Source organism: Phoca vitulina, unplaced genomic scaffold (assembly GCF_004348235.1).
Source record: "Phoca vitulina isolate PV1807 unplaced genomic scaffold, GSC_HSeal_1.0 scaffold97, whole genome shotgun sequence".
In the NCBI taxonomy this organism is placed as follows: Eukaryota; Metazoa; Chordata; class Mammalia; order Carnivora; family Phocidae; genus Phoca; species Phoca vitulina.
The window spans coordinates 2,001,157-2,145,335 of NW_022589800.1; the positions used below are offsets into that span (position 1 = coordinate 2,001,157).

The 144,179-nt window shown below is 41.6% G+C and overlaps 6 protein-coding genes and 1 pseudogene across 6 annotated transcripts in view; 6 read left to right on the forward strand and 1 right to left on the reverse strand.

Annotated features, from left to right (window-relative positions):
- LOC116627452 (olfactory receptor 6K3) overlaps window positions 1-895 on the forward strand; it is a 2,862-nt gene extending 1,967 nt beyond the window's left edge. Inside the window, exon 2 of the mRNA XM_032397217.1 lies at window positions 861-895. Coding sequence (XP_032253108.1) covers window positions 861-895 — 35 coding nt within the window. The remainder of the gene's footprint in view (window positions 1-860) is intronic.
- A 14,640-nt stretch (window positions 896-15,535) lies between these two features.
- On the forward strand, window positions 15,536-16,521 carry LOC116627454 (annotated as a pseudogene).
- Window positions 16,522-26,489: 9,968 nt separating this feature from the next.
- Window positions 26,490-96,110, forward strand: SPTA1 (spectrin alpha, erythrocytic 1). Its single transcript, XM_032397201.1, has 52 exons — window positions 26,490-26,546; window positions 27,694-27,933; window positions 28,963-29,088; window positions 30,759-30,899; window positions 31,623-31,769; window positions 33,656-33,789; window positions 34,342-34,486; window positions 35,988-36,142; window positions 37,102-37,237; window positions 37,344-37,445; window positions 38,932-39,069; window positions 39,705-39,815; window positions 41,603-41,680; window positions 41,827-41,982; window positions 44,219-44,423; window positions 45,821-46,002; window positions 47,401-47,644; window positions 48,883-49,005; window positions 56,424-56,641; window positions 57,486-57,578; window positions 59,496-59,633; window positions 60,577-60,728; window positions 61,322-61,508; window positions 62,873-62,974; window positions 63,935-64,026; window positions 64,764-64,908; window positions 65,704-65,885; window positions 69,633-69,732; window positions 69,846-70,043; window positions 70,816-70,959; window positions 71,699-71,802; window positions 72,293-72,455; window positions 72,713-72,844; window positions 73,347-73,484; window positions 73,664-73,768; window positions 74,834-75,042; window positions 76,579-76,699; window positions 77,249-77,370; window positions 78,183-78,315; window positions 82,033-82,130; window positions 82,820-82,992; window positions 83,544-83,620; window positions 86,726-86,935; window positions 89,068-89,364; window positions 90,261-90,373; window positions 91,496-91,513; window positions 91,830-91,881; window positions 92,953-93,140; window positions 94,041-94,094; window positions 94,471-94,617; window positions 95,284-95,428; window positions 95,985-96,110. Exons 2-52 carry the CDS (start codon window positions 27,697-27,699, stop codon window positions 96,108-96,110), a joined length of 7,236 nt encoding a protein of 2,411 aa, XP_032253092.1. The 5' UTR covers window positions 26,490-26,546; window positions 27,694-27,696.
- Window positions 96,111-101,149: 5,039 nt separating this feature from the next.
- Window positions 101,150-102,089, reverse strand: LOC116627455 (olfactory receptor 10Z1-like). Its single transcript, XM_032397218.1, is given in 3 exon segments — window positions 101,150-101,754; window positions 101,757-101,909; window positions 101,912-102,089. Coding segments are annotated over 3 exon segments (936 nt in total).
- Window positions 102,090-115,323: 13,234 nt separating this feature from the next.
- LOC116627456 (olfactory receptor 10X1) lies at window positions 115,324-116,310 on the forward strand. The gene has a single exon (XM_032397219.1). It carries the CDS (start codon window positions 115,324-115,326, stop codon window positions 116,308-116,310), a length of 987 nt encoding a protein of 328 aa, XP_032253110.1.
- Window positions 116,311-130,676: 14,366 nt separating this feature from the next.
- Window positions 130,677-131,609, forward strand: LOC116627397 (olfactory receptor 6P1). Its single transcript, XM_032397153.1, has one exon. It carries the CDS (start codon window positions 130,677-130,679, stop codon window positions 131,607-131,609), a length of 933 nt encoding a protein of 310 aa, XP_032253044.1.
- A 9,408-nt stretch (window positions 131,610-141,017) lies between these two features.
- Window positions 141,018-142,094, forward strand: LOC116627457 (olfactory receptor 6Y1). Its single transcript, XM_032397220.1, has one exon. It carries the CDS (start codon window positions 141,018-141,020, stop codon window positions 142,092-142,094), a length of 1,077 nt encoding a protein of 358 aa, XP_032253111.1.
- Window positions 142,095-144,179: the final 2,085 nt, after the last annotated feature.

Consider the following 144,179-nt stretch of genomic DNA (forward strand, 5'->3'; position numbering starts at 1 on the left):
TAAAACTATGTGACTTGGTAATAAATATTTTAGAACTCAAATTATATGCTAAAATTTATTCATGTTTCTACAAAGTACTTATACCAATTCAGTTTAAATATGGCAAAATATTTCACTGATTGGATATACAAATTATTTCTCTCTTTTGAACCTCTATATTGTTTCCTATAACCATTCTTATAAATATGGCAATTATCATTTTTTGCATAAACTTCTTGCCATTTTCAAAAACTTGTTTCAAGATGAATTTCAAGAAACTGACTTATTAAAGTAAGATGTGCAAATATGTTTATAGCTATTGGTAAAGGTATTGTTTTTGCAAAGGTTGCACTAGTAATGCATTAATGTGGCACTTTCAATATAACTTTAATAGCAACTGATATGATTAAATAAAAAGCCTTGTTATTCTGTGGAGCTGTCAGTTCTATCACTGACAAGTTGAAACTGCAGTAGGACTATAAAAGAGTGATAAATTTCAGTGGTAAATTGAGTTATTAGTCCTGGTTCTTCACATCCCTATAACAGAATTATAACTCCACAAATTTACAATGAGTGGATTCATGGTGGGTAGAGTATACTTCCCTGCCCCACAACTTTGGATCAGCGTTTTTCATTATTTGACAATTGGGATGTCAATGGACGTTCCTGAGATCAAATCTGTGCCCTTGTAGTTGGGTTTCCTCCCAGTAGCTGCTTCCCTTGCAGCATTGGACCCATGAAGCCATGTGCCTGAGAGTCCCTGGTTCAGAGAATGAGAGACATGTGGAGCTGACCTGAACCCAACCTGCCTGAAACCTGGCATCTGGAGTCCAGAACCAGAGCCCTGAGTCAGCAGTCCAGCGTAACTCATCTTGTTGTAGCTGATGAACATACTTATGAGTATGAAGCTAAATGATTATTGTTTTAATATCTGCTGTGTATGGGCTTTGTCTGACATGGTACCAGCCTGGGATGGCAGAAATTTAATAACTGTGCTTATTATCTGAATCTTGTTTTTTTTTTAATTTTTTATTGTTATGCTAATCACCATACATTACATCATTAGTTTTTGATGTAGTGTTCCATGATTCATTGTTTGTGCATAACACCCAGTGCTCCATGCAGAACGTGCCCTCTTTAATACCCATCACCAGGCTAACCCATCCTCTCACCCCCCTCCCCTCCAGAACCCTCAGTTTGTTTTTCAGAGTCCATCGTCTCTCATGGTTCATCTCTCCCTCCGATTCCCCCCTTTCACTCTTCCCCTCCTGCTATCTTCTTCTTCTTCTTCTTCTTCTTCTTCTTCTTCTTCTTCTTCTTCTTCTTCTTCTTCTTTTCTTAACATACATTGCATTATTTGTTTCAGAGGTACAGATCTGTGATTCAACAGTCTTGCACAATTCACAGTGCTCACCAGAGCACATACCCTCCCCAATGTCTATCACCCAGCCACCCCATCCAGCCCACCCCACCCCCCACTCCAGCAACCCTCAGTTTGTTTCCTGAGATTAAGAATTCCTCATATCAGTGAGGTCATATGATACATGTCTTTCTCTGATTGACTTATTTCGCTCGGCATAACACCCTCCAGTTCCATCCACGTCATTGCAAATGGCAAGATTTCATTCCTTTTGATGGCTGCATAATATTCCATTGTATATATATACCACCTCTTCTTTATCCATTCATCTGTCGATGGACGTCTTGGCTCTTTCCACAGTTTGGCTATTGTGGACATTGCTGCTATAAACATTGGGGTGCATGTACCCCTTCAGATCCCTACATTTCTATCTTTGGGGTAAATGCCCAGTAGTGCAACTGCTGGATTGTATGGTAGCTCTATTTTCAACTTTTTGAGGAACCTCCGTACGGTTTTCCAGAGTGGTTGCACCAACTTGCATTCCCACCAACAGCGTAGGAGGGTTCCCCTTTCTCCACATCCCCGCCAACATCTGTCACTTCCTGACTTGTTAATTTTAGCCATTCTGACTGGTGTGAGGTGGTATCTCATTGAGGTTTTGATTTGGATTTCTCTGATGCCAAGTGATGTTGAGCACTTTTTCATGTGTCTGTTGGCCATTTGGATGTCTTCTTTGGAAAAATGTCTGTTCATGTCCTCTGCCCATTTCTTGATTGGATTCTTTGTTCTTTGGGTGTTGAGTTTGATAAGTTCTTTATAGATTTTGGATACTAGCCCTTTATCTGATATGTCATTTGCAAATAACTTCTCCCATTCTGTCGGTTGTCTTTTGGTTTTGTTGACTGTTTCTTTTGCTGTGCAAAAGCTTTTTATCTTGATGAAGTCCCAATAGTTCATTTTTGCCCTTGCTTCCCTTGCCTTTGGCGATGTTTCTAGGAAGAAGTTGCTACAGCTGAGGTTGAAGAGGTTGCTGCCTGCATTCTCCCTTTAGGATTTTGATGGACTCCTGTCTCACATTTAGGTCTTTCAACCATTTGGAGTCTGTTTTTGTGTGTGGTGTAAGGAAATGGTCCAGTTTCATTCTTCTGCATGTGGCTGTCCAATTTTCCCAACACCATTTGTTGAAGAGACTGTCTTTTTTCCACTGGACATTTTTTTCCTGCTTTGTCAAAGATTAGTTGACCATAGAGTTGAGGGTCCATTTCTGGGCTCTCTATTCTGTTCCATTGATCTATGTGTCTGTTTTTGTGCTTGATGATGATGTCTTGATGATGACAGCTTTGTAATAGAGCTGGAAGTCCGGAATTGTGATGCCGCCAGCTTTGCTTTTCTTTTTCAACATTCCTCTGGCTATTCAGGGTCTTTTCTGGTTCCATACAAATTTTAGGATTGTTTGTTCCAGCTTTGTGAAAAAGTTGATGGTATTTTGATGGGGATTGCATTGAATGTGTAGATTGCTCTAGGTAGCATTGACATCTTCCCAATATTTGTTCTTCCAACCCATGAGCATGGAACGTTTTTCCATTTCTTTGTGTCTTCCTCAATTTCTTTCATGAGTATTTTATAGTTTTCTGAGTACAGATCCTTTCCCTCTTTGGTTAGATTTATTCCTAGGTATCTTATGGTTTTGGGTGCAATTGTAAATGGGATCGACTCCTTAATTTCTGTTTCTTCTGTCTTGTTGTTGGTGTATAGGAATGCCACTGATTTCTGTGCATTGATTTTATATCCTGCCACTTGACTGAATTCCTGTATGAGTTCTAGCAGTTTTGGGGTGGAGTCTTTTGGGTTTTCCACATAAAGTATCATATCATCTGCAAAGAGTGAGAGTTTGACTTCTTCTTTGCCGATTTGGATGCCTTTGACTTCTTTTTGTTGTCTGATTGCTGTGGCTAGGACTTCTAGTACTATGTTGAATAGCAGTGGTGATAGTGGACATCCCTGCCGTGTTCCTGACCTTAAGGGGATAGCTTTCAGTTTTTCCCCATTGAGAATGATATTCACTGTAGGTTTTTCATAGATGGCTTTTATGATATTGAGGTATGTACCCTCTATCCCTATACTCTGAAGAGTTTTGATCAAGAAAGGATGCTGTACTTTGTCAAATGCTTTTTCTGCGTCTATTGAGAGGATCATATGATTCTTGTTCTTTCTTTTGTTAATGTATTGTATCACGTTGATTGATTTGTGGATGTTGAACCAACCTTGCAGCCCAGGGATAAATCCCACTTGGTCGTAGTGAATGATCCTTTTAATGTACTGTTGGATCCTATTGGCTAGTATTTTGGTGAGAATTTTTACATCCATGTTCATCAAAGATATTGGTCTGTAAGTCTCCTTTTTGATTGGGTCTTTGTCTGGTTTGGGGATCAAGGTAATGGTGGCCTCATAAAATGAGTTTGGAAGTTTTCCTTCCATTTCTATTTTTTGGAACAGTTTCTGAAGAATAGGTATTAATTCTTCTTTAAATGTTTGGTAGAATTCCCCTGGGAAGCCATCTGGCTCTGGGCTTTTGTTTGTTGGGAGATTTTTGATGACTGCTTCAATCTCCTTAGTGGTTATAGGTCTGTTCAAGTTTCCTATTTCTTCCTGGTTCAGTTTTGGTAGTTGATACATGTCTAGGAATGCATCCATTTCTTCCAGGTTATCTAATTTGCTGTCATAGAGTTGCTCATAATATGTTCTTATAATTGTTTGTATTTCTTTGGTGTTGATTGTGATCTCTCCTCTTTCAGTCATGATTTTGATTTGGGTCATTTCTCTTTTCTTTTTGATAAATTTGGCCAGGGGCTTATCAATCTTGTTAATTCTTTCAAAGAACCAGCTCTTAGTTTCATTGATCTGTTCTACTGTTCTTTTGGTTTCTATTTCATTGATTTCTGCTCTGATCTTTATTATTTCTCTTCTCCTGCTGGGTTTAGGCTTTATTTGCTGTTTTTTCTCTAGCTCCTTTAGGTGTAGGGTTAGGTTGTGTATTTGAGACCTTTCTTGTTTCTTGAGAAAGGCTTGTATTGCTATATATTTTCCTCTTAGGACTGCCTTTGCTGCATCCCAAAGATTTTGAACAGTTGTGTTTTCATTTTCATTAGTTTCCATGAATTTTTTTAATTCTTCTTTAATTTCCTGGTTGACCCATTCATTCTTTAGTAGGATGCTCTTTAGCCTCCATGTATTTGAGTTCTTTCCGACTTTCCTCTTGTGATTGAGTTCTAGTTTCAAAGCATTGTGGTCTGAAAATATGCAGGGAATGATCCCAATCTTTTGGTACCAGTTGAGACCTGATTTGTGACCTAGGATGTGATCTATTCTGGAGAATGTTCCATGTTCTCCATAGAGAAGAATGTGTATTCCATTGCTTTGGAATGGAATGTTCTGAATATGTCTGTGAAGTCTATTTGGTCCAGTGTGTCATTTAAAGTCTTTATTTCCTTGTTGATCTTTTGCTTAGATGATCTGTCCATTTCAGTGAGGGGGGTGTTAAAGTCCCCCACTATTATTGTATTGTTGTCAATGTGTTTCTTTGCTTTTGTTATTAATTGCCTTATATAATTGGCTGCTCCCATTTTAGAGGCATAGATATTTACAATTGTTAGATCTTGTTGGATAGACCCTTTAAGTAGGATATAGTGTCCTTCGTCATCTCTTATTACAGTCTTTGGTTTAAAATCTAATTTGTCTGATATAAGGATTGCCACCCCAGCTTTCTTTTGGTGTCCATTAGCATGGTAGATGGTTTTCCTCCCCCTCACTTTCAATCTGGAAGTGTCTTGGGTCTAAAATGAGTCTCTTGCAGACAGCATATCGATGGGTCTTGTTTTTTAATCCAATCTGATAGCCTGTGTCTTTTGATTGAGGCATTTAGCCCATTTACATTCAGGGTAACTATTGAAAGATAGGAATTTAGAGCCATTGTATTGCCTGTAAGGTGACTGTTACTGTATACTGTCTGTGTTCCTTTCTGGTCTATGTTGTTTTCAGGCTCTCTCTTTGCTTAGAGGACCCCTTTCAATATTTGTTGTAGGGCTGGTTTCGTGTTTGCAAATTCCTTTAGTTTTTGTTTGTCCTGGAAGATTTTTATCTCCCCTTCTATTTTCAATGACAGCCTAGATGGATATAGTATTCTTGGCTGCATATTTTTCTCGTTTAGTGCTCTGAATACATCATGCCAGTCCTTTTTGGCCTGCCAGGTCTCTGTGGATAGGTCTGTTGCCGATCTAATGTTTCTGCCATTTTAGGTTACATATCTCTTCTCCTGAGCTGCTTTAAGGATTTTCTCTTTGTCTCTGAGACTCGTACATTTTACTATTAGATGTTGGGGTGTCGACCTGTTTTTTTTTATTTTGAGAGGGGTTATCTGTGCCTCCTGGATTTTGATGCCTGTTTTCTTCCCCAATTTAGGGAAGTTCTCTGCTATAATTTGCTCCAATATACCTTCTGCCCCTCTCTCTCTTTCTTCTTCTTCTGGGATCCCAATTATTCTAATGTTTCGTCTTATGGTATCGCTTATCTCTCGAATTCTGCCCTCGTGATCCAGTAGTTGTTTATCTCTCCTCTTCTCAGCTTCTTTGTTTTTCATCATTTGGTCTTCTATATCACTGATTCTCTCTTCTGCCTCATTTATCCTAGCAGTTAGCGCCCCCATTTTTGATTGCACCTCATTACTAGCCTTTTTGATTTTGACTTGGTTAGATTTTAGTTATTTTATTTCTCCAGAAAGGGTTTCCCTAATAACTTCCATGCTTTTTTCAAGCCCAGCTAGTATCTTTAAAGTCATGATTCTGAACTCTAGATCCAACATCGTACTAATGTCCGTATTGAGTAAGTCCCTGGCAGTCGGTACTACCTCTTGTTCTTTTTGTTGAGGTGATTTTTTCCATCTTGTCATTTTGTCCAGAGGAGAATAGGTGAATGAGAGAACAAAATGGTAACAGGGTAACAACGTCCCCAGAAAATATACTCTAAACAAATCAGAAAAGACCTGAATCTGGGGGAAAAGAAAGGGAAAGAAAGAAAAAAGAAAAAGAAAAAAAAGAAAAAGAAAAAGATAAAAACAAACAAAAACAGAATAAAGCAAAAAAAAACCCCAGAATATGATCAAATATGATCAGGCTGGTGCATAGATAAGTGCCACACACTAGATTTTGGGTGTATTTTGGTCTGTTAGAAGAAAGTGCCTCCCAAAATTTTAAAGGAAGAAAAACTTATATATGTACAAAAATAAGGGTTGATATGATGAAGGGATGGAATATGACTGTAAAGATGAAAATTATAAAAAATGTTATAAAAGGAATTGATAAGAAGTTGTTTGAGAAAAGAAAGAAGAGAATTTAAAAAAAAAGAAAAAAAAAGGGAGAGAATGTGATCAGGCAGGAGACTAGAACAAAGCCATACACTAGAGATTTAGGGTATATTTTGATCTGTTAGAAGAAACTGTATCTCAAAATTTTAAAGAGAGAACAACTTATATATATATGTCAAAAATAAGAGTAACTACTATGAAGGGATAGAATATGACTCTAAAAATGAAAAACAAAAATGTTTTTTAAAAAAAGGATTGATAAGATGTTGGCTGAAAAAGGGAAAAGGAAAAATTAAAAAAAAACAGTTAAAAAAAAATTAACTTTGAAAGACTGAAGAATCATGGTAAAAAAGCCATGAATTCTATGTGCAGTATTCCCCCAGTGCTGGAGTTCTGCTGTTCTCATTGATCGGTAAACTTGGTCTTGGCTGGCTGTTCTCGCTGATCTTCTGGGGGAGGGGCCTGTTGCCGTGGTTCCCAAATGTCTTTGCTGGAGGCAGAATTGCCCCGCCCTTGCCGGTCCGGGCTAAGTAATCTGCTCGGGTTTGCTCTCGGGAGCTTTTGTTCCCTGCAAGCTTTCCGTACAGCTTTGGAGGCCGAGAGTGAAAATGGCGGCCTCCCAGTCTCCGCCCCGGAGGAGCCGAGAACTCGGGGTCCCGCTCCTCAGTGCGCCCCCAGAGAAAAGCCGTCAGTCACTCCCGTCTCCCCGGTCTCCGGCCGCACTCCGAGCTCACCTGGCCTGTGACCGCGCCTTTCTATCTGGCACCCGACCCCGGGTGGAGTCTCCAAACCCAGCAGATCCCCGCGGTGCGCTCCCGCACCGCTCCTCCCGGGGGAGGAAGGGGAGTCTCCCCGGATCTGCCGCTTGTTGGGTCCGTGCTGGAGGAGCAGTGGCCCGACTGTGCCGCGGATCACGGTTTATGGCAACCCCGAGCTGAGAGCCCGCGCCTGGGCTCCGTCTCTGCAGCCGGCTTCCCCGCTCCGATCCCTGGGAGCTCTGCCGCACTCAGGCACCCCCGGTCTTTCTGTGACCCCGAGGGTCCTGAGACCACACTGTCCCGCGAGGGTTCCACCCCCCGCTTAGCCACCGGAGCGACGTCCCTCAGTGGAGCAGACTCTAAAAGTTCCGATTTTGTGCTCCGTGGCTCTATCACTTGCCAGAAGCAGCCGATGGAGGCCCCTCCCCCGCCGTCTATCTTCCCGAATATCGCCTCGGATTCACTTCTCTGCACGTCCTACCTTCCAGAAAGTGGTCGCTTTTCTGTTCAGAGAGTTGTTGCTATTCTTTTCTTCGATCTCCTATTGAGTTTGTAGGTGTTCAGAATGGTTTGATCCCTATCCAGCTGAATTCCTGAGAGGAAACGAAATCTAGGTCTCCTACGCCTCTGCCATCTTGCTCCGCCCCCTTATTATCTGACTCTTAAGATCTTCTTTTGGTTTTAAGTATCTTAGAATTGTATTGTTAATTAGTTTTTTAAATAATTCTATCATTTTCAGAAAGATTTCTTGCATCGGATGTGTAGTTACTTAACCATGCTGCCTGGCTGTGTGTGTGTGCGAATGCGTGTGTGTGTGTGTGTGTGTGTGTGTGTGTGTATGAAAGAAATTTTACACATTAAAGGGATTTTTGATTGTTTAGAAACAGAGCAAGTGCTAAAGACCTGAACCTGTGAAGACAGGGTGTGGGGTAAAGAGATTTAGGAAAGTCATTCTTTGGAAGTTACATTCTCTTTTCTATACATTGTCTTCATCATTTTTCTGGATTATAGTCATCTTGCACTTGATCAGTGCTTGAAAATAAAGTCATAGCATTAAAAATCTTTTAAGATTTTTCAATACAATTTCAAAAAATTTCAATACAAATAAAATTTCAATACAAAAGCTCTTCAAACCATGTGAAAATAAGAAATAATGCACAACATATTGGAGCATTGTAAAGAATCTCCTTTTTTATTCTTATTGCTTGCTGTATGTCCATAAGCAAAATGCTTTGTGTTAGTCCAAACACAGCACAAAATTTGTAAGAATTCTCTATGATAGTCTCTAACTAGAAACCTCTCTGTTAGGTAAATTGGTGTGTCTTTGTCTGAAGCCATAATGCCATTCCTTATTGCATATTTATTTCATTTATTCTGGGTGAGAAAAATCATTATACTTAAAGAAAAAGAGTTCTCTAAAAAAACAAGAAAATAGAAAAAAAGCTTAGAAGAAAATCAGCAACTATTCTAGAGAAGTAATTTAAAAGATAAGGCTCATATTGTAAGGCTCCATAATTACATAAAGAGATGCTTAAACTCTTTATTAAGGCTCAGTGTTGGAGGGGGTGTAGAGACAAAGAAACATACATACCGAGCTGTGAATGTAAACTGGTGTAGCCATTCTTCAGAAAAAAATTGGTAGAACTTAAACTGAAGTGTATCCTCTCTAGTAATCCTGCTCCTAGGAATATGTCCCAAAGACATTCCACACATGTTAATAAATCCACATGTGTGAAGATGTTGTTTGGGTGTTGGGAAGTTGGAAGCAATCTGTGACCTATTATGGGAAAAAGAGATACTTAAAATATGATGAATGAATACTTTGGAGGGTCATATAGGTGTTAAATACTATAAACTTAATGAACACAGAGAAACATAAGTAACTAAAAAATAATGCTGACTGAAAAAAAACAGCAATGCAATGAAATCAATTCAATACAATTGGTGTAAACAGGAAGTACATGTAGATAAAATACAAATGCATGTTTTACAAGAAAACATACATACAGAAGATATCTTAGAATTAAAGTTAAATAAATCAAAATAGATGTATATGGAAAAAATAGGAGGAAGAATGAATATAAAGGAAAATAAATAAAAATAAATCTACATTTAGATGTATTTCTTTCTTTATTTTTTTTCAACAAAACAGATCACAGCCATTAGTGTTATATTTTCTGAGTTAACAATACATTTGTTTATGTCTCTCCAAGTCACAGCACAGAGATCTATGATTTCCACATAAAATAACTGCAGCATAATATTTTGTATTATGGTCATCCCTTCTGTTACTCATTTAATCCCTACTGCTGCAAATTTGAGTTTATTTCAATCACTTTTAATCATAGTCAAGGTCACAGTATAAAACCACATATAAGTTTGCACATTGCAATATTGTTGTAAGATTACTTCCTGGAAATATAGCTGCAATATTCAGTAGTATTCAGGATTTAAAAATGAAATAGATAATGCCAAATCACCATTCTAAATATTGTAAAAATTTATACAGCCAGCAACACTGAGGGCTTATATTTCAACACATTACCGCATGCAATGTATATTACTCATTGTATTCTTTGCCAGTCTAAGCAGACAAAACAAAGCAAAATAAATGCAGAAACATATTTATTTGAGAATCACTGGAATAATTTATTTAATAATTTATTAATATTTAATAACCAGAGCAGCTCTTTTCTGTTGCTCTCTTTAACTCTTAATTATTATGTGTTGACAGTTTTTCCATTGAGCCCTTTGTTTTATAAAATTTCATACACTTTCATATTACAATTTCATATAATTTATGAAATAGTGGTTTTTTCAATAAATCTAAAATGACTGGAACTATATACATTTCTTAGACAGGACGTCATATACTACTTGAAGGCAACCATTATCTGAGTTTGGAATTGATGATACAGAATTAAATGTCATTGTGGGTTTCCAAGTAAATGTGTTTCTATGTAATAATCAATATCTTTCACGGAGTCTCATAAGTACAATGCTTACAATTATGTAGGATTTCAAATTCCAGATTAATTTTCAGAGTAATATTTTAAAGTGAGAAGAGATATAGCCCATACTGTTGGCTCAGTTGTCTAATCCAAGACCCATTGCTAAACCTATTATTCTTTGCCCACCTCTGTTAAGGGGGTCTCACCATCGAGATATTGGCAACAATTTGCTAGGATTTCTGGGAGAGCTTTTGCTGATGGACTCTCAGTCACACAGTTTTCTGCCCTGAGTACGCAAATGATACCTGGTACTTAGAGATTTACTTTGCAACCATAAGGAAAAGTCCAAGAGAATAACTTGTCAATTTGGGATCAAATAAGCAAAGAACATTCCTAACTGATACAAGTATGCATTATCGTTTAATTATAAAGTAAGAATCAATAAGCAGTCATCTTTTGAAGTACAATGTTAGCATCAAGTTGAACTTTCTAATATGAACATGCAATTTTTAGGAAAATATGTTTTTAGCTGCCAATTCCCATGTAAAATATACTAAAAGGAAAAAAAAAAGTAATTTCCTAAAATTCAGATTTGGGTTTCTAATTGTTGTTTTCAGTAACAAAACTAGAACTTTTTAAAGAAGAGCTTATTCCACAACACGGGGAAGGAGAAATTCACAGAGAGAATGGAATATCTTATGGCTTAAAAGCAAGGTTACGTTTTCCTAAATTTGGCTTACTGGCCTGGAAATAAATAATCAGGATGTAAGTTCAGATCTCACTTTTCATTGTTCCACCAATTTCCCCCCTCTGCTGTATCAGCTTCCTTCAAATCTGAGTCTTGGATTTTCAGCATTTTGATTCAATTAAAAGCCAATCCAACCAGAAGTATCACAGAAAAAGGAAGCTTATAAAAATACATTTATTCCAATGCCTCAGGCTCCCAGCCTATCTCATTTATCTGGGATTGAAGTTGCCCAGAACTGGGGTTCTCCTAACTGCCAGGCTGAACTGTTTTTCCTAATTGAAGCCATTATGGGAATGATTGTTTTCTTATCTTAATTAGTCTATGTAAAATTCCCAAGAAAGTCTATCTTCCCATTCTAGTTACACTCAGAAAAAGCTACACGCATACATGCATATGGGAGGGAGGGAGAGAGCTCTAAGGGAGCTTCACATCTACAAATCACTGCCTGGTAAAGGAGATACAGTACAGATGGAGGACTCAGGGTAGGAACATAGCAGAAGAGTGAAGGAAGTTGATGGTTGGCCACATCAGGGCAGGGAAAGAGAGAGTCTTCATCTATGTTTGTCCAACTTTGGAAGCCAATAGCAGCAAGGTCAGTGAATTAACTAATTTTGGGGAATTGGAGATATCTAGAGAAAGAACAATCCACCTGCATAAGAACAGAAAACCCTAGGGTGCATGCAGATACTGTGAATAACTAACTGTTGAGAAGATTTTGAGCAAGGAGGAATTAGGAAAAAAAATTTATAGGGCAAGTTAGTACAAAGCATAAAAATTTTAAATATTAAAATTTCCCAGGAAATGGGCCCAAGGCTTAAGTGATTACTTTAAAACCACAAATGAACATTGTGATTGATTTCTTAAATGTTTCATAAATCAATGTTTCAGGAATTAAGTGAGATTTCCGGTTAGCTGTTTGGCATAAACATCATTAACATTTGCACTAGATCTAAGATTACTAGGTTTTGGATGAAGATAGAGGAGGGTTCAGTGGGGAAAGTCTAATGGTTTTTCTTTCAGGTTTAGATCTTCCTTATCTTTTTTTTGACTTGACCACATCTCTTCAGGAGATTAGGGAATTAGGTCCAGGTCTGCTCAGAAGCACCTTCTTGAACTAGTAGCTTGGTTCAATTTGTAGAACCCTGCCCTGAGGGCCATAGTTAGAAGATGTGGTGACTACCACTGGGGACATCAAGACTTATAGGAAAGATCAGATATGTAAAAGGAAAAAAATATTTTTAAAGGAATAGATAGATGATAGATAGATAGAGATGATAGATGATCGATAAGTATATATATATACAGAGAGAGAGATAATAGGTAAATAGACATAGATTGATATAGATGATTGATAGATGGTAGATGATAGGTAGATAGATGGATATAGATGATAGAGAGAGAGATAATAGATACAGATAGATCACAAGGAATAGGAAGAGCGATTCAAGACGTGGGATTAGCTTGCTGAAACTAGAAAAGACACATGTACAATTCAGCAAGGTTAAAAAAAAAGGCAGAGTTTTGAGGGAAGATGAGGATATTTCAGGTAAGAGAGATTTCCTTTAAGGATGTTTGGAGACCAGAAAATGAAACTGACATGTTTGGAATAATTACAGGTTTACTAAACTGGATTGGTGATTAAAAATTTGCCATAGCAACAGGAGATAAGGTGGGTTTTTTGTAGAAATAACAACAACAACAAAAATTTCTGTACAGTCTTAAAGGAAGATGATGTAGCAGATGGTGTAGGAATTTGATGGGGCTTAATTACATAATCAGTGAACACATACATCCATAGCTAATATAAGTAAGAAACTATAATAAAGTGCCCTTTCTAATAAATACACAAAGCAAGACACTAATGAATGACAAACAAAAGGAGTTTATGACTTTCTATTCCAGTGATTAGGAAAGTGTCATCCTAGAGGACTTGAATTTGTTACCTTTTTAAAGCAGAGACATCTCAGAAGAAGAGAATGGTGAGAATGTGAAACTCAAGTAGAGCATGGAAAGAGGTCACATACATAAACTGATGTTCTAGCAAGACAAACTTTGAGGGAATGGAAGCTTATATGGAGAAGTAAGACCTCTGGAAACCTGTTATAATAGTGTAAGTGTTATGAGTAGGCATCAAGTTCAGGTAAAGGCAATGGGAATAAAAGATATTGATGATAGAACAAGAAAAAAATAAGTTAAGCGGAACTTGATGTTTAATTGGATTTGAGAAATGAGGGCACAATGGATATAAAATGAGTAATGTTGGTATCTAGATGAACAAAATTAAGAAATTTAGCAAGGGACTCTGGTGGTGTGGCTGTGGGTGAGGATGGTATGATAGCCTGCTGGGGCTGCAGTGACCAAGTATCACAGACTGAGTGCCTTAAACAACAAGAATTTATTTTCTTACAATTCTGGAAGCTAGAAGTCTGAGTTCCACATTTGGGCCGAGTTGCTTTCTTCTGAGGCTTTTCTCTGTGGTTAGTATGACTGCCTTCTCCCTGAGTCTTCCTATGGTCCTCCCTCTGAAACTGTCTGTGTCCACATTTCCTCTCCTTAGATGTTCACTAGTCATATCAGATTAGGGTCCACCCTCGTGTCCTCATTTTGATTTAATTATCTCCTTAAAGACCCTTTCTCCAAATAAGAGTCACATTCTGAGGTACCAGGGGTTAGAACTTCAACATGTGAACTTTGGGAGGACAGAATTCAGCCTGTAACAGGTGGAGATGGCACGTTTGGGTCAAGGTGAGACCTCAAGTGGGAGGGTTCTGAAGAAAATGTGGGGCTCAGGAGAGAGATCCAAAATAAAGAATTCTGGAGTCACATTAGTTAATGAGAGTAGGAGGTCAATAGGAGTTGATGAATATTCAAGACTCAAAGAGTCTTGAATAAATACGATTCTGTGTAAAAAAATATGGAGTTAGAAACAAAGGACAAAGATAGAAATTTGGGAGGTGGAAGACAGAATAGCCAATGAGGGAAACCAGGAAGATGTGGTGTCAAAAAGACAAAAAAAAAAAAAAAAAGACTTTCAAGGATCAGGTGATTGACCTTTGGAGGTTAGTGGCAATGAGGACAGAGGGAGGCCATTGAATTTTTAATCAGAAAGCCACTGATATACTTTAAGAAAAGAGATATGGAGCATTGAGAGAAGATCATTGATTCAAAGGGATTGAGGAGGGAATGAAGACAATAAATATATATTCATGTATTAGGGGAAAATGATGTTGGTACAAAGGAGAGAAATCGTCTGTGTAGATTCAGTACTTTTCTCAAGACAAGATTTATGCACGTTTGATAGCAGAAAAAAAGAGAATCAATGAAGAAAATAAAACAAATGATTCTGAAAAGGGAATAAATTAACAGTACCATATCCTGCAGTGTGTTGTTTATATTGTGTTCCAAAGAGCCTGCAGCCTCTCTCTCCATCCCAGTGCCCCATACAATCCCACTGGAGCAGCTCTGCATTTATGGCTTCACATAGTCACTTTCCATTAATTATGGCGTTTGGCCAAAGCCTTCTGGCACAAAACACATCTGAGATCCATTTCCTAGAAGAGGGAGAAGGGCAGGAACTGGAGAAGGTAGAGTAGCCCATTTTTTTAAAGAAAAATAACATGTAAAAATTGCTATCATTTGTCTCCTCTGAATATTGTCTGAATAATTATTACATATACATATTATATATATTATACATATATATGGAGATAGAGAAAGAAGATGTGTTAGAGACAGAAAGGGAAGGAAGAGGGTGAAATTCACCAGTGATGGTTTGTCTTTGCCATTAAAATATTCAATTAAAACGTATGCCAAGAATCAGATGAGGAACTGGGAGCTTGAGGAAAGAATTTTGAAACCATTGTGGGGAGGTTGTTAGGGAATCAGTAAGACCTGAATATAGGAAAAAAATATCACCTTGCTGTTCCTTTACTGCCTTGTCTAGTTCTTTGTCTAAACACAATGGTTTTAAAATGGGGTCCCCCTAACCAGTAGGATTAGAATCGCCTAGAAATGTGTTAGGCATGCGAATTGTTTGGCCTTATCCCAGATCTACTGAATTAGAAACTCTCAGGATAGGGACTAGCAATCTGAGTTTTAACAGCCCTCCATATGGTTCTGAAGCATGCAAAAATTAGAGAATCATTGGTCTAAAATATTGACTGTGCTTTCTGACTGGAGATTTTCCCATACTATAACTTTAGTTGTAAACATCTATGGAGTATGGACTACTCCTTCTTCCTTTGTCTTCCTCCACATCCTCAGTACAAGGATCTACACAGAGTTGGCATTTGGTAATCACATTTACTCTCTGACCAATAGTAGGCATCTCCTACAAGGTTGAGTGCACTGGGAGTTGGAAGTCCTTTTTTCAACTAGAAAATGGAGAGCCCCAATCAAAGCACCACTCAGGAGCTCATCTTCTCTGCTTTCCCTTATTCCTGGGAATGTTCTGTCACCTGTTTGTTTCACTGCTCTTCATTTACACTTTCATTGTCTTTGGAAACCTGGTCATCATCACAGTGGTCCAGCTGAATGTTCACCTCCACACTCCCATGTACTTCTTCATCAGCACTCTTTCTTTCCTGGAGATCTGGTACACCACATCGACCATACCAAAGATGTTCACCAGCCTGCTGCGTGAAAAAAAGAGCATTTCCTTAAATGGTTGTCTCCTGCACATGTATTTCTTCCATTCCACTGGCATCAGTGAGGTTTGTCTCTTGACAGCTATGGCATTTGACCACTACCTGGCCATCTGTAGCCCTCTTCATTATCCCACTATCATGACCCCCAGACTGTGTGCCCAACTGACTTTCAGTTGCTGTGTTTGTGGTTTTATCACACCCCTCCCTGAGATTGCCTGGATCTCCACACTGCCATTTTGTGGCTCAAATCACCTTGAGCATATCTTCTGACTTCCTCCCTGTGCTACTCTTGGCCTGCACAGACCCACTAGCCATCGTCATGATTCAGGTAGTGGATGTGTCCATTCAGTGGAGATTATTACAGCCGTGATGCTCATTTTCATGTCCTATGTTAGTATTGTGGCTGTAATTCTACATATTTGGTCAGCTGAAGGCTGACGCAAGGCATTTTCCACGTGCATTTCCCACCTCACTGTCTTTCTGCTCTTCTTCGGCAGTGTGGCCCTCATGTACCTTTGCTTCTCTGCCACCTACTCCTTATTTTGGGATACAGTCATTGCTCTGGCCTTCGCAGTTTTTCCCCCCTTCTTCAACCCCATAATCTATAGTCTGAGGAATAAAGAAATAAAGGAAGCTATAAAAAAACATTGGGGTCAAGCTAAAATCTTTTTTCATAAGACCAAGGACCTCAACTCAAGACCAAGGACCTTACTCAAGTAAGATCTAATTATTGGAAGTCTACATAGTTGCTGGTGACTTTTCATTCATAACTCTCTGTGATCTGTCTTTTCCCATCAGCCTTTTACTGAAACTGGGCTTCCAGAGGTTACCAAGAAACAAAATTCACTAAAAACTAAATTTAATAGTTTCTTTCACTCTTTATCCAACCTGACATATGGTTGGATCTGACTTTTTTAAATAAGCTTTCTGCCACTCAGCTTAGTCAAGATAAATTTATACTGTGGAAATGATGTGGGTCAACGTTTAATTTTAATGTAGTCAAAGTATTTGTTTGTAAGATGGTAATTGAAAAATCGTCTTCATAAGACTAAGTTCTCTCCATGGTACCACCAATGGATATTGTTGAAAAATGAAAATCTTAATTCCTAAATTAAGTAATCATTATTTTTTATTTAAAGTCAATTAGTCAACATATAGTACATACTTAGTTTCAGAGGTAGTGTTCAATAATTTTTCAGTTGTGAATAACACCCAGTATTCATTATTGATAAATAGCTGTATAGACGTATTTCAGCAGGTTCTCTTATGACTCACCTGCTCCATTTGCACATGAGTCCTATGTCTGGGTCAATAATGAGCCCAAGGCCATCCTTGTGTGCTGGTGACCAACTGTAATGTGTGAAGTGAGTGTAGGCCATTGTGCTCAGGACCAAATCAACTTCATTATTATTGGTGACTATAAGAAACTAAGACCATGGGTAGACCTCTGTAAAATTGACAGAGGAGGAAACCTGACAAAGTCATTGGCTCCAGTTGTGTGGTAGTTAAAGACTATGGCAAAGAATCTTAGGCCAAGAAGATCATCGAATAATATTGTAAATGCAAAAACAAAATTTAAAACTTGGCCTTAAAAAAATAAAGCAATATAACCATCAGTGAATCAGTATTTTTTTTCATAATAAATAGAAAAACTTAATCTGTTTTCAATGTAATTAAGGATACTGTGTGAATTAAGCAACAACATCAATAAATCCCCATCAGATGAGTAAACCAATACGGCCACACTGAATTCTGAATGTTTCAGCTGGCTGGTCAACAGTATTGAACAACTCTTCTCTTTTCCCTTGGCTTTGAGGATACTGGACTTTTCTTGTCCTATTTTGTTTGAGGGCTCTTTCTCTTGCTGACTCTTCTTATATATGCTTCATAAAGGGTGATTTTCTCCAGGGCTCACACCCCAGTTAGGACATGATAAAGCTTACTACAATGTAAATGCTAGGAGATTTTCCCCGTCCCTAGCCCACCACACAAATCCTATGGTTGTCAGCCTCATTATCCCACGACTGTACCACAGCCATGCCCTCATCCTCATGCCTAAATGTTATGATACCAGATGGAAAGACAGGAGTTAGGGAAAAGGGCTGATAAGAAGAGGCTAATACTGTCTAATAAAGATCTTAGATAGAATATGACCTCACTGATATGAGGAATTCTTAATCTCAGGAAACAAACTGAGGGTTGCTGGAGTAGGGGGGGGTGGGAGGAATGGGGTGACTGGGTGATAGACACTGGGGAGGGTATGTGCTCTGGTAAGCGCTGTGAATTGTGCAAGACTGTTGAATCTCAGATCTGTACCTCTGAAACAAATAATGCAATATATGTTAAGAAAAAAAAGAAGAAGAAGAAGATAGCAGGAGAGGAAGAATGAAGGGGGGGAAATCGGAGGGGGAGACGAACCATGAGAGATGATGAACTCTGAAAAACAAACTGAGGGTTCTAGAGGGGAGGGGGGCAGGAGGATGGGTCAGCCTGGTGATGGGTATTAAAGAGGGCATGTTCTGCATGGAGCACTGGGTGTTATGCACAAACAATGAATCATGGAACACTCCATCAAAAACTAATGATGTAATGTATGGTGATTAACATAACAATAAAAAATTAAAAAAAAAAGATCTTAGATAGAGAAGGGAAGGTAAATGAGAGAAAACCCATAGGTTGTGGGTGGAAACATCCTGAGAAGGAAAGTCTTCAACATATACTTGATAGAAGAAAATGAGGGAAAATGAGGGAATAGAGGAAAAGGGAGACCAGTAGTGTTGCTGGGTTTAAGTAGTGCATCTATTTCTCATGTTCTTCCAGAGAAATGAGAAACAGAATTACTTCACTGATTGACTGACTAGTTATTTTAACTGTACCTTCCCAAGTGCAATATTGTTAGAGAACTGATACACATGAATCTCCAGCAGGGGAAAGGGTTACACACTTTTCTTAACTGTTCTCTCCACTTTTTGTATTATATAATCCTTTCCTAGATATTATCAATGTCCCTACAACTTCATATAGCTAAAACTATCTCTCTTACATCCATACTTTTCTACCTTCAAGCTGCTCTCCCAACTGAGGCTGAGTTATTTATTGAAACTTAGGTCTGATCACTTTATTACTCTGCTTAAAAACCTATGATTAAACCCACCCTACTTCAGATTGTGAATGGAATTTTACTAGGTAGCCTGTGTGTGTGTGTGTGTGTGTGTGTGTGTGTGTGTGTGTGTGTGTGTTGATCACAGACAATTCCAAGCTGAGAGAAAAAACAAAAGCAAAGGAAACAGAAAAAAAAGTTCACGGTGTGTCGACATTCATACCTTACTTTCTAACCATGCCCTTAGTAAATGCATAGGATTAAGGAAATGTGTGGCTTCTGACTTGGTGGGCACAGGAACAGCTAACTCACTCTTCTTAATTTTAGATATATTTCTTTTATCAACAACTATGATGCATTTATTAATCATAGTTTTGCTTCTAATAATAAAATAACATTTTTATATTCACAGCTGCAATTATATTTATTGATAATAACAATAATACAATTTTCTCCTTATTGGGCATGGACTGTATATAAGACATTGTAATAAATGTCTCCTGTATATATGTTACTCGATAACAATCTCAAGCAATAGGTATTATTATCATTCTTATTATATAGTGAGAAAACTGTGACTTACAAGAGTTAAGTGATTTGTCTAAGGACATACATTTAGGAAGAGGCTGGGCTGTGATTTGAACCCCATTCTATTTTACTTCGGAAGCCATGCTCTTAACCACCATGCTATATTCCTAATATCGTGCTGATATTCTTGAGAAAAGAGAGAGGTGAGGAGGACTTGCTTCTCAGCAGCTACAGCATAGGCCATCCCTGAGGTTCTTGTTAGTGCTATTGAAATAGTTCATCTATTTCTTCAAGAAACTTTTAAAATGTATCACTATATGCAGAGGAAAGTGTAAGTGTTGGAATGATGCTGGTATAAGGCCCATTCTCTGATGTGCAGAAGCTCACAATCTGAGACCAGAGTTGACATCAGTTGACCCATGAGCTGGATCCGGGTGGTGGGAGGTCCACACCCCTGCCCCTGTCTTTGGAATGTGGGTTCTGCTTGCCTTTCCCCCTTTGAGGGGCTTCTCCAAGGACACAGTCTTGACATAGTGATGTGGTGGTGCTCACAGCATCTGGGCAGTATACACGACTGAAACCCGTTAATGCCTCTATATAAACTTTTAAGGCTGGCAATTGGGTGTGAAGACCCGCCCATCCTGTGGTCACCCAAGACAAACCTTGTATACAAGTTTCCTTTGCTTATTAAACCTGCCGTCTACCAATCTGGAGTGGCCTGCCTCTTTTTGGGTCTCTCATTGCCCTCCAAATATGGGGACTAGTTTCAGATTACACCTAGGAAGCTCCAGAAGAGTTTGTAAACCAACACATGGATGCTGTAGATTTTATCCTGAAAATGTACTTTTTCCCCAATACTTGGAATCTCAGAAGAGTCCACACGGGGCACTAAGAGTCCACACCGGCCATCTCCCCCATCCTGGGCAACATCCATGAGTCCACAGTTCCAATCTGTGCCTGCTACTTCTGTGGATCTGTGGATTTATCATCCACAATTATGAACCAACCTACCACATTGTGGCCCGATAATTTTTACATATCAGGCAATGATAGGTTCTGGAAAAGAGTTCCCACAGGAGAACTGGAGAGAAGCCTATACAAGTACAAAAGAAAAAGTAATAACAAAATTCATAAAATCATGGCAGACGTAGTAACTATTTTTGGTGAGTCAAGAAGAATTTCAAAGAGAAATTATATTTTTTCTGAGACTTGAAGAAATTTTACTGTTTCTTTATGTTGGTTATTTACCCTTAGATCTTCACCCCCATTTAATTTAGGAAGAGTTCTTGATACAAACTAAGGACAGACTGTGGACCACTTTTTTTTTTTTTTAGTTTTTATTTATTTATTTGACAGAGAGAGACATAGCGAGAGAGGGAACACAAGTAGGGGGAGTGGGAGAGGGAGAAGCAGGCTTCCCGCCTAGGAGGGAGCCCAATATGGGGCTTGATCCCAGGACCCTGGGATCATGACCTGAGCCAAAGGCAGATGCTTAACAACTGAGCCACCCAGGTGCCCCAGTGGACTGCTTTTAAGGAATACCTTACTTTCTTTCATCCCCAATAATGGCAAGATAGAATTTTTGCTGGGAAGAACAAAAGCTTCTTCCTATGTAGTGGAAGTACTTACTCCAAGTAAAACCAGGAGCTGATACATCCAGAAAGTAATTTGGGATGAATGAGTTTTAAAAATTGTTTGCAATTAAACTTTTGACATTTATAGTAATTTTTGCTCATTCATTCACTCATTCTTTACTTTAGAAAAGATTTATCAAATGTCTATTATCTATTTTTTTAAGATTTAATTAATTTATTTGAGAGAGAGAGAGAGAGAAAAAGCATGAGTCGGGGGAGGGGCAGAGGGAGAGGGAGAAGCAAACTCCCTGCTAAGCAGGAAGCCCCATGTGGGACTTGATCCTAGGACCCTAAGATCATGACCTGAACCAAAGTCAGATGCTTAACAGACTGAGCCACCCAGGAGCCCAGTTGTCTACTAAATATTGGTTCTTGCACCTTGAAGGTAGACATTTATAGCAGGTCTTACCAGGGTGTTGTCCTCTTGATAGTAAGAGATAGTAAGATGATCAGCAAATCATTTCCTTTTGTTTTGAAGACTCTGGCTGTCCTCACATTTCTCCTAATGCCCCAGGTCACTTCCTCTTGCCTACACCCACATGACATTCGCAATGAGAAGGCTCCTCTCTGGGCCAGTTTTTGAAAGACCATAAAGCACTACTAATTTTCTCCAAAGTTACCTCAAAAATAGTTCTGGAATTCTCTTCACTAAAATTCCTCTGAATCCTACAACACTAATTGATCAAAGTGTGGTCTTATCTTTTAATTTGTTTCCAAAAAGGCGAAAAGATGATATAATGGAACTTCCGTTGTAGACTTGAAAATGTCTTATCTTTCAGTGATGGATTTACAAATGTTCTGGTTCAAGTGACTTACAACAAACTATTCTTCCACCTTTTTTGTTAGAAACCATTGTTTTCATGAGAAAATCAAATGTTACTGACATCAGTTTGCTTGTTGCATTTTGCATGCAGCCAACTGTAAACACAGGGACCATTAGCATATTCTTATTATATATGTAATGTGAAAAGTGGGCCCTCTGTTTTGTAACTCCTCGAGAATAGGCATCTTGCTTTGTTCACCTCCCTGTTCCCAGTGACTGTTGGAATTCTTTGTCCATAGAAATGCTCAATGACAGTTTGCTCAAAGAGTAAAGTTTTAGAATAGAGGTAGTCTATGTTTCTTGACAAATTACAATGATAAAAAAATTAAGTTATAAGAAAAAACTCAGACTATTCCCACATTCACCAGAGAAGCACAGGGGAGGGGAGATAATGGGCAAAGGCAAGATATCTGGTCTATCTGAAGTTGCATATACAGCCAATTTTAAGAGTGGAATGAAGCCAGGTTACAGATAATCCACTTAAATTTCTATGACTGGCATACATGTAGATGTTAAGTAGAACTTTCATTGATATCGTGGGACTCTAGTCCCTTAAATATAAGCATAGTTTAATCATGGCCAAGAAGGAGATAATATGTTCAGTCTTGGCACTTGGCTCCTCCTTTCCTTTATTTTAATGAGAATAATATTTTTTAGTTGAGCTCTTTTTTCCCTGAGGGGCCATGGCACCAAACCTGCTGTTTTTATAAGGTTTATGAGGACTTAGACTTATACAGTTTCCCTCAGCATTGCTGTACTCAAAGACAATTATTAGTGGATGGGAACATCAAGCAATTTTATGTGAGATTTTTAAATGATGCATTTCAAATCATTCTTTACAAGATACAGCCTTAGCTTTATGAGGAATTAGCCCATAGCAGATCCCTGCCCTTTACATTCTGATTTTCAAAATTAATGATTCAGAATAAAATGTATGACTTGTAACTGAAATATAAAGTGAGCCATATAACAATTCTCTGAAATAGGTGGATGGGTCACTACTATCCCCATTATATACTTAACAAAATTAAAGCAAATTTCTAATGCTCATCTGGTTGTTAAATGGAGGAATCAAGCCTTTAAATTAGATGGTTCAGTTTCAAATCCAGTGTACTTACCATTATCCCCACCTCTCCTTCCGCCTCAATCACATGGTTCATTGTATAAAGCAAATGTCATGAGTTTTGGTTTTTCTTATTCAATGCAGTGATACTAAATAAAAAAATAATAAAATAAGTAAGAGAGACTGAGAGAAGACTATAGTAGGGAGAAAAAGAGTTCTATTTTTTAATGACAGGATTGCAAACTTGAATAATATATATTCTTTTTTTTCTCTTAAAATTTTTTTTATTATTATGTTATGTTAATCACCATACATTACATCATTAGTTTTTGATGTAGTGTTCCATGATTCATTGTTTGTATATAACACCCAGTGCTCCATGCAGAACGTGCACTCTTTAATACCCATCAGCAGACTAACCCATCCTCCCACCCCCCTCCCCTCTAGAACCCTCAGTTTGTTTTTCAGAGTTCATCGTTTCTCATAGTTTGTCTCCCCCTCTGATTTTCCCCCTTCATTCTTCCCCTCCTGCTATCTTCTTTTTTTTTTTTTTTTGAATAATATATATTCTGAATAGAGTTAAGGCACAAATAACTTTAGAGGATCTGAAGTGATAAGAATTAACATCGATATGGTTAATTGTAAAAAGATCACTTTATGTTTTTGAATTATATTACCTAATATTCTAACCCATTTAAGAGACAAAAATTAGAGACCTTTTAAAACAAGAACTAATTCTGGAGAAACAAAAATTAAAAATTTTAAAATAATAAAATAATAATGACCTTTATCCCATGCGAAAGAAATTGTTTTATGTTAAATTTAACAGGTTTCCTTGTTGGTAAATGAGCTGAGAAGGTGGAACTCCAGAAAATCCACAGTAAACGTGATATGAATGTTAATGCTGCCAGTTGGGGATACTCCAGAATTTGGGGTATAGAGCATCTCTTGGAGTTTCTGGGCCCAGGAAAAGATCTGATAACCGAGGGGAGGCCCCAGGCAAGCTGGACAGAGCTGATTAAACGGGTATGTGAAGCACAGATCTGCCTAGTGCCGATAACCTTGACCCATACAAGAACCCTGCAAATTACTCCCGCCCTTGCAAAAGGGTAGGTAAGACTCCTCTCTGATGAAGTCGGGGGTGCACTCCAGCTTCATCTGCAGCTGCTCAGCACTCACTCACCTACAGAGCAGCATATAATTTTAAAGATAGCAGAGGGCTCTAAATCTCCACTGCATTCGAATCAGAGTCTCTATGTTGTCAGAGCCAATGAGCATTCTTGGAAAACTATAAAAGTAGCAAGAAGGTCAGGGTTCCAAGTGTTAAACCACTAGGATCTAAGATGTTCTCATCATGTCCCTCTGTCAGTCCCAAGGGCACCCTGATCCTCGCCCCAACGTGGTGGTGCTCAGGGGACTACAGTGACTTGATCAGCCTAGAAGGACACAGAAGATGGGGCGGGGCTGAGCCTCAAGGGCAGCTGCCGGACTAGCACCTAGAGTGCAGCCAGAGAAGCTTTTCCCATGAGTCTCCTCTGGCTGAAATGGCTGAAAACTCAAAGAACACTGGGTTATGATGCATAAAATCTCTTCCCTGACTCTTGCACACTTCCACGTTGCTCCCTGCTCTAAAGACTATTGTTCTTACCTACTTTTATTTTATTATTTCATGGTGACCAATCCTGCTGATGGGGACCTGTTATTTCTTTGGTCATAAGGTTATCACAGGGTTGGCACCATTGGTGAGAAGATTCTGGAACAGGACAACCAGAGATGTTGATGAATTAAGAGAAGCTTAGCTAGAACAGATAAAGAACAGGGTGGCATGATGGTGATACTCACAGGGACTTGACTCTTTGTTTGCATACGTACAAACCAAAAGCCATGGGATGGGATGCCTCTCAGACCCTACCTCTGTTCACAAATAAAAATAGGGATGGTAATACCTGCTTCACAGAATCTTCTAAAGATTAGAAATTAATGTGAATCAATCATGTCAACATAAAAATTATAGATAATTGATGGTGGTTCTTATCTCTTAGATAAAGATTCTTTTTAAAGATTTTACTTATTTATTTGAGAGAGAGAGAGAGAGCACGAGTGGGGGTGGGGGCAGGGGCAGAGGGAGAGGGAGAAGCAAGCTCCCCACTGAGCAGAGAGCTTGACCCCCTGGGCCCTGGGATCATGACCTGAGCCAAAGGCAGATGCTTAACCGACTGAGCCACCCAGGCACCCCTCTCTTAGATACTAAGATTTTAGAATGTCTTCTCCCCACCCCAATTCCATCAGAGGTTCCTTGGTGCATGTGATATAATTCATTCTCTAAGAGTTGTGTTCCTGCCTTTAATACTCCAGTATATTTGAATATAATGAAATAATATGGAAAAGTAAAGCAATACTAGACTTTCAAGAAAAGAATTTAAAGCTCTCTTAGTTGAAGGAGAGAGAAGAGGGGAACCAGAAATGTAGAACCCAGCTCTACTCTAGTAGAACATGAAGCTGGGGTATATAAGCTGGAATCACACTAGAATGAAGTGTGGGGAGCATATCTAGCTCGGGTAGTCCTCTGCTTTGTAGGAGGGCCCGAAGCCATCCTACTATTTTCTTTTTGTTTGTTTGTTTCATTTTGTAAAGTTGCCAAAAAGAACTATGCCTTTGGAGAAGAATTTCAGCTTCCCTTTCTCTCCATTAAAAGTAATTCATAAAACAGGATGACTTTTATCCAACATTTTAGAACTCTGTCCCATTTTCAAAAATTTTGCGATTTCATTAGTTTGTCAAACAAGGTATCCTAATTTTTGCTTCATGAAATACAAATAAACACGCATATATCTTACTTCCTTCATTCCTTCCATTTGAATGATTAAGGGTACAGCTAAATCAGATTTTTAAAAACCCAATCTATAAAGCCAGGAATAAAATTTTCTTCCTATTTTGGCAAAGGCTCTACAGAGAGATTTAGGATATCTTGTTAATTTAAAGGCTGTTAAAAATCTGCAGCTGGGTTTTCATGAAGTTGTTGAGTTGTATTTCCCAGAGATAGGTTGGACAAGAACCTATGTATACCCTGAATTCCTGTCATTCTGCAGAGTCCAAAGATTGGGTGATCCAGAGTTCCATCCTGATTTACCATTCTCAGACATGGACTCTAAGACTAATCAAAGAAACACAACAGAATTTTAACACAGCCAGTTTATCTTACATCTATAACTGTTTTTTCTTTCTAATTTTTCATTTAAAAACCTGACTTTTATGAAGTCTTATTGAGAAACTTTTGGAGCCACGGTCTCTCTGAACTGCTGAATCACCCAGCATCTGTGTAAGTTAGCAGCTCCTTCGGCTGGACCTGTCGTCTCCTGAAGATAACGTGTGGACCTGTCTCCTGAAGATAACGCGGACTGTAGCTGGCGGGATTCTAGCCCCAAGGCTCTTTTTTGACTCTTCTACATATGTAATGTTTCTTTCATCTTTATCTGAAGAAGACTAGACAATTTCATGAGAATTGTCTCTCTTTGTCTTCTTCCTCTCTTTTGGATACATTTTATCTTGCCAGGTTCTTGACCTTTCCGAAAAGTGAAGCACTTTCCAAAGGAAACTGTGAGTACAGAATTCTTTGTAGTACAATTTGTCACTGATATGATTAGGAAAGCTGTCTCTTTTGAACTTTCTGCACTGTATTTGATAGAATCTATAAGAATTGCTTCTTGGCTTTTAAGAACTAGAGAAGCTTAATTTTAACTCTTTTTGTAATATTTCACTTTAAAGAATGACCTTGAGCTTGTGCCTACACAGCATCAAAACCTAGCAATGACCTGTTTACATGGGTTCATGTAGAGAACAAATAGGTAACTTGGGGCAAAATAATACACAAGCAAGATCTGGGCTCCTTAGAATGATTTCATTCTGTAGCCAAACTAATAAAGGCCATCCACAAAGTGGCAATTATATTTTGGGAGGAAGAAGATGAAAATTTGAACTTGGTATTCAGTGTTCTGGCTGAGGTAAGCTGGGGGAAACTGCCCATATCCAGATGAATGAAGGTAAGCCCTATGGAGATTTCAGAGGATATTGCCCCAAATAGGTCAGATTCCACTTATGTCGTTTTACAGTATAACGTTTTACATTGAAAAAGCCAATTATTGGGATGCTAATAATTTGAAATTTATAACAATTGGATAAAGGATGTGCTGAACTTTTTGTTTGTAGTGTTTCTGAATAAAGCAAATAAAAAGGGTAAACAATATATGAGCTATATTTTATGTAAAAAAACAAACATTTCCAAATGTTTGTGTATGCCATTCATCAAGTTTATTACAAACCATGTTTAGTTATTCATTAGATTAAATTCAGAATGATCAGTGCATGTCAACACTTTTTTAACCTTTGAAAAGAAAATAAAATTACATCTCTTTTTTATTCCTCTGAAATGGGTGATTTTGCTAATTCAAACTTGTCTCCCATCATTCATCCAAATTAATTCTATTTATAGAACTTAGTAAATGTAGTCACACATTTATGTGAAAAGTTGGAAAAATGTTCTGAATGATATACAATTATTAGCCTAAAGGGTGGCTACATGTGATTGAAGTTATGTAAATATCCTAGAGCCCTTGTGACAACAGGCTTTTACAGGCTTCAAGACATACGAATGTAAGTTCAACACGAGTAAATGCCTTGGGACATAGAAAAGGGACATCACAGAGATTTGAGAACCAGCAAGAGATAGAAAATTTTTAACTTTCAGGCTATGGAGAGCGGTGGACCGAAGGTGCTGGAAACAGCGGAGGAGATCCAGGAAAGGCGTCAGGAGGTGTTGACTCGCTACAAGAGGTTCAAGGAGCTGGTTGCTGAGAGGGGTCAGAAGCTTGAAGATTCCTATCACTACCAGGTTTTCAGACGAGATGCAGATGACCTAGAGAAGTGGATCTTGGAGAAACTCAAGATCGCAGATGATAAGAGCTATGAAGACCCAACTAACATACAGGTACTCCGTTCCTGTGACTTCCCCAGAACAGACTCTAAGATCTCCAGGGAGGGAAACATTCTTGTAATGTAAGTGCGTATTTAGTTAAATGCCAGGACATAATGTCATAGAAAGGGCAGACTACCTGTTAGGGACCATAATTCTGCCTCTAAATGGCCCGTGTCTTTAACTTCTTAAGCCCATGTCTTATGTACAGAGGAAACTCACTCTGTGACTGTATTCTTAGTCTGAAGTTAAGCTATGGGCATAACAGTGACTGAGAGTTCCAAGAAGTTATGACACACCAGGCAGCTTTAATATTTTGAGGTGAAGAAATGTCAGTGCTTTCACTCTGCTCAGGATAGTAGTTCAGTGGAATTTTTCCTGGGTTTCTCCCAAGGGGCTATCGTGCCCTTGCTCAGTCCACATGACAGGTGTAAGGAGGAGGGCTTGGGTGGAGGCTCCTCTCCTCCTTCTATTACAGCATGTGACAGAGTCATGACCAGAAGAAAGGGTTACCTGCTTAAAAGGGGTAATTGACTTTGGAGAGGAAGCACCTGGATCAAGAACAAAGTGTTATCTATTAAAAGGATTGATACATATATGACAATAAGAGTATTATCTGATAAGCAGAAACCTCTCAATTAAAAAAAAAAGCCATTATTGTAATGATCATCTTTATTGTCTTCAACTTGCCATAGCACTTCCTCCTCTCTTCTGAAGAGGAACAAATGTGGGACATCTTTTCATTCCCACCAATGGCAACTGAGACTTAAAAATAACAAGGTATATACTGGAAACTCCCTAAAGTCAATGGGGACAGGACAAAACATTTCTCTGTGGCCCCTGACTTTGAGCCTGGGCTGAAGTGGCCATTTCTTTTAGGATGTGACTTCTCCATCTCTGGTCATGGGTTATCAATTTATCTAGGTTGTGAAACAAGTAGTTCTGCCCCAAAGTAAGAAAAGGAACCAAAAAACCCCTTTATGGTCCAAGGACACTAGGCTTCATTAGTGATAGGCTTCATAACTTCTGATTTCTAAACTTCAGGGCAAGTATCTGAAACATGAATCCTTCGAAGCAGAAGTACAAGCAAAATCAAGGGTCATTCCTGAACTGGAAGAAATCAGGGAAACCCGATTTGCTGAGGGGCATTTTGCCCATGAGGACACCAAGGTAAACGTATGGTAGGACTCTGTAAGAGATGTTTCCAATTGTTGATTATGTTAGCAGAGTTTTAATTGATTATGCCAGGTATAAAGCTAGATGGAGCTGGGGTTCCTGCTTCTTGTCTTCCACTGGGGTTGGGCAGGAAAGGTGGTGGGCATCCTCATGTCCCCTGGGGCAAGAAGAAGAGAGCTATGATACAAAACGTATCCTGGGATAGCATCACATTCCTCCCTGGCGACCGCAGGATAACTTGGCTTACGATCAAGCCCTCTTCAACCTAGTTCCATGTGTCCCAGATGAACTGGCTTTCCCAAATGTCATTGCTAATGATTTCTTCTGACCTCAAAGTCCTTGTTCTTTAGACTCTTCAAACAAGGGATGCTCTGCCATGTGAATCTTCTTTGAAATATCTCTCCCTTGTCTGTGGTACCTCCTTCTCTTCACAGCCCCCACGCTGTGACTAATATTAAAGTTCTCAAACTCCACTCTTCTTCCCATTTCGAAAAACTCCTAAAATACCTTGTCTTCAGAAGATCTTCCCTGAACACCGAGGACTGAAGACCACCACCACTTTGAAATCCATTACTAATGTATCAACTCTTTCCTGACTTAATTCACACAATTTTCCAACATGTTTGTGTTGATAGAGTCAATTCAGGATCTTTTCTGAATGAGTGGATTTGTTTGTTTGTTTTTACTGTTGAAGTATTTTTGAAATTGTCACACCAAATTTTGTGACATATTTAAAAATTGGTTCTGGTCTTTCTACATTTAGCATACAAATTCTAGTCCATTTTACTGTCAACAAGATATGGTCAGAGAACACAGACTTTAACCAGAAGAAAACCTTATTGAAAAGAAGAGTCTGTAACAAGAAAAATCTCAAAATTTATGTATTGATAAAAAATAGAAATTATTTTTGTATTGTTCACAGCTTTTTTTGCCACCAATCCCCTACATTAATTAAAATCGTTGAGAAATATTTGAGACATTGTCACAACTATCAGAGTCACTGTGCTCCATCAGACCACAGCACTGGAGGATTCAGAGAGAAATGTGGTTTATGGGCTACTGTAAACAATGGAGTAGTTGAAAAATACAAGATTCTTTTGGACATGACATAGAGAGTACCTTCAATTTGACAAGCTATGTAATTCATGATCTTCTAAGCTAACCTGGCATAAAAGCCTGCAATTACATAGTCTCAAAATTCTCTTATTGCTTTGGTGCCACTAATTTCCATTATAAATTAGCAACATCGTAGCTCTTACTCTTTCCAGCAGACAATTCATGCTAGATTTCTTCTATGACTTGCCAGTACTTAGAACACCCTCTGCCTGTCATCTACCTGTCAAAATCCTATCTGTTCCTCAAGCTTCAATTCAAACCAAGCACTGTTATAGGAGTCCTTTCCATCCTGTCTCATTGTTTATAATCATTTCATCCTCTAAAACCTCAAAGCATTTTTACATTTTTTTCTCTTATGGCAGATCACGTGTGGCTTGGTTTAACAGCTACTCCCATGCATATCGATTTCCTCCTTTAAATATCTGTTGAGCAATTACTGCACGGGAGAATGCAGTTTTTATCCAGGCCCCTCTCTGCACGCACCTCCATGTCTGTACCTGCTCCACAGCAGGTAGAGTACCTCAGCAGTTTTGCGTCTCCTCCCAAAGGCCCATCTGGAAGAGCTGCACAAACTATGGGACCTGCTGGTGGAACTGACCCAGGAGAGGGGCGCCCTGCTGCTGCGGGCCCTGAAGCTCCAGCAGTACCTGCAGGAGTGCACTGACATCTTGGAGTGGATCGGAGACAAGGTACGGGACCCCACAGGACACAAGCGGGACTTCCCATCCCTGTCCCAGGCACCCCCCAGCGATCTAACGCAGGCTGCTCAGAAAGCAGTCAGGATGTCTGTTCCTGGACTTTGTTCCTTGAAAGAAGCAATTTTGGCAAAGATTTAGGGGTATCCTGGAGATCACTGACATTGTGTGTGGGGAAAAGTGCCCTAGGCTTGTCCCCGTCTACCTTCCGTGACCCTTAGCTCCTCCTCCTAAATTTTTCCTCTTACTCTGGGTTCAGGCTGAGAGTGTTGCCCCGTCTTTTCCTAAAGGCTGCCTCTCAGTACCTGTAACTAAGGGGGTTTCTATTTTTTGAAACACTTGAAGAATAATCCTGTGGTTGACTGAAGATACACCCAAGTAAGTACTTAGCGTGGTGCTTTTGCAGATACTCAGTGTGTTGAATTGAGTAGAATCAGGATGAATGTATTTTTCATGTTCCAGAACACAAAAGCGTGCTTCCAGGAGCTTTGGCCAACAATGTTCCTGTTCTTTCTGAAGGATTACCCCAAAGAGCAATGGCCCCTGGACCAGGGAACCCCCTCAGGAAATACATTCCTGCTTCCGGCTCTTTTCTGAAGGGCTTCTCCTCTCCACCAGCCTCTCCTTCTGAGCTCTCCTGCGAGTGTGGGCAATGGTTCTGGGCATTTGAACTACAGAAACTTTGCTGGTGACTCAACAGACTTTCCTTGCTCGCAGGAGGCTATAGTGACGTCAGTGGAGCTGGGTGAGGACTGGGAGCGCACGGAGGTTCTGCATAAGAAGTTTGAGGAGTTCCAAACAGACCTGGAAGCTCGACGGGAGAAAGTGGACGGAATAAACCAGTATGCCAATGAGTGTGCTGAGGTGAGGTGGGGAGCAAAGGTTCAGTGCAAGGCAAAGGTTCTGGTATTCAAAACCTTCCAGCCATCAGTAGGTGGGACATGAAGGACATAGGACACTGTGAGAAAACAGGGATGCATGTCCCTGTGGTAACATGCCTGGGGCGGTTTCCTCTCCTGTCTGGGTCATCTCTTGCCAGGCTATGGAAATAGAGGTATGAGCAGGAGAGACAGTGTATGTGTGTGCACGTAGGTGTGCACGTGAATGTGTGCAGAGGAACTAGACCCACAACTTAGTAACTCCCGGACAGAACACCCATCACTCGTGTTTATGCTGCACCCTTTCCTCATGAAGAAGAACCAGAATAAAGTAGCAAAGAATATAAAATAATGGTGGGCTATCGTAATGTATATGATGTCATTATACATAATTTTTTTTGTGAGTGGGGGAAGGGAGGCAGTTTTACCGTCATTCACTTAAGACGATGTTTAAATAAATTTTCAATTTCACTAGGATATGTGGGAAAAATGGGGAGCCAGTCTGACTTTTTGTGCCGTAAGGGGATTAGAAATTCTGACCGTTGGCTGTTGTGCTTTTGGTTTCATCATCACTGCAGCTCTAGTACGGGACACCCCTTCTCTATTAACGGAACCGAGACTTCGGGATGAATGGGTACTTGATTAGGGGAAGTAAACTCTCTCTCCGCCACCTTTGTCTCATTGTGAAAGTTTCTCGGTTTTTCAGTACTATCTAATACACCATCCCCAAACTTCAAACAACAAACATGTCATTTTTACTGGATTCAGTGATTCAGCTGCTCAGCTAGGCAATTCTCCTGATCCCACCTTAAGTGGCTGCAGTTATTTGGTGGCTTAATTGGAGTGGAGGGTCTAAAATGGCCTTGGTCCCATGTCTGGGGTGTTGGCTCTCACTTTCCAGCACAGCATGCTTTTTTATGTGTCAGTGTTCCAAAGATAAGAAAGCTGAAGGGCATCTTGAGGCCGAGGGGCAGGAGCTCATATCATTTCTGCCGCATTCTATGGTAAGCCAGGCATAGGCCAACCCAGATCCAAAGCCTGAGGAAATGGACTTCCCTTCTTGCAAGGAGGGCTTCATGGCAAAATAACACGGCCATTTTATCTAATCTACCATAGGAAGGATTAATCCAATACAGAGTGTGTCCTCTGCTCTTGTGGAGTGGAACCCACGCAGCTACAAATACAAAAGGGCCATAAATTCGACAAAGAGAATGTAGAAAATTCTGTCTGGAGAGGCTTCAGAATGGGAATGGAAATTCCAAGAGACAGGGACAGAAGGAGTAGAAAGACTTGGATGCATAGGAACTGCTCGAAATTGCCAAGTGTCAAAATAGGCTGATGCCATTAACTTAATCTAGTGTTCATGAATCTCAGTGCTTCAGATGGGTTGCAATGATGTATGAAATTTTCTGCAAAATTAAATGTGTGTGCATGTGTGTATAATTCTGGGAAGAGGGAAACATCTCTTGTTAGATTCTCAAAGGTGTCAGGACCCCAAAGGAATTAAGAACCACAGTAGTAGAGTTTTAGAAAGTAAAGTCCTATTTCGCAGAGGGAATTTTTTCTTCCTGGGTTTTCAGGGGACTTGGCAGGCATCAACAAGGTGGAATTCTGAAAATAACATCATGGCTGGGCAATCTGTGTTAACAGTCTGCCCCAGTGCTGTGAGCAAAAGACAGATACGGTATCTGGTGGGTTGGCTTCTAGATTTTGGTAAAGCTAAGGCACAGGGCTACGGTGAAGATTGGTATCTGGCTAAATGGTCATTCTCCATGCCTGGCAAAGTACGAACCAGTGTGAAATGAGAAGTGTCCAATGATTTTTGGAATAGGCTCACCTTTGCCTAACTCAAGCCCCAGTTTCCTCTTCCAGGAGAACCATCCTGAGTTGCCCTTGATCAGGCTGAAGCAGGATGAGGTGAACACCGCCTGGAAGCGTCTCCTCAATCTGGCTCTGCAACGACAGGCAACACTGTCCAGTGCTGCAGACCTCCAGCGATTCAGAAGGTATGACTTTGGCCAACACATTATGGGAAACTCTGCAACAGCACCATGTTCGTACTTGTGCTAGCCTCTGGCTACTGTTAGCAGTTAGTGGCCAGTATCTCAAACCAAAGTAAATCATGTGCTGGCACTTCAGGAGGCAAGGGAGAGTGTAGTTAAGGCAGCTGTGACTCAGCCCATAGCCAAGTGTGTGATGACTAGAGCCCAAAGCAATAAAACTAGCACAGGTGAATTAGTGATGGAAGTGTTGTAGAGACAAGGAATGCATATTAGGAACTGGATGGGGGTGGAAGGTTGAGTGGGAAGAAAAAAGACAGCAAGAGCTGACCCAGATATGGGAAGGATATCTAGAGGCCCAATGACCAGATAATGCCCAGGCCTCTACATCTCAATGGAAACCATTAAAGGCGAGACCTCTTTACATTACTTTTTCTAGTGAGTAGGAATTCAAGGTAATTGTTAGCTGAGTGAACCAGGGTGGTCTTTGCTCTGTACGTTGTTTGCCCTGGAATGCCTGCCATTTTCTTTGTTGGGACTCATCTGGCTGTCTGGCAGGGATGTGACTGAAGCCATCCAGTGGATCAAAGAGAAGGAGCCTCAGGTCACCTCTGAGGACTATGGGAAAGACCTTGTTAGCTCTGAGGCCCTGTTTCATAGTCACAAGGGCCTTGAGAGGAGCCTTGCAGTCATGGAGGACAAGGTAAGCCACTGTTGGAAGCCTGGCTGGCCTCTTGGGCTGAAAGAGGCATTTGGTGGGTACCTTGCTCCAGAGGACACAGTAAATTCACTATTTTGATAAAGGATAAATTCCTTATCCCTGAATATACTTCATCATTCTAGTTCATAACTTATACATGGACATTGGATGTCCTTTATTTTTATTTAAACATACATACATGTTTTATATACTCTTGTGTTTTTTGTAATGTACTTCATGATTTAAAAACAAAAAGGATAACTCCAAGAATAGTTTCCTAATCTCATTCAGTACCTGCAGTCAGAGAATCTTTCCTTTGGTCAAACTACACTTCTGTCAGTTCCAGCTGAATCCTATTTCTTTTTGTTCTTCACTCAGTGGATAAGGGAAGAAATTTCTCCTTCTTCTTCTACTTCTCACCCTCCTCCTCCTCCTCCTCCTTCCTCTGCTTCTCCCTCTCCCTCTCCTCCTCCTCCTCCTTCTCCTTCTTCTTCTTCTTCCAAATAAACTCAGAAACACCTAGAGCATGTTAGTACATCCATTTTTGGGTTCTCTTCTGAAAGCTGGAAGACCCTAGTCCCTATCCCTAGAGGAGTAGACATAGGCATGTTTGAACTTGGAGCAAGCCCCTACTCCTGACTGGCTCCCATCCTTGCTTCTTCCCCTTACAACATCACCCATAACCTCAACAAACTCCTCCAGAGTGTGTACAGTGGAGTCAGCCCACTGAAGGTCCCCACGTGCTGCTCCCTGACCATAGCTTTGTCCCTGGAGCCAGTTTCTGAAAACTATTCCATTATTCTACTTCCTTCATTCTTGCTCCATTTTTGTATTTTGTATTTTTTTCACCTAATAATGAATAATAAAATCCCATAATTTGATGCATAATGATAATGAAATTTTAAATCCTAGACAACACCTGGTTATAGTTAAATATAATGAAAGCACTAATGGTAACATGTGCAAAGTCACCCATATCTACATTTTTTACCCCAGTGGCCTTGCTCCTTAGGAATTGTTCTCAGAATGGTCTGGCATTGCTGGAATTCTTGGCAGGAATTCTCCTGGGCAAAAGTATTTCTCTGATTCCCACAACAGTATTTATGGAAACAGTATAGAGGATGGTGAAGGACAGTCTGAGGTCTAAACCTTGCTTCTGACACTTAGTAGCTAAATGACTTTGAACAAATAAAATACTCTACCTCTCAGTTTTCACATAAAGGAGGAAATAAGAATAGTTTCTACCTCTGAGTATTATTTTAAAAAGATGATAAAACAAGTAAATGCATGTGAAGTGCTGAGCAGTAAGCACTCAATAAGAGACAAAAGTGGTCAGTAAATTATTATTGCTGATATAGTATGTTAGCATATTAATATAAAATTATCAAAAGTAAGTATGTTATCAGTATTAATATGGTCGTTTTGTCAGATCTCTCCCATAAAACTTTGTCAGGATGAATCAGAGTGCTTGGATTTCCCACTAGATTTCTTTTTCATCCCAAAGGTGAAGGAGTTATGTGCCAAAGCGGACAAGCTGAAGCTTTCCCATCCTCCAGAGGCATCTCAGATCCAACAGATGAAAGAGGATCTGGTCTCCAACTGGGAGCACATTCGAGCCTTGGCTACCAACAGATATGCGAAGCTGGAGGCTTCTTGTGGGTGGGAAATCCTTCCTCTCTGTTGCTCTATCTCTACAGGGTTTGGATATAACATCAAAAGCAGAAAGTAAGAGTGAAAAGAATCAAATAATGAGGGACTCAGCCCTCCTGCCTAGTCGGTGGTAGAGGCAAAAAAAGCTTTATTTGTTAAGGGAAGTTCTCTTCGGGCTGACATAACACCCAGCATGCTACCTCCCCCCCGCACCGCACCCCATCGGTCTTCCTCTACTTAGAAAGTTGTAGAATGCTATCAAGTGGCCCAAGGACCTGGAAAAGCAATTGAAGAAACATCAAAATCCCTGGCCCTAGCTTAGGAACTGAAATAAATTTCCAAGCTGAAGGGTGTAAAATTAAATCTAGAATTATTTCCTGAATGTGGGTTAGCTTGCCAAAAAGCTGGGTATCATTTCAGTAGTTAATGATTATAGTTAGTCATTAAAACACCAGAAAGCAGTGTTTATCTTACTTTTACAATTCCAAATTAACTGGTGAGCATTTAATTATTTGAATAGGTAACTGTTTTAGTGGTTTTGTTTTTAGCAATAGAGTTAGGGGTGACTTAGGCGCACGAGGGCTCCTAACCTTAACTCTGGTCCCCTTTCCTGCTAGGTGCTCCCTGTTATTTATATGCCATGTCTTATTTACTGGCCTCGTTGGGAGTACTTTACTCCACTTCAAGTCCCTTTGGGGTGGTGTGACCTTGTGATGTTGGAGAAGCACTGCCCAGGTGCCTCATCACACAATGACACATCCATCCCAAGAGTCAGCAGCCTGGAGTCAAGGACAATCTGCCCAACCTGACCCACTAAAGGAACCGGAAACCCATCAGGGGGATGGAAGGGGTAGGATTAGGGTGAGGAGAACATTGCACATCTTACCTCAACCCAACCCTAACTCTTGGCTCAAAGTCCACTTACACCTGGTTTCTCCTTCCTGTCCTTTACCTTACCTTCCCTGCAGGTACCAGAGGTTCTTATCTGACTATGAGGAGCTATCAGGCTGGATGAAGGAGAAGACCGCTCTGATCAGTGCTGATGAGCTGCCCACAGATGTGGCTAGTGGGGAGGCCTTGCTGGACCGGCATCGACAACACAAGGTAGACAGGAAGAGCCCCCCCACCCCCTGAGGGAGGAAGAGGGAGGGGCCAAGAGTGCCAGAAGTTTTCTTGCTGCATTTTAAGACATTTTGCCTTGTGGCCGTAGCACGAGATTGACTCTTATGATGAGCGATTCCAATCTGCTGATGAGACTGGTCAGGCTCTGCTGGATGCTAGTCACGAAGCCTCTGATGAAGTTCGGGAAAAGGTAATCCAGTTTAACAATGTGTGAAATTTTGATACATATTTAGCCCCACTTAATCTCGTAATAATATAATAATCTCTGAATAGGACAAGAAGTCCTATGGACATCTTAATATTAACCCAATTTTCACATATTGCAACCTTCCTTCACATATTGCTTTAGCTAAGTCGAGCCGTCTGCAATTCTCAGGATGTGATGTGTGCTTGCTCACCCCTGAGCCTCTATTTCCTGAACCTATCTGATTTCATCAACCTGCCTTCTACCTAATTCGAAACCTCCATACCATTGTGCCTCATCATACATGCTCTGTTCTATCGCTCTTCCATGCTCACCTCTAGATTGAGGACTGCACCTATTTGAGGACTGCACCTATTCCTCTTTGCATTCCTTGATGCCTGGCACGTGGCTGGCTTTGTTCTCTCCTATACAACTTCAAATCACACTGATTTTCCCATATCGGTGTTTCTCAAATCTACATTAAATAATAGGAAAGCTTTCAACGTCAGAATCCCACTGACTGAACAATCAGGTTTGCCCATCATCCTAATCTCCTGGATCAAAAGGACTCACCTCAACCCCATCACCCCTGAGAGGTTTTACTTCAGTCACAGAGTCACAGGAACTCCTTGGGATGATCATTAAAATAAGATTTGTAGGCTTTTTTGCATCTCATTAGATTCCAAGCATAGCTTCTAGAGATGGTGGATGGATGAGGCTGAGATGGCCATATTTTGAATTCATCCAGAACTCTATGGGAAAGATATAATAAGATTTTTATTTTTAACAATTTCCTGCCCAAGGAAACCTAAATCTTTGCCCACATACCTATATTTCTGGGATTCTGAGAATCTGTGCTGCCTTTTTGATGGCGTTAACACAGCAGTGGTGCTAATTAGCTGGAATTTCTGGGGCAGATGTGTGAGCAGGAACAAAGGCTCTTACGGGTTTGAGAATGTTACCCTTCCCTTTCCTTAGTGGTTCTTATTTGCTTTCAGAAGAGAATGCGAACTTCTCAGTCTGATCACTTAAGTGCTCTATAAACGTCAATTTCATCAAGCGTCCACCTTTTTTAGACACTGCACTTTTCTCTGGAGCACTTTGTATAATCTAACAAGTACTTGGAGTAATTGTGCGCTCATGGTATGTCCTCCTGGAATCCTGATCCCCCTCCCCACCCTTTAAATCTCTGTTTGGTATGATGCTTTCCACACTTCTACTCTCTGTGTCTTCCAATCAGAATTCATCTTCTCTTCTTCATTTATACATATTAAGTGTGTCGTTGTATCTCTGCGATGCATTTATCCCATTTTCTACTACAGTGTGTGAAATTTTGATACATATTTAGCCCCACTTTATCTCATAATAATATGATAGATGTTACTCACTCAGACCTTGAAGTCATCAGAGAAAGCCACTTCTTGTTCATTTGTGCATCCTTCCGAAGGCCTTGCATTTATTAGATGCTCACATTGTCTCTTCCTTTCCAAAGATGACAATACTTGCCAATGACTGGGCGGCCCTGCTGGGGCTGTGGGACCAGCAGCAGCTTCAGTACCTACAGTGCTTGTACTTGCACCTCTTCTATCGTGACAGTGAGCAAGTGGACAGCTGGATGAGCAGACAAGAGGTAACAGGAGGGGCTCAGCAAGTGTCCAGAAGCCATTTCTCCCACCCCTCATTTATCGCATGACTACCACTGGTACCCTTACAACTACTTCTGTGGGCTAGAGATTGTCTTAGGAAGTGGAGGGTGATCTACAAGGAGAAGATGAGATTGGCCTTTTCTGAGGCTCTTACAATTCCCTCATGAACAGATGCCTAGAAGAATATACACAAATATACAGCAGAGAAGAATTAACCTCCACTGAACATAAGGCCAGATGAATATCAATCACATTGCTAAGGGGGTCAGGAATAGAAAGTTGTGACAAGTCGGGCAAGGTTAACCAGAGATTTCCCAGAGGAGGTGAGTGGTCCTCTTGAGGCAGCATTGGGAGGTCAGAATGGAGCCTGGATTGGCCAGGATGATTCTATGTGGACAGAACCAGCGACAAAAGTGATAAAGTTGTGTGAGAGGATTGGGGAGGAGTCTGAAGTTTCTGCTCTTCGAGGTTGGTCCCTACGCACCATCCCACCATATGCTAATCCCTCCTTGCTCTCCCACTGTCTCCTCTCTATCCTTAGTCCTTGTCTCAGAGATGTTCCAAAAGCAGTATTTCTCACTGACAAGGAAGAGCTGAGGTGTGTCTCTGTCTTCCACAGGACTTCCTGGAGAACGAGGACTTGGGGAACTCCCTGCGCAGCGTGGAAGCCCTTCTTCAGAAGCATGATGACTTTGAGGAGGCCTTCACCGCCCAGGAAGAGAAGATCACAGTGAGCTGTGGGCTCTGGTGTGGGCACTGGCTCCGTGTGTGTGTGTCACCTCATACGACACCCGTCCTTAGAGAGAACCACTGGTCACTCTCAGACATAACATGAGGGTTCTTTTCAAAAGAGAAAACATCCAGAAAAGTAATCATACCCATTTTTATCATCACATTTCTTATTCCACAAAGCATACTTAGAAAGTTTTTAAAGATTTTTAGCCATTTACATTTTCCAATAAAGTGCATGATTGTCTTATTTTTTCTGCAGTGTAAATAAATATTATTGGATCCGTATCTGATACAGAATCATTACTTGGAAGTTTGAAATGTGTTATTTACTTTTTTGGTTTTTTTCCTCTCCAGTAATGTCTCCATTTAGTTTTCTCTAGTAAAATCTAGATGTCCAAACAACATCTGTTCTTTTCCTGTATATCTTCAGCTTTATGTTTTTCATCTAATGCAACCACAGTTTTCCTGTGAACCTTACACTACAATGTCCCAGAAACTGGTCAATGTATAAGCTGGGTTCAGACAAGTGTGGAAGGATTTTTTTTTTTTTTTAAGATTTTATTTATTTATTTGACAGAGAGAGACACAGCAAGAGAGGGAACACAAGCAGGGGGAGTGGGAGAGAGAGAAGCAGGCTTCCCGCAGAGCAGGGAGCCCGATGCGGGGCTCGATCCCAGGACCCTGGGATCATGACCTGAGCCGAAGGCAGACGCTTAACGACTGAGCCACCCAGGCGCCCCAAGTGTGGAAGGATTTTATTGGTCCAATGTACTGTATATCTCTGGCTGTCCCCTAGGCTGGTGCTGGGTTTTAACTCACACATACTACCACCGGCAGCAGCAACAACTGTAACAATAGAATTCCAAGTCCTTGGAATAGAATTCCAAGTTAATATGGAGATTAATATGGTCCCTTATCCATCCCTATGCTTGCTCTATTGATTTTCATTGGTAAAAGCTAACAGTATAAAATAAGTTATTGTTTATAAAATGCTATCATATATTTTAGATTATTTTCCCATTCTCCACCACTTAATCTATCCTGAGTTCTAAAAATCTGAGTTCATGAATGAAAATGAGTAAAAATTTCTGACCCTTCTTCTTATGAGGCTAGAGAGATAGATGTAGATATAAATATATATATCTATCTATATATAATAGGGCAAGAAAGGGAGGGAGGGAGAACGAGAGAGAGAAAGTGAGAGAGAGAGAGAGAAAGAGAGGCTGGCCACTGGACATAACTATATCCACAATGCTTCCTCTTGAAAATTTAAGAATAAGGTGCCTGGGTGCCTCAGTTGGTTAAGCTTTTGACTCTTGGTTTCAGCTCAGGTCATGATCTCCTGGTCAAGAGATCAAGCCCGGAGTAGGGCTCTGCACTCAGCATGGAGTTTGCTTGGGATTCTCTCCCTCTCCCTCCCCCTCTCCCCCTCCCCCCACATGAGCACATGCTTACTCTCACTCTCTCTAATAAATAAATAAATATAATCTTAAAAAAATTAAGAATAGATCAAATATCCACTTTCAAGTGACATCAAAATTCATTTACTATAACCTAGATATTAAAAATATTATGGCATAAAAGAGGGTAATTAACTTGTCAAATATACATTTTGAAACAGAATTTGTAATAGAAATCAGAACTAGGTCCCAGATCTCTGATCCTGAAAGTTGTTCTCTTCCCACATTGCTACGCTTCCTCTTTAAACAGCTAGCCAAACAGTGGCCACTTACTCAGGAGCCACTGAGAGAAACCCCTCCGGTTTTTATTGTTTTTGTTTTTCAGACCGTAGACAATAATGCAAAGAAGCTGATTGACAGTGATCATTATGACTCCGAGAACATTGCTGCTCTTCGGGATAGCGTATGTTGGAGGTCCCAGACGTGTATCTGCCTGCCCGTGCCCTGGGGTCTGGGGAGGTGTTGGGGCTCAGGGACCAAGCTGGACAGCGAATCTCATGTGTCCATATTTGGCTTTGCTGACCATGAGTTTCATCTTGGTTTTTGCAGCTCTTGGCCCGGCGGGATGCCCTACGGAAGAGGGCTGCCACTCGGCGCAAACTCCTGGAGGATTCATGGCTTCTGCAGAAACTGTATGAGGACTCAGATGACCTAAAGAATTGGATCAACAAGAAGAAAAAGTTGGCAGATGATGAAGATTACAAGGTAAGCAGGGTTTTCAGACCTTGGGCATACTCATCAGGACTTAATTTCATGGGACTAGAGTCTTAGAGCTGAAAAGACGCTAGTGTTCAGCAGGCAAGCCTCTACCCTCTGCACAGAAGGGTCATGAGTCCCTCAAGGCAAATGCTTTGTTAAAAGCCAAGAATCTGGTTTCTGGATTTCCTGTGTCCCACTGCCTCTCACTTCTTTTCTCCGGCACAACTTCTTTTCTTTTCTTTCTTTTTTTTTTTTTTTTTCTGAGATTTTACTTTTTATTTGAAAGAGAGAGAGAGAAAATGGGGGTGCAGCGGGAGAGGGAGAAGCAGACTCCCCACTGAGCAGGGAGGCCGACTAGGGGGCTCCATCCTAGGATCCGGGGATCATGACCTAAATGAAAGGCAGACTCTTCATTGACTGATCCACCCAGGCGCCCCTTCCAGCACAACTTCCATAATGGAATGGGGGAAGGGAGGGACTGCTACTTATTTAGCTGCTTCTTGTCCCTCCACCAACTCTGCTGCTCCCCTCTGCACCCTTATAATAGGAAAATATTGTGTCTGATCCCGGTGTACGTTCACATTTACTAAAAGCTACTAGGAACCTAAAGGTAACCTCAAGGTACGGCATAATGCAGAATTACACAGTTTTGTAGCCAGAAGGGAACAACCCCTTATTTTTTATTGATGAGGAAACCAAGCATTTGAATTATAAAGTGACTTGCCCAAAGTTATCCATTTATTTAGAAGGGAGTTTAACAGAAGCATTTGAGGCATGAATTCTGGAGAAGGTGAACCTGGGCTTGAAGTCTCGTAGTTCTGTCTTATTTATGTGACTTTGGGAAATTTTTTTTTAAATTTTATTTTATTATAAAATAATAATATGTTAGTCACCATACAATGCATCATTAGTTTTTGATGTAGTGATCCATGATTCATTGAAATTCTTGACTTCTCTCTAAACCATAGATTTCTCTACCTTGGGGTTGTGTAACACATGCATTTTTCACTCACAAGTGTTATGTGAGTTAGGGTATGTATTATACCCACCTATATATGCTCATACAATTTCACATTTACAGTCGAGGCTAGAATTAGTCTCTTAATTTCTAGGCCAATACTTATTCACAATATTTACTTTTTTAAACATCATTTAGTCTTAAATGTATACCTTGATCCTTTTGTTCCTATATATTTATAGAACTATGAGCATCTTATCTGTACCTTTCATTTTGTGAAACTTGGAAATATGTTTGTGTTCTTGGGAGGAGGTGTGGTTCCAGGGTACAGAAGGTGTACAGATCTTCTCCAGATGAGGAAATCATGCATCAGGAAGGAAATGGGAAAAATTTATCATCTTTCATGATAGCTCTCTGATTTTCTTTTCCTTTCTTTTTTTATTTCATTTTTATTTAAATTCTAGTTAGTTAACGTATATGGTAAAACTGGTTTCAGGAGTAGAATGCAGTGATTCATCACTTACATACAACACCCAGTGCTCATCACAACAAGTGCACTCTTTAATACCCATCACCCATCTAGCCCATCCCCCGTCCACCTCCCTCCATCATCCCTCAGTTTGTTCTCTATCATTAAGGGTCTCTTATGGTTTGCCTCCCTCTTTTTTTCCCCCCTTCTTTTATGTCCATCTGTTTTGTTTCTTAAATTCTACATATGAGTGAGATCATATGGTATTTGTCTTTCTCTGACTGACTTATTTCTCTTAGCATAATACATTCTGGATCAATCCATGTCATTGCAAATGGCACGATTTCATTCTTTTTGATGGCTGAGTAATATCCCATCATAAATATATATTTATATATGTTATATATAATATATTTATATATTTATATATTTATATATATATAATATATATGCCACATCTTTATCCATTCATCAGTCGATGGACATTTGGGCTCTCTCCATAGTTTGGCTATTGCTGATAATGTCTGATTGATTGTTAATTCTTGCATGGGGCACCATATTCAAAATGATCTTCAGGAGATATCTAGGCTCTTTAGAATTACATGCATGAATCAATTAGCCATGTGTGCGGTGTGGCTAGAAGGAGGGATTGGCCACATGAGTTTGCTCACATTCTATGCTTCAGTACTTAGACTAGGACAGTTCCCCTGTTTCCTCTCCTTAATGCAGTTGTATTTATAGTGAGAAGTAACCCCTCTCCTCAAAATTTCTGCTCCCCATTCTTCAGATAAGTTTCCTTTATTTTTTGGACCTAGGATATACAGAACTTGAAGAGCCGGGTTCAAAAGCAGGAAGAGTTTAAAAATGAATTGGAAGATTATCAACGCCTGCTCAATACACTAGAGAAAACTGGCCAGGAGATGATTGAGGCTGATCACTATGCCTCGGACAAGGTGGCTGATCGTGTGGGTGAGGTTGTCAGCCTCTGGAAGGAGTTGTTGGCGGCTACAGAGCAGAAAGGTGAGAAGCAGAGGTTTCGGTGAAAGGCTACCTCCTAAGTTCTGAAACCTACCATTTTAATCTCTACCACCTTGAATTTGCCTGGTGACTGCCATGAGAAGGGGTGCCACTCATTTCTTCCTGTATTGAACAGAGTTTTTATAACTCAACCTAAGTTTACCACATTATATACATACAACTTTATGTTTTCTTCGTGCATGTAGGTTTAAGTGAAATTACTTCTGTTTTCTTCACTTTGCTCCCACTTTTTTTTTCTTTCTCCTGAATAAATATTCCAGAGCCATGAATCCGGTATTGGCTATGTACCTGAAACTGGTGTCCTTAAATTAGGTTTTACCTACTTGGGTTCTATAGATGAGACAAGATATTATGACCCAGGTTATTAAAGTAGACATTAAAAGATTGTCAGCACCACACGTGCTGTTCCTACAATATTTTATTCTTATAAATGGGACTTGATGACTTGCCTTTTTTCACCTATCTGTAAGTGTTCAGGCCCTGCTGTAAGCCCTTAAAAAAAAATTCCCACATGTCTGCTTGAATAATTTCTACTTACATTTAACCTCACCTCTCTAGAAAATCAGTCAGTTGTGGTAATTAACACAAATAATGAGGTTTTCCTGTCAATATTCTCCTTGTGAGACACAGACTCCATCTATAGACACCTGCTCTGGTTATAAAAGAGATATACCATGCTGATTCTTTTAGATATCATCCCAATTTTGGGTTTAGGAAAAAAAAATCCGACTTTACAGTAACAGTAAGATGTTACTGCTATTCCCCACCATCAGGAGATATAACAATTGCTTTGCAGAAATAATGCAAATACTTGTTGTAAGGTCAGAGAATAAAGAATTTAGCTGAGAATGGTGTGGATAACCAAGGCATTTTCTGGAAGAGAGAATTGTAAGGCATGGCTCGTGATGAAGGAAAGATACCAGAAAGGGCTGGCAAAACTCTGAGAAAGACATTTATAAAAAGACAGTTCAAAATTTCAAAAGGAAACAAGTCCCAATTTTATACTTCTCTTGGGAAATGCAGAGTTTGGGTTTGAATCCCTTTGAAAAGGAGGTCTCAATAGAGAGTAGCACATGACATATGAAAATACCCAAGATGGTTAGGATCTAATACAACAGGACTGTACCTCCTCAGCAGGGAATAAACTGATTGTTTATCTTTGTTTTGAGAATGAAAGCTACTATATTTAAAAACAAATACCATCCAAATTCCACAAATTTAAGGTGATTTTTTTTTTGTATAATCACATGTGAGATGGATATTTCATTCTCATTAGGATATCAAAATATTATATTTCTCCTTAAATTTGATGGAAGGTATATTACCATGCAGTAAGAAAGAGTCATGGTATCTGCCGCATCCCTAATGCCTTATTCCAGGGAACCAGTTGTATGAAGCTAACCAGGAGCTGCAATTCAAGAACACTGCAGAAGACTTGGAGCGCTGGCTGGGGGATGTGGAGCAGCAGGTGGCCTCTGAGGACTACGGGAAAGGCCTGGCCGATGTACAGAACCTACTCAGGAAACACGGCTTCCTGGAGTCTGCTGTGGGCACTCATCAGGTCGGTTGCCAGTTCTCTGGCGATGGTAGACCAGAGCGCCCGTACATGCCCTGAGCACCCTCATAATAAGTAACTATTGAAAGAGAAAGAGAGCAAGAAACCAAAGGCAAAAATTCCAAAATTTTAGTTGGTCAGCTGATCCTTCCTAATACTCTGTCTGGTATAGCCATTGTCCTGGGTGCGGTTGTCAGAACCCCATGGATGGGGTGGCTTTGTGGGCTCCCCTACATTGGGCTTCGTATTCAGCTCATCACTCATGATGAGCTCATCACTCATCACTCATCACCCGCTGCGTATGGGACCTTTGGTGCATCTTTTCACCTTCTCATATCTCTCTATGCTCATCTGTACCACAAGGTCTGGACAACATTGCCTCCTCCTGTTCTGGCATTCTGTGAGTCAAAGCTTGAAAATATCTTTAATCCTACTGCTTTATTTTTTATTTAAGAATATTGAAGCCTATAGCTGTGAAGTGACTTCCACGAGGTCACAGAGAAAATTGGCAACAGGACGAGGACTAGGATGTGGATGTGTAGGCTCTGAGTGTCAGGGTTATTCCCCTGACATCCCACCAGATTGTCACTTGAATTTATCCAGTAAGTTAGAGTGTGGACATTGGGTGATTTTCTGGAGAACCCAGTAGAGAACCCACTTCTAACTGACTCACTTTTGCATCCACAGGGTCCTAGCTTATACTTAAAAATGACTCTGTTGTTCCCTAGAAAGTCCTACTGATCTGTCCTGTTAAAATACACTTTTATCATGTCTGCTCCTTGGATTAAATGGGAAAGACAGAATAATCTACGGGAAACAGAAAACAGGAAATGAACCCAGTCTCTTAGATAGCTCTGGGGATGGCTTGGTGGAGGTGGAAACAAGGTAACAAAACAGTGAGATTCCTTTTGGAAACACCTCATTTTATCTCCTGGGCATGGTTCCTGGGATGCCACAAACTTCAGCCTGGGAAGTTTCTGTGTTAGTTACACCTGCAGCTCATTTGCAAGGGAGGAGTGTGGGAGAGGAAGCAGACAGAAAGGCTCCCTCTGTTTTCCTCCGGGCCACGGTTTATTAACACTCTCTGACAATTAACTACAGTTTATTAACACTCCCGGCAGTTAAGACTCTGTATATGTGGTTTCCCTGATTTCCTTGGCACACTCTATATATATTCTGTCTTTCTGAAATGAGCCTTAGGAAGTACTTTCCTATAAATAGCTCTTGGGTGATGACGTGGTCCTCAATTCAGCATCCCCTGCCACTCTGTCTCACGGATGTGATTAGAAGTCGTAACACAGTACTGGGGGGAGCTGATTCTCCCTGAAGCCTCCCCATGCTGAACCCCCACTCCTTTCTACTAAATGATGGCATTTCCTGACATCTGTTCTATCTCTCCCTCAGGATCAGGTGGACACCCTCACAGACCTGGCAGCATATTTTGAAAAAATAGACCATCCTGATGCTGGGGACATAAAAGCAAGGCAGGAGTCCCTGGTGTCCCGGTTTGAAGCTCTGAAGGAACCACTGAGCACCCGGAAAAAGAAGCTCATTGACTTTCTCCACCTGCATCAGATCTGCAGGGATACAGAGGATGAGGAAGCCTGGATCCAAGAGACTGAGCCCTCAGTGGCTTCCACCTACCTTGGTTAGACCCTGAGCATGAGCGGGCTTCTCCATAGGAGAAGACCAGGGTGTACTGACTGTCAGAGAGATCTGGGACAACCTGGGACGTGGTCATGGGGGATACAGTTGGCTCTCAGCTCTTCCCCTTCACACTCAGGAACCATTTTCCCATCTTCCATAGAAGATTTTGTTAAAACTCATACTGAAGAGTTTACCTCTTAAAGCAAACAATGAATAGTGCCATGAATTGAAGGCCTCTGGGAAGAGGTGGAGGGCTCAGCCTTTTGTTATTTGCTCTAACTTAAGTTACCGCCAAGGCCCTTGGCTGAGCCATCATGGTTGGTGCTTGAGGTCCTAAATAATTTTGTCCATAGTGTCAGTGCCTCCCTTCTGTGAAGATCTGAGTTGCTACAAGGAGAAAAGGGGTGGGACAGCAGAGAAAGTACATACCTTCCTTTCCTTTGGGAGCTGTCCATTATTGCTAGTGTTAGGATACATGTGGAATGCAAACTTCATACCCACATACTGGGGACATCTATGAGGAGCTGATGATGGTGACAGTGGAGGGTCAAGTCTAGGAAAACTTCTAGAAGAGAAAAGACTTTTGAAGTGTGGACAGGCATGGAGAGCTTCTGGAAAGTCATAGGGAAGGGAATTTTGAAGGGAAGGGGGGAACACATGGATGGGAGATAGGGAGTTGACATCTAGAAATGGGGGGCTTCGAAGGTGAAGGAAATTAACAATGAATAGCATTTAGTTGGTGCTTGTTAATGTTAACAGCAAGGGAGGCATTTTTTATAAGTTATTTCTAATCTTTACAAAGAAAACTTTAAAACATATAACACACCATTTTCATGGTGAAAAAATACCAAGTTAGAGGATTTAATAACTTTCTGATATGCATAGGAAGCAGTAAGTGGAAGATTCTGCTTTTTACACTATAATATGCTGAAACAAAATTGGTTGCATGATATTGAAAGTTCTAGTTGAAGAGTTACTTGCCTTTCTACTTATACAGTGACATATTTATTATCTTTTGTAAAATAATGAATTGAATTTTTTCAATACAAAGAGAAAAAGGGAAGAACATCCCCAAGCAGAGTTAATTCAGACAAATGGTATAAATTTCAGGAAGCCCACTCAGGGATTACAGCCTCAAAGGGAAAAACTTGTAGGTCCAAGAGTTATAAAAAGTAGAGTAGCCTCTTCTTATTCCATACACTAGAACAATACCAGCCTTGAAATTATTTTTCTCTGTAGGCAAGGACCTGATTGTCTCCAAGAAGCTTCTGAACAGACACCAAGTCATCCAGGATAACATTGCCAGTCATGAGCCACACATCCAAGCGATAACGGAGAAGGGAAACAAAATGGTAGAGGAAGGTATGTATGGTTCAGGTTGAATTGGTCAGTCATCACTATGTTAAACTTAAGGGAAGAAGTTTGTTCAATTTTAGGGCTTCATGGGAATTTAAAGATATCCGATTCATGTTCCCTTTCAATGCAGAAATTCCCCTTGGTCATTTCTGACAGATACAATGATGATAAAATATTGCTTATATATTCCAATAACAGGAACCTCCCTACCTCATAAACCAGTCATTTGTATTCTTCAGTTAAGGCAAAATTATTAAATAAAATATTTTTATGCTAATAATCAATATGCTCTTCCGTACAAGTTTTAGAATTTAGAATTGAAGTTATAAAGCCCCAGAAAACAAATCAGGTCCTTTTCCCGCATGGGAATTTCCAGATCTGTGAAGACTTGCCTTAGATCATTTACATTTATTTATTTTGATCATTTACATTTAAAGCAATTATATTCTTGATAGTTAATAACACCATTTCTTTTTTTTAAATTTTATTATGTTATGTTAATCACCATACATTACATCTTTAGTTTTTGATGTAGTGTTCCATGATTCATTGTTTGCGTATAACACCCAGTGCTCCATGCAGTACGTGCCCTCTTTAATACCCATCACCAGGCTAACCAATCCCCCCACCCCCCTCCCCTCTAGAACCCTCAGTTTGTTTCTCAGTGTCCATAGTCTCTCAGGGTTCGTCTCCCCCTCCAATTTCCCCCCCTTCATTTTACCCTTCCTACTATCATCTTCTTTTTTTTAAGATTTTTTTTTAATTTGTTTCAGAGGTACAGGTCTGTGATTCAACAGTCTTACACAATTCACGGTGCTCACCATAGCACATACCCTCCCCAATGTCTATCATCCAGCCACACCAACCCTCCCACCCCCCACCATTCCAGCAATGCTCAGGTTGTTTCCTGAGATTAAGAATTCCTCGTATCAGTGAAATCATATGATTCATGTCTTTCTCTGATTGACTGATTTTGCTCAGCACAATACCCTCCAGTTCCATCCACGTCATTGCAAATGGCAAGATTTCATTCCTTTTGATGGCTGCATAATATTCCATTGTATATATACACCACCTCTTCTTTATCCATTCATCTGTCGATGGACGTCTTGGCTCTTTCCACAGTTTGGCTAATGTGGACATTGCTGCTATAAACATTGGGGTGCGCGTACCCCTTTGGATCCCTACATTTGTATCTTTGGGGTAAATACCCAGTAGTGCAATTGCTGGATCATATGGTAGCTCTATTTTCAATTTTTTGAGGAACCTCCGTACGGTTTTCCAGAGTGGCTGCACCAGCTTGCATTCCCACCAAAAGTGTAGGAGGGTTCCCCTTTCTCCGCATCCCCACCAACATCTGTCATTTCCTGACTTGTTAATTTTAGCCATTCTGACTGGTGTGAGGTGGTAGCTCATTGAGGTTTTGATTTGGATTTCCCTGATGCCGAGTGACGTTGAGCACTTTTTCATGTGTCTGTTGGCCATTTGGATGTCTTCTTTGGAAAAATGTCTGTTCATGTCTTCTGCCCATTTCTTGATTGGATCATTTGTTCTTTGGGTGTTGAGTTTGATAAGTTCTTTATAGATTTTGGATACTAGCCCTTTATCTGATATGTCATTTGCAAATATCTTCTCCCATTCTGTCAGTTGTCTTTTGGTTTTGTTGACTGTTTCTTTTGCTGTGCAGAAGCTTTTTATCTTGATGAAGTCCCAATAGTTCATTTTTGCCCTTGCTTCCCTTGCCTTTGGCAATGTTTCTAGGAAGAAGTTGCTGCGGCTGAGGTCGAAGAGGTTGCTGCCTGTGTTGATGAGTTCTTTATAGATTTTGGATACTAGCCCTTTATCTGATATGTCATTTGCAAATATCTTCTCCCATTCTGTCAGTTGTCTTTTGGTTTTGTTGACTGTTTCTTTTGCTGTGCAGAAGCTTTTTATCTTGATGAAGTCCCAATAGTTCATTTTTGCCCTTGCTTCCCTTGCCTTTGGCAATGTTTCTAGGAAGAAGTTGCTGTGGCTGAGGTCGAAGAGGTTGCTGCCTGTGTTCTCCTTTAGGATTTTGATGAACTCCTGTCTCACATTGAGGTTTTTCAACAGTTTTGAGTCTATTTTTGCGTGTGGTGTAAGGAAATGGTCCAGTTTCATTCTTCTACATGTGGCTGTCCAATTTTCCCAACACCATTTGTTGAAGAGACTGTTTTTTTTCCATTGGATATTTTTTCCTGCTTTGTCAAAGATTAGTTGACCATAGAGTTGAGGGTCCATTTCTGGGCTCTCTATTCTGTTCCATTGATCTATGTGTCTGTTTTTGTGCCAGTACCATACTGTCTTGATGATGACAGCTTTGTAATAGAGCTTGAAGTCAGGAATTGTGATGCCACCAGCTTTGCTTTTCTTTTTCAACATTCCTCTGGCTATATGGGGTCTTTTCTGGTTCCATACAAATTTTAGGATTATTTGTTCCATTTCTTTGAAAAAAGTGGATGGTATTTTGATGGGGATTGCGTTGAATGTGTAGATTGCTCTAGGTAGCATTGACATCTTCCCAATATTTGTTCTTCCAATCCATGAGCATGGAACGTTTTTCCATTTCTTTATGTCTTCCTCAATTTCTTTCATGAGTATTCTATAGTTTTCTGAGTACAGATCCTTTGCCTCTTTGGTTAGATTTATTCCGAGGTATCTAATGGTTTTGGGTGCAATTGTAAATGGGATCGACTCGTTAATTTCTCTTCTGTCTTGTTGTTGGTGTATAGAAATGCCACTGATTTCTGTGCATTGATTTTATATCCTGCCACTTGACTGAATTCCTGTATGAGTTCTAGCAGTTTTGGAGTGGAATCTTTTGGGTTTTCCACATAAAGTATCATATCATCTGCCGAGAGTGAGAGTTTGACATCTTCTTTGCCAATTCAGATGCCTTTGATTTCTTTTTGTTGTCTGATTGCTGTGGCTAGGACTTCTAGTACTATGTTGAATAGCAGTGGTGATAATGGACATCCCTGCTGTGTTCCTGACCTTAGGGGGAAAGCTCTCAGTTTTTCCCCATTGAGAAAGATATTTGCTGTAGGTTTTTCATAGATGGCTTTTATGATATTTAGGTATGTACCATGTATCCCTATACTCTGAAGGGTTTTGATCAAGAAAGGATGCTGTACTTTGTCAAATGTTTTTACTGCATCTATTGAGAAGTTTATATGGTTCTTGTTCTTTCTTTTATTAATGTATTGTATCACATTGATTGATTTGTGGATGTTGAACCAACCTTGCAGCCCAGGAATAAATCCCACTTGGTCATGTGAATAATCCTTTTAATGTACTGTTGGATCCCATTGGCTAGTATTTTGGTGAGAATTTTTGCGTCCATGTTCATCAAGGATATTGGTCTGTAATTCTCCTTTTTGATGGGGTCTTTGTCTGGTTTGGGGATAATGGTGGCATCATAAAATGAGTTTGGAAGTTTTCTTTCCATTTCTATTTTTTGGAACAGTTTCAGAAGAATAGGTATTAATTCTTCTTGAAATGTTTGGTAGAATTCCCCTGGGAAGCCACCTGGCCCTGGGCTTTTGTTTGTTGGGAGATTTTGATGACTGCTTCAATTTCCTTAGTGGTTATAGGTCTGTTCAGGTTTTCTGTTTCTTCCTGGTTCAGTTTTGGTAGTTGATACATCTCTAGGAATGCATCCATTTCTTCCAGATTATCTAATTTGCTGGCATATAGTTGCTAATAATGTGTTCTTATAATTGTTTGTATTTCTTTGGTGTTGGTTGTGATCTCTCCTCTTTCATTCATGATTTTATTTATTTGGGTCATTTCTCTTTTCTTTTGATAAGTCTGGCCAAGGGGTTATCAATCTTATTAATTCTTTCAAAGAACCAGCTCCTAGTTTTGTTGATCTGTTCTACTGTTCTTTTGGTTTCTATTTCATTGATTTCTGCTCTGATCTTTATTATTTCCCTTCTTCTGCTGGGTTTAGGCTTTATTTGCTGTTCTCTCTCCAGCTCCTTTAGGTGTAGGTTTAGGTTGTGTATTTGAGACCTTTTTTGTTTCTTGAGAAAGGCTTGTATTGCTATATATTTTCCTCTTAGGACTGCCTTTGCTGTATCCCAAAGATTTTGAACAGTTGTGTTTTCATTTTTATTTGTTTCCATGAATTTTTTTTAATTCTTCTTTAATTTCCTGGTTGACCCATTCATTCTTTAGTAGGATGCTCTTTCGCCTCCATGTATTTGAGTTCTTTCTGACTTTCCTCTTGTGATTGAGCTCTAGTTTCAAAGCATTGTGGTCTGAAAATATGCAGGGAATGATCCCAATCTTTTGGTACCAGTTGAGAACTGATTTGTGACCTAGGATGTGATCTATTCTGGAGAATGTTCCATGGGCACTAGAGAAGAATGTGTATTCTGTAATAGCACCATTTCTTTAAATTCCTTATTTATGTAGTCTCAGTATCTCTCCTCTTGGCTTCTCATCTTCAGAAACCCCTACTGCTTAAATATGATGTTCGAAACCAAACATCAAATTCCGGGTATGCTATAAGCAACATAGATTACACCGGATCATCCCTCCCTTGATTCAAGAATAATATGTTGCCAAAAAAAAAAAAAAGAAGAAGAAGAAGAAGAAATTGTTGCCCACCAGCTTCCAGCTATCAAAAGTATAGTTTAAAATTCACATTGCTGAGCAAAAATTCAGTTCTCATCTGAGGGATTCAAACCTAAAAATGTTTATTTTACTCTAACTAGTTGCTATTTTACTATAGTGATTCATCTTATTTTTTTCTTGAAATCTTTAATTGTAATTGTGGATTTCATCTATTTCTTTCAATTCTATCAGTTTTTGTTTCATGTATTTTGAAACTATGTTATTGTGTGTGTATATATTTAGGCTTGTTGTGTCTTCTTAATGAATTAAAATCTTTAACATTATGATATATATTCCTCTTTATCCCTGGTCATACCCTGAAGGCTACTTGGTGCAACTTTAATACAGCCACAACAGCTGTCTTTGATTCACGTTTCCACAATATATGTTTCTCCATCTTTTTGCTTGTACTCTGTTTCTTTATGTTTAAAGCAGATTTCTTATAGAAAGCATATAGTTAGGCTTTGCTTTTATGTTATGCAATTGGGTAATCTCTCCCTTTTAATGGGATTGTTTAGACCATTTACATTTAAAGCAATTATCAATATGGTTAAGCTTAAATCTAGCATCTTGCTATTCATTTTTCTTTGTCCATCAGTTTCCACTTTCTTTGGATTATGTATTTATTATGATTCCATTTTATCTCCATATTTGTTAGCTATAGTTCTGTGGGGTACGTGTGTGTGGGAGATGTGTGCGTATGTGTTTATTCTAGAGTAGTAATTCTCTGATTATGGTTTTGTGGGTTTCATATTGATGCTAAGACATTATTTACCTTTTTTATATTCATTCTTTTGTAAGTGCACAGTGAAATTTTCTGTGTGATGTTTGATAATGCCTTTGCTCTAGTGGTTAATAGAATATATACTTAGATATTCTTTTGTTTTAAAATTTTGTTTTGATTTCTGATATGGTGATTATTAATAGATATCACCATATGAGCACAAGCTCTTAAGGGTCCCCAATAATTTTTAAAATTATAAGGGGATTCTTAACTATAGAGAACAAACTAAGGGTTGATGGAGAGAAGTGGGTGGGGGATGGGCTAGATGGGTGATGTGTATATTAAGGAGGGCACTTGTGATGAGCACTAAGTGTTATATGTAAGTGATGAACCACTAAATTCTACACGTGAAACCAATTTTACCATGTATGTTAACTAACTGGAATTTAAATAAAAACTTGAAATGAATAAAAAAATTATAAGGGGATTCTGGGAGCAAAAATTTAAGAGCCACTGTTCTAGGATTTAAGTATACATCTTTAATGCATCACATTCTGACTTTATAAAATCATACTATTTCATGTGTAGAATAAGATCCTTAAGCAGTATGTTTCCATTTCTCCTATTTTCTCCTTTGTGTATTGATGTCACACATTTTAATTTTACATATGTTATAAACCCCACTGTGCATTGCTACTAATTTTGCCTTACCAGTCAATTAGCTTTGAGATTAAGAATGGAGAAAAAAACCCTTTTATATTTATTCACATATATTCACATATTTCTCTTCTTTGTTCCTTTGACTACATTGATATTTTTACCTCATAATTTTTCTTCTACATGGAGAGTTTTCCCTAATAGCTCTTGTAGTGCAGGTCTGCTAACCATAAATCCTCTAAGTTTTGTTGGTCTAAAGACTTCATTTTTGAAACACATTTTTAGTAGACGTAAATTTTTGATGGATAGTTTCTCTCTTTCTGGACATTAAAGATGCTGCTACATTGTCTCTTGACTTGTGGGGTTTCTGAGTGAAGTCTGCTCTCACTCCTATCTCTGCTCCTCCATGTGTAATGTATCTCTTTCCTCTGTTACTCTTTTAAGCTTTTTATCACTGGTTTTCAGAAATTTTATTACAATATAACTTGGTGCAGTTTTCTTTGTGTGTTGAGCTTGGCGATCACTGAACCTCTTGGAACCTCCAGGGAACACTCTTAAGCTGGAACTGATTTAGCGATGGGTCCAATACTGAGGTGTAATTCTTCTGGTCCACTTTGGTGGGAGCTGATTGATGTTAACTACCCACAGCCCTATGTGAGTCTTGGGGATTTGGGCCTCCACCTTTTCCATCCCCTTGTCCTCACCTCGAGGAGTCTCCTGACATGTGCATGCAAGTCTCAAACATGTGAGGGCACCCCCCCACACATCTCTGAGGCTCTGTGTGTGGTGCGCTTCCTTGTCCCCCTGCTCCTCGAGCTCGGGTGTTCCTACCTGCCCTGGCTCACTCTGCCTGCTCAGCTCAGTGTGACAGCCGGTTCTGTGTGACGTCACCCCCAGCCCTATAGCCCAGAGACTGCCCTGCACATGGGGGCACATCTCATTTCTTTCCCTTCTCTGAGGAGTCACAATCCTCTGCCTGTGGTCTGAACATTGTCATATGTTGCAGTCTGTCCTGTTTTCTATGACCTGGGAGAACAGGTCCTGTGGTGATAAATCCCTTCTGGGCGGAATTGGCAATCAGCTGGATTTTCTGTTTACTCTAGAGAATACATGTTTTTGGAATCCTGGGCAGGACCCACACCTAGGTAATCTGTTTTCAAGTCAGTTTACCACAGACTATACCAGCCCCTTCACCACCACACATACACACCCATCCTCCGTGAGCACCTCCCGATGTTCCATCTCATGACATTCTAACTCCCAGGAATTTAGGTAAATTGCTACACTGGCAACATAAAGCAGCAGCCTCATTCCTCCCTTTCTCTCTCCCAGGTCACCAGAGGATTAAAAGATAGTGATGTTACTGAGGGTAATACTCACCCTTTCTATAACTCCTCCACAGGGCACTTTGCTGCAGAAGATGTGGCCTCTAGAGTCAAGAGTTTGAATGACAATATGGAGTCTCTCCAGGCTCGGGCTGCCAGACGGCAGAATGATCTTGAAGCCAATGTCCAGTTCCAGCAGTATCTGGCTGACCTGCATGAAGCAGAAGCATGGATTCAAGAGAAGGAACCTATTGTAGACAACACTAACTATGGGGCTGATGAAGAAGCAGCTGGGGTAAGGTGGGCTTGGGGGTACACATTGTCTAGTACTCACCAAATGGTATCAAATTAGACTGTGGGACAGCTATAAGTTCTGTGAGATTATTTGGGTGTTTCCAGAGTGATAACCTTTGGCCTTTCCTTGGTTGGGATAACCTCGGAGTTGACACAAATCCTAAAAGGCACACTACATTTTCCTGATCCCACAGAGATTCATAGATTCCTTAAAGATTATCTAAACCCAAAAAGGCATGACCAGAGATCCATGCCTGTCTTGGTCCCATCCTAAATTTCCCAGAATAACCTTGGGATTTCACAGACCAACCATGGTTCTAAGATGTATACAGTTTAATTACTTTATTGACATAAAATTAGGCAGACATGTTGGAACAAGAACCTCAAAGGTCATAGTTACCCTCTATGTCCACTTCTTGTTTTGTTCATTGTCTCGTGATAAGCTGGCATAGTATTTAACAAACCTTCAGCACTAAAAATAATTGCAGTGGGCATCTAAAGTTATGCTAGTGTTTAATACCACAAAATACATCATTAACAACATCCTCTTCTAGCTGTGATGTGTGTTGATAAAACACTTGTGCAATTGTGACTTCATTTTAATTAAAGCAAATGTATTGAATATATTGAAATTGTTGATCATTTAAATCCTATTTTCCTGATACTTGCAAATTTAGAGTTAAACAACAACAACAACAACAAACCCTCTTTATTATAGATGGAAATTGTCTCTTACCCGGAATAAGGACAATTGATATAGCCCAAAATAATAGCTGAATGACCCCCAGGAATGCTTAGTGCTCTTCCTGTATTCAATTCTAATGATCCTTCAACAACAAATCCAGGCTCTTCTGAAGAAGCATGAGGCCTTCCTGGTGGACCTGAGTGCGTTTGGGAACAGCATGCAAGCCCTGCGGGACCAGGCAGCGGCTTGCCAGGTGAGAAGGCGTAGAGATGCCAGGAGCCACACTCCTCGCCAGATGAAATGGGATTCTCTTTACTACTGGCTTTTACTTCTAATAACCCAGGAAACAATTACAAAGGAAATACTAAGTTCTATGGGCCTTATAAGCAGGAATGGTAGCTTCTTTTTAGCATTTACCGAGATTTAGTTCACAGGGCGTTCTTGGTGAGTGCGATCACGTGCTCATTGATATGCTCTCGCTTTCCATCTTCCTTCCTTTTATATTTCCATTCCTATTTCTTTTTTTTTTAAAAGATTTTATTTATTTGACAGAGACACAGTGAGAGAAGGAACACAAGCAGGGGGAGTGGGAGAGCGAGAAGCAGGCTTCCCAAGGAGCCGGGAGCCCGACGTGGGGCTCTATCCCAGGACCCTGTGATAATGACCTGAGCCGAAGGCAGATGCTTAACGACTGAGCCACCCAGGCGCCCCCATTCCTATTTCTTTCTAGACCCCTCTATATACACCTCTCCTTCTTATAGTCCTTCCTGATTCCTTGTCTTCCTTCTTGGTCTTTTTTTATATACTTATTAAATGTCGACCTTACGCAACCTTGAATAAAAAATAATCCTGACTGCAGGAAACTCCAGTCTACTAGAGATCAGAAAGTTCAGCAAATAGGTGCATATGATAGATATATGGACAGGAGAAAGGGTCTCAGGGGAAGGAGTGTTCCCCTCACCTGAAATAAGAATGTTGGAAAGTAGGAAGATTCTCACAGCTAAGGTGAACCACTTTATCTGAGTTATTTTTTTTTAAGGTGGTTTACTGTGTAGACAAGGAGAAGGGCTTTTCTAGTCAATAACCTATGAGAGCAAAGGCACCAAAGCACAGAATAATCAGGTGTATTTGGGAAATGGGTAATGCAAATGCTGGAGAAGGTGAGGATGGCCGGGAGCCTGAGCCCACGCTGAGAGCTTGTCCTGAATTGGGGCAAAGCTGGGACCCCCTAAATGACGTGGGCGCCCCCTTGCGGTAGCAGAGGGAAAAAGAGAGACACCTGGTGCAGCCTTTCTAAGGAGAAGCTCTGAGTTCACAGCTGGGAGTAGACAGCAGACGTGGGCGGGACATGGCAGGTCACCATGTGTGTGTGGAGCCTGTGCGCCGTGCCTTCCTCAGCCTGCACGGTGGAGACTAAACAAGAACAGATGGTGTTTGCGTTGTGCGTGTTGAGGAAACACCATACTCAAAGGATATACCATCAGAAGGGTCTGTAACGGGAGGCACACACCTTCCACTCTGATCCGAAACAGGGGTGGGCCACCACTTACAAAGTCGTGTTGTATTCTGTTCATTCTCTCAGAGGTATGATATTTGCAGAAAGCATAAATCAGAGAAGGCTACACCTTGGAGAGCAGGTTGCTTGTTAAAGAGAGAGTCAAGATCTCTGATCTCAGTTTACAGTGTCAGTTTTTACAATTCTGTGGCCTTTCCTGTGCTCTAGGTCACCCATCTCTAAAAAAAAAAAAAAGCCCACCTTTCGTTGACGTAATAATTTAAGGGTGAAGGGGGTGGGAGGGTTGTCAGTGGAGGCCTGGGAAATACAGAAGGTGATGAGAGATAGTGGGTCTTTCACTTTCTTGAACAGTCTTCTGAAATGTTGGTGCGTATAATCCTCTGTTACCTGCTTTACAAACTGGTGGCTTAGAGCACTCACTATGTTTCTGACCAACTACACCCTCCCTTGCTCATTCTGTGCTCGTGTTCCCCGGCCTGCGTGTGCCCTCGAGGGTCAGGGTGGAGCGGTGTGTCTGAGAATGGCATGCTGCAATCTCCCCCTTGCCGGCTGCCGTGTGGGAGGGTCCAGCCCGAGGCTCTCCCCACCCTGGGGTTGAATAGAGACGTGTTTCCAGGGGGTGACTGACATGATCTGCTTCCTGCTCTTGTTCAGCAACAACAGGCTGCGCCAGTGGAGGGAGCTGCTCGAGAACAGAGGGTTGTGGCTTTATATGACTTCCAGGCCCGCAGCAATCGAGAAGTCACCATGAAGAAAGATGATGTCTTAACTCTGCTCAGTTCCATCAACAAGGTGACTTTCCCTTCTAACCTTCTTCCCATCAGTAAGACAACTCCTCCACGGTCAACTCTCTCAGCCCTGCCAGATATCCACATTTTGGCCAAACGACATTTTTCTATCACCGTCTCTCTTAAATAACCATAATTTATTGAGTAGTATCTTTCCTCCAGGTATTGTGTAAGATCCTATATATATCTTTGGGGTTATAATACCAATGACAGTTAACAAAATGAAGACTCAAAGAGGCTAAGTAAGTTGCCCAAAGACATAGAAACTATGAATGACAGTTTCGTGATACTAAATTATCCCTTTCTCTTCATCTCTGTCCCTGTTCTGTGCCAATGGTCCCAGTGCTGGAACAGCAATGGCTGGGGAGAGGAGGAACCTGAAAAAAGAGAAGTCTTTTGTCAAGTTGGTTTCCTTTAATGTGTGAGAAACAGGTCTGTGAAAGAGCCTGTGAGAATAGGGACAAGATATTGGCTCTTTTCATAAGAGCTCAAATGATGTTTTTACATTCTAATGATTTCCAAAAATTATTGGGAAGAAAAGAAGAGAGTTTGGGATATTGTTGCCCTGAGGCAAGTGAATTTTAGAGAGGCAGGATGGATGGTCCGTGATCAAATAGGCTATGGGCCAGTCCCACTTTGCTCAGGCTTCTCCCTGTCATCACGTCGTGCTCCGAGGATATTGACTCCAAAGTGTTAGTTCAGTAACACACCCTAATTGCTCTGTGGGGCCCAGGGTGATACTTAAACACAAAGCATCCACATAAGTGAGTTTCAGGGCCATGCACAATTTTTAGGTACTCTGGGAAAGGGATGGGGAGGACATGCCCGCGCCCCTGTAGCCTGAGCCTGCGCCTACAGACTTAGTTAGTTCTGAGAGTTGAAGCCTCTCTTATTTGTGTTTTTTCAAGAACTAAGGAAGGATTGGGGATCTCTCTCTCTCTTTTCAGGACTGGTGGAAGGTGGAATCTGGTGACCACCAAGGTTTTGTGCCTGCTGTCTATGTCAGGAAACTGGCTCAGGATGAGCTTCCTACTCCCGCGCAGCGGCAGCGAAGAGAACCAAGCAGCATTGCCCAGCGCCAGGAACAGATTGAGAACCAGTACGTTTTAGAGGCAGGAGAACTGGACAGTACTTGGCTAAACATTTCTTACTGGCAAAGACACTTCTCATGACTCTGCAGCTGTTAAATTAGAGATGCCATTGTAAATTCTCAGATTTTAAGAGCTAAAAGTAAACTTTGAGTCCTTGAAACACTTCAGTTTTTCTATGAAAATGATTAAGTCAATTGCCTGAGATCAGGCACTTCATAGAGCCACTCCTTCCGGTTCCCTGACCAGTGTTCTGAGGGTTATCGAACGTCTGACTTCCACATGAACTTTGTTTTCTCTACCAGGCTGTTTCTCACCCAGCTGTCGGCAGGCATGTGAACATCTCATGTCTATAGAATAGGGGAGGGGTGATGCCAGTCACTATTGGAATATTGATATTTGTATTATTTTTAATGGAATCCTGTGTGTTTGTCTCTCTGCTCTCAGTGCTGTTTTCCTCCCAGTTTTATTTCTTCCCCTCCTCTGTTCTTCTTTTGATTTTCCCTCTCTCTCCTTCTGGCCCCTTTCACTCTCCCTGCTTCCACTCTTCAGTGTTTCCTCCATGTTTCACGACACCGTTCCCATTCTCTGTTTCTGCACACAGGTACCACTCCCTCCTTGATAGGGCAGAAGAGCGCAGGCGTCGTCTACTGCAACGCTACAATGAGTTTTTGCTGGCCTATGAGGCTGGCGACATGCTAGAGTGGATCCAAGAGAAGAAGGCAGAGAATACCGGGGTGGAACTAGATGATGTCTGGGAGCTGCAGAAAAAGTTTGATGAGTTCCAAACGGTGAGAATGAGCAAGGTTCTCCTCCAGATGGCTTTCAGATGGTGACCCTGTTTCTGTTTATCTCAGACCTCTTCCTAAGTGGTTCCTCAACTTCACATTTGCTAAATATCCTTCCCAGAGCTGCTGAGAGTCCCACGTTTCAGATCTCCCTCTGGGTATGAGAGATGGGAGGAAAATACAGAGGAATTAGTGGCCTTGGTTCTTCAGCCTGTGGTCCCTGCCACTCCCAGACCCTCCTGGGAGTGCTGTCTCCCTGAGTTCTTCAGCCCTAGCTCCACACTGTGCTGCATTCTGGGATCCCGGGTTGAGGTGGGAGGCTGTGAGACTCTTCAGAAGCTCTACCTATGGGGCAGAAGCTGGGGTGGAAGGTGGGAAGAAAAACTTGACTTTACAGCTAGTTTCTAAGATTCTACCCACCTAAAACCATCCATCCTCAGTTCTCACAGATTCATTCCATATGTTAGCTAGAAGGGAATATAAACCTCTTCCTTCCTTTCTTTTTCTTATGATACCTTCCACATAGAATTCAAGGCAACACATAGATAGATGATACATGGGATAGATGATGATAGATAGATGATAGATAGATAGATAGATAGATAGATAGATAGATAGATAGATGATAGATAAATGGATAGGGAGATGATAGATGATTGTTAGATGGATAGATAGATGGATAGATGGATGGATGGATAGATAGATGATAGATACATAGATAGATGATGGATGGATAGGTAGATAATGGATAGATGATGGATGGATAGATAATGGATAGATAGATGATAGATAAATAGATAAATAGGGATTGTATATACACATATGGAATATATAAGGAAAGAGGAGAGTGAAAGGAAGGGAAGCAAGGACAAAATTATAAAAGAACACCAAGAATGACACTCCCACGAGGAAGCTCATTTAGAGGCCTTTGTACAATGTAATGGATGATATCATCCCCATAGGCATTGCGATGAGCTCCTCAGAGCTATTTCTTACAATACACCTTAACACAAGCAGATTGCAACTTAGTCCGTGAAATTCTATAGAAGGCAGAGGAGTTTGTATTGGTAGGTAAGCACAGGATGTGGCTCAGGTAATCTGGGAGAGATTTTTAAGAAATCTCGGAAATTGGATGTGCTCCACACTCCAGAAAAATGGCAGCTCTCTTGCCAAGTTCTCAATAGCCATTGGGGTCAGGGAGTTTAAAGCTACTCTTCTTAGTGGCAGATTGGAGGGCAACTTCTTGTGCATTGCAAGTAAGGTTAGCGATATTAATATTTAGTCAAAGTGGAGAAGAGATGAGCAGGCAGGTGTGAAGATTCCTGAGAAGGGAATTTATACTGCTTTGGACAAATTTTCCCACCCAGGATTTGAAGGCCAATGAGCCTCGGCTGAGGGATATCAACAAGGTGGCAGATGATCTTCTATTTGAAAAGCTTCTAACACCAGAAGGAGCTCAAATACGGCAGGTAAGTAAACTCCTTCCATGTTTCCTCACTGCCAGACCGAGCTCTGGGGGTCTTACCTTTCCCTTAAATACACTCAACGTCATATTCCACAGATCAGCTAGGACAGGCAGAAGGTATAAAGCTGGCTTCAGGAAAGGTCAAAGATGATAGTTCAAGCAGTCCAGCCACGTATATATTTAAACTGATCTGAAATCTATAAATTGCAACACATGCCTCCCTCCTACCCCCAACTTCACTTACAGACACAGAAAATTCATGCTCAGATACATGAATATGAAGAAAATGTAGGTAAAAAGCTATGACAGTGGAAAGGGGCTAGTCTGGAAAGCTGACTGGAAGAGACAGGCTCTGACAAAATCTGAGAAAAGAAGGAGAAAATCATAGGTCAGTACAGACAGGAAGTTGGGCATTCTAGACCTGATTTAGATTGGGACCCATGGTTCCATAAAAGATCGAATGAACATGAGTTCAGCTCTCTGGGTTGTCCTAAACCAGGGAAGATGAGTTCTCTGCCTCTTTTCTGGTGGTTAACGTGGGGTAGGAGGGAGAAGGGATGTGCATAGGAATAATTCACTTACTCTCTGCAGAAAGTAGAGCTCTAAGCGGCAGTTTGGTTTGGTCAATTCAGGATGCAGAAATATAATAGCTGTTAACTACCAAGGCAACATGTCCCACTCGTCTTCTGGAGATTGGGATGTAGTCTCTGAAGCAGCCAACATCAGTTGCCCCTCTAGGGCTGGGGGTTCCATCCTGGAACATCATTTGGGGAAGGAAATTTATCCCTTTCTCAACTGCATGAATGAAGGCCAAGCACAAGTTCTCCAGAGAGGGAAGAAACCTATGTAGTTTCCAAAAGAGATCCCTTGACAACCATGATTCAAACCTCATCGGGTGTTTGGACAACACTGAACTACCTGAGTTAGTTTTCTAGCTAACACCTATTGTGTCTGCCTCTTTTAGGAGTTGAATGCTCGCTGGGACTCCTTGCAGAATCTTGCGGAGGAGCAGCGCCAGCTCCTGGGCAGCGCCCATGCTGTCCAGGTGTTTCAAAGGTGAGAAGGTAACCCTGAGAGGCAGTGCTGCTCTAGCACCCACTCAAAACCCCAGTCTGATTGCTGCGGGAGAGGCCCAGCTATAGTAGGACACGCCTGAGACGGAGATTAGAGGGGGTCAAGTGATTCTGTAGCAGATTCCTTACTCAGCACACGGGGTCCTCCCAGACAACCAGCTCAGATTTTCTAGTGCCTGGGCTTGGATCCTGGCACATAATTAGCAGTTTTCATGACAGGTAATGCAGTCGGAGTAGAGACAAGAGGTTTACATAATTACATTTCTGAACTAGCCGTAGACAGCATCGAGCCACAGATACCACATTGTCTCTAACTGTTGATTCAACCATTTATTACATCTGATTCCAAATCTGTGTCTATGCACACAGCTAAGTAAGCAAGCAAACAAGCCAAATGGTAACCAAACACCTGCGCCGGGTATAAATGCATTTTTGAGTATTCGGAGAAGGGAAACGGACATGCAGAGGGCGGCTCGGCAGTCAGGCCCCCTGGTGGTCTAACCTTGAGAAAATAGCCTCCTTCAGGCTCTGTTCTGGCCTATGGAAAGTGGGAATGGTAACAGTAGCTATGCTTCAAGTAGTTGTTGGGAGGATGAAGCCAGCCTACGTTCTAGCACATCAGGAATGGGGGCGGGGGTGAGTAGAAAGGACTTCCCTGGAGCCGGCTGGGCTGCCTGTGGAATACACTGTCGATCTAAGTCCTTTACTGTCGTGAGCCAGAGAAGCAGATGAGATGAAGGAGCAGATTGAGAAGAAGCACCAGGCCCTCTGTGCTGCCGATCCCGGCTCAGACCTGTTCAGCGTTCAGGCCCTTCAGCGGCAGCATGAGATCTTTGAGAGAGACCTCATGCCTCTGGGAGAAAAGGTGAGACATTCGCTCCCACGCTGTTCCAACACGTCCCTCTTCACATTGACGTGTTTCCATGGCCTCTTCTTTGCTTCTATTCCCCAGTCCCTTACTCTCACATTTCTCCTTCTCTTACTCCATACTTGCTCTTGCACCTGTCCCTAAGACAAGGGCACCAAAAGGACATGGCCAGGACCTGTAATATGGAGGGAAAACATCCTGAAATGACCTCTTTTGTCCAAGTCCTCTTCAGTGGCTTCCAAGTGCCTAGACCATACAGAAGCCCTGCAGTCTCAGACCAGGAGGGACTGGCCACCCCCAGGATGGCCCAGGCCAGGCGTGTTGCAGTTTCCTTCATAAGGAACTGACAATGCTTAATCCTCCTCGGCCTACAAGTAAGCACTGGAACTTTCCAGATGCACTCTGGGATAAATCAGAGGCATCATGCAGCTTGGCCTTATCATGCAGAGTGAAAAGAGCACAGAAAATGTCTATATTGAAAAGATCTTCACATTAAAACTCAGGACCCTTGGGCTCATAATTGATGCTGCCACTAATCAGCAGAGTCACTTAACCATCTGCCTGACACCCTCTTATCTTTTAAAGAAGTATGGTAATGTCAAGTTTGACTACTTCAAGGTGTTATCATGGGTACCAAAAGGGTTGGCATTATTTTACAAAGTAGCAAGATGTTCTCATACCTCCCTGACGTCTATTTGAGGAGTGAGAATTGCAGGGCTCAGAAGTGGTATTTTGCTAAGATTCAGGTATGGCTCTCCTTGGCTGATTCTCAGAGCTCTTGCACCTCCCCAGGTGACCATGCTGGGGGAGACAGCAGAGCGGCTCAGTGAGTCCCACCCAGATGCCGCTGATGACCTGAGGAGGCAGGGGACGGAGCTGAAGGAGGCATGGGACAACCTGCTGAAGTCTTCGGAGGGTCGGAAGGAGAACTTAAATGAGGCCCAGAAATTCTACATGTTCCTTATGCAAGCCAGGTAAAGCTCCAAAGGTAGGCTCCGCCAGGTGGGGTGGGCAATTTCCACGTCTGGCTCCTGCATAGACCTTCTAGGAGCAGCCTGAGTATAGGTGCCCTTCACTGCTGGTTTGGAGGGTACGTCCACATCCAGATCGTACCTCTAGCGAGGCACAAAAAGCTCAGGCTCGGTGGTTCAAGCCATAGAATACCCAAGTTTGAACGAATGTGACACTGTTTAGGCCAACCAAGTCAGCCTAGAGCATGCACCATACACGGGGTGCTATGTCAGGAGTTGTAGAATATGGACTTTTCTTTGTACTGGAAAGAGAAGAGCACAGATAACCATGGTCGAACACAGTACAGCCCCAATATGCCTCCTAACAAATGCATGGAACGAGCACACACAGGTCCAAGGGTAAGAAAGGTGTGGTGTGTTCAGGAAGTGGGGGCAGCAAGAGCACGGGTTTGCATGTCAGAGGGCTCAGGACAAGGATCGGGGCGCAAGCTTAGACATGTAGAGATAAAATCCTGGAGAACTTCCGCTGCCTTGCCGGAAGGTCTACACATGATCACAGTGGAGCAAGCAGACACTTTGTCTGTGAAACAATTGCCGCGTTCTGCCCCATCACCTCCATCTGCTGGGAGGAGCATTTGGAATTGAGGATCCAGGAAGTAGTGCCTCACAATGTAATACTTTTGAAAAAAAAAAAAAGAAAAGGACTTTCGGTACATAATTGCAGTTGCTCTTGGCAGCCCCCTCCCCACTTCGGCATCTCTGGAAAGCTATAGTTTTTCATACAATATAAATAAATAGCATCCACAGCCATCCCCCAAATCATAGCTGCTCATAGCTCTCTGTACGTACAGATTCTGCTCTGACTTCAGACTCCAAGTCAAATGCTGCCTCCTTCCCTTTATGAAATACTTTATGAATAAGTAATACTCCCCCCTTCCGAGCAACTCTGACACAGGCTTTTACTGCTTTATGACCCTTTTATGACCCTCTTTAATACCCATCACAAGGCTAACCCATCCCCCCCACAAAACCCTCAGTTTGTTTCTCAGAGTCCATAGTCTCTCATGGTTCATCTCCCCCTCCGATTTCCGCCCTCTTTATTTTTCCCTTCCTGTTATCTTCTTCTTCTTTTTCTTTTTTTTTTTTTTTTTTTTTTTACATATAATGTATTATTGTTTCAGAGGTACAGGTCTGTGATTCAACAGTCTTGCACAATTCACAGCACTCACCATAGCACATACCCTCCCCAATGTCTATCACCCAGTCACCCCATCCCTCCCACCCCACCCCCCACTCCAGCAACCCTCAGTTTGTTTCCTGAGATTAAGAATTCCTCATATCAGTGAGGTCATATGATACTTGTCTTTCTCTGATTGACTTATTTCGCTCAGCATAATACCCTCCAGTTCCATCCACGTCGTTGCAACTGGCAAGATCTCATTCCTTTTGATGGCTGCGTAATATTCCATTGTATATATATACCACCTCTTCTTTATCCATTCATCTGTCGATGGACATCTTGGCTCTTCCCATAGTTTGGCTACTGTGGACATTGCTGCTATAAACATCGGGGTGCATGTACCCCTTCGGATCCCTACATTTGTATCTTTGGGGTAAATACCCAGTAGTGCAATTGCTGGGTCGTATGGTAGCTCTATTTTCAACTTTTTGAGGAACCTCTGTACTGTTTTCCAGAGTGGCTGCACCAGCTTGCATTCCCACCAACAGTGTAGGAGGGTTCCCCTTTCTCCGCATCCCCGCCAACATCTGTCATTTCCTGTCTTGTTAATTTTAGCCATTCTGACTGGTGTGAGGTGGTATCTCATTGAGGTTTTGATTTGGATTTCCCTGATGCCGAGCAATGTTGAGCACTTTTTCATGTGTCTGTTGGTTCAGGCTGTTTTTGAAACAATAGGTATTAGCCTCTTGTGTTCTGTTTGCTTTTTTTTTTCTTCTAATCTAAAGTATGAACTCCTCTTTTGCTATGTTACATACTTAGTAAGCAACCAATGAAACTTAGGTGTTTGAATAAGTGAATACATGAGTTTTCAAAAGAAAAGACCCTTCTGCCCTAGATCGGATGTCTGTTGTTTCTCCAACAAGAGAAAGGACTCTCTGTGATGCTTCATTTGGGCATCACACAGAATTGCAAATGAGTACATTGTTACTTGACATTTACCCTCTGGGACACGGACCTTAGCTTTCCTTGTCATACCCCTTGACTGCTAACAGTCAGAAGTGGGCCCTGGTCTCATCAACAGTATGGAGAGTGTGTGTGTGTGTGTGTGTGTGTGTGTGTGTGTACATGCGTAAATGTATGTGTGTGTGCATGCGTGAATGTGTGTACATGCATGAATGTGTGTGCATGCGTGAATGTGTGTATGCATGAATGTGTGTGTGTTTGAGTGAATGTGTGTGTATATGCGTGAATGTGTGTGCATGTGTGAATATGTGTGTGTGTGTGTGTGTGCGCATGCATGCATGCTGGGAATAAAAGAATAAAGACATACCTTCCCTGAAATTCCATATAAAATAAATCCTTAAACCCAAAGTCTACTCTTTATGTACAAGAATCATTAAAAGTAATGGAATATGGATTGGTCCAGGATCTGAGTGTCCAGGTTCTTTCCAGATGTCTGTTTTTACTTATATTACATGGGCAAGCCACTTACATTCTCTAGGCTGACCTCCTCATCTCCAAACCGAAAACAAAAGAGTTCCCAGAATTCTATACAGGATTATTACAAGAACTGAAAGAGATAATATATGTGAAGACATTTTCAAACATAAGAGATGTCATTATTAAGTCAAACAGTGTAAACAACAGAATTCAGTGACTCATCACTTAGATATAACACCCAGTGTTCATCACAAGTGCCCTCCTTATTGCCCATCCTCCATCTAGTTCATCCCCCACCCACCTCCCTCCATCAACCCTCAGTTTTTTCTTTATAGTTATGAGTCTTTTATGGTTTGCTTCCCTCTCTCTTTTTTTCTTTATCTGCCCCCTCTCCCAATGTTCATTTGTTTTGTTTCTTAAATTCCACATATGAGTGAAATCATATGGTATTTGTTTTTCTCTGACTTATTTCACTTAGCATAATACACTCTAGCTCCAGCCACATTATTGAGAATGGCAAGATTTCATTCTTTCTGATGGCTGAGTAATATTCCCTTGTATATACATCCCATCTTCTTTATCCATTCATCAGTCAATGGACATTTGGGCTCTCTCCATAGTTTGGCTATTGTTGATAATGCTGCTCTAAACATTGGGGAGCAGGTACCCCTTCTAATGTTAACTAACTAGAATTTAAATAAAAAATTGAAAAAAATAAAAGCTTAGCAAAATAAAAAAAGGAAACATTTCCAATTGGTTTCTAGTAAATCATCTTTATCACACTTGTCTTTTTCCTGTATCTTCCTTTTACTTGGAATTTTTCTTAAGCACTGTTACCAAATTCTAGAAAGTGTCTGTCTGTCTTCATGTCTATAATTTTATATTTTTGATCTATTTCCTTTTTAAAGATTATTTTCATTCTTTATACACAAGCAGATTCATGTGTAATGAATTTACAATAATAAATTTCCTTTTTAAAACAAACAAACAAAAACCAGTGTGAACAACAAACCCAAGATCTGTGAAGCATATAAAGTCAGATGGAAGGTGTTAGAAATAGCCAAGGACAGATAGCCCCTGTTGCAAGCTGCAAGGTTTTCTTGTCAATCCCAGTATGTCTATTTCTCTAGGGACCTAGAGAACTGGATCAGTAGCATGGGTGGCATGGTATCATCAGAGGAACTGGCTGAGGATTTAATTGGCACGGAGATCCTGCTGGAGCGACACCAGGTATGGCTACAAAATCCACAGCCACTGATCACATGACCTCCCAACCTTCCCTCATTTTATGACATTGTTGAGAAGCCATTGGTGCCACCAGTCTCTTCCTATTTCCAACACAGGAGCATCGTGCTGACATGGAGGCTGAAGCTCCCACCTTCCAGGCCTTGGAAGACTTTGGTGCAGAACTTATAAGCAGTGGGCACCGTTCCAGTCCTGAAATTGAAGAAAAGCTTGAAGCGGTCAGGCTAAAGAAAGATGACTTGGAGAAAGCATGGAAACAACGCAAGAGGATGCTGGATCAGTGTCTGGAGTTGCAGGTAAAGCACCCTTGACCCCGTTAAAAAGGATTAGGCTCAGTCTGTTCCTTCTGTGCAAGTTTGCACAGTTCCTGCAGGTGCTCATTTCACTGGGCTTGCCATCCCGTAGGCACAAGGGCATTTCTTGGCTCTCTGCCATTGCGCTCTCATCATTGTGGTGTTCTCTGCTCGTATTCCTGTTAGAAGAGCCAAACAAAGTGGGGATCAGCTCTTGGCACAAGATGAGGGTGATTATAATGTATTTATTGATTGAGAGTTTGGTTGATTGATTCCTGTTGAGAACATGCTGGTTGTGGAGCCCTGGAAACACAAAGATTAGTAAGATAACATCTCTTTTCTGAAGTAGTGAAATTAGACATGTAGACAGACCATTCTAGCACAGCAGGTGATTATTAATAAAACAAAATGTATGAAAGTTTTGAGGCTAAAGAAGAGGGAGTGATTAGTGCCAGTGAGGGAAGGGATGAGCGGATCACTGGTGACCCTGAGGGTCGTGGTTATGAGGGTCCTAAAGAAATAACCAGCCAGCATCTGCCAGGTGCAGCATATGGGAAACACACCCTGGGAATGGAGTACAGCTTAAACAAAAATGTAAAATGTGTTTTCAGGGAAGAGTAAAAGCTCCAGAATAGCTAAGATTCATGGTATGAATGTTTCTTGGAAGAACATAAGCAACTCTTATGGGATCCCTTCTATCAGTGTTGTAGGAAAGGGATGGGTCATTTCCTCTGTCCCCTGGATTGTATATAACCTCTGCCTTCATTCCCCATAGTTGTTCCACGGGAATTGTGATCAGGCTGAGAGCTGGATGCTGGCGCGTGAGAATTTCCTGAGGTCAGAGAGCCACAGTTCCTTAGACACTCTGGTGGCCTTGATGAAGAAACGGGATGATTTGGACAAAGCAATCACTGCCCAGGTAATAACTAATATAAGAGTTCCAATAATAAATATTAGTAATAATAACAGAGATTCTATACATGTATATAGTTCTGTCATTTACAAGTATTTTAATTCCCATTTGCTTCTTACAGAAAACTGAGTTAGACAGGGCAGTTGACACGGTGGCTTAGTCTTACTCAAGTCACTCGCGGCATTGGACCGACTTACTGCAAGCCCAGCCTTTTACAACCTACCTTTTAGAATTGGAAGTGACTTTATATACTGCTTATGCCAACAACCCACCCAATGCAGGAGTCACCCTCTGCCATGGCCATGGGAGGAGTCTGTTCTTTAGGGAGATCAGTACCACAGGAGTCCGTACCACAGGAGCTCAGTACCACAGGAGTCCATACCACGGAGCTCAGTACCACAGGAGTCAGTACCATAGGAGCTCAGTACCACAGGAGTCAGTACCATAGGAGCTCAGTACCACAGGAGCTCAGTACCACAGGAGCTCAGTACCATAGGAGCTCAGTACCACAGGAGTCCATACCACAGGAGCTCAGTACCACAGGAGCCCATCTTAGTGTCATTATTAAAGTTTCTCCTCCTGTTGAATTAAAAGCCACTTTCGTAGCATTTACCCTCTGGCCCTGGTTTTGTTCCCCTTTGTGAAGCCATAAAGGGTGTCTCTGTTCTTTTCTAGGAGAGAGTCTGGGATTGCACTGAAGGCCTAATCTCCAGGCATCTGGGCTTTTTTCTTTTCCTCTATCTAGGAAAATAAGATCACTGAGTTAGACCATGTTGCGGAGCGGCTCATAGCTGATGACCACTATGCCAAGGAGGAGATTGCTGCTCGGTTCCAACGGGTGCTAGACAGGTCAGGCCTGAGCAGGTGTTTTGTGAGCTAAGGAAGATGCAGCAAAGTGACCTCTTTGCTAGCATGGAGGATGGGGGTCACACTCTGAGTTCTTTTCATTTCTAAATGCCTAAAACTATGTTGACACTTGCAAACATTTCTGATCTAGACTCACAGAATGAAAGGCATGGAACACAACTTAATTATTACTGACTTAACCACTGTATTTTATATTTGAAAATAACAAGACTATGCAACAACTAAATCTATTAATATAATATGTAATATTAGATATAATATACATGTAATATAATATGTATATGAGCATTATTTGTAATATTATAATATATAATATATAGCTAAATAATATATAGCTATGTTACATATAACATATAAATCCATAAATAACGAGAGGAGAAGGGACAAGTTGGCAAATGAGAAGACTGCAGATATGGCATCAGACCTTGGTGGAAGGGTCGAGGGCAGAGAGTGATATAGCTTCCTCCTCCAGATGGAATGCTCTAAAAGAACTGCTGATTGCTGAGCGGACAAAACTTGGTGACTATGCTGACCTCAAAAAATTCCACCATGACCTTGAGGACCTGGAGGAATGGATCAGTGAGATGCTGCCCATAGCCTGCGATGAATCGTACAAAGATCCCACCAACATTCAGGCAAGTTCAAAACAGGAATCTTGGAAAACTCTGGCATACCCAGATTGTTGGATGAAGGGTTGTCTCCCTACACAGAATGCTTCCTCACTGTTGAGACCATTGTCTGCCCTCAGGGGCTTCTGAGTCTAATGTGAAGGTGTGGGTCCTTCAGAAGTCACCATTGGTTATGACAGAACATTAACTTTTTCTTTGAAACAGAATTTATCCATCTTGCTTCCTTAGATTACAGGGTAATTTAGTCTCTGCTTTCCCTTCAGAGAAAATACCTGAAGCATCAGGCTTTTGAAAATGAGGTCCAGGGCCGAGCTGAGGAGGTGGAGGGAGTCCTCAACCTAGGGAACTCTCTGATTGAGCGGGAGGCATGTGACGGCAATGAAGAGACCATGAAGGTAGGGGTTGTGCTCAGGATGGTTTGGGCTAAAGGCGCATGAGGAGAAGGCTCTTCTTCCTTCAGAGTTTCCATGGGTGGGGATATGGAGTGTGTTCTGTGGTTAGCGATCTTCCCTCTGACTGTCACACAAAGAAAGCAGGCAACCGTGTTGCTCAGACCTTATCACTTCTCTCAAACTCAGTACCTAGGACTCTGAGAAAGCTTTAGACCTAATTCTTAAGCGTTGTCATGCTTGTTTGACATTTTCTATCCCTACTGCCAAGAGCTTTGGCTCTTAGGCACCAGTCTCTGTAAGCAGCCCAGGACCCTTCCCTCAAACTTTGTTCCAACACCTCCTGTTGTTTCCCGGATTAAGCATAACTGCTTAAAAATGTATGGCATTCAAGGGTTGGCAGATTTTGGCTAGTCCCTAACTCCTCGGCCCCTACAGTATCTCTTCAAGTTGTCACAGGACTCAGGATCCTAAAGATCATAGTGATCCCCAAATTTCTTTGGGTTAGGGTCAACTGGAAGAGCTGGACAAACACTGGAACTACCTGCTTGAGAAAACAATTGACAAAGGACAGAAGCTCAACGAGGCGAGTCGCCAACAGAGGTTCAACACAGGCATCCAGGACTTTAAGTTCTGGCTCTCAGAGGTAATTGCACCTGGAATCATGGGGGCATGGGATCTTAATAACTAATTGCTAGGTAAATGGATTTATGCATGAACAATTTCCTTGACTTTCTTGGGAAAAGTTGGGGGATATGGTTGCTAATGTTCTCCTTAAAGACAGTTTTCATCTGGCAGCTTCATTGCATATTTCTTTATTCGCAGGCAGAGACACTGCTGGCCATGAAAGATCAGGCCAGGGACTTGGCTTCAGCAGGAAACTTGCTCAAGAAACATCAGCTGTTGGAAACAGAGATGTTGGCCCGAGAGGTAAGCAGTGTTGGAGTCTCACTCCTCTGGGCAGAATGGAAATGCCTCTGACTTTCCTCTCTCATCTTAGGAGGCCATTTGAGAACACTTTCTTGCAAAACTGACCTTAGCGTTCTCAGCCAGCAGTCATTATACCAGGTCAAATCCATGAGCTGCAGAGCTGTGGCAATGGTCACTGCTAACCAATTATCATGAAACTACAGATTCTAAGGAAGAGGATCCAGGAAGAGGATCCTAAAGCTATCTTGTCTACCTTTTGATGAGGCATACATCTAAACTCACTATCTTCCAAAGCTCATATTTGATCTGGCCTTTGAAAGAAAGTTTATTTTACATAATTATAGAGAGCAAAAAATATCAGAGGGGGATATCATGTGCAACGAAGTTGAACTATATATACACTCTGGAAATTCTATGGAGAATTCCAGTTGCATTCCAATATCAAGCAGAAATGTGTTTTGGGAGCAGTGATAAACATGTTGGCAGGTATTGATTTCATCCTGGAGAATTTTATATTATCAGTTTTATTTGGTGGCAGAAATAGGCACAGAAAGGACAAGAAGTCAAAGGTTTTCTAAGTTCCAGAGCTTTAGGACCTGATGACATTCCCCACGACAATACTAGAAGGACAGAGTTAGAGTGAAAACAGACAGAAGAGTCTGGGTGTGTTCTGGACATGGTCAGCCTAGGAATGTTATGGTAGAGTAGCTCTTCTTGAATACTTCTATCTATCAATCTGTGTCAGACTCAGGACTGTGAGGAAGACAGTCATGTTTGGAGACACACACTTACTCACACTCATTTTCCAGTTGGGAAGAGGAGGAAAAAACAAGGGAGAATACCAGAAGGCGAATGGACAGTTTGAGTATTATAGTCATGTTACTCACAGTGCTCTCTGATCTTGCCCTCATCTGAGCTGAGTTAAAAGAGCTTATCATCAATTTGACTATCTTCAAAAACAGTCTATTTGACCCAGACTTTGAACCTGCACCAGTGGTGGTTAAAGTCCAGGGTCTACTTAATGCTTGTATCGTTCTGTTCACTGAGAACACCTCGGCTTTCTAGGATGCACTCAAGGACCTGAATGAGTTAGCTGCTGATCTGCTCGCCAGCGGGACTTTCAATGTTGACCAGATTGTGGAGGAAAGGGATAATGTCAACGAGCGCTTCCTGAATGTCCAAGACTTGGCAGCCACACACCACGAGAAACTCAAAGAGGCTTATGCCTTGTTCCAGTTCTTCCAGGACCTAGATGATGAGGAATCATGGATAGAGTATGTACGGCCAGCTCACACTGCACCAATAACCAAAGAGAATAGATGATCCACCAAACATGTTCCCATTTGGTGCTGAGATGAAATATGTAATTGTTTCTTACAGTTGGTATTACTTCTTAACCATGCTTGCCTTAGCCTAAAGTTAACATTGGTTTTATTTTTCTCAAATTACCTCACTGTATGCAGGCAGAAGGGGACGGGCTTGGAGAAGTGGGGAGCAATTCACATACATTCTGGGAATAAAACTAAGAAAGCACATATGCTTGCTTGTTCTAGATAGTTCATAGAATGTGTAATGTCTGGATGAGACAGCTGAGCCTTTACAACTTACTCAACTGCTGAGATCCTTGTCATTTTTTAAAAAAAATATTGAAATTCTAGTTGGTTAACATACAAAAAAGAAACATACAGTGCAACATTAGTTTCAGAAGTTGAATTCAGTGATTCATCACTTACATATAATACCCAGTGCTCATCACAACAGGTGCCTTCCTTAATCCCCATCACCCACCTAGCCCATCCCCCACCCACCTCCCTCCATCAACCCTCAGTGTGTTCTCTATCTTTAAGAGTCTCTTACGGTTTGCTTCCTTCTTTTTCTTTTTTTCCCCTTCTGCTATGTTGATCTGTTTTGTTTCTTAAATTCCACATCTGAGTGAAATCATATGGTGTTTGCCCTTCTTTGTCTGACTTATTTTGCTCAGCACAATACACTCTAGCTCCATCCTGGGAAATCTAAGGTGCCACCGAACTGGACACAGGCCAGCATTACCCAGTACCTGCCAGGCTTTCAGTACTAATTCTGTTTTTGTTGTAAAAAGTATGATTGGGAAAATCTTGGTAAATCAAATTATTTTCCCTACTTCCCATTTAACCTGCCTCACCGTGTTCCTCTTCTATAAGCCTGCTGATTCTCGCTGGTAATCAATGAATTAGAGGGAAGCCTTGTGCACCAGGCAGCAAGGAGGACATCTAGGAACTTCAGAAACAATGAGATAATATAATCTTGTCTGTGTAGCCTTTTACTATGCTTTGTGGTGGCGGTCAAACATTTTACACTTGGAACTGATCCAACAGCCATGACTCCTGCAGTATCAGCTTTTTTTTACCCATTCGACCTAAATTCATTATTGATATTAATAGACAAAAATCATGAAGGCCATGAAGGCCATATATGTACATAGGGTCATTTATATGTGTGTGCATATAATTTTCACATTTTTTGAAAGAGAAACATTAGTGCATGTTTTTGAGCAAAGAAGAAAAGATACACAGGTAGGCAGACAAGGGAATGAATGGAAAGGCTGTCACAGCTGTGGGCATAGTGGGGACCAGTATGTAATTTTCATTTGTATTGTCAGGAGTTTTGCAGAAAGCCTCTGGCACTAATTGTCTTTGTGGTTACTGACCCCCGAGTGTTCCAGAATTTACCACCTCCCCACCCCCAGCCACACACCCATTCTTAGAAAACCCTTGCTCTAGGGTGACCTGGAATATCTAAACTACGTTTTCCGTTTCCTTCCTTGGTCCCAGGGAGAAGTTGTTACGCGTGAGCTCCCAGGACTATGGGAGGGACCTTCAGGGGGTGCAGAACTTGCTCAAGAAGCACAAGCGCTTAGAGGGGGAGCTGGTGGCCCACGAACCCACCATCCAGGTAGGAAGAGTTGAGATCTGTGGATCAGTAGGGTGATGCTACCTACCTACCACAATGAGGAGGTGGCATGCAGAGCCACAGGGAGCTAGGCACAGAGCCTACGGGCATTCTTCCCTCCTCTGCACGTTGTCTTCTATGAATAGAAGGATTCTGCTCAGGGACTATGCTTTTCCCCGGAAGGGACACTTTCAATACCACAGACACAATTGTTGGTGATTAGGGTGCAGTCTGGGACATCTGGAAAAGCTGTACTTGAGCTGAGTGACAGGGGAAGAAGACAGCTCTGCATTACGCTATGACCATGAATAATCCAGAAAGCAGATCATGGAGCATAGCCTGGTATAAGCACCGAAGTTGCACAAGGGGACATTTAGTGTGGTGGACCTGACTGCAGGTGTCTTCATTCTCCCAAGATTTTCAAGACCACCCCAAGTACCATGGGGTTTATAAATGATGTGGAGGGTGGGAAGGGCTGGATACCTTGCCAGGGAACTCTGACTAAATGGGGAGAGTCTGTGGGGTAATGTGACATGGGTGTGTGTTCTTCAGAGTGTGCTGGATGCGGCAGACAGGCTGAGAGATAAGGCTGCTGTGGGGCAAGAGGAGATCCAGGAACGGCTGACTCATTTTTTTCAACACTGGGAGGAGCTCAAAGAGTTGGCGGCAGCTCGGTGAGTCGGGGATAGGAAGCCCAGCTATCTTCCTGGGTTGTTGGTATTGGGCTTAGCGTTGGCTGCTCTCCCCAACTCCCCATCTCTATTTATCATCGAAGTCCCTGCTCAGATGCCAGTCTGCCATGCAGCTTGCCCCCACTGGCCCCAGGGAGAGGTGAGGAGGCTGCCACCTCTGTGGTCTGAACACACCTCTGCTCCCATGCTTTCTTGCAACCGTCCTTTATCATTGTTGGCCTCATGCGCCAATGCTTCACACCAGGTCGTGCCCCTGGGTCTGTTTTACTTTGTACGACCCCCCCAGGCTTAGTGCTGTGAGCAGCCCCTAGGAATGAAAGAACGAGGGCATATATTTTCTCCCTGATAGCCATAGAGCCAATGAGAACCCTGCAGCCAGATAGCCAAACAGAATAATTTCTGCCTGTGATTCCATACCTGTTGGTGGTAGGGAGACATGTCTTTCTGGGGAATACAAGGAAACTTCTAGCACTGCGGCTGCCTTCACTGTATAAGAGGAACCATGGTGCTCTGAGTAGAAGGAGACATACTTCACTCCTGCTGTCCTCCAACTCTGACGTCTGGGCCCTCGTGTTCGGACAAGGCTCCCTTCCCCCAGCAAAGATTCCCAGAGAGCAGATGATGCCACAAAACGGAACTTCTGGGGCCAGGGCCTCCCCGGTTCACAGGAGCTCAGGTCGGATTGTTCCGTGGCCCAGTCCCACTGCGGCTGCCTCGTGCAGCCGAGCTATGTGCGGTGCTCCCCTGGGTCCTGCTGTCTTCTCAACCTCACTGGGGCTCACCGCCTGTTGCAGAGGGCGTCACCTGGAGGAATCCCTGGAGTACTTGGAATTCATGCAGAATGCGGAGGAGGAAGAAGCTTGGATCAGTGAAAAGGAAGCTATGGTTGCCCGAGGGGGCTCTGGAGACACACTGGCCATGACTCAGGTGAGCCACAGGCTGAATGACTGAGATCTCCCCTTTGATTTGAATCTTTTCTTATGTAGTCAACACTTTCACCTATGAAAAGAATCTTTCTCCTCGTGGGAGAAAAAGATGATGGAAATATGGATACTCCTGCCAGTTTTAAATATGAAAAATCAAGGTCCAATGATATAACTTGCCCAAGATCATGGGATCAATCAGGTGTGAAGGTGGGACTCAAAGCTCAATCCCATGATTTGTAGTCTGTCTGTGACTTCAAGTCATCATGGTTACAGGCCTTCCCTCATAGGGTTAGGTTTTCTAAAGATTCCCTCAAATCAGTTACACTGAATTGGAAAGATTGTTATGCTCGGGCATTGGTTGTGGTTTCTAGAAAATATAATTTTAGCAGGGCTACCTGGCAGGTGGACCAGTTCCACAATTTACAGACGTACTTGTAAATACAGTATAGAGTTTACCAATAAAGAAATGAACAAGTGGTCCATGAAATCTCTAGTTAATATGGACTTTTAGAGCTTTTGAGAGAGTGATCATAAGAAAATAATGTTCTTGGGACCTTGAGATGTGTGCCTACTAGCCTTAAAACTTAGGGATTTACCAAGAATTCTCTGTGGAGATTAATTCACTCTTATGTGATGAAATAAGGAAAGGCTCACATGGGCAAGAGAAAGCTTAAGACCTGCATAGCGTACAATTCACGCTACCAACCCCTTTCCTTTGAAAAGCCTTTTGGGACATGTGCACACATGGGACACATTTAAGTGGTTTAAGGTTTCATCTCAAACACTCCCAAAAGCTTCCCTTTTTTAAATGAAACCTTTGGTTTTGAGAATTGTGGATACACATGTGGTTGTAAGAATGTAGGGAGGTCCCATGTTCCACCTACCCAGGTTCCTCTAGTGGTGGCACCTGCCAGGACACTGACCCCAATGCAGTCAGGATGCAGTACATCACCGTCAACCTGTTTACAGAACACCATCTTCCCTTCGGCCCCCACCCCCTCCTTAGTCCCAGGCAACCACCAATCTGTTCCACGCCTCTATAATTTTTGACATTTCGAGAATGATGTATAAATGAGCTCATACAGTATGTCCCTTTTGGGGGTTGGCTTCTCACTCAGCATATAGTTGTCTGGTGATTCATTCAGGTTGTGTGCATGTCATTGTTACTGCTGGGTAGTATTTCATGGCATGGATGTGTCAGTGTAATCACTCACCTGTTGAAGAGTATCTGGGTTGTTTCCACGTTTGAGCCGTTATGAGTAAAGCTGCATTTAATATTCATGCAGAGGCTTTCACGTAAACATGAGTCTTCATTCCTCTGGAATAAATGTCCAGGAGTCCAATAGCCGGGCCATAGGATAACGGCATATTTGGTTTTGTAAAATCAGTTAAATAGATAAAAATGTAAAAGTGCCAAACTGTTCCCAGAGTGGCTGTACCATGTTACACACTTGCCAGCCAGGTGTGAGTGATCCCGACTTTCTCCCCATCCTTGCCAGGATTTGGTGCCATCACCATCTTTATTTTAGGCAGTCTGATAGGAGTGCAGGATATCTCATAGTGGTTTTAATGTGTATTTCCCTTATGGCTGATTTTTTATGTGCTTATTTGCCGTCTGTATATTTTCTTCAGTGAAATGTCTCTTCACCTCTTTTGCCCATTTTTCTGATAAGAATGTTTGATTGTTTGCTTTAACTGTTTTAACTGTAAAAATACATTTTTATGTATTTAACTTTCTGTGCTTTGTGTCAAATCTAAAAACATTTTGCCTAGCCCTGAATCCTGAAGATCTTCTCCTATGTCTTCTTCCAAAAGTTTAGAGCTTTACATTTTAATTTTAAGTCCACAATCCATGTAGAGCTCACTGTTGTCTAGAGCTACAGTGTGGTTCCTCTTTTTGCGCGTGAAGGTCCAGTGGCTCCAACGCTTTGTTCCGCAGCGCCCCCTACGGTCAGCGCGCCGCTTTCACACCTGCCCACGCGGCTATAACTGATGGGTGGTTTTTGTAGACAACATGGAGTTGGGTCAGATTTTTAAGCCCATTCTGCCAATCCTAATCTTTCAATAGGAATTTGTAGACCATCACATTCAAAGGCTCATTTTAGTGAGAAGTTCTTGCACTAACATATAAATTCCAGGAAAAGATGTTATGAGCTTTATTGCTAATAATCCTCACTATTACCTTAAGATATCTATCTACCTAGCCCTTCTATGTCATCTTTCATGAAGAAAAAATTGACTTTCTGAGTTTTTGGTTTCCTGACCCCATATAGATTGGCTAATATAAGAAAAGAGAGTTGTTTACCTGTTGTTGAATTTCAGTTTTCTTCCTGTGATCTCCTCTTTTCCCTTTGTTTAATATGTAAGAAGAGATGATTCTGATCAACTTCTTGCAATTATGAGATACATTACATATATTTAAAATATGTTTTAAGCTTTTGGCCTTACCAACTTTTAATACAACATTAAGGAGGCTAGTTAGGAATATATTTGAAAAGGGGATACCTAGATTTTATTTAAAGGAAACTTGTGTTTGATGAGCTTCTGAGGTATCCAAGGGGAAGCACAGAAAAGAGATTGGAAACAGAAGGTGACAATGTTGAAGAGACTTTATTTCATGTGTTATGTGTGTGTGAAAACACGGCTAAATCAGTCTATTTTATATGGTGGATCGTGTCCAATCTCCATGTAAGGTTTCTGCATCAAGATGAAATATAATACAGTCATACAAGATCATGGAGCCCATCTTGTATTTAAAGAAATAATCATCTTATTTTAATGCCTAAGAACACGATGTATCAGTAATTCTTATATTTTCAAAATGTGGTGGTTAAAAGTATGATAGTCGCACAAAATCTGTTTCTTCCTTGGCCCGGGTTAGTAAGCAATGTAAAAGGAAAAGTGGATGGGGTGCCTTTGTGACAAGAGGAGGCAAGGACAGCAGAGGCAGCCCAGGCCCTTGAGGATGGGGGTGGCGGTGGGCAGAGCTGCCTGGTCTCCAGAACACTCAGGAGAATATAGAGAAGGAGGAGACACACTGCTCCCGGGCTTCATCCTCACTCCATTCTCCATCCTTCCAGCAGCAGGTAGGCACAGAGAAGTTTAAGACTGAGATTCAAAACAGCTCAGTGTTCTCTTTAGCTGCCTTTAGGTCAGTTCTTTAAAAAAAAAAAAAAAGATTTTATTTATTTATTTGAGAGAGAGAGCATGAGTAGGGGGAGGGGCAGAGGGAGAAGCAGACCCCCTGCTGAGCAGGGAGAGGACCCTGGGATCATGACCTGAGCCAAAGGCAGACGCTTAACCGACTGAGCCACCCAGGTGTCCCTAGGTCAGTTCTTAGTATAAGATGATACTATCTTTCTGTTAGATACAATGTTTCATGGAATTATATAAATTTCAAAATGGAGGAATTCTTATATTTTACCTTGACCAACACTCTCATTCTAAAGTCCAGAAAAGCTTAAGTTCACATAGTAAGTTAGGAAGAATATCACTGTATTCCTTTGTCTCTTTCTTTTCTGGTAAGATTTCCCTTTTTGGCAAGTGAAGAGCTTCAGGAGAGGCATTTAGTGGCTCTGTGCAGGAAGAAGTGGACGCTCCCCTACTCTGCCAGTGTAGCTGAATCATCCTCGTGGGTAGCATCAATAGGAGTCAGAATGGGGGTGGGATAGATTGTCCAGGCTTGGATGTGTTGATTCTCACTGACTCATTTATGTAGAGCTTGCTAAAGAAGCATGAAACATTGGAAAATGACTTTGCTGTCCATGAGACCCGAGTGCAAGATATATGTGCTCAAGGAGAAGACATCTTGAATAAGGTGAGCAACTCAGAGATTCCAGGCCAAGCTCATTTTCCAAAAGGGATTGGTTCAAATATAGAATCATGAGCAGTGCTAAAATTCACACATTGAATTTTCATACTCTCTGACTAGCTACGTTGTTTTTGTTCTGAGTAAATAATTATTTGTTCAGTTGCTGCTTTTTATAAACTCTTTTTTCAGGTTCTTAGAGATATACCCTGCAGATTTCCTTAAATCCTTTGCTGACCCTCCTACTCATTGTGTGCAGAACATGGCATTTATAAAGATGTTATGGCATGCTTTGGTTATAGAGTATTGTAAAAATGTAAATAAATTTCTTTGTATGCCTCTAGGGAGGAGGATCAGACTGAAACCTGTTTGTGACTTGAAAATCATTCTTTTATTTAAATGCTTGTTTTTACAAATCCTCACTGATTAAGTGCTATACAAAGAGCCTTGAACAGAGGGGACTTCAACTATGAAGGCCTTACTTACGGGGACAAACACGAGAAGATCTTCCAAATGGTAGAGTGGAAATAACCATCCCAGGCATGGATGAAAAATAAGATAAATGCACTAGACCCAGAGGAGAGTAGTTACTTATTTGGAATGAGAGAGATGACTCCTTTTTATCATACTAAAGAATTTCAACTTCTAGTTCTGGACATCCACCCATGTATCTGTCTCTTCTTCTCCCCTCTACCTTGGTGTTGCAGGAGAAAATTCAGCACAAGGAGAAGATTTCTGCGAAGATAGAGTCTCTGAAAGAAAAGATCCCTTCTCTTTCCAGCACGATAAATGCTTGGAAGTCACAACTGGAAGAGGATTATGCCTTTCAGCAGTTTAACTGGAAGGCTGATGTGGTGGAGGCCTGGATAGGTATGACGTGTGAAGGCCAGGGGAAATACTGATAAATTCCATTGATAGAAAGGTTCTGGGATTTTCTCACTTCCCATGGAAGAGAGATACTCCCTCCTCATCCACTCTTACCCTTTCTGGACACAATTACACACACATGCCCCAGAAAACATGCTGATGGGTGACTGAGAACCAGAATTCCAGAAAACACATTTTAGGAGAATTGGTGGTTTCATCGGTGATATTTAAAAGGGCAGAGCCATGGCAAAACATTCTAAAAAATAAACAGTGTGTTCGATTACTTCTAAATTATGTCTAATCTGCAATTTTACTCTGTTTTCCGAAACACTCACAAGTTCCCTTGGCCCTAGCTCTGTCCCAGTCAGTTCTATGCTGCATAAGTCCAGAGAAACCATCCATCAGCCCCTACTGCTCCCATATTCCAATAAATGATCCACTCCCAGAGTCAGGAGGCTCTCTTGTGCCATAGAGTAAATATTTCTTTTTTCCTTATCAAGGCTGATTCAAGAGCAACTACTTTTCCCCTCTAATCAATCCTCTTTGCTCTCTAGCTGAAAAAGAAGAAAGTCTGAAGACCAATGGCAATGGCACAGACCTCGCTGCCTCCCTCACTCTCCTGGCAAAGCAGGTGAGAATAGGACTGCCCCTGGGCAGGTGCCAGGCACGTCCATGGCCCACATACACAGAAGCTGAACACTAGGATTATCCCATTCCCCAATTCTGTGGTTTTCTTGTCTGTAGGATCTGCTTTTTTCCCTTCCCATTTGGTAACTTGCTAGTTTTTTCTCCCTCTCCCTCCCACCAGTCTTGCTGCTGCTAAGTGAGCATCATTTTTATTAGAGAACCAAATTTGGGTTTTTATTTTTCTTTGTATTTCTTATAATCTTTGTATTATATTCCATTAATATCTTTTTATATCTTTATCATTTTATTTTATTTTATTTGGGATTAACTTATTTTTTTAAAACATTTCATAGGGTAAATATTTAGATCATCAAATATTTAGACATTCTCCTTTTTTTAGCATTTTGATGTAAGGATATAAATTTCCCTCTAAGCAGAGCTTTAGCTGCACCTCACAATTTCATATGTTACTTCTGTTAGTATCACTCAAATAAAATGTTTCTGTTGTTTCTAATTTCTTATTTAACCTATTTGTTATTCCATAGTGTATTTTGCTGAATTTCCAAACACTTGGGAGTTTTCGCATTATCTTTTTTGATATTTATAGCTAGTTTAATTCCACTTTGTTTTAAAAACACATTCTATATTATTCTAGAAGCTTGATTTACATCCAGCAAATGGTACGTTTTGGTGAATAGTCTATTTACAGTTGAAAAGAATGTGCATTTTTTTAAAGATTTTATTTATTTATTTGAGAGAGAAAGTAAGAGAGCACAAGCAGGGGGAATGGCTGAGGAAGAGGGAGAAACAGGCTTCCCACTGAGCAGGGATCCCGATCCAAGGACTCTGGGATCATGACCTGAACTGAAGGCAGACGCTTAACCAACTGAGCCACCCAGGTGCCCCAAAAAGAATATGTATTTTACAGTGGTTTATATTACCTGTCAGATTTGGGTTGTTAATCATGTTGTTTAAATACTTTGTAATTTTTATATATTTTGAAGTTAGGTTCAAAGTTGTGTTGACATTTAGAATTATAAATCATCTTGATGAATTGATACTTTTAATTATGAAATGTTCTTTCTAATAACATTTCTTGATTTAAAGTCTTCTTTTTCATATACTAGAGTACCAGGTTTTTTGTTTGTTTGTTTTGTTTTGTGTTTCAAGTGTATATCTATTTCCATCCTTTAATTTTTTTTCTTTCTTTACATTTACGTCTTTATATTTTTGTTGTTGACTTGATATATTTATACACTGCAAAATGATTACCATTGTAGAACTATCTGACACCTCCATCCTATCATGTAATTACCACTTCTTTTTTGTGTTGAGAACATTTCAGATCTACTCTCTTAAAAAGTTTCAAGTATATAATACAGTATTATTAGTTGTAATCATCTTGCTGTCCATTAGTGTCCCAGAATCAGTCATTCTTTTAGTTGGAAGTTTGTATCCTTCGACCACTTTCTCCTCATTTCCCCACCCTCCAGCCCTTAGCAACCACCAGTCTACTGTGTTTCTCTATTTGACTCTTCTAGATTCCACTTGTGAGTGATAGCAAATGGCATTTGTCTTTCTCCGTCTGACTTACTTCATTTAACATATGCTCTCAAGTTTCATACAAATTGACACAAATGGCAGGATTTCCTTCTATTTCATGGCTGAATAATATTCCATTTTACACACACACACACACACACACACACATGCATCACATCTTCATCTGTTCATTTGTTGATGGACAAGTTGTTTCCGTATCTTGGCTAATGTGAATGATGTTGCAATGAATATGGAAATGTGGAGTGTCTTTATGTTTTAGGTTATGTCTCCTAAAATTTCACAGAGTTGAGTATTGTTTATTTATCTAATTAGATCATTTTGTTGCAATAGTGAGTCCACTTACATTTAAATTAATGTAACTCGTGAATTTTGATTTAAAGTTATAATTTAACACTTCCACCCCCCCTCCCCCATCCAACCCCTACTTTTGGCCAGGGACTGAAATGATTCAAGACATAATCGTTTTTTTTTTTTTTTTTTTTTTTGAGGACTTGCCTTTTTCAGTTGGCTTTTACTCCTAGGGCCTTTCAAGGGTTCAACTAAATCCCTTTCATTGGAGCTACTCCTCTTTGTGTCCTCAACTCAGCACTGTGAGGCTATTGAGGAGTCTACCTAGCATCTTTGACTATTTGCTACTGTTTTTCTGCTTGGCTTCTGGGACTCCTGTCCTATAGAGTTTAGGAACCCACAGATACTTGAGGGGAAAGCAGGTAGATGATTGAACGAACTTTTCTGCAGTTCTTTTTCCACAGCTGCTCAAATCCTGGCTGCCTGGTTTCCCAGAAACTGTCTCTTTGATTTCATGAGATTATCAAGAGCTCTGAGCAGCTGCTTCCCCTTAGTCTCTTAGCCTGTGCAGCCCACATGTCATAGGGAAAGGTGACAGAGAATATTACTCTGATTTTACTACAATTTCACCTCTTTAGAGTTTTGATTCTTGAGGTGTAGTGACCTGAGTTGCATTCTGATCTCTTTCAAACAGCTGATATTTTGTACTTTTATCCAGCAATTAAAGTTGTTCTCAAAGGCAGAATTGGTCAAATACAAGCCACCCTGTAAAGCTGGAAGTGTAGTATCCAGAATTTTGTGATTTTGGTATCAACAACACACACACACACTGTGTAACTGTCCCTGTTGTTAGTGTGTGTACTTCCAAGATCTCTAGTAGTGCACTGCTGCTAATCAGTACACAAAATATAACAGGGGATGTAAAAGAGTCTTAGAAAGGATGTGAGCTGTAGGAAGCATTTAGTCTTGACTCAAAAAATGAAGATCATATCATGCTCCAATATTCCCTTAATATTAATTATATACCTAACTTAAGCTCTGATTATGAAACATGCATCCACCAGAACTTAGCCATAATTCCAACCACAAATATTCACTTAAATCTCTAAGTTATGTTTTCTTTTGCTTGGTCCTTACTCTATTTCTTTCCTAGACCTTATCTTGTCCATGATAAAAATGTGGTGGAACCCAGGTGTGAATGGTCCCTGGGAACCTACATTGTTTTTCTGTTCACAGCTTCTCTTTGGGTCTTTCCCAGGACACTCTGGATGCCAGTCTGCAGAGCTTCCAGCAAGACAGACTGTCAGAGATAACTGACCTAAAGGACCAACTGGTGGCTGCTCAGCACAGACAGACCAAAGCCATTGAGGAGCGCCATGATGCTCTGCTGAGGCTCTGGGAACAGCTGCTGGAAGCTTCTGCAGCCCACAGAGAGAAGTTGCTAGAGAAGCAGCTGCCCCTACAGCAGGTAAAAGAAAAAACCCACGATCAGGCCTCAATTATCTGTATATTAGTCATGGAACCCAGAAATGGATTCCACTGGAACTCCTGTTTGGATAAACTATAGACATTAGAGTAAGTGCATGGAAAGGAGCAGGAGGGCATTCTTATTGAACAGGAAGTAATCAGGGTTTTTTAAGACTGATTTGTCAGTTATGCAGCGGACTTGAGATGGATGCCAGGCACATGTAATAAAAGGACAAAAAGGCGATGGTCCTGATGGATGGAAAAACTAAGCTGGCAGGACTTACACTTTTCTCTAACCAAATAAAAGGAGCACTCGCTAAGAAACACTCGAGTTCTCATCCTGTGTTGACCTTACCTAGCTGAGAGATGTCACTTCACACCTCTGAGCCTTGATTCTTTCATTTATGAAATACGATCATGTTACCACTGTCTCCTGCTGGTCTGCATTATGACGATTGAGAGAGATAATGGATCTGAAAATGCGGTGCACGCCACTAAGTTCTATATAGGCTTAAGTGATGAAAATGTTCTTTCTAGTGGTGGCTGTGAAGGTATTGGATGTTGATCATAAAAAATATCAATAATAAAAGGAAATCAGGATGCTGAGTGAAGACTATAAGAAGTATTATACCAGGCAGCAAGTGAAGGTGGGAGATTAGGGGAATTAGGAGACAAACACACAGATAAAAATCAGTCAGTCTGGACGCTTAGCTAATTACTGAAGGGCTTGGTACCTACAGAAATAGTCTTAAGTGAAAAATTAGATCAATTTATGGGCAACTGTACACACATATATGCATTCTACATAGAAAGACACTTTACCTTCTGATTCTATTTTGCTTAACTTTCAAACTGCAAAGAGGTTTGTTATTTGATTTCCTGATTATAAAATCTTTGTAAAATACTCAGATGATCCATAATGTTAAAAAAGTAATATGAAGTACTTTGCAGGTTTTTGTGTCTTTCCTGTGTAGGAGCCATATCAACTTTCTCTATACTGGTCTATTTTAGCAAAAAGATTGCTGAAGTGAGTACAGGGTAAGATGTAATGGTGTAATACCTTTGTAATCCCTCTTCCATTTGAGCCAATTTTCTCCTCTTTAATCTCCACCTTTGGAAACAAAAACTCATTTTTATATTTGCCTCAGATAAATCTCTTGGGAAATACAAACTGCTTACCCTAAATCTATGATGCGTTTTAAATCTAAAACTATTTTTGGGGGGGCCTGGGTGGCTCAGTCATTAGGCGTCTGCCTTTGGCTCAAGTCATGGTCCCAGAGTCATGGGATTGAGCCCCACATTGGGCTCCCTGCTTGGCGGGAAGCCTGCTTCTCCCTCTCCCACTCACCCCTGCTTGTGTTCCCTCTCTCACTGTGTCTCTATCTGTCAGATAAGTAAATAAAATCTTAAAAAAAATAAAAAATAAAACTATTTTTGCTCACCTACTGTTTGGAACCATCCATACTATTTTTCTTGTTCAGAAATTCTGACAATTCAGTCATTCAGAGCATCTGGATAACTCCGGACAGTAACATAGGGATAAGGCTACAGATTAGAGGGTAGGAACTGGGTTGAGCCCTGAACACATTTTAGAAGGAAGGCAGAAAAAGGACTCAGTACAGACAAAGACACCAGAGAGGCGTGGTCTGCAAAAAAGCAGAGGAGAGAAAGAAGGAGCAAACAGAGAATGGGAGAGATGGGCCTATCCCATCAATGATCTGTGGATTCAGTGATTCACGCATTCATTCACTTAACACCTACTTTTGTATGTTTACCAGGTGCCAGGAAGAACTAGGGCTCAAACTTCAGAATAAGAAATCATGAAATCTTATCACTGAAAATGGCCCTTGCTTCATTTGGACTCTTAGCACTAAAACAACCCTAGGAGTCCTTCAGCCTCTTTGTAGATGACAGATTTGACTAGTTTCACACCAGGGGGCCAGGACCCGGGCCGGTGCCTCAAATGCACCTGCCTGCCCACTGATTTCATGTCCTCAGTGGTTTCAGTTCTGCCCTCTTGGAGTGCTGACCCTGAAAATATTTGAATATGGTCTTTTTTTCTTTTAATCCTCAGTCTTCTCTTTTGCTGAGGGGCTTTATTGGGAAAGATGGAGGTGACTTTTTTCTCTGCAGGCCGAAGAGCTGTTCATGGAATTTGCACACAAGGCTTCCGCTTTCAACCACTGGTGTGAGAACACCGAGGAGGACCTGTCGGAGCCTGTGCACTGTGTCTCCCTGAATGAGATCCGGCAGCTGCAGAAGGACCACGAGGCCTTCTTGGCCTCCTTGGCCGGGGCCCAATCTGACTTCAACGAACTGCTGGAGCTAGACCAGCAGATTAAGGCCTTAAACGTGCCCTCCAGCCCTTACACCTGGTTAACGATGGAAGTGCTAGAGAAGTTCTGGAAGCACCTGTCTGATGTCATCAAGGTAACAGCACACAACAAAGGCTTCCCTTCACGGTGGTGAGCATGGCCACCTAACTTATTATACAAGTTGGGGGGACTTTTGAGAAAGAAAGGACACAGTTAATAACTATGTTGAGACAGCAGTCATGAACCGGAACTGTCTAAGGAAATGTTAGAAATATATTCACAGTGGGTATAGCCCTACGCCCCGGAGTTCAGACCCTCTTATGCCTCTGGGTGTTGAGCAATGATTCAAGGAAGCAAACACGGGCTCCAGGAGGTGGCTCTAAACATGAGATTTGAAAGTTCATGAGGTTTGTATATAAGTTCACAGTCTATAGATTTCCCCCCATTTTATACCTACCTCCAAAGTGCCTTTTTAATGTGTTTGTGTGTAATTTTTATCAGTCTATAATGATATTCATCATAGAAACTATGGAAAATATTAAAAAGTTTCACAAAGAAAAATTTCACCAAAATATCACCAATTTTATTTTATTTTTTAAAAAATATTTTATTTATTTATTTGTCAGAGAAAGAGAGAGAGAGCGAGCACAAGCAGGGGGAGTGGCAGCTCATTACTGCTTTTCCTTTTAAGGCTGCTTTTATGTTCATTTAAGTGAAGATTTCACCTAGAAAAAAATGAGAAGAGGATGATTTGCCTTTATTACTAGCTTATTTGTCACTGGGCTTGGTCTTAGAGACACCTGCAAGTACTTTCAGGCGTGACGGGAGCTTCCTTCCCCTTTAGAGGCAGGAGAGGTGGGCAGGAGGAAGTAGAAGCACGTAGCACATGCTTCCGGAAAGTAGGTTAGACTGGGAGGAGGGGAGCTGCGCAGCTGAGCCCCGGAACCAGCTATTTTACTGCAAAGAAAGGTCTTCAGTGTTCACTCCACTATCTGTGATTTGGGGTTTTAGGAACGGGAGCAGGAGCAACAAAGGGAAGAGGCGAGACAGGTCAAGAACTTTGAGATGCGCCAGGAGTTTGAGCAGAATGCCAGCGCCTTCCTTCAGTGGATCTTGGAGACCAGGTACACAGCGCTGCCTCCAAGCCCATGATCCCTGCGTCCCCACAGGGATGAAATACATATCTGAAGGGAGCAGGAGGGGGCCCTACAGCATTTATGTTGTTCTAAAATCACCATATCCTGTCTGTGCTTTTCATCTGGAATTGATGGTTTTCTAAATCAATCCTTGCAAAGTCAAGAAACGAGAATGTCACACCACTGCCCATTGTCTACATGTCCATATTCTCTCCTGGGTAATTCTCATTTTTTCCCCTGTTGCCTGTAATTAAAGTATAAAACAGTCCCTTATGTTTGCACTTTACAAAGTGCTTCTATACCCACTACCTCCCTTAACTCTCCCTGCGACCTTGAAAAGTGTACAGAGCAGATGTGATTACTCTGTCTCCAAGTGTGGAAAGAAGCTCAGTAGACAAATGGACTTGCTCCAGGTCACATGGGTATTTATTGTCATGACCAAAGGCAGAGCCTACTGTGAAACTAGGAAGCTGTCACGCTGCCTGACCATGAAGCTGTGGTGAGAATCGGTGAGATACTCCATGCTAATTGCTTTTGTTAAAGGCAGAATGTCTTATACACAAAAATAGCATTTGTCACATCTTCCAGGGCAAATGACCTGGAGAAGGAGACCTGGAGGGTTGTAATCCATTAGAATAAATGTCAAAGTCGGCAGACATATCCAGTAGGTGGGTCAGAAATGTGGACTTTTGAGAGTTAAAGGGGTGGTTTAGACAATCCGTGATATATACTGTTTCTACAAACCCAACAAGGAAAACCAGACAACGAGCAAAAGGAAATCCTGTGTCACAGCTAAAAGTTATCTGGCAGAAGGCAGAGGAAGCACAGTTCATCCCCCTCTGCCTCTGGTTTTGTCCCTCATCCCCTGGCAGGGTGTGCCCAACACTGAGCTCATCACCTGACACCCGAGCTCTTCATCCTAAAACAGCAGGTGCACACAGGATCTGAGCTCCTCCGAGAGGGAGAGACTCTGGGAGCAGTGTGAAACGGTTCCTATTAGATTTGGAATATTCCATAAATCTAGGGAAAGACGATCATTGAAGTAATTTGTATTAATGTGTGATTTCTCTTTTCTCTCGTCTGATTCCTGTTCTGGAACTGCATGCCCAGGGCTTATTTTCTGGACGGGTCAGTATTTTATGTTATTATGTTTGTTTTGTTTTTAAGTTAAGGGTATATTTGAGAGTAAGAACCAGGAGGAAGGTACAGAAGCCTTCTCGTAGATATAGAAGAATGAGGGCAGACCTTCCTTCTCTTCTTATCTGTCTAGCAACTTGCCAATTGACAGAAGGGTTTGGTTTCATGAAAATCTAGTGTGAAAATTCGTTTCAGAGAACCCATATAATAGACATAGAAGTAGAGAAATGTAGGGTGTCGAAATCAGTCTGGATGAAATATTGACCTCTGATATTATGAATAACATTTCCCTCTGCTTCTTAACTAGGTCTTTGCTCAAAGAAACAGGAACTCTGGAATCCCAGCTGGAAGCAAATAAAGTAAGTAACGTTTGCTTATTAGCTGAGGATATTGCCAGAATTATGAGGAGTGCAAGGAAAACGCCTTAAAGGCAACCCTAGTAGTACTTTTAAGTAAACTCCCCAGCCTGAAGGTCAAGAGCTTCAGGGTCTAGTCCCAACCCTGCCAGCAACTTGCATTCTAGCCGTTGACCGCCGCTCCATGGGCACAGCCATCAGTTTACTTCAGTAACCTCAATTTCTGTGTCATTACAATAGAGCTCATAATACCTGCATCACAGAGTCACTGTGATAATTAAGAAAGAAAACAGGTGCAGAAGCCATCATCATTTGACAATCATTTGCTAATATACTTAAATCCAGATGGTCTTTCAACAGTTGAGTGAAGCAATGGGCTAGAACAGTGTTTCTTAACCTTATTTTCATTATTGCCCCACCTCAAGGAGAACATTTAATTAATTAAATCTAATTAGTCCCTTATGAAAGAACTTCAGTAATAAAGAGGAAGATGTCAGGTGGGACTGATCTCTGGAAGGTCACAAGCATTTGTAACTTGTAATACATTTAGTATCTCGACCCACCCCCATCCTCAGAACCCATTCACTCCTCCCTTACTCAGGAGAAAGCATGGCCTGGATGCAGGCGGTTGGCATCGAATGTGCCTGGAGGACAGGTGCATCCTGTGGAAGTCTGCTGGCATGGCCGCAGGGGAGCCGGCTGGAGCTCAGCCCCAATCCCCAGCGTGGGTAACTTGTGGTGCCGATCTCTGGGAGCCAGCCATGCAGGCATCCTGGGAATGCTCCTCCTCTCCTCTGCAGCATGTAACTACTAATTCTTAGATTTATATATTACACCTGACCAGGATGACCAAGGTCACATCACCTAACCTTCCCACCATCACATAAATGAGGAATACAGAAGTGGATTTCCTGAACAGTTCATTTTTCATAGAGGACAAGAAGAGTCCTGAGAATAATTTAAAAGGAGCAATTAGGGGAAATCCAAACTCATCAGCTTCTTATCTTCTCTACCATCCCTTGGTTTGGAGCTGGTATCCTGCATGACTGCTTCTCTCCTTCTTGTCTTTTCTAGCGGAAGCAGAAGGAGATCCAGGCCATGAAGCGCCAGCTGACCAAGATCGAGGATCTGGGAGACAGCTTGGAAGAGGCTCTGGTCCTGGACATCAAGTATAGCACCATCGGGCTGGCCCAGCAGTGGGACCAACTTCACCAGCTGGGGATGCGGATGCAGCACAACCTGGAACAACAGATCCAAGCCAAGTACTGCAGACCCATGACCAGGGCTGGGCAGGGTGTGCGTGGGATTAGGTGTCAGAACTTAGCCCCAGGGGCTAGAGTTTGGGTTACTGGATAAAAGAGCTGCTTCAGAGGTAGTACACACATCATCTCTGGAATCAAAATTCTCTTTCTCTCTCTTTTCTGTCCCACATAGTGACTATTCCTTTTTATTGGGGAGTCTATTATGAAACAGGAGACCATGCTCCCATCCCCATGAAGCTATTCACCACCCAGTTCTCAGGGTCCCTTCACCATCTTATGCGATCTCTTCAGGAAGTCATCCCTTTTGTAAAAGTTCCTCTCAAATGTCTAGAATGCAAGAAATATTCAAGGTGTAGAGCCAGAAGAGCAGAATTCACTTGTTTTTTTCTAAATAAGTTAATTATATCAAAGCAGCTTTAGGTCTTGGTAATAATGGCAGCATTATTGTCTAGATCGGGGATTGGCAAACTTTTCCTATAAAGAGACTGATCATAAATGTGTCAGCCGTGGTGAGTCATGTGGCCTCTGTTGTAACTACTCACTCGCTATCATAGAGAGAACGGGCAATTGACAGCCCACAAATTCATGAGTGTGTCCATGTTTCAATAAAATTCTATTTATGAACACCAGAATTTGAAATTCAAATTTTTATGTTTAAGGAAACACTTCCTCTTTTGATTATTTTCAACCACATAAAGAGGTAAAAGCCGTTCATAGTTCATTAAACTGTACAAAAGCAAGTGGCAGACTAGATTTGGCCCATGGGCTATAGTTTGCCAACCCCTGAATCAGATGACCTGAGCAGCATAACATCCACTAACATCCCTCTTTATTCCACATGGCATGTCTTCTGCTATTTTCCTGTTTTATTTCATGGGCTAATCATGTTTTCCTTTTCAGAGACACCATAGGTGTGAGTGAAGAGACACTAAAGGAGTTTAGCACAACCTATAAGTGAGTATGACTTCATAGTTGATCGGTTCTTTGTTTTCCAACCCATTCAGAATGAATCTCCAAATAGCTAATTTTTTCCCCTCAGTGTTGGCATGGTAGGATCTTAAATGAAGATCTAGATCTGTTAATTAGCTTCAAGGCACGGCTTTTAATATGTCTATGAGCTTCCTGAAAATACATTTCTCTCATGCTCAACATTTTACTGTCTTTGCTCCATTCACTGGGTTAAAAATAGTTCAGAAACAGAGGCAAGCTCCCCACTTGGTTTTCTGATGACCTGTGACATGTTAAAGCCTCAGTTGACCCAACAAGAACTGTTCTTTTCTGTTCTAATCTGGTTCTGTATTGAACTTGATAAAATGTTTTTGTTCTTCAGACATTTTGATGAGAATCTGACAGGGCGCTTGAGCCACAAAGATTTCCGGTCCTGCTTGAGAGGGCTCAATTATTACTTGCCCATGGTGGAGGAGGATGAACGTGAGCCCAAGTTTGAGAAGTTCCTGGATGTCGTTGATCCAGGGAGGTAGGAAGAAGACCAAGGGCCAGACCATCATAGGGAATGGGGTTTAGAGAAACAGGCACAGAGAGTAAAATGATCCATAAAACATGAAACCAATTCCTCTTGAGAATAGGAAGATACAGACTACCGTAAGTGAATTGGGCAGGTTTTGGTGCCCTTGCAGGATTAGCTCAGAAGTTCATGGCACCAACTCCAACTCAGGCACAGTCTCTGTAATTTGCTCAATTCCTGGTTTCTGTCTGACCTATGAATCTCAGCTCGTCCTGAGAATGGACCTTGAAAGAAGAATCCTTCCATGTGTATAAGGTCCTAAGGGGACCTGGATGATTTGGAGGCCGACTGATGGGAGCGGGGTTGTATGCTTGTGGGGATGGAGTACAGTCATGGAGGGATCCCATCACTGTTAGGGACGAAATCTTTCGAATGCCAAGGATAACAGAAGACCAGAAACAGAGGTCTTCAACTCAACCTGAAAAGCTTGAAGTGCCTGGGGACAGGTGCTGATGGAGACTCCCAGACTGTGTGGAGAGTCCGGCCAGAGGGCTCATGTGGGCAGGGAGGCTGGGGCTTGGGAGGCAGTGTTTACTTTGCTGCAAGGGCATGAGGAGTGGAGTCAATGTAGAGGTCACAGCCCACAGTCTCAGAGAGGGGAGCCCATTTCTCCCACAGGAAGGGCTATATCTCCCTGGAGGACTACACCTCATTCCTGATCGACAAGGAGTCAGAGAACATCAAGTCCAGTGATGAAATCGAGAATGCTTTCCAAGCCCTGGCAGAGGGCAAGGCCTATATTACCAAAGAGGACATGAAGCAGGTCAGATTCCAGTTGCGTCTAGTGTCACTGTGCTCTCATGGCAATCCACAGCGTGCTTGTCTTGGGCCTGGCTGCCCACCATTGGCAACTACCCTTCCCCCCCCCCTTTTTTTTTTTTTTTTTTTTTGGCTCAGACATTGTCCTGCACAAGTTACCACTTGCTTTGCTTGCCACTTCATTTTGTGTTGTCCCAGCTTGAAAATTATAGTCATTCTCTAATGACCATACAGGTCAATTCCAAATCTGAAAATCAATTTTTAAGGCTATTTCTTTTCCCATTTCTTGAATAACCCAAATTTAGGGAATGGAATAAAGTGTGTAGTCCAAGTGAGATGAGACTCCTCAGGTAAGGGCTGAGTTGAAAAGATAAGCTGGTCTTACTCATTAGAAATTACAAACTTCTGAGAAGGTCTGTGATGGGAACAGGGCTGGCTGCTGCTTCCCCATTTCTCTGCCCCCTGGGTCCCGGGTTCGGGGCCTACTGCCAGCCCCAAGGAGGCGCTATTTTTAAGCCCTGTGACTTGTGGTGTGATTATCTCTCTCTGTCGTGTTTCAGGCCCTAACCCCAGAACAGGTGCAGTTCTGTGCCTCGCACATGCAGCAGTATGTGGACCCACGCGGCCGAAGTCACCTCGCTGGCTATGACTATGTGGGTTTCACCAACTCCTTCTTTGGCAACTGACAAGCAGCTCTTCCTGGATCACAGAAAATCTTGGCGTGGTGGGAAGTACTGGGGGAGGAAGGAGACAGCAAGTATGGGGGAGGGGGGAGATAGTTGTGTGTGTGTGTGTGTGTGTGTTTATTATACTTATTAGAGCACCTGGAAAAGTCTCAGGCTTGGGGGATATAAGGCATTCACAGAACTGGGGGAAAGGAAGCATCACAGGCTTATTTTGTATACAACCTGTCACTACTCAGGGGCCAAGCTCTCTATTTTTTTTATTTGTTGGATTCTACACATCTATATTACTTTGTTTTGCTTTGATTTTAGAATAAAATATTTCCTTTTTTTAAAAAAAGTTCATTTTTTAAGTATTTTTTTTAAGACTTTATTTATTTGAGAGAGAGAATGAGAGAGGGAGAGAGCACATGAGAGGGGGGAGGGTCAGAGGGAGAAGCAGACTCCCTGCTGAGGAGGGAGCCCGATGTGGGACTCAATCCAGGGACTCCAGTACCATGACCTGAGCCGAAGGCAGCCGCTTAACCAACTGAGCCACCCAGGCGCCCTAAGTATTTCTTTTTAATAGGGCAATGTGAAGTCAAATGTTACTGACTCACATGAGCTTCTGTATTTCTGAGAATCCTTCTGTTCTCTAAACATGGGCAGCTAATCACACCACAAACAAGGGTCGTGGCAGGATGGATAAAGTCCAAGATGAGTTACAAACGGTTTCTCTTGAGTTTTGAAATGGTTGTAAATTCTTACGTTTGAAAATGAAGATACTTGACATTCTGGAGAACCCCAGTATTTTATCTATAGAAGAAGAAGAAGACGACCAGCCCTGTGTTCTTCTCAATCTGCCCCTTCTCCATACTTCTCCATCAGGGAGGACACCATTAGTCTCAGAACTGCGAGACTACGGCAGGGTAGAGCTTCCTCTGTCCTCCGTGGCCCCACGTTCACGCTTACATTTTAATGTGATGAAAAGGATGTTTTGATTTCCTTCTGCCTCCTACTAGACTATGAGTTAATTATTTACAAAATGAAGAATTAAGAAAAGAACAAGAAGAGGGGTGCTGTCTCCTAATGCCGACGTTCTGCCTGGACTTGTAAGTCAACGGTGTCGTTTGCTGGTGAGAATCCTTTGGTCACATCTCCTCCTTGTGTGGGACTGCTGGTATCCTGCACCATTTCCACTACCAGCCCATGGATATTACCACCTGTTTACCACCTTGTCTCAATCTCGTCCTTTGCACAAAAGGTAGTCCTTCCGCAGTCAGGGACAAATTCTGTCCCAGGAGCCAATTAAATCAATCTTGGTTAAAACTAAAAAGCTGTCTTTACTGCTAATAATGTATGAGTGTTTTTTACTGATTTTTGCTTAAACAGTTGGATCCTATTGAACATGACAATCAAAAGTATTTAAAAAAAAACTTGATTATGAGTTACCAAGAACGGTTGCAGTTGAAAAAAAAAAAAACATAGCCCAGTAGACCATCAAAAATCAGTATAATTGATATCACACTTATCAAGAAGTATGGAGAATCTAACAAATGTATGCTTGTAATAACCAAAGGCAAAGGTGAATATGGTTGCATTCTCCTTCCAACCCCTTCCAAGTATCTACAAGGCCTAAATCAGATCATTAGGCATGTGATGAGCCAAGAAACGCTCTTTAAGGCAAAGAACCATTAGCATCTTATGAAAGAGATTGAATAACACAGAGACCAGAGAAGATAATATTTATCTGAAGAATCAACAAAATGCCGTAAGAAGATGACACCGTTGGTGTCACACACAGCTCCCTCGGAAGTCGCATCCTGACCGCCTAGGCACACAAGCAAAAATGGAAATGCAGAAGCAGCATACATAATTTTGTTGGGTCTATAAATACTCAACTTTTAACAATTAGAACTCTTATCAAATGTCCCTCGTGATCTGTGGCTAAGTTCTTCCTAACTGATACTCACCTTTTCTTGACCTTCTGTTCACTTACTTTAAACTGGAACCCCTGACTTATTCTTACTAATTCTTTTTCTTTACAATCTATAGATTGGAAACTGTTTCTAAGCCCCAGCCCTACGGCCATATCCCTGAGTTTTTTCATGATCCCTACTGCTCGATTGTGTCTCCAAAACTCTTCCACTCCTAAAAGAACACTTCCCTTTACGTTTAATGGACCTCTCTGATCCCAGACATTTGCCGGGAAGCTCTCGGATTTCTGTTTCCTGTATCCGGGCCAGTTTCCCAGTATGGAATCCACTCAAGGCCCAGGACCTAGACCCACTTTCCCGCTTTCTCCAGGCAGATGCTGTGCCAGACACCAGCCCTTTACTCTGCCTGTCCAGTGAAATCATGAAATGCAAGATGCTGGACACTGCTGGCCCCAGCTTCCACCAACATCAACGGGGCCACAAATAGGGCAGCCCCAAGTGTCGCTGTCTAGAAACTCCAAACAACACCGGATGGCTATATTGAGCACTCTGTGTGGGGCATTCTCTGCTCTGAAGACTATATTAATCTTCACCTAAAAAGCCCTGTAAAACAGATGCCACTCTCGTTCCATTCTGCATCTGAGAAATGGAGCCGCAGAAAGGTGAAGAAACTCACTCTAGGTCACACGTCTAAAACATGGCAAGACTTTAACCTCAGGAAATTGGACTCCAGAGCCTCCCATCTTAATGGGCTGTCCAAGGGCCATGAGTTGGGCACATGTGGTCCTGTTCACATTGGAGGAGCCTCTGCTGTGTGTGTGTGTGTGTGTGTGTGTGCGCGCGACGCGCGTGCATGAATGTGCGCCTAGAAGGACAGGTTGTTCCTTGTAAGCACATGGTCACTTTTTTAACCAAGGGAGGGAATTTGAATCACCTAGTGAGATTTTGTAAACTATTTCTTCCTGTCCTCACCCCAGATCAATTGTGGCTAGGTCTGTAGGGATGGCTCCCAGGAACACTTGCTCTGAAAATCACCCCCATGTGATTTTTATGCCCTTTCAAACTTAAGACTACTACATTTGGAAGTTAGAAGCACCTTTGAGTATTACTTAGCAATTCTTGGAACATCTTTACCCACTGCTGCTCAGTGTGCATTTAGGGAATGTTATGCTAGGTGGACTGAATCGATTTTGGAAATGAATTTGCTCAGACAGCCTCAGTGCAAAAGGGAGATTGCTCCCAGTCTGTACAGTGACGAGGATCCGAGAGTGCATAGCATTTCTCTGAGACCCAGGCCATTTCTGCCGTCTGACTAACTGTCCTACCTCTCCCCAACCTGTTCTCTTCTCTTGGTTCTGGCTTCCTTCCTCCCAAATTTAGTTTCCACGAAGTTCTAACTAGAGGCTGTGTTTCTTCCCTGAAAGCATGGAAAAATATGGATTCCTATTTGAAAAAATTATCCCCCCAATATAAGTTCTTTCTCTCAAATTGTGCCCCACTGCTCACTCATTGCTGAATTATGTGAATCCTGCATTTTCAGAACCTCTTCCGTTTGTAATTTTCTTCGGCTTCCAGGCCCACTATCCATGTTCTGGTCTCCATGTCTTTGTTTAGGATGATGGCGATGCATCCCTTACTGATCCCTTGCCTCTGTTTTCTCTCTGCTAAGCTCTGTCATCCTCTCTGCTGCTGGATTAATCTTCCGAAATCGGTTCCCCGATGCTACTCTGCTCTCTGCTCAGAGGTTTACTCTCCCTACTGAAGGGATCAAGTCTGAAGCAAGGTATTGAAACTGCTGTCTGCAAAGAAGTCTTCACCCAAACTAACTTAGCATCATTTGGGACACATTTTCTGTCCCTTTGGACAACTCACTGCACTCGGAAACGGGCCTAGATTGCCTTGCCACTGAAGCTTCGGTTATTCTGTTCTCTCTGTCAGAATATACTTTCTTCCCACTTAACTGCATTCAAGACTTACCCATCATTAGTAACAAATTCAAGTACTACCTTAGACATGAAGCCTCTGATTCTCCGCTGAGATTAACCTCTCCCTAAACTAAAAGCCAGGTATCACTCTGCTTAGCACGTTAACGATAAAATCAGCTGACATATATTGGAAGATCATTATGATCCAGGTATTGTGCTAAATTCTTTGCATGCATGGTACTGTTTAGTGAGCAATGCAAAACTGAAAAGTTACAGCCATTTTACAGATGAGGACATGGGGGTTGAGACCTAGCATCACACAGTAAGTTACAGGGCCTCTGTTCAAACTCCTGACAGCTGCGTGGATTCATTACACTTTTACTTGTCCCTAAGAATGCCTGTGCTGTGCTCGACATACTGCAGGGGAAAGTGTACTACACAGGAGAGCGTGTCCTCAGCAGATCCCACAGGACAGTATCCATGCTGGGGAGTGAGACAAACAAGGAGGCTCTCAACTCCCAAGATTATGAGGCCATCATAGAGCAATGACGAGTATCAAAGAAAATAGGAAACCTATGTCTTTTCTGAGATACAATCTACCAACTGGGAGAGCCAATGACAAGAGCACAAAGTGACAATGAGTCAGAGATAGAGAGGACAACGATATAAAAAAAAATAAAGATGAAAGACACCCCATGGAGGAGAGAAAACAACCTACCTTTTCCTTGAACAGAGCATTCACACTAATCCATCAAATGGATTCCCACTGAGTTTCAGATCTTGGAAGAGCATTATAGGTAGGATAGTCTAATTATGCAGTAATTTAAAAATCTCTACCATATCCCTGATAGGGCTCCAGCCAGGCCTGCTTTGAACTTGAGCAGGCCACACTGCTCTCATCTTGTTCAGCAGAGCTGGAAAATTCTGAATGAATTGGGCTTCTGTAGTGGTGGTATCTCTGAGGCTGAAAGTGGAAATTCAGATTCTGAGCCCAGTGTGAGTTAAGCACAGTGAGCAGAGCGGGAAACCCTGCTCCGTATTTCCCAGCAGCCCCAGAGAAGTGCAGGCAGCAGGATGGGGCTCTCCCAAGGGGTTGGGGTGGGACAGCTTTGATCTGAAATCCCAAGTATCTGGCCCATTGGCCTGGGTTCCTGGTCTCAGTCCAGCTTACACAGAAGAGACTGTCCCGCTGGGGGACCCTTCATCTTCTACGAAGCAGTCTCCCTTGGAAGGCACTTCTCAGGGCTGTCTGCACGGCCCGATTCCTTAGACTGTAAACAGTAGGGTTGAGGAGAGGGGTCACCACAGTATAGGTGACAGCAATAAGCTGATCCCGCTCAAGAGAGTAACTGGCTTTGGGCCTCAAGTACATGAAGGAGACACAGCCGTAGTGAACAATGACCACTGTGAGGTGCGAGGCGCAGGTGGAGAAGGCCTTCTTCCGCCCCTCAGTGGAGGGGATCCGCAGGATTGCTGTCAGAATGTAGGTGTAGGAGATGGTGATGAAGGAGAAAGACACCAGGAGGACCAGCAGGCTGAGGATGAGGATGCCCAGCTCACTCGGGCCTGCGTCCCCACATGCCAGGCTCAGCACTGGAGGCGTGTCACAGAAAAAGTGCTGGATCTCATGGGAGCCACAGAACGGGAGGTGGAAAATGACCAGGGTCATTCCCAGCCCAAAGAGGTACCCACTCAGGAAGGAGGTGCCAACCAGCTGGGCACAGGAGGTAGGATTCATGCAGCTGGCACAGTGCAGTGGGCCACGGATGGCCACTTCTCTGTCAAAGCCCATGGCGGCCAGAAGGAGCAGTTGGTGCAGGCCCACGAAGCAGAGAAGAACATCTGGACAGCACGGCCCCCGTAGGAGATGGCCTGGCCCCCCATGACCAGGCTGGAGAGCATCCGAGGGATGACGCCCAACGTGTAACAGGCCTCAGAGAAAGACAGGAAGGAAAGGAAGGGTACATGGGGGTGTGCAGGTGGCTGTCCAGCCTGATGACTACAGTAATGAAGACATTGCTGGTCAGGGTGACAAGATACAGAGAGAGGAAGAGTACAGACAGCAGGAGCTGCAGTTTCCCAACGCTGGAGAAGCCCAGGAACACAAAACCCTTCCAGGTGGTTGCATTGGCCTGGCCCATCCTGAGCGGCACCCCGATAGATGTGTTGGCCCCTTCCACCTTGCCAGTAGATGCCTAGCTTCTTTAGAAAGCAGGATGAGGTGGATTCTCATTTCTTTGTGCCTGTTGTAACTCCAAAAGAAAGCTCTAATGTAGACAGCAACCTCAGAAAGGTATTCATAGCATTAGACACACAGACGTATGGATCCATTCTCACACGCATGTAGGTACATGTACAAAGACACACAGTGTGCACATGTGCCCACAAACACACACGACTATGCCAATAGACATGCATACCACATACAAAGTGCTCATCCAGAATCATGCACATTTCCCACATCCAAAACTCTATGGACTGCACATTTGCCGCCGATGACCATATCTACAAATACATCAGACGTGTTATAAATGCATATCTTTTGAGACAGCACATAAATAAGTAGATTGTGCACCACACATCTATTATACCAACATCATACATACACCCACATGTGGACACATACTCATTGCCTGTTAGAACATGACGTGGGGTGGCTTGTTGGATATTATTTTATAGGTCAGGTGACAGCCAAGACTAGAGAAAAAGTGCCTGAGTCCTAACCCAACATTCTTTCCCCCAAACAATGACGACTCTTCTTGGACACTTCAGGACACGCATTCCCGTGAACACGGAACTCTGTAACAATCCCTTGTCTGTGCTGCCCTCCCCAAAGTCTCTTCCACGTGAGTCCATGCCGAGCACGGACGGAAGCACTAGACTCAGGGAAGTGGCGGACCCCTCAGTGCACAGATCCGCTGTCAGGCCGTGCTGTGGCTGGAAGACTGGGCAAGGAGGGCTCTCCACTCACCCAAAAAGGCTCAAGGGGAGGAGAGCTCTGCTTCTCAGCAACCATGCTCCAGATGCCTCCCCACCACCCTGCCTGCAGAAGAAGAGACCTGAGATCCATCTCAGACACGTCTCTGAGCGAAAGGTGACGTTCCCAAGTGATACCAGGACAGCTTCTGCACCTGTGGCCCCAGGGGGTGAGTCATCTCTGCTTCCATCAAAACAGCTTCTCTCTCTGAGGGGCCCCAGGCCCCATGGGTGCTGTTTCAAGAAGCACCTCCAACTGTACCTATCATTAGCTATAAATATTCTTTTGGGGAAAGCAGAAGAGGAAATGTGAATGAAGAGATGCTAGGATCATGTTTTAAACAATAATTCGATTATGTGCTAAATAATTATATTTATTATTTTCACATGTTAAATCTCTTTTAAAACTTAAAATGACCTGGTTAGCCTGGTGATGGGTATTAAAGAGGGCACGTACTGAATGGAGCACTGGGTGTTATATGCAAACAATGAATCATGGAACACTACATCAAAAACTAATGATGTAATGTATGGTGACTAACATAACATAATAAAATAAAATGAAATAAAAAACCTAAAAAAAAAATCTTAAAATGACCTGGTAAAAAAGGGTTGACAATTACATTTTATAGAAGAGGAAACCGAGCCTGATAGAGTTTAAGTGACCCATCCAAGATCACAGAACTCAGATTCATGCTTTTAAAGTCTCCCTGTAAGATGTATAGTAAGAGCACAGGAATTCACCTTCCCCTGCTGTTGTCTCAGGAGCTGGAGATGACCGTTTCCAGAGTGCACCCAGTTTCAAAGGCACACACACTCACGGTCACATACTGAGAGCACCCTCATTCCCCAGCCTCACCTTCTTCCCACCTCCTCATCTGTCCACTCCACTTCTTTCAGACACATCTTTTTATTTTACTTTTTAAAGATTTATTTATTTATTTTGGAGAGAGAGAGAGAGAATGAGAGAGCGAGCACAGCAGGGAGGGGTAGGGGGAGAGGGAGAGTCTCAAGCAGACTCCCCGCTGAGTGCAGAGCTCAAGCTCCATCTCACCACCCTGAGATCATGACCTGAGTGGTAATCGAGAGTAGGACACTTAACTGACTGAGCCACCCAGGCACCCCAGGCACATCTTTTTAAAAGCAACTTTACCTTTATCTTCTTTCCATAATATTGTAATAGCTGTATCTGTATCTTTTCAATCCATCACTCAGATTGTCCTGAAACTTGAAAATGTCCAGAAAGTCCAGGGTTAATCATGCTTTCTAACTCTTCACTCAACGTGCATTTTCCCCTAGTACGCTCGCAGTGTGAATCTACACCTCCAATACACATTTTCACCACCCATCCGCTGATTCAGTAGAAACCGTAATGATGATTGTTAACATGTATTCAATGCCAGACTTTTTGCTGACCTCATTAGATGAATTGAACGCTTACAATATTTAAAGATTTTTATGATTACACTTTCTTTTCAGATGAGAAGACTAAAGCACGGAAAAATAAAATAACTTACTGAAGATAACACAGCCAGGTGGCAACAGAGTAAGAAGTGGACTCAGGAACGCTTCTCTTAACTACCATGCCTTTTATGGTAAACTACATCAGTCAGAAGATGAGCAGAGATGTGGAAATTAGAGTCACATTAGTACAACTATTGGCTTTCTAGCAATTTTTCTTGTGCTACTGTTTTATCTGTTGATCTAGAGATGATAGGATGCATTTTTAACTTAACCCACTCTACTTAAACTAAATATTGAATTATTTCCAGTAAAATATAGAAAAGTTGCAATGACATAGCTGCATTTACTTAAATCCACTAACAACGTTGTTATAATTTTTAAACGGGCTTTTGCCTTTTTTAGAGAAATTTAGAGAATACGTGTATATGTGTATATAATCTTTTCTATTTAACCTCACATTCAGCATGTTCTTCATTCTCTCCTATGTATCCAGGTTACCATGGATTTCATTTTCCGTCAGCTTTCCCTTAGTGTTTCTTAAGGTGCATACTTGCTAGCAACTATCTTCATGTTTCTTTATCTGAAAATTTCTTCATTTTGCCTTTATTTGTGAAGTATAGTTTTGCTGGATAAAAAATTCCTAGTCAAGAGGGTACTTTGTTTCATCTTCCCGTATGCCATTTGCGGGGTCGCTGTCCTCCCTAGTTTCTGATACCAATACTGCCATCAATGACGTCATCTTTTTACTCCAGGTAATGACGTGTCAAATTCCTCTTCTTGTTTCAGTGTGTTCTCTTTACCTTTGGCTTTCACCAATTTGAGAATGACGTGTTTACACGTGCTTTTGTGTGTTTCTTACTTGTGATTTGCTGAACATCTTGACTTTGTACGTTACTGTCTTCCACCACATTTAGGAAATTTCCAGCATATTTTCTCCCTCTTTATCTTTTCATTTCCTTCTGTATTCCAAACATTGAACTACTTGCTATTGTCTTGAAAATCTCACAGAATTGATTCATTTTAATTTTATTTTTTTCTTCTTCAGATCAACTTATTTCTATTGATTTATTTTCCAATTCATCAGTCCTTTCTTCTATCATCTCCAAAATGCTGTTGAGCCTATTTCATGAAAAATCTATATTCCAGCAATATGTAAAAAGAATAATTATTCAAGACAAAAGGGATTTATTCCAAGAATACAGGACTGATTTCTATTTGAAAATGTTAACATAATTCACCAAATTAGTCAAATAAATGAAAAAAGTAATCTACTCATCTCAATATTTGTACAAAAATTATTTGTAAAAATCAATATCCACTGATGGTTTTTTTTTTTTTTTAAACTCTGTTTCTATTTAAAACTAAAGGCACTATCCTAACTTTTTGTGAAATACTGCTCTTTTCCCTAGGCTGAACACTTTGGCCATTCTATACAACATCATACTGGAGGTCCAAACCAGTGTAATAATGTAAGAAAAAGATATAAAAGACAATGATTTGAAAGGGATGATAAAACCCTTCATTTGCAAATGACATGACTGAGTACCTAGAAAATCTTACTAAATCTACAGAAGGACTACAAACCTAATAAGTATATTTAGCAAGTTCTCAAATCAATTGTTTTTATTTATATTAAAAATAAGAAATTACATTTTTAGATGTCAATTTTAATAGCATCAAAACATAGATGCTTAGAATCAACACAGAATTAAATTTAAGACAAGAGAGGAAGTACTCTATACTTTAAAATTCTAAACATTAATGAGATAAGATTAAAGTAAATCTAAATAAATGAAGATACATAAAATTTCATGGATAAAAAGATTCAATATTGTAATTTTGATTTCCCAAATTTATCTATAGATTCAATGTATCTCAGTAAATAAACTCAAACAGGATTTGTGTAGAAATTGGCAAACTAATTCTAAACATTATCTGGAAATGAAAAGATCTAAACAATCATTTGGGTGAATTAAACACCTGAGCTCAAAATTACTATAAAGTAACAATAATGAAAATAGTGCTACTGGCAAAAAGGTAGGTATATAGATCAACAAAAAATATAAAGTCCAGAAACAGTCACATCTATATCCAGCACCATCAATTTCCATAAAGGTGGCCTGTACAAATCAATGAGGAAAGTCTTTCCAACCAATGGTACTGGAATGACTGCACTTCAGTATAAGAAAAACAAAAGAAAAATAAAAACAATCCTCACTTCATTCCATACACATAAATTATCCCAGATGAGGTGTGGACCTAAATGTCTAAAAGGAAAGAACAACTTAAAGAATACACAGAAGAGTATCTTCATTACCTTGGGGTAGGCAAAGAATTTTTTTAGGCAGGAGACAAAAATGCATAGGCATAAAAAATTGATCAATCAAACCACAAAAATTAAGCTTCTGCTTATCAAGAGCAGATGGCAGAGCAAAAGGGCAGAATAACTTTATAAGAAAAGCCAATTTGTACTAAGCTAAACAGAGAGCGAGTAAGCATATAGCCACACAAAGACTTGTATAAATATTTTAGCTGCTTAATTCGTAATTTGAAAAACTTAGAAACAGCCCAAATGACCACAAACGTGAATACATAAACAAGTTGTGGAATATTCATGCAATGAAACAATAGCCGGAAATATAAAGGAATAAACATGTAACACCACGGGAAATCTCAACAGCATTCCTTTGAGTAAAAGAAGACACAAGCAACAAAGTTCATACAATTTGTTTCCATTTATGCATTTAAAGAACAAGAAAGTTTTATAATGGTTGTGGAAATCACCTCACTCGGGGCCCTGCGGCTCCGATTGGATAAAAGGTCGAAAGAACTTCCTGAAATGACGGAAATGTTTTAGGTCTTGAACTCAGACTTGATTAGTTATGAAAATGCAAATTAAAAAACACACTCCTGAATAACCAATGGGTCAGAAAAGAACTCAAAAGAGAAATAAAAAAAAATCTTGCCACAGACGACATGACAAAACTTAGGAGATGCATCAAAAACACTTCTAAGAGGAAAGTTGAAAGTTGATATTGATAAGTAACCTACATTCAGGAGAAAGAAAGATCTCAAATAGATAACTAACTTCACACCTGACAGAACTAGAAAAAGAACACATTAAACCCAAAGATAGCAGGAAGAAGGAAATAAGGAAGATGGGAGCAGAAACAAAGACTAGAAAAACAATACAAAAGGTCAATAAAATCAGCAGTAGGGGTGTTTGTTGTTTCTTTGGGTTTTTTTGCGGGGAGGGGTTCTGATTTGTGTTTCCAGGTGACTTCAGCAACTCTAAGACTGGGAAATAAATATAAGAAAACCCAGGGAAACACCATACTGTTCTTTGGGCCCCAAAGTCCCTAGCTGTTCTTGTCCTTTCCAGCGTTCAGATATTCTTCTGTGTGTTTTATGAATAATGCCCAGAGTTTTCAGTTGTATGAGGTGGGAGGAATGGGGAAGGTCTTTCTACTCTGGCGTCTGGAAGTAGAAGTCCTATTGCTGTCAGCTAGGTTTTATCACAGAGTTTCCTAAATTGAATGAATGAATAAAATAAGACAAAATCAGAGGGGGAGACAAACCATAAGAGACTCTTAACCATAGGAAACAAACAGATTTGCTGGAGGGGGTGGGGTCGAGGGATGGAGTAACTGGGTGATGGGCATTAAGGAGGGCATGTGATGTAATGATACTGAGTGTTATATGCAAGTGATGAATCACTGAACTCTACCTCTGAAACTAATGATGCACGATATGTTAACTAATTGAATTTAAATAAAATAAGTAAATCAAATGAATGAAATCTGTAACCCCAACCTTTTCAAAGTTAGGTAAATAGAGGGATAAATAGATAGACAGCTAAAACATGTAGGAGGCTAAGAGGATTTTAATAAAAATCTACTGACCAAGGTGATTGAAATCCATAGTGTTTTTATTTTCCCTAAACTTCTGAATATATGACCTTTTCTATTAGGCAATGTGGTTGAAAGTTATAGATAAACAATCATAGCTGACAATCGTTTTATAACAACTGGAAAACCCTATTATGATAAACTTTCAGAAACTGAAAAATTGCATGTTAATGGTAGACAATGAATATTTTTTGAAGTCAAATAGATTCCATATCATTGTTTTTGAGAAAGTAGGAAAAAAGAACTGATAAAATTATCCTCCAATATAATATTAAACATAACTTTTGATGATAGACCATTCAGCTATTAATGAACTGTAACTTAAAAGAAATTTTTAAAAAATTGAGTAGCTCTGCTTTTCTTAAAAAAACTTGTTTTGGAACAAAATTAATCCTGAACTGTCTTATTTTAGCAAAAAGAAATATTATTCATTGATATATAAGGTAACTTTTAAAGTACTACTTTCATTCAGGGATAATTTTACATTAAAATTTTAATTTTCACATTTAATCAGATTTTCTCTTGTATATAAAATATGATAAAAACATTAAAAAAATCAACCTATAAACACTTTTGTTACAGAAAAGTATGATAAGGCTTTTTTTATCAGCTTGCCCAGCTGTGTGGCGGAAGGGGAAGAAGTAGGAGCTGAAAGGTTTAAAAGCTGTCAGAAAACCACAAAGCAGAGTCAGGCTCTTTAATAGCTTCTGCCAGTATCACGCTGTCTTGATTAATGCAGCTATATGGTAGGTGTTAATACTGGATGGAATGATTTCCACTTGATTCTTCCTTTTCAAGAGTGTTATAGGTATTCCAGAACTGGTTACTTTCCATATAAATTAGAATGTGTTTGTCGTTCTCTACAAAAACAAACAAACAAAAAAGTCTTTCTGGGATTTTGAAAGGATTGCATTAAGCCTCTAAATCAACTTGGGGATCAATTTTGTTATTTTTTTCTAGGTTCTTGAGATAGGAATTTACATCATTATTAGAGACCTTTCCTCCTCTCTAATAGATGCTTTAGCTGTATCCCACACATTTTGATATGTTGTAATATCATTTTGATTCAGTTATATGAATTATTTTTATTTCCTTTGAGATTTCCCCAATGACCATGGATTGCTTAATATTGTTTAATTTCCATGTGTTTATAGATTTTCCTATCATCTTTCTGTTCTTGATTTCTAACTCGATTCCATTATGGTTAGAGAACCATATGTCCTCTGTATGATTTCCATCCCTTGAAATTGCTTGCAGTTGAAGAGGTGATGGGGATTAAGGCATGAACTTGTGATGAGCATCAGGTAATGTATGGAAGTGTAGAATCACTATATTGTACACCTGAAACTAATATAATACTGTATGTTAGCTAACTGGAATTAAAATAAAAACTTAAAAAAAAATTCTTGTGGTTTGTCTTGTGGCTTGTCTTGTGGCTCAGGATATGATTTTTCTTGGTGTCATGTGGAGGGTAGGTTACCCCCGAGGCTCAGCTGGTGATGCTCCTGTAGGTGGATGGTGTAAGGGGGAGGGGTCTGACACTGCGGGTGCAGGCAGATTAGGGTCCCCACTGCCATTAGTTTTAGGTCTCCCTACTAAGTCCCTGCTGGGCTTCCCCTTTCTTGGTTCTTTGCCTGAGAGAACAGCCTTAGCTTGCATTTATTTATTTATCTATTATTTATCTATTTATTTATTTATCTATTTATTTATTTTTGTTTTGTTTCTGCCTTTGCCTGTGGGCATTTTCAGATTGCATGTTGCAGGGCTCTCCACACCCTGATCCAGAACACACTGGGCATAAACAGAAATCCTTGCAAGCCTGCTGTGGTAATGTTCAAGTGCTGAGGTCCTGGGCCAGCCCATTGTCTCTGTTTCATCTTTACAAGTCATGTTTAGGATTGTTGAGTTATTTCCCGGTTTTTTAGTTGTATTTAGAGGGGAGTACTGAGAAACGTGAATATAGACCATTTTGCCTGGAACTTGAATAGGTCAAAGTTTCTAAGAAATTGGTAAACTACTTTCCAAAATTGTGAACTGTTTTATAGCTTTTACATTCGCAAAAATAGCATATGAGTTACACTTCTTCCAATCCTCACCCACACTGGTGTAGCCAATCTTCTTTTTTTAAAGACATTCAAATAGTTGTGTAGCGGAATCAAATTGTGTTTCTATTTTGTATTTCCTAATGACTGATCATGGTGAGCACCTTTTCAAGTGCTTATTTCCCATTTGTGTATATTCTTCAAATGTTTTTAAGATCTCATTGCCGGGGTGCCTGGGTGGCTCAGTGGATTAAGCGTCTCCTTCAGCTCAGGTCAAGATCTCGGGGTCCTGGGATAGAGTCTCGTCTCGGGCTCCCTGCTCAGCGGGGAGTCTGCTTCTCCCTCTCCCTCTGCTCCTCCCCCCCATTTGTGTTCAATCTCTCTCTCTGAAATAAATAAATAAACTTAAAAAAAATCTCATTGCCATTATATTTATACATACGTACATATACATGCCTAGGATTCTTCTGAAATATATTTATTTAATCAATTTTGTGTCATTACATAGTTAGTTGCAAGTGCTGGACTACAACACATTATATTCTTCCAGCAACTGGAATCCCAGCCTTCTTATTTTGTGGTCTTTCCCAACACTCCTCCACGGCCCCTCCTCTGGTCACTCTGCTCCAGTTTGTCCTGTCTTGTCTGAGCAGTTTCAGCCCTCGGCACACAACAGTGCCGTTCACTTTTCATTGGCTCTATCTTCTTTCCTCCATCAAGGTACAAATTCCTTGTAAGAAAAGCCCATTCCTTCTCAGAGTAGTCTTCAAACATTGTGGAGCCCTTCCCCAATACCCAGGAGGGGAGCTGGTGATGAGAGGGTGAAAGTGTCGGGGAGGGGAGGCATTGGGATGCGCCTCCCTTCCCTCTCTGCCAAAACAAAACTTGCGAATTAGCGCGGACAAAATTTGAGCTCTGCAAGTTTTAAATCCCCAGAGATTCCCAGCAGAGTTTTACTAGTCACGGGTTACACAAAGCCCTGTAACTAATGAGAGAAAATTACAAAGTTGAGTGAGAAAGTTCTCTTGCTCCCTCTGATGAAAGGAGAGAGGAATCCCCGAGGGTCTCCTAACCAGAGCCAGACCTCCAGAGCGGAGGAAACTCAGGCCCTCATCATGATCAGACAATATCTCTAAACTGGTAGAAGAAAAGGCTCTCTCTTTTTTTTTCTAATTTTTTATTGTTATGTTAATCACCATACATTACATCATTAGTTTTTGGTGTGCTGTTCCATGATTCGTAAAGAAAAGGTTCTTAAGCGCTGTGGTGTAGCGAGTGGTAGAAACAGACCATAGCTCATGTGGCCCAGGCTCACAACTTGAGTCGGAAGCTCTAGGCCACAGGAAGCTGAAGCTTGCACAAAATCAGGGCCCTTTCCTCACTCTCCGGCTAGGGAAACTTAGACCCGGAAGGTTCACAGACTTCCCAAGGTCACTAAACTAGCAGTGATAAAGTTAAAAATGCAGACTGTTAGACCGATGACTTTTATAGTAAGTGGATCTCTGTCTCTTCTGAGTGAAGAACAAAGCATGCTTCCAACAATGTGAAGACCATCATCGTGGAAGAATATAAGCCTAACACTGAATTGGCTTGGGGCCTTGATAAAATATACAAGGTAGGAAACTCTTGTAGATGATTTGACTCTGATTTCCTCACAATTAATTTTCCCTGCATTTTCTTCAAATTACCATTTCTCTGTGACTTTGGAAAGGGTGTGTATTTCTTTTGTCAGTGGATCCATATTCCAGACTAAATTTGATACAAGTTGATTTAGGGATAACTCCAGAGACACGTGAGGGTAGGGTGGGGTATGATACGCTCACCCCACTACACGTACAGACATTCAGAATATGTCAGAGTACGGGAGGTCCTGAAATTCACCCTCTACTACTGACTGTTCACCAAGTAGGCATTGAGCACACCATCAGGTAAGAATTAGGTAAGGAACGACCTGTTTTAGAATATGTATTGCTGATTCTTTGCATTTTCAAAATGCTTCTGAATTTAATGATGGATTTGAACACAAGCCCTCTGGGCTGTTTAGGAGGGGATATGGCATATCGTGTGAAATCAGGCTGTTCTGCAATTGGTGTGTTAGAAAGAGTTTGAGGGGCACCTGGGTGGCTCAGTCGGTTAAGTGTCTGACTCTTGGTTTTGGCCCAGGTCATGATCTCAGGGTCATGATCTCAGGGTTGTGAGATTGAGCCCTGTATCAGGCTCCCTGCTCAGCATGGAGTCTGCTTAAGCTCTCTCTCCCTCTGTCTCTCCCTGCACCACTCCCTCCCACCCCATTCTCTCTCTCTCAAATAAATAAATAAATCTTAAAAAAAAAAGAAAGAAAAAGTAAATAAATAAAATAAAATAAAATAAAATAAAAAAAGAAAGAAAAAGAAAGAGCTTGAGTTCTGCACTGAGGACACCAGGTACTAAAAACAACTTGTTTTGCCCATCTACTCTCCCCCTCACCCCACTTTGGGGTACTTAATTATTCATCTTTTAGTTCCCCAATCCAATTGCTCTTCTTCAGAGTTCTTGTGAAGAGTCAAGAGAACTAGGAAACTTTAATGCTCTCCTGAGGCAGGAATTGTTCACAATGGCTTATCGATAAGTGGAAGGGTGTATGGGACCTAGTATTTCTGGGAGAGGAGAAAGTCGTCCAGTCCTGAGAGCTTCAGGAAATTGTTTGCAGGGGAAAATAGGACAAGCTGAAAGTGTGGGTGTGGAGACACTAAATTTGGAATCTAAGGAGGCTTGCCTAAAATGCCTCGTAAGAGGGGCGCCTGGGTGGCTTAGTCGTTAAGCGTCTGCCTTTGGCTCAGGTCATGATCCCAGGGTCCTGGGATCGAGCCCCGCATCGGGCTCCCTGCTCCGCGGGAAGCCTGCTTCTCCCTCTCCCACTCCCCCTGCTTGTGTTCCCTCTCTCGCTGTGTCTCTCTCTGTCAAATAAATAAATAAAATCTTTAAAAAAAATAAATAAAAAATAAAATAAAATGCCTCGTAAGGAAGCCCACGGATCATTTAGATAAGCCCCTCCTAATGTAATTGCCTTAGGCAGGAAGACAAAACAAAAAACAAAAAAACTCTAGTCTTCTTTTGGGGAGGTAATTACCCACAGATAGCAGGTGTGGATACAGTGAGAGAAAGTGGGAAACAGGAAAGGAGAAAGGGTGGTGGGAAAGACTAGACACATGATTCTCGTGTGGCCAAGGATGAAGAAAAGTCTCGTCAGGTCTAAGAGGACAAAAGAATCAAGGAGCTCTCTAAGGAGATTCCAAAGGGCTGTGGATTATTTCTGCAGCCTTTAATAATAAAAGTTTATCATTATATGACTATAATTATTTTATTTATATTTATTTATACATGTTAAAGTTATATAATTATAATTTAGACCATTTTCCTACTGCCTCTTTTGACTGTCAGTGACCAGCTCGATTCTGCTGACAGAAGGCTTAATCTTAGCCTGAACCAAATCTAATTAAGAGTGGAAAGTCTTACGCTCAGCACGCTCTGCAATGCTGAATAACAAAGTAAAAGGGAAACTGTTTATAGATTCAGCACTCTTTTTGATAACTAACCTATCCAAGCAACATATATTGGGAATCATTACCTTCTTAATACATTTTATATTAGCACTGTGAGAAATACAGAAATCTGTGACTGATAGCCTCTTTCCTCAAGGAAAAAACATTGATAAATGGAAAGAAGATACAATTAAACTCAGAACAGTTGGGTTCTAGCTACAAATATGCCACTTCATAGACCCAACTATCTTATTTCTAAAATAAGTAAAATAATCACAACTGCCATCCACGTTCCACAGCTGCGCTATGTGCTTCACATTTTCATTGTCGGGAATAAAACCAATAAACATTACAAGGAATTTGGCAAAATGCAGACCCTATCAATGCTAGTTATTAAACATGTTGACATGTGGGAAAGGAAAAACAAGAGCTCAGCACAGCACAACACTGAGGGAATGTGTTAAATATAAGAAAAGGCAGCATGTTGTAGAAGTTAGAGGAGGATGAGATTAAATCAGACGCAGAATTGTCGAAGAATTCACAGAATCTCTAGCATTTTTCTTCTTTCTGATGCCAGGCTTGGCATTGAAGAAATGGGCAGGTTTTCAGCTGCTATCTGCAATGTGCTCGCATGAAGGGTCTGTTTATTAATACCACCCAGGTACTCTCATTGATCACCTTTAATCTGAAGGGTTCTGGAGTAGCCCATCTCCCCTCTCCTCAGAGTAGAGGGAAGGGAGCATGTTCTTCACTTTTAATATTTCAGGGCCTAAATGTCCTCTCCAAGAAGAGATAATGACTTTGCACTTCCCTGCAATTATAAGCCATTGTCCGAAAGGGGTCCCCAAATTCCTAACAAACCAATTATCAACCTTCACTCATTAGATATTTACAGACAATTTATATGTGGAAGTTGCTTTGTCAGACCCTGATTCTGTGTATTAACCACTTGGTAGTTTTTTTAGTATTCAGAGTCTGATCAAATCTGGCTCACCTAATGCACCTGCATTTCCTTTATATGGATATCAATTAGAATATTTTTCCCCTCATTATATTACCAGCCAGTAAAGTCCTTTTAAAAAATAAGCCAGAACGAGGGGGGTGGGAGGATGGGACAGCCTGCTGATGGGTATTAAAGAGGGCACGTTCTACACGGAGCACTGGGTGTTATACACAAACAAAGAATCATGGAACACTACATCAAAAACTAATGATGTAATGTATGGTGATTAACATAACAATAAAAAATTTAAAAAATAATTAAAAAATAAGCCAGAAGGCATCTCTGTCACCCAATAAGTGATCAGGAATTGGTCACTGAATAAAGGTGTAACAAGTGAGTTAAAAATTAGGAAAACACATAGCCTATATACACATGGTGTTTTGCTAAATTAAATGAAAAATCAGTCAGTAATTATAATTCTGATCATCTGTCTTATTCACAACATAATTTTTCAAAGAATAATGGAGAATGGAATATTTATTTGTTGTTTCTTTCAGATTTCAGACATGCAAACAATGAAGGTCAACCAGACAATCCTGAAAGAATTCGTTCTTGTTGGTTTTTCCGTGTACCCACATGGGCAGATATTCCTCTTCGTGGTCTTCCTTTGCCTCTATCTTCTCACCCTCACAGGTAACCTGGCCATCATGGGTCTAACTTGGGTGGACAGATCTCTCCACACCCCTATGTACCTCTTCCTTGGTGCCCTCTCTTTCTCCGAGACCTGCTACACACTGACCATCATCCCCAAGATGCTGGCAGATCTGCTGACTGAGAACAGAAGCATCTCAGTCACGGGGTGTGGCTTGCAGATGTGTTTCTTCTTGGGACTCGGTGGCACCAATTGCATCGTCCTCACCTTGATGGGATATGATCGCTTTCTGGCCATCTGCAACCCTCTCAGGTATCCACTGCTTATGACCAATGTGGTGTGTGGACAACTTGTGGCCTCTGCTTGGGCTGGAGGCTTCCTTATCTCTCTGATAGAGACTGCGCTGATATTCAGGGCCTCCTTCTGCAGCCCCAAACTTGTCCAACACTTTTTCTGCCACATGCGGGCAGTGGTGAGGCTCTCCTGTCTAGACAGCGACCTCACAGAATCCATTGTGACGGTGATCTCAGTGTCAGGCTTGATGGGCACCTTCCTGCTCATCGTCATCACTTACGTGTTCATTCTTTCCACTGTCTTCAGGATCCCGTCAGCCGAGGGCAAGCAAAAGGCTTTCTCTACCTGCGTCTCGCATCTCACAGTGGTCGTTGTCCACTTTGGGTTTGCAGCTATTGTCTATCTGAAGCCAGAAGCCTCGGGAGGAGATGACACACTCATGGCTGTCCCTTACACGGTCATTACTCCTTTCCTCAGTCCCCTTATTTTCAGCCTCAGGAATAAGGACATGAAGAATGCTTTAAGAAAGGTGCTTAGAAAGAGGAGTTTCTTGAATAAATAATTCTTGGATTATTGCTGCATGACGGACTGTCCCTCAACGTCAGTAGGCATTTATCCTGTGACATCAGGAGAAGCCTGTGCCATTTGCCTTTTTCCAGATTGACATGTAGGAATCCAGAGACTGAGTCTGGGACCTGAAGCATCACAAACATTTACTTAGCTTGTTAAGAAAGTTGTTCAACGACTCATCCTTCTACTTGCTGCTCCTGGCTTCTGCTGGTCAGCCCCTGGGCGTCCTGCATCACTGGTGGAAGGGGAAAAGCAAGACGCTGTAGAAGGAAAAAATAACCATTGTGACCACAACACTAAGAGATGCTTAAAAATATCTAAAGATACAATGGCTGAGGAATTTTTCTTGGCAACGTTGTGAGGCATTGAGCTGTACCTCCCAGGAGATAAACCATTTCTAGTAGGTGATACACTACGTAGAAATCATCAACTGTCTGTTTGTGCACATCTGGATTGATATTATCTCTATTTGTTAAGTCCCATGCCATACTGATGACTGAAGGGTTTTTTTTTTTTAACATTTTATTTATTTAATGAGAGAGAGAGAGAGAGCATGAATGGGGGGAGGGGCAGAGAGAGAGGGAGAAAGAATCTCAAGTGGACTCCGAGCTGAGAACAGAGCCTGACTCGGGGCTTGATCTCATGACTCTGAGATCACGACCTGAGTCAAAATCAAGAGTCAGATGCTTAACCAGCTGAGCTACCCAGGTGCCCCTGATTACTGAAGGTTTTTAAAAACACTGTTCATGACTGTGTCCTTCCAGTGACAGATGCTCCCTTCTGAATATACAGGATATCTTGGAGCATCGATCCATCAAGGGGACAGGGCATGTCTTACAACTGGCAGAGTCCATGGATGAGGGCTGGAAATAACTCCATTTTCTTTAAGATGACGATATTCAAAAGCAAATGTTAACACACACACACACACACACACACACACACACGTCATGCTATTGAAGGGTTTGACAGTGGCAGGTGTTTTGGAATCATTTCGGCAGACATATAATGTGTAATGAAGGAAACCAGATGAACACAGCATCAGATCTTGATATTACCCAGAAGACAGAATGAGAAGCATTGTGGAGGTTATTTCACACAAGAGTAGCAAGTGATCTTATGGAATATTCAAACACACAAGCCTCGGGAATTTTCAGAATTCTTTGCTCAGTTCTGCTGTTAACCAAATCTGTGCCTTCTCATGATGGACATAACCTTTGTATTAGGGTTTGATGTACATCGAACATATAAAAAGTGTAGGGGCAATGTCTGAACTGCATTACTTACCAGGATATTATAAAGATAAATGAGATAACAGATGGAAAATATTACGAACACACACTGATTATGGTTACCTCTTGCCACGACTCTATTTTCTTCCCTGGGACCATTCTTGTGGCACGTGTGCAGGCAGAAGACGCACCCCCTTCAATCGGGGCCACTTCCCCAATGACAAGTGTTCCTCGACTTTTGTTCCACCCCTGAGAATGGGGTGGAACAAAGGGAAGCCATAAAATCTTGGAAATAGATGCTAACAATTTACCCACTCATGGTGGGTGTACGAAATATGATGAAGCCTAGACTCAAGTTCCTGAACTTGAATTTGGACCAATTAACTTGCATATACCTGATATGGTGACTGGGGCACACACTGCTAGTTGCCCATTCATTGTCGAGATAGAAATAAGTAACTAAATGGGAACTGGAAAATACCTATATGTTTAAAAATCAAGAAACACACTTCTAAATGCATCATGAATCAAATAAAAATCTTATGAATACTAGAAAAAAGATTTGAATTGGACAAGATGGAAGTACTACAAGTCAAAGCTTATGGGATATAGCTTTTCAGTATTCAGATGGAAATATAGGGCCTTCAAAATGCATATTAAAAAAGTTCACAGGCTGAAGATTAATAACCTGAGCATTCATCTCAAGAATTTGGGAAATGAATAATTAAATGAACACAAAAATATTATAAAGAAAAAATGAATGGATAAGAGCAGAAATTAATTAAATAAGTATACAGTACAGTGACTCAAAAAGTCAAAAGTTGGAATATTGAAAATATCAATGAATCACATTATTCTTTGGTGAGATTGATGAAGAAATAAAGACAGGACATATAAATAAACAATGATGGGAATGAAAATTGGGGCATTTCTCAGGTCACACCCACGTAAAAGATAAGAGAATGTTGTGAATGACTTCATGAACATAAATTTGAGAACTTATGGAAAGTGGGAAGATTCCTATAGGACATATATTAAAGCTGACATAGGGAAAACAGCTATTTAATTCTCAAGAAATTGAATTTTAATATATTCCACATTAAAAACAAACCAACCAACCAACCTCTGGGTTGGTTCACTAGCTTTACTAGTAGATTCTGCCAAAATTTTGAAGTGGAGGTTATGCCAAACTTGCCCTAAACCTCCCATGGGACAGAAAAGAGTAAACTCCCCAACTCATCTTTTGGGCCAGTACGATGTAGAAACTACATCTTGAAATCTCACTCAGGAGCATAGACACAGACTCTAAGTAAAACTCAAGTTGGATTTAGTCCAGAAATGCAAGATTGGCACATTTGAAATCAATCAATATAATTTACCATGTTATCAAAATAAAGGATATTAATTATGTAATTATTTTAATTGATGAAGAAAAATTTTTTGACAAAATTTAATATCCATTCAGGGAATCAATAAAACATGTTAGCATACTAGGAACTAAAAGAAAGTTCCTTAAGCTCATGAAGCTATTGAACTTCTTCTGTATCTGAGTACAAGTTGACACGAAACGTTACACTGGTTTCAGGCGTCCAGCATCGTGGACACCTGACAATCAGCTTCTCACTTGGTGGTGAAACAGGTAAATGAGTCTGTGCTAAATGGCTTCTCCCATCATGTCTTTGCCATCTTATTCCAGACAGTGAAGTGAGAAAGGAGCAAAAGGCAGAAGGAATATAAAGGAAGAAAACTGGTCCGTTATCATGAATTATAAAATTTCATATGTTAGAAAAATCCAAAAATAATCTGCAGATCAGTCATTAGAATTACAATATAGGCCTGGGGACAAGGCACGTAAACGCATTGACTGCATCCCCAACATTAGCAACAATTGGAATCTGATTTACAAAAATATATCACATTTTGAAGCTTTGAAAATATCAAAGCCCTAGGAATAAATTTAACAAAAGACATGCAAGGCCTCTGCATAGAAAACTGTGAAGCGTTATTAAAATAATTTTAAATGACCTACGTAAATGATGAGATAGGTTTTGTCATGGATTAGAAGACTCAGTGCGGTACAGATCTCCATTCTCCCCATGCTAATCTATGTCTCAAAGAAATCCCAGGGAAAATCCTAATAGTGTCCTTTTTTGTGTATGAAAACTATAAGAGGATTTAAAATTTAAATGGATTTACAAATAGCCAGGACATTCTTGAAGAAGAACTTAACATGATTTGTTTTACCAAATATCAAGACTCATGCAGCTACTGTGTGGAATTGGCCCAAGCGACAAACAGATCAGCAGAGGACAGGAGAGCCCCCAAAGACCCATGCACACATGGGCATTGGCTTTATGATAAATATGGCTTTGCAGAGTGGTTAGAAAACAACAGATCTCTCAAAAACTCATGCTAGGAAAATTGCATATCCATATAGGCATATCCATATGGAGGAAACCTGTCTCCATAAATAACAACAACAACAAAATCAATTTGTGGATATCAAAACCTGAACTTGAGAGACAAAACAATAAGACTTGTAAATATATTAAAATTATTGCTGATATAAAAAAAATTACCTTCATAATATCCTTAGCACATGAAAAGATTGTTTAAAGTGGACATTAAAATCTTAACTAAAAATGAGATCGATTAAATTGAAATCGAGAAATTTTGTTCATTAAAAAAGCGTTATTCAGCAAATGGATAGGCAAGCCACATAAAACTGAAAAGAAATTTAAGGAAAAAATTAATGTAAAATTTGGGATAGTAATTACTTTTGGAGGGAGGGGTGCACAGAGGGACTCCCAGCCGGCAAAGTTCTTGTCCTTGATCTCGGCAGTGATTACAAAGGTGTTTGTGTAATAAAAATTTCACTAAGCTCTATATTTGTTTGGATGATTTTCTGAATCTGTGTTTTATTTTAAAATATAAAGACTAAGTGAGGAATTCCACAGAATGAGAGAAAATATATATAACACATACAATTGGCAAAAGAATCTTACGCAGTATATATATATAATCCCTACCAAAAACTAAAATAAATAAATAAATAAATAAAATAATAGAACAATCCTATCAATAGCAAAAATGTTCAAGAGCCGTGAAGAGATCCTTCCTAAAAGAAAATATTCAAATGTCCAACAAATATGTATAAAGGTGCTTCATCTCATCGGTAAGCATGGTCATGGACTTGGGCAGTGAGTACTGGAAGAGCTGGGGTATGGAGCGTGGCTGCAGAAGTCGTGTGTGTTCCCGAGAGAGCGTTTAGGGCTCAGTCCCCGCAGAGAACAGTCTGGTATTAACACTCACTTACTTTGGATATACCTATGGTCCAGGTATCTACTTCTTTACTCTTAGGTAGCAAAGAAACAATGTCTGCAATAGACTAAAGCCGGGAATTACTCAAATATTCCCCAATAGTAGAATAGACAAATAAACTGTAGTATGTCCCTACAGAGTATTAGCCGGCAGTGATAAAGTTATCGCAATAAAAATGGTAAATACAGCTACAAACTTCCACCCACGGGAAGTATGCATACTCCTTTTCCCCCTTTAGGCTGTATCTTTCTTAGACAATCTAAAAGACAGGTTACAACCCAAAGCCTTTGTCTCTGGCCTAATTTCTCATTAGATTTTGCTAAATTTTTGTACTATGAAAGTTTCTTGATACAAAGCATTAAGATATTCTGTCTTGTCAATAAGAAATATAATAATAAAATGATATAATAAATCAATGAAGAAATAAAATAAGAGATCAGTGTGATGTGGGAAACAGAGGCAAAATTAAAATTAAACTTCCTTCCTACTTGCAGCCCATTGATGGGTCCTTGAAACAAGAGAGTGACATTTCTGTAGGAGCTCAGCTGCCTCGATGTTAGTACTTTGCTAAGGGTAAAACGCAATCTTAGCTTAACATTATCCCGACCTTCTAGGATCCTGGAAGTCTTCTTTAACATACAGAGATTCCTTTGGAAGCTTTATCTCTAAACCCCCAAGATACATGTTGGCAATCATTCCCCAAGGACATGGCCCACCGATATACATCTGAAGGGTCTAATGACTCAGGTTTTATTAGACAGTAATAAATGACGTTTTCCCAACAATAGCTAGCCCACTCAAAGTCCTGGAAACCTTGTTTCCAAAATTCCTTAGACTTAACACTCTCCCTAATCCCCTCCCAACTTGAAAGTATATAATGGGCCATGAACCCAGTGCTATTCTTTCTGCCCATGGGTCCTGTCCCCGTGCTTTAATAAAACCCCCTTTTGCACCAAAGACGTCTCAAGAATTCCTTATTGGCCGTTGGCTTTGAATCCTAACATCTTTCAGACATCAAGTGGCTTCTGTTCTCAACCGAAATGTGCAAAGTATTTCTTCCATTTATTTTAAGAATTTACTCCGTTCAAGACACTGCACTGGCTATGGTGAAAACAAAAACACAAAGGAAAGTTTTTTTTTCTTCTTCCAAGAAACTCACATTCTCCTTGTGGAAAGGCCAGACAATGATGATATAACACAGACTAGAGTTTTCACGGAGATCTGTGGGAGTGCGCAGGACACAGACCACACAAGAGGACTAGATGGTCTCAGCCCTGTCGAGGGCCATTGTCCCCTGACAACACAGCTCTGCCTCAGTGTCTCAGCCTCACTGAAGAAGCCCAGGAGAGTCAGCCAGGAGGAGCTGTGGGGGTCCGAACAAACCTCAGATACTGACCTCAGGAGCTGCCCCTGCAAAGGAGCCTGCATTTGTTTTTATTATGAGCAACATATGCTCCAGGGCCTGTTAAAAACCATAGAGCAACAATTTGGCTAAAAGCTGGGTGTGGCCAGGAAAAGACAAAGGAAGAAAACTAGGTATCCTGGGCCCAGCTGCAGAAGCCTTATTCTGAGGATGGCAGAGCCCACCCACCCACGTGAGGCTTGTGCAACCTCGTGTAGCCGACCTGCCCAGTGCACCTGCCAATCACAACTGCTTGTCACCGTACTGTTGTATGACAGAGAAATGAAATTCTATTACTTAAGCCGCTTTAATTGGGGGGTTTTGGTCGTTGACATTGCAGCTACCCTGTATTGTTCAAATAATTAAATGTGATATTTATAAAATTCCTAACAATGTGTCCACTATCTAGTAAGTGCTCACCACATGGCAACTGTGTATTTTTTTCCTGATCCATTGGAAGAAGTGAAAGAGCAGCTCATTCTGTTTCACTTTACTTTCTCTTGATGTGAACACCCTCCCCTTCCTGAAACTATCTGATCTGCACTCTTGTGATTCCTTTCTTGGCTAATTTTTGGTCTTTTTCCTTCTTTGGTCTGCCAAAGACCACTCCTCAAGCGTGTCTATTCATCTTCCTCTCTCTCTAGATTCTGTTCCTCTAGTTACATCTATCACGTCTATTTCTGTCATACTTGTGATTACTTTTTATTACTTCCAGGTTTATAATCTGAAGACAGGCCTAAGATCCAGGCCAACATTTCTAATATTGCTGCATTTCTTTGGGCTTCACATGTCAAGAGTGAATTCGTCACTGATTTCTCCTATTGTTCCTCCTGTGTTTTAGTTCTGAGAGTTCTCACTCCTCACCACTCAGGCTGAAAACCTGCAGAGATAACTGTAATTCTCCCAATCCTTATAGCATCATCTAATCAAAAAATTTGCAAAGTACTATTGTTTGTAGCCCTATTGTTTTGCAGAGAGGAGTGAGAAATTACTTCTAGTGCACTCCGCTCCCTTCCCAATATTGCATTCTAAACAGGAGGTCATTTTGATGTGGTTTGGTGGGTTGGGGTCCAGAGCCGAGGGCCAAGAGAGAATTCTTGAGACATCTTTGGTGCAAGATGGTGACTTCATTAAAGCATGGGGACAGGACCCTTGGGCAGAAAGAGCTGCTGCACCGGGGTTGGAGGAAAGGCAGATTATATACTTGTGAGTTGGGGGAAGTGAAGACAAAGGGGGGTTGCCAAAAGGACTTTCATACACTAAAGAAGACTCACAGGACCCTGGAGGCCTTGCTATTGTCGAGCTAAGGTGGTTTTTCCCTCTAGCAAAGCATTAAGGACAGCATGACAGCTGGGAGCTTCCTGGAGGAAGGCTATACTCTGCCTGTCTCAAGTATTTGTCAACGGGCTGCAGGTTATAAGGATGTTTAATTGTACCTACATTCCCTTCTGCCTTTGTTTCCCACATCAATCGACCTCTGCTTGAACACTTCCAGTGACGGGGAGATCAGCACATACCGGAGGAGGTAATCTGCCTCATCTGCTCCAGTAGACAGAGAAGTGCAGAAACTGCCTGGGCATGAAATGCAGGCAGGTACCCAGAGGTGTGGGACAAGAAAAAACCCTCATTGTGAGAAGCAGATTCAGATTTGAGCCAGGAATCTGGCACCTGAAATGACTTCCCTGCCCAGCCTCAGTCCCTGGGCCCCCCTGGGCCCCCTCCTAGCCCAGTGCTATTCACGAAGGGACATGAAAAGGGGAGAGAAGGGAAAGACACTTCCCCCATTCGATCCTGTCGATGTATGAACAGGAGATGAAGCATCTCTTCCTCACTGGTGAACAGACAAATAATACTGATGCAAGGTGGTCCGAGTTCGACAGATATTTTCTCAAAAAAATGTAATGATCTAAAACACCAGTCAATTAATTTATCTGGAACTCTCTTACTTTATTGTTCTAATTCCTCAATCTTAAGGACGCCAGATGGACTTTAACTCGAATTGTCATTAAGTCTGTCTCAGGACATGCAGTGAAGTCAACGGCTTTACTCTGCTTCCCTCCAGGGCTATGTCCCTCCAGATTGCGCTCTTTCGTTGTAGAATGGCCTCTGAGTGACTTGGACCCAGTCTTGTCGGGGAGAGGTAGGTCACCATGACAATGTGTCCTAAGGGACTACGTCCCCAATGATGAGGTGACAAGAGCTGGCTACCGCTGTCCCTGTCTGCTTCGGGGCTCATCTGCCAAGCGTCTGTCCTGCCATACCGCAGATGATTCAGAGACCAACATGAAAAGGCAGCTTTACTGACGAGCAGCTGGGGCTGACCGCACCTGTCCAGAAGCAACAGGTAACCAGCCTACTGACAAAAATCCAAAGATAGGGCACGTGAATGAATGCAGAGGTCAGGCAAGCAAAGAACTAGGCAAACCTCTGTGAGAAACTTTTGCCTCACTCAGGTTCGATGCATGAGAGCCTCGTTCATTCCCTATGGCTTCCAGATCCCTCATAATCCTGAAAATCTCTTGAATTTCTCCAGATGCTCGATTGGCTTAAAATCTGCACAAGCTTAATCATGCAAACATCTCATACTGAGAACCCTGCTGTTTTACTAATATTCAGATGTGGACAGTTATGGAGTTGATGCCTGAGCGGTACGTTAAAATGTCCACAGGCATAAGGGGTGTTTCTCAGCTCCGTAAGCGGAGTGCTGGAGATCTGTGAACTTGTTGGAGAGGACAGGATTGTGTATGGAAAGGGGGGATCCTGAGAGCAGAGGTTGATGGTAGGACAGGTGGGGACCTAGCTTGGCATGTTTGGAGAGTAGCGCCCTCCTTGCCATATGCAGGACCAAAGCCGTATCTACCGAGTTCAGTCCATAGCTTCATAGCCCAAATTCAAATGAGATGTTAAAAAACTATTGATTGAATTTGTCTGCTGAACACAGATGAGCCAACAACAAACCTCTGTTTTTTCCTGAGTCCATCTGGCTGCACCAATGGACAGCTGCTTACGCCCAAGAGCATGTATGGGGTGGTGACAAAGTTTGCTGTCGTATCTCCATGGCCAGATTTTCTGGGTATATCCAGCTCCACAACTTCCTGATTGTGTGGTCTTGAAGAAAAAAATCACTCTTATCTCTGTATCATCTTTAAAAAGGGACAAAGGTGCTTGGACTCATGGGGCTGTTGGGGGGATTAAGCTAGCACGTGAAAAGCTCTCAGTACCTTGCACATTGTGTCAGTTTTGTCATGTCTTCTCAATGTGCCACGCGGACACAGGCTAGGACAGTAATTACGTTTCCAGACAGAACTCAGCTTTTGATTCACCAAATTGTTTACTGAGTTACAATTATTCAATTTGTGATAAGCAAATGAAGAATTCAAGGGAAACAAAACAAAGCATTTTCTCTGAACACGGGAGATGGCTGTGTGCAGAGCCCTGCCCTATGTGTCTCTGGACGAAGGTTTGTGTGGCTTCCTATGGGGGCCACCGGGGGCCGGCAAGTGCCGGTCAGGCTCCATTTCCATGGCGTGGAGGAGGTGGTATGTTTGGAGAGACGCCGCCAGGAGTCCAGGCAGGTGTGTTGCTATAAATAGCAAGCAGGGTGACCCCAGTGATGTCTGCACAGTTTCAAGCCCACAGACCTCTGGAATCACCAATGCATTTTAAAATAGTAAGTATGTTTCACACTGTGGGCAAATCATCCTCACATAGATCATGTCTTTGTCACAGCATAATAAAGGATGGCAGATGTCAGTATCCCTGTTCGATAGATAAGAAAACAGGTTCAGCCTTCTACCTCTGAAATAGAGACGGGGCATCAATTTCCCAAGCTCCTAGATTATTACATTATTTATCTACTAGCTCATTCAATAGAGGTTTATTTTTTACCTATTATATGCAAAGCACTGCACTTAATGAGGCCAGAGAAACCAGTGAGGTTTCTGCTCTTGAGGAGGGAAAATGCACGTCAATGCATAATTACCCCGATCTGTTGGTAGATCTGTTAATAGAGTCCTAGTCTCAAGAGCAGATGTAAGGGACTCCTGGGCAAAGTCTTCACAAAAGAACTGATGTTCATGATGTCTACTCATGTGCAGAAGACCAGAGGTAGAGCACAGCGGTGTCTTAAAGAGTTCTGGCTCGCCTGGAGGGGTGGCTGGTGATAGATGGGGGAGGGGACCTGGAAGGGAGCAGGGGAGCCCTGGCAAAATGAATCCGACAGCCTCTCACAGTCCTGAGTATGCATAAGGAGCTGCTCTTGGTTCTACAGGGAAAAGCAATGGCATAATCCTAGAGATCTTCCTCGTTAATTCTTCTCTGGAACCTAAGCTGTCAAACCAGAAGGATGTTTTTAGAGTTTATCACTGTGAATGCTGAAATTCAGGCTCACCTGTCCCGAGCTGCCTTCATGGTAGAATGCTGCCTTGACCTCCAAAAAGTATCTCCCTTGCAGCAGAGGAAGGCTGTTGTTCCAAGACCGACAAGGGGGACAAGACGTGGCCCAGAAGTTAAACAAGGAAAAACAAGGAACAAACAACACAAAGGATCAGTGCACACAGCGCACGGGTAACTCAGAGCTCCCTGAGGCATCTGAGCGCCCAAGTCAGAAGCACTCTGTCTAGGAGGGGCCTCCTCGGAAAGGGGGGGGGGGGGGGTCTGGAGTCAGGAGCAGAAAGCAGGGAGAGATGGGGTCATAGGGGCGAGGGGCCAGAGTTGCTCCGGCTGGAGGGGAAAGTCCTTGGCAACAGCAGGCCAGTCTGAGCAGCAAACAGAATTTTGTTTTCAACGACTTAGCTGGAAACCGAGGACGATGGTGATGGGAAGTGATATTGAGGAGTGGGCAGGAGCTAGGGTCTTGGGCACCTCTGGGTGCAAGGGACCCGTTTTGCAGGCTTGCGATGGAACGAGCAGACAACTTAAGGCACAGGGGGCTACAGAGCAAGACTGGCCTCAAGCACACTTGAAACCAGACCGTGTATTTTCCAGGCTGCTTCCCACTCTCCACCTCCTTTCTAACGGCTTCTCCCCCCTTCCCCCCGACCACCCTCAGGACTTTCAAACAAATTTCATGCAGCGCTGCAGCTGGAAAGAACTCTAGTTTGTATTCAGTAATTGTATGTTACAAAATATGTATCCAAATGAAGTAAATGATTCAAGATTATACAAATCAAGGCTGAAACTCAGCCCACTAATGTTTTAGTTGTCTGCCCTGTTCTAGGCACTGCTCTGTATACGGAGAATAGAGGGTGAGGGCAGGTCCCTTCTCAGACTTTGTGTCATCATTGCTCAGTCTCTGGCACCGTCAGATGCCCTGAACTTGGCTTTGGGCATTTCCAGCCATCCTTTTAGAGTTGTTCCCATCCTCTATTATATTTCACCCCAGGGCGTGCTGTGCTTCCTTCATATCCTGTCCCCCCGCTTGCTGCCCGGTCCTCCTCTCCAAACTTGCTCCCAGAAAAGTATCTGATGCATTAAGTCAGTTTTCCAAACCCGGGTTTATGCACGCTGGAGGGTGCAAAAAGGCTTTCCAAGATCCAGGTATGAATCATTCCAAGGGAATTATTACCTGGTCTTCAAATGTCTTATCGGCTCTTCTTAGAATTGGTCTGCTAGAGAAAGTATTTCTTCTCCTTTCCCTCTTTGCCTTTCAAGACCTGTTCTCCCTCGGTACAAAGGAAGGCGTAACCAACCCACCGTGTGGAAGTGGGGCAGCGGAAGGTTAGTGTGGGGGAGCGAAAGGACAGTTCGGGGCAGCACGTCCTCTCGCAAGTCCGCCGTTTCCAGTCTATTTCTTTCAACACAGCTGAATGGAAGCTGATTGAGTTGTCAGCTAATAGATCAATAGAAACCATTTTGATAATAGATGACTGTGTAATTTCTGGCACATAACTAATAGAAAGTTCAAATAATTTAGTGTTATTACTATAACAAAATGACTTCCATCCTCCGAGCTGTGGTGTATCAATGCCATTTATTCCCGTGAACTACTTCTGCAGTGTTTATATCTCCAAAATGAAAAATAAGAATGGAATGGATTCTGAAACTGCTCTCATTCTGATGATAAGTGGTTTTCACAGATACACACAAGAATTGAGAAAAAGTGCAGTCCACGTTATTATAAAATGATATGCCAATAAAAAATAACATAATTTAAAATTTATCATATATTTTTATTGTTTTGGTGAAATGTATGCTGATTACAGAATAAAATCTAATAGAAAATCTTTTCAAAACATTTATAGCCTCCAGAGTACAAGAAACAAAAAAACCATGCAGATAGATATAAAGAAATCAATAAAAGGCTTGTAATTATAAAAATACATTACAATACTTTGAATTATGAGTTCAGTGAGAAAAATAATATAAAATTTCCATTTTTTAAAGACACATGCACTCACGTAATTTTTTGAAACAAGTTTCCACAGGTATTATAGAATCAATATTTAGATTTCACCGAACATAGAAAGGAGTGATATGATAATTTAATTTAAAATGTCAATACTCACATGCAGTGGACATTAGAGTCCATGCAACAATTTAAGTGCATGACAAAAAAAATTGATGTCCAGTTTACAATTTGCAAGCTGATATGTTGTTATTTTATTTTGTCTTTTGTGGTTGGGAATGGGGTTTTAGTTGTTGCTGTTGTTTTCGTTTTAATTTTTTTTTTACTTGAGTGGAGTTGACACACAGTGAGTGTTACGTTGCTTCCAGGTGCACAGCATCCTGACTCAGCTTCTCTGTACGTCTGTGCTCCCCACACATGCAGCTGCCCTCCATCTCCAGGCAGCCCTAAAATGATAGATTTTTTATGTTGCTTAAAGATAAAAATGTTAAGTCCCACCCAAAGTGAGAAAGCGTGATGATGTGTAGCCCGCGATCCAATCTCAAGTCAGATTTCCGTGTTTGTCAGGTGCGCTCCGCTGACAGTATGGAGAGGAGACTGCCAGGCTCAGAAGGGAGGTGGGAGGCATACGATGGTCTCTTCCAATCTGATGCCTCAACCGCTGTAAGAGTTTTCTGTTCCCGTTGTAACAAGTTCCACACACGTGGGGGCTCAAAACAACGGAGATTTATTCTTTCTCTCCGTTCTGGAGGTCAGCAGTGTGAAATCAGCATGCAAGGTGCGGCCAGGCTGTATTCCCTCTGGAGGCTCCAGGGCAGAATCCACTCCTTGCCCTCGGCCGCTGCTGGCATTCTTCGGACTGCAGTCCCACGGCTTCCCGTCCTCAGGGCCAGCGTCTTCACCTCTCTCTGCTCCACCTCCGCAGTGCCTTCTCTACAGTGCCTGTGTCTACTTCACATTTCTCTCCGCCTCTCTCTTATAAGGACCCTTGAAATTGTATTTAAGGTCCAGCTGAATAATCCAGGATAGACTACCATCTCAATAGCCTTAAAGTAATCACACTGCGAAGACTTTGTCAGAGGACATAATATTTACAGGTTCTGGAGATTGGGTGTGGGCACACTTGGGGGTCCATGTTTCAACCTACTACACCAGCCCTGGAATGAGACAACCTAATTCTAGCACAGAAAATGCACTAAAAAGTAGTTGTAAAATGAATGGAAAAATTCTTTTTTTGGAGCAGAACTCTTTTAGATCACTCTCTCTCTCAAAATAATAAATGTAAATAAATGAATAAATATTTTTAAAAATGGGGCACCTAGGTTGCTCAGTTGTTTGAGCATCTGACTCTTGATTTCGGCTCAGGTCATGATCTCAGGGTTGTGAGATCGAGCCCCATGTGTAGGCTGCTCAGGATTCTCTCTCTCTCTCCCTCTGCCCCACTCCCCTACTTGCACTCTCTCTAAATAATAATAACAATATTTTTTTAAAAAAGAACTCTTTTAGCTCATCTATACTGAATTATTTCACTAGCTGTGAGTGGATATTTCCCAAACCAACCCTCCTTCCTCCCACGCTGCCTAGCCTACAGCTCAGTGATGTCCTTGGGCTTCTACTTCCTCTTTCCCTGGAGACAGAATCCCTCAGGCTCCAGCTTGCTATCTCTCCTTCTTTTCTTCATTCACTCAACAAATACTGAGTCCAGATGCTATGGGGCTTACAGTTTTGCAGGAAGTGAAGGAAGAGCATGTCATGGATAAGAAAACAAGAATTGAAATATTAAGACCTGTTCGGCAAGCATTTATCAAATATCCACTGCAGTTAAGATCGCTAAATTATCGAGTACAATCCTCAAGTCTGAGAACTTTTCCCTTGAGGTGGGAGATGAAACAGCAAAGTGAGGGAGCTAAGTGATGTTCCACTAATCGATAGCGTACTATTGAGCATCTTCAGAAGGTTGTAATCTGGGGTTGGGGGGAGGTGAGCAGTTTGGTCCTCCTGTCTCTCAACATCTTGTTCTTCCTGTTATTTTTCAGGTAGGCAGGTGGACAGAGACAATGGGAAATTTGAGTGGAGGCCACATAGCAGAGTTTGTTTTGGTGGGCTTCCCTACCTCTCCACCCCTCCAGTTACTCCTCTTTGTCCTCTTCCTCACAATCTACCTGTTGACACTGTTGGAGAACGCACTCTTCATTTCCACGATCTGGCTCACTCCAAGCCTTCACCGCCCGATGTACTTTTTCCTTGCCCACCTCTCCTTCTTGGAGCTGTGGTACATCAATGTCACAGTTCCCCGTCTTTTGGGAGCATTTCTTACCCAGGACTGTAGGGTCTCCTATGTAGGTTGCATGACCCAACTCTACTTCTTCATTGCCCTGGCCTGCACTGAATGTGTCCTGCTCGTGGTCATGGCCTATGACCACTACCTGGCCATCTGTGAGCCCCTCCGTTATCCTAGTCTCATGCCTTCCAGCCTGGCCACTCACCTTGCTGCTTCCTCTTGGGGTAGTGGTTTCTTCAGCTCCATGATGAAGCTTCTTTTCATTTCCCGACTGTCCTACTGTGGACCCAACATCATCAACCACTTTTTCTGTGATATCTCTCCCCTACTCAACCTCACCTGCTCTGACAAGGAGCAAGCAGAACTAGTAGACTTCCTCTTGGCTCTGGTGATGATCCTGCTCCCTCTGTTGGCTGTGGTTTCATCATATACCGCCATCATTGCCACCATCGTGAGGATTCCTACTGCCCAGGGACGTCGCAAAGCCTTCTCCACCTGCGCCTGTCACCTGGCCGTGGTTGTCATCTATTATTCCTCCACCCTCTTCACCTACGCGCGGCCCCGTGCCATGTACACCTTCAACCACAACAAGGTCATCTCTGTGCTCTATACGGTCATCGTACCATTCCTCAATCCAGCCATCTACTGCCTGAGGAACAGGGAGGTGAAGGATGCTCTCAGAAAGTTGGTCCTGGGCAGATGCCACTAGTCTAGGAATGTTCCAGATTGATGTACAGAGGGACCTAGCAGGCAGGAAGGAACGGGGTCTTAGTAGTGCCGCCTCAAGGAATCATAAAATAGGCTCAAAGGGAACATAAGTATCAATTAGTATGCAGTTTTGCTAAATAGCATCTGGGAATCTCCTGAAACAAACAAAAGTTTATGAATCATTGATCTTGTACGGGGTTTCCAAACTAAGGTTGAGTTAGCTGCATACGAATCTCCCGGGGGTTTGTTAAGATGCAAATTCCCAGAAAAAAAAATCTGTAGAGGGTCTGATAGAGTATGTCTAGGTTGCAACCCTGCCGTGCACAATTTCCAACTTCCTAGCAACACTTGTTTCATAGCCAGTTTGAAATTCCCTACTTTAGATCAACCCTCTTATTTTATAAGTGAGAAAACATAAGAAAGGGGACTTACTGGTGGATATGTCAAAGTGATATAGGCTTTACTGCAGCAGTTTCAAAGGTCCAAATTCTCAAATCCCACTTCAATGAGAAATCACAAAAGTACGATTATTATACCCCAAGACCTGAAACTCATGTCAGCTGATCAATACTCTGTACCTCTACACGTCTTATACCCACTGCAAGTCAAAGAGGAGGAAAATGTAATGCTGATATTCAGCCATGTGTGCACCAATGTGAACATGGCTAAATATTCATCTGCATCTCCCTTCCTTGACTCTCAGTGGGATTGACCTAATGAGTGTTGATTCCGTAGTACGTAAAATGCAGTAGAAAACGTGTACATAGGTTGGTCTCGGAATCTTCTCCAGCACGATGGGCAGCTTCCGCTTTAATTAGCTGGTACCTGGGTTATACCAGCTGCTAAATATTTTAAGTTTTGCTCCTGAGGCAAATGAGCACAAGAACAGAAAATGTCTTAATAAGAGACAGAATGAAGGAATGAGAGGTAGGATGCAGATATCTATCCCTCAAGTGAGTGAGATGCCTCAGATTCAAAGCCTGAATTATAGACATTCTTTCAAGTTCCTTTGATTTTTGGAAACCTGTTTGAATTGCTTAGGGTGATTTTGCACACCCTGACTCAGGGTTTTGTTCTGGACATTTGAACCATATTTAATGTTTCTTTAGTTGTGGATATGTAGAAGAATAAAAAAAGTGGTATTGAACAAATACTCATAAACTTAAATTGTCATAACTGATGTATTTGCTCATTCTGAAGGCTTTGGGGAAAAGAGATGATTATTTATTAAAGAAAACTACTTGATCAATAATCATTTTAGGTTTTCCAGGATCTAAAATGAAGTAAAAACAACAGCAACAAAGAAATCGGACACTTTTAAAAGAGTAAGTTGCTTTATTTTCATGAAATTTAAATGTCCTTTTAAGGAAATATCTCTGAGATTGGCTCCATATACCTTCCCCTCATTATGTTCTCTTTTCCTTTCATAGAGTTATGGAAGGCATGATGTTTTATGCAAGAATTCTGCTCCTAAAACCAAGAAATTTCACTTTGATCTTAGTTTTACCTCTAAGTCCCTCTTACAATGAAAATATTATCAGCTACCTCATATGGTTGCTGCAAATATCAAATAAATAATGTACGTGGGAGTGAAGTGTTAACATCTTTTCTCTTTGTAGATAAATTTCACCTTGGATTAATTTACTTTTCTTCCCCTAGCTTTATTGAAATACAGCTGACAAATAAAATTGTAAGGTATTGAAAGTGTATGATGTGACGACTTGATATTCATATACACTGTGAAAGAATTCACCTTCCGTTAACTTTCTAGCTCGGGACTCTTGGAAGCCTGATAATGTTGCTAAGCAACATTGCTTATTGTACAAATGAGCCCTGATGAGTAAAAATCCTCTGGACTGGGAGAATAATGAAAGTATTATAAGTAACTGGGGGTAAGTCACAGCTTCAAGCTGCCTTTGTAACTTGGTGTGCCTTTTGCTGGGAGCCCTGGAAACCGTGGACCCCACAGAACAGTTAGAAGAGACAATGGCTCTTTTGGGACTTGAGAGTTCCAAGTCAAGGTGGACGGTGTGCCCCTGTGCGTGAATCTCATGGCCTCACCCCTGCCCTCTGACTTGGAATCCCAGAGACGAGCCCCTGTCTGCTTTCAGCACTCCTTCCCCAGGAGAGAAGTTCCTGATGCCGCTGGGCTGCGTGCTGTGTCTCTGTCCTGTATTTCTCTGAGTGAAGCTGATGCCAAGTGTGGCCTTTGGTAGGGTGTGAGCTTGGTTACTCGGGGAAGCCTCAGATCTTCTGGCATATAATAGCTAACTCACAGGAACACTTCAATAAATGCTAAGGCCCGGGGCACCTGGGTGGCTCAGTCGTTAAGCGTCTGCCTTCGGCTCAGGTCATGATCCCGGGGTCCTGGGATCGAGCCCCACATCGGGCTCCCTGCTTGGCGGGAAGCCTGCTTCTCCCTCTCCCACTCCCTCTGCTTGTGTTCCTGCCCTTGCTCTCTCTCTCTCTCTGTCAAATAAAAAAAAAAAAAATGCTAAGGCCCGTCTTTATCATCATTTTGTCATAAATCATATGATTATGTGCTTCTAACAGATGTGCCTCTTCTACTAGCCACACCTCAAACTCACTCTTATTCAAACAGATTGGAGGACTGAGCGGGTACTCGAGAACATACGTGGAAAGCTAAGCGCGGATCACCCTTAATTATGTGGAAAGGGTGATAACTTCACTAGAAAACTCAACATTTCCAATGATCTGATCTAAAAATATGGCAGCACGTCATTGGGTTGACTCAGTGAGGTTCACACTCCTTTTAAAGATGATCAGGACGTATGATAACTCTTTATTAGAATATTAACATAGAACACTAATCTCTTCCTAGCCATTTCAGTCTAGGATCTTGTGCTTGATACCAACCTTCTCGGAAGGAGGAGCTAGAGAAGGTCAGCTGGCCTTTTTGTATGGTTCTCATCGTGTCATGGTCTTGCCCAGTGTCAGGTGTAAGCCCTTCTCATTTGCTTTCCGTCACTGGTGTAGATGGCTCGTTTTCCTTTGCTATGACAACCCAATTTTTTCCCAAGCTGAAAACATGCCCAACCCAGGCGATGCATCTGCATCTCTTTGCCACGTGTTTGATTTATCAGCTTTTCTTGTATCTAAGAGTGGTCTTATATGTCATTTTTGTCCAATAAATGGAAGCTGAATTCAGCTGGAGAGGCTTTCCTTTTCAGAGAAAGTTGTAGCTGGCACGGGTGCTTCCTCTTTCCTGCTGTTGAACTTGGGTTTGATGCCCGGAGCTCCATCAGCAGTCCACAAGGTAACAAACATGAGGAAGAAGGGTCAGCACACTGAAGCTGTAGCTGCAGAAATAATGAAAATCGTGGGTCTTTGATCACATGGTGGAGAAGTGGAACCATCACCAGCTAATACCTGTATCCAAGGGTTTGTTTTTTTAAAGATTTGTTTATTTTAGAGAGAGAGAGAGAGCGAGAGAGCATGCGCACGCGCGGTGAGTGGGGGGAGGGGCATAGGGAGAGATTGAGAACCCTCAAGCATCCTCCCTCCCTGCTGAGCAGGGAGCCTGACAGGGGGCTTGATCCCAGGACCCTGAGATCATGCCCTGAGATGAAACCAAGAGTCGGCTGCTTAACTGACTGAGCCATCCAGGGGCCCCCCAAGTTTTTTTTTATTAAATGATAAAAACCATTTTCCATTTGTTGGAGTCACTGTAATTTGTGTTTTATTTTCAACCTTATATGCCTGATGTAATATACTTATCTGCTTTTTGCCTTGCATTCTTTTAGAATTTTTTTTTAAGATTTAATTATTTATTTGTCAGAGAGAGAGAATGGCAGGCAGAGGGAGAAGCAGGCTCCCCATTGAGCAGGGAGCCTGATGTGGGACTCAATCCCAGGACTCTGGGATCATGACATGAGCCAAAGGTGGACGCTTAACCGACTGAGCCACCCAGGAGTCCCTAGAATTTTTCAAATGATTTTTACTTTTAGGTTTTTTTTTTAATTTTTCAAATGAAATATATTTTTCTAAGTTGCCAGATTAAGATCATGACGCCTCCCCCCCACACCTCGTATTTTGTCATTCGATAAAGTGTGAGATTTACTGTCTCTTTAAAGTTATAATTCACAGGCTAGCCAGAGAGAGGTGGGTCATTTCCCAGACACCATACCTACCATTCCAATAGCTACTACAAGTCAGTTTTATATTCTTTTATTTTGCCACACTTTATTTTATTTTATTTCTTTGTCTTTAGGTTATGAACATGTACTTTTTTTACCAGAGAGGGATAACAGAAAGGGAACAAGGGAGGGGCATGTGTCATTATGATTCTTTAAATAAACTTAATTTATTTTAAAACAGGGGCACTATTCATCACAATTAACTAAGAATGTTCTTGCATTTAAAAAGAAAACATAAGTTACGTGATTTTTATTCATAAAACAGTGCATAGAAAGCACAAAATGTGGTTATCTGCCTCAAAATTTTTATAATGAGAGGAATTAGAAAATACACAATTTTCAGAAGCGATTATAAAATACAAGGAAAAATGTGAGTTTCCCCAGGAAACTTCAACCTTTACATTTTAAAATTACTTTATTTCTCCTTACCAAAGCTAAATGCCCAATGATCCTAAATATGGTTCCAGAGTCACACATATTACAATATATAAGCTCTGAGCGTTTTCTCACTTAACTCAAAGCTATAGTCTCTGCCTACTTTTTCAATATTATCCTTTAATTAACTGTTTTTTTTCTTCTGTGACAGGAAACAATAAAGAGTGAGCTTAGAATTCCTTTTTTTGCTTTAAGCACTCAGAGTTTTAACTACAGCTTTTTTCTTTGTACCAAGGAATAATTGTAAACAGTTATAACAAGAAAAGATGGTATTTTGTTTTGTTAAGTTCTGGATTAATGTTAGCATTGCCTTTTAAAGATGAGGAATGTGGTGCTTGGAAAGACTTGAGAATCTGTTTGCCTCACAGCACTAAGAGAGAGCAATGAAAACTCATGTTTTTCTTTTTTTATTGAATATATTTGACATATAACATTGTGTGAATTGAAAGTGTACAATATGTTACTTTGATACATTTATATATTGTAATATGATTGTCTTTGTAGCAATATTTATCACATTACGTAATTATAGTCCCCTATTGTATGTATCTATTATACCATGCATCGAAAACTATGGCTTATTTGCTATTCATTGCAAGTGTGTGTCCTTAAACACCTTGAGTCTTATCTCTTCACCCCCATTCCCTAGTAACCACCATCTTGCCATCTGTTTAGTATGATTTTGACTTTTTTTTTAAGATTCCACATATAAGTGATATCATACATTACTTGTCTTTATCTGACTTATCTCACTTAGCATATGTGCTCAAGTTTCATCCATGTTGTCTCAAATGGTGGGATTCCCTCCTTTCTCATGGCCTAATTCTCATGGCACATCTTTTTTTCTAATCACCCATTGATGGGCATTTAGGTTGTTTCCGTATCTTGGCTACTGTTAATAATACTGTAATGAACAGGGGAGTGTATGAATCTCTTTGAAATACATATATATGTTTTTATTTACTGAGTTACTGATGCATGAGAGTTGTGTAGGTGTATGGAGCTGATCCTTGTGTGTATAACATCTAAGCGTGTTTGGAGTTTGTATACGTGTGTGTACATGTACTTGGGTCCCCAAATAAGAGTGAGTAAATGCCATTCTGATTTTCTGGAATGACTTTGGTTATAGCACTATATTCCTCCAGAGCATCTTATGATTTGTGAGACCATTCTCCAGAAGGAGAAGAGGACACACACACACACACACACACACACACAGACTTTTCCATCACCTTCCTCTGCCCCACAGTCTGGGGGGAGGAAGGCAACGCTCTTCAAGCCTAAGGTCTCTCTTGTGCCATTTAGCTTGTCTGCTCTTCCCTCAGTATTCCCCCGGATCCCCTTGGGCCCTGGAAAGGCCAAGTACTTTCCTGAGGGCTGTGTCTGCTGGGAGGTCCCCTGTGGGTGGGAGGGAGTTGGTGTGTGCTCCCCCAGTAGCTTGGAGGCAGGCAGAGCACAAACAGCTCTTTCTATGCCTTCTTCAAGCGAGCAGAGACACAACCGGGCTTGCCCAGTGCCTCTTGAGCTTGGGGATATTGAATTCTTCCTCCTGGTCTACATGATCTCTCCTCTTTTCTCAATTCAAGGGGGTCATTCCTGACAAGGCTGGGAGAAGAGTCCTAAGTTACGTGACTGGGAAAATGGTGGGTTGAAAAAAGACTCTCAGGTATTTCCAGGGGATGATTGAAAATCATTTTTAGTTCAATCACTGATTCTTAGGAGCTTTCATTTCATTGATATTTAAAAATAGTTGTCTTTTTTGAGCTTATTGTGGAAAGTGTAGCTACACAATATAGTTGGGGAGTGAACTTAGTACATATATAGATTCACGTCGCTTCAACAGTATTCCTCTATCACCTTGTATATTAAGCCATATGAAGAAGTATTGTGTAGTATAGGTCGTCATGTCATTTTAAAACTCTACTGTAATTACCCACTCTAGATAAAATAGGCCTGAGTCTCTACAATTGCCCAGTGATCTGTGCTCCTGAAGATACCTCAGTTTAATGCATCAGCCCACCCGTATGCCTTGCAAAGTGCAGAGTCCAGGCGTGCTCTGACCTAGGAAACAGACTCAGAGGAAGTGGCAGAGAAAATAGAATGACCGTATGAGAGAACATGAATGGGTATGTGTGCGGGGGGAGGGTGGAACACGGGCATGTGAGTCTGTGTGTGTGTTTCTCCATTAAACGAGGGCAGGGTCTGGCAAAGGTGATGGTGGTTGTAGTTTCCATGACTTCTAACTCTTTAGAAGATTTCACTTCTCTTCGTGCATAGTACCATAACAAGAAGGTGGTAAGATTCATCTCTGGGTCAGCTGGGCGCCATGATGTTTGTCCTGGCTAGCTCCTGATCGTGAGGCTCACGTGAAGCAACGTGCCTTCAGATACTGTGAAGTGATACGCAGACGCGAGGCATCGTCTGCCCCAGAGTCGGCACGTCCTGCTCAGGAATCTGCTCGCTGCTGAACTGGTGCTGGAGAAAGGCTGTCGTTCTCTGGGCCTTGCCCTCTTCCTCCTCTGTCTGCCAGACGGCCTTGACAAATGACCTTGGAAGCCACCGACGGGACTAAGATACCTAGTCCTGGAGATCTGAGACCTAGACTCCTTCCTACATTTACATTGCACGGGACTATTGGCAAAGCATACTATATATATATATGTGTGTGTGTGTGTTATATATATGGAGAGTTTCAAGGCTCAAATGTGATCATACTGTACTTTCAATTCTTCTCCTCTTTCATTTGACTTAATTTGACTTTTCCTCTTTTATTGGACTACTGGAAGACAAAGCTAATCCCATGCTTAAATGATAAAACTGCTCAGTCAGATGTTTTTGGTATAATTCTGTATACTTCCTTCTCTTCCCTTTATTTTTTCCTATCCTCATCTTGTTGTGCTCATTTCCCCAGCAATACTGCCTCTGAGTCTTACATTCCTGTGGGAAGTACAGGAAAGAATGCACAGCTCCTGTGAGAACATCCCCCACTGCATGTGCGAAGTCTTAGTCTTAAATTCCACAGGCTGCCTTCATTTCCAGCTTCAGGACTGAGGCATCGCCTCTGAGAATGACATGCCTGTTGCTAAAGTCCTGACAAGACATTGCATTGTCCCATTTCCTGCGGGGCCCTGGGAAGGGTTCCAGGAAGAAAGGACTTCTGGGTATAACGCCCTCCCTACCCATTTGCCAGGACAGAGGTGTGCTGAGGAAAACCTGGCTGGAGGGCGGGCCTAAGCTATTCATTAATAGGTTTCAGGCTGGTTGGACCTTCAGACTCAGAGAAGAGTAGAAAGCAGCTGAGGGAGCTCAGGGTCCACAAACCTTGCCTTGTTTGTAAGCTCCACCATCCCCACACTGCCTCATAATCCTAGGTCACGGCAAGCAGGGGCTGTTTTGTGCTGTGTGTGCATGCGTGTGTGTGTGTGTGTGTGTGTGTGTGTGTGTGTGTGTGAATTAAAGGCTGAGTGCCAACAGAAAACAAACTTGTTTGTTGAATTTGCACTATTAGACATTTTTTTTTGTTTATCTGTGTCTGTTTTCCTCTCTAACATCATCACTAAGAGGTGGTTCTTCTATCTTTCTTTAGGGTCCTACAGCGAGGTCTGAGTAGCAAGAGGGAAGTGGATGGGGTGGGCAGCCATTTTGCCCAAAAGTTTCAGGAAGAATAGACAGCCTTCCCCGGCTGTTCCTCACATGTCCTGCACACAAGCAGGGTTGTTGAGAAGTAGAGAACAAGAGAGACCGGGTCTGGAGAAGCACGGGAGGGAGGGATCAGCCGCAGGACCCAGAGAAAGTCTGGGAGGTGGGAGGTCCGAGGTTCAGATTCGGGGTGATTCTCAGCGTGCCTGGACGGAGACTGCACCCTGGGGGGCATACAGGACGCTCACGATGGCAGAAGGCATCGGGGTTCTTCATTTTTCCTGATACTATTTTCAAGTGACTTGTGTGTCCTTTAATCTAATACCCCCAGAAAGGTCCCACGGTCTCCTCCTTTCTCATTAAAAATGGCTGTGGTTTCCACCATGTAGATCTGTGTTGATTTTTTGGCAGGGTGATGGGAGAATTAGCAGTGCATCCTGGAAAGGTCACAGCAAATGTCCATAGGAATTTAATTAAAATCCTAAAGCTCATTAGATGTTCACAGATGTGATGAAATTATATTATATCCACCTTGAAAATAAAAGAACTAGTATTCTGAAAATGAAGTCCCGTGCTCCCTTAGCTGGAGTGAGACAAAAGTGGGATTTGATTTACTTTTTCCAAACTCCTAATTGAGTACTCCTTACAATGGATTGGATGAAAGAAAACATTGCCTTTTAAGTTATCTATTTGATTCTGTTCTCCAAGAAGCTGGTGAATATATATATCAAATTTGCTATTAACCCTGTGTTTTTGCTCCAGTATTGTTTCATTTAAGCTTTACAACTTTGTTAAATAAGAAACAAAACAAAACAGGAGAAATCTTTCCTTACAGGTAAGTGGGGCCATAAGACTTCTCCAGAGTCACACAAATTATGTCACTCGAGTCTCTTGCCTCCTTTCCATATGCAGTAGATTGGATTTCTTGCTTACGGTGAAGGGGTGGTATGAAGGCCATCCTCTTATGCCCAACAGAGATATATTAGAGAGGCATAGAAATAACTGGGAATCAGAAGTTTCCAACTTCACTTCTGTGCGATCTTGGATGAGTTATGTCTCTTGGCTTAATTTGAAAAAAATATATATAAGCTCCCTAAAGTACATTTTTTGCCCAAAAGTTTTGGTTCTGATCATCACTTAGGAAGAAGTAAAGGTATGAAGGCAGGAAAACTTCTATTATGTTGACTCTGCCGGTGGCAGGCTCTATCAATGTCAGGAACCATAGGCTGGTGCTCAGGACATGGAAAAAACCTATTTTGTCTGTGCCCCCAGCCAGTTATGATCACCAAGGTTCTGGAATAGATAACCGTACAGCGACCCTACATTTCATCCTCCTGGGATTTCCAACACAGCCGGCCTTCTGGTGGTTGCTCTTCCTCGTGCTCCTGGCAGCGTACCTGCTGACCCTGGTGGAGAACGCTCGCATCATCCTGGCCATTCGCAGTGATGGGCAGGTGCACAAGCCCATGTACTTCTTCCTGAGCAATCTTTCCTTCCTGGAGATGTGGTATGTCACAGTCATCAGCCCCAAGATGCTGGTAGACTTCCTCAGCCATGACGAGACCATCTCCTTCAATGGCTGCATGGCTCAACTTTACTTCTTTGTGACCTTTGTCTGCACGGAGTACATCCTCCTTGCTGTCATGGCCTTTGACCGCCCTGTAGCCATTTGTAACCCGCTACGGTACCCAGTTATCATGACCAACCAGCTGTGCGGTGCGTTGGCTGGGGGATGCTGGTTCTGTGGGCTCGTGACCGCCATGATTAAGATGGTTTTCATAGCTCAACTCTACTATTGTGGCACGCCCCACATCAATCACTACTTTTGTGATACTTCTCCACTCCTCAATGTCTCCTGTGAGGACTCCTCACAGGCTGAGCTGGTGGACTTCTTCTTGGCCCTCATGGTCATTGCCATCCCCCTCTGTGTAGTGGTGGCATCTTATGCCACCATTCTCAATGCCATCCTCAGGATCCCTTCTGCACAGGGCCGCCAAAAGACGTTTTCCACCTGTGCCTCTCACCCGACAGTTGTGATCCTTTTCTATTCCACGACCCTTTGCACCTATGCCCGCCCCAAGCTCATGTACGCCCATGATTCCCACAAAGCAGTATCTGTGCTCTACACCGTCATTGTCCCCCTCCTCAACCCTATCATCTACTGTCTGAGGAACCGGGAAGTAAAGGCAGCCCTCAAGAAGACCATACTTTGCAAAGGACGTGAGCCCAGGGAAGACATGGCTTTGAGTAATTAAAAACTTATAGAACCCCTTCAGGCCTGAGTCAGGAGATGATGGCCCCACACCGCACACCCCACACTCTGCCCTTTGCGCACCTATGAGCCTCCAGTACTTCAACACCGATGCCCTGTGCGTGTGCGTGTGTGTGCATGAACACAGCTAATCAGCCGCACCCCAAGAGGTAGCCTCTTCTTCTAGCTCAGCAGACAAGTCTTAAACTTTTTCCAAAAATTATTTGAAATGAGGACAGATTTTGCTCTTCCACTAAAATACAAAGCCCATGAGAGCACAGATTTGTGTCTGTCTACTTTACTAATATATCATCTGTGCATGCCGCTATGTCTGTCACATGGTAGGTGCTTAATACATGTTTGTTGAAAGGATAATTGGATAAATACACGTTTGAGCACAGAAGATGAAGATGGGAATTGCAAATACATTTTGACATTTGGGTGCTTCCAGTTCCTCCCTCTCTGCCTTCTGATTCTTTCTGTTCTACCTCTTTTTCGTCTTCCCTTCTAACTGTTCCACCTTCCGTCTTGCAGACTTGGAGATCTGCTCCCTCTCTCCCTGCCTCCCTCCTCCCCTCCCCACTTCCTCTCAGTGTCTCAGAGATACTGCCATGTGTTCATCCAAATAAAGTTATTATCTTATCTTAATTGACTCATTTGTGGATTCAAAAGTTCAAAGCCAACGAGTGGCCCAAGCTTTGTGAAAACCTCAGTGAAAGTTTAGAATGCATATCGTGTGTTTTCAAAATGTGAAGCACGAAAAAAGAAGATTTTCTGTATTTGCTTACCATAGATTTTATTAGCAATTACTTTTCACTTCTTATATTGCAGTTAGCCTGTTTAAAATCAGCTTTGTAAAGTATAATTCCATTCAATAAATTTCACCTCTTTAAAGTTTACTGAACTTTGGAAAAGCATACAGTTGTCAAACAACAACAATCACTACATAGAACATTTCCATCATCCCTAATATTTTCTTTGTGCCTTTTTCCATTAAACTTCTTACTCATACCCCTAGATCTAGCCCCCAGCAACTGATATGCTTTTTGTCACTTTAGCTTTGCCTTTTCTAGAAATTTATATAAATGGAATCATACAATCTGTAGTCTTTTGTGTCAGGCTCACTTATCATCATGCCTTTAAGGTTCTTAAATTTTTTTTTTTAATTGAAGCATAATTAACATACGGTGTTATGTCAGTTTCAAGTGTACAATATAATTGTTCAACAATTCTATACATTTCTCAGTACTCATCATGATAAATGGACTCTTAATCCCCTTTATCTGTGTCCTCCAATCCCCACCCCCTCCTCCCTTCTGGCACCCACCAGTTTGTTCTCTGCATTTAAGAGTCTTTTTGCTTGTCTCTTTTTGTTGGTTGGTTGGTTTTATTTTTTAAGTTCCACCTACAAGTGAAATCATATGGTATCTGTCTCTCTCTGTCTGGATTATTTCATGTAGACATGTACCCTCTAGGTCCAGCCATGTTGTTGCCAGCCCCACCCACCAACAAAAGCCCCTCAGGGCAGCCCAAGGAGAGTGCCCTGCCATCCATGAGACCGCAGCCCCGTGGAGGAACTGAGGAGAGGCATCTGGTCCCACTGCTGACACCTCCCGGCTACAAGCCCACAGATGCCTTGAAGATCCTTCCGTGCCATTGCGTGTGTGCGTTACCTGGAATTGCTGAGTGCTATTCCACTGTATGGACAGAGCACAGTTCGTTTTTCTATGTACCAGTTGATGGACATTTAGGCTGTTTCTAGTTTGGAGTTGTTATCAATAAAGCTACTATGCATGTTTAAAATACGTTTTGTTCTGACTGTAGACTTTAATTTCTCTCCAGGAGATGAGGGTTGTTATGGTATTGTTACCACATAGTAGGATAAATTTCTGCTTAAGTTTATAAAAAAATTGTCAAATTTCCCAGAGTAACCCAACTATTCCACATTCCTACAAGCAATGTATGAGAACTCCAGTTGTTTACAACCTCCCTGATGGTTAGTAATGTCAAACTTCCCATGTGGTCATCTGAGAGGGTAGATGATGGTCTCACGTGGGCCGGAATTTGCATTGCCCTGATGTTGAGCATC

What these genes read in the sequence shown, in the direction of transcription:
- LOC116627457 (XM_032397220.1), top strand. Translation starts at nt 141,018, where the DNA reads ATGTTGACTCTGCCGGTGGCAGGCTCTATCAATGTCAGGAACCATAGG.
- SPTA1 (XM_032397201.1), top strand. Translation starts at nt 27,697, where the DNA reads ATGGAGAGCGGTGGACCGAAGGTGCTGGAAACAGCGGAGGAGATCCAG. An exon ending in CTGATGAAGTTCGGGAAAAG is followed by an intron (nt 37,446 to 38,931) that starts GTAATCCAGTTT and finishes TCCTTTCCAAAG; the next exon opens with ATGACAATACTTGCCAATGA. An exon ending in CCCAGGAAGAGAAGATCACA is followed by an intron (nt 39,816 to 41,602) that starts GTGAGCTGTGGG and finishes TTTGTTTTTCAG; the next exon opens with ACCGTAGACAATAATGCAAA.
- LOC116627456 (XM_032397219.1), top strand. Translation starts at nt 115,324, where the DNA reads ATGGAGAATGGAATATTTATTTGTTGTTTCTTTCAGATTTCAGACATG.
- LOC116627397 (XM_032397153.1), top strand. Translation starts at nt 130,677, where the DNA reads ATGGGAAATTTGAGTGGAGGCCACATAGCAGAGTTTGTTTTGGTGGGC.